At 43.6% G+C, this 144179-nt stretch overlaps 1 protein-coding gene, 1 long non-coding RNA gene and 2 pseudogenes across 3 annotated transcripts; 2 read left to right on the top strand and 2 right to left on the bottom strand.

Moving 5' to 3' along the window:
* Positions 1 to 27112: 27112 nt before the first annotated feature.
* On the top strand, positions 27113 to 125899 carry MAPK1 (mitogen-activated protein kinase 1). 2 transcript variants are annotated; one of them, XM_012466482.3, is made up of 9 exons: positions 27148 to 27480; positions 76189 to 76371; positions 78317 to 78506; positions 91481 to 91597; positions 97913 to 98027; positions 98328 to 98459; positions 111625 to 111734; positions 115421 to 115546; positions 121933 to 125899. In XM_012466482.3, the coding sequence occupies exons 1-8, from the start codon at positions 27350 to 27352 to the stop codon at positions 115535 to 115537; spliced, it is 1095 nt and encodes a 364-aa protein (XP_012321905.1). In that variant the 5' UTR covers positions 27148 to 27349; the 3' UTR covers positions 115538 to 115546; positions 121933 to 125899. The 2 variants fall into 2 exon arrangements, with proteins under 2 accessions (XP_064227960.1, XP_012321905.1); XM_064371890.1 differs by lacking the exon at positions 121933 to 125899 and having other exon boundaries at positions 27113 to 27480; positions 115421 to 115715.
* Positions 43581 to 43936, bottom strand: LOC135273043 (small ribosomal subunit protein uS10-like; annotated as a pseudogene).
* LOC135273042 (uncharacterized) lies at positions 78513 to 83143 on the top strand. Its single transcript, XR_010340934.1, has 2 exons — positions 78513 to 78713; positions 79875 to 83143. It is a non-coding gene; the product is annotated as an uncharacterized LOC135273042 (long non-coding RNA).
* Positions 125900 to 137044: 11145 nt separating the features above from the next.
* LOC110567456 (large ribosomal subunit protein eL34-like) lies at positions 137045 to 137385 on the bottom strand (annotated as a pseudogene).
* Between the last annotated feature and the right edge of the window lie 6794 nt (positions 137386 to 144179).

Below are 144179 nucleotides of genomic sequence, written 5' to 3'. Positions count from 1 at the left end.
TCCTGGCCTCAAGCAATCCACCTGCCTCAGCCTCCCAAAGTGTCAGGATTACAGGCATGAGAGCCACTGCACCTGGCCTGAACATTTTTTTTTTTTTTTTTTGAGACAGTCTTGCTCTGTTGCCCAGGCTGGAGTACAATGGCACAATCTCAGCTCACTGCAACCTCCACCTCCTGGGTTCAAGTGATTCTCCTGCCTCAGCCTCCTGAGTGGCTGGGATTACAGGTACCTGCCACCACACCCAGCTAATTTTTGTATTTTTACTAAAGGCAGGGTTTCACTGTGTTGGCCAGACTGGTCTCAAACTCCTGACCTCGTGATCCGTCCACCTTGGCCTCCCAAAGTGCTGGGATTACAGGTGTGAGCCACCATGCCCAGCCCACCTGGCCAATTTTAACTATTTTAAATGTAAATGTTTAGGGCCAGGCACAGTGGCTCACAGCTGTAATCCCAGCACTTTGGGAGGCCAAGGCTGGTGCATGATTTGAGGTCAGAAGTTTGAGACCAGCCTGGCCAAGATGGCAAGACTCTGTCTCTACTAAAAGTACAAAAACTAGCTGGGGAGGGTGGCTGCAAGATTTTAAGCCTCCCTAAAGTGCTCCTAAAATCAGTGCTTGAGATATTTTGCAGACCCTGCACTTGGTGGATCAGCTAGTACCACCCAAATCAATAAGCTGGCTCATCTGATCTTGTGGCCCTCACCCAGGAACTGACTCAGCACAAGAAGACAGCTTCAACTCCCTATGATTTCATCTCTGACCAATCAGCACTCCTGGCTCACTGGCTTCCCTACACCCACCAAGTTATCCTTAAAAACTCTGCTCCACATTGGGCACAATGGCTCATGCCTATAATCCCAGCACTTTGGGAGGCCAAGGTGGGTGGATCCCCTGAGGTCAGGAGCTCGAGATCAGCCTGACCAACATGGAGAGACCCAGTCTCCACTAAAAATACAAAAATTAGCCGGGCATGGTGGCTCATGCCTGTAATCCCAGCTACTCAGGAGGCTAAGGCAGGAGAATCACTTGAACCTGGGAGGCAGAGGTTGTGGTGAGCTGAGATGGCACCATTGCACTGCAGCCTGGGTAACGAGCAAAACTCTGTCTCAAAAAAACAAAACAAACAAAAAAACAAAACTCTGCTCCCCGAATGCTCAGGGAGACTGATTTGAGTAATAATAAAACTCTGGTCTCCCGCACAGCCGGCCCTGCGGGAATTACCTTTTCTTTGTTGAAATTCCCCTGTCTTGATGAATCTGATCTATCTAGGTAGCAGGCAAGGTAAACCCCTTGGGCAGTTACCCAAGGTGATCCTCCTGCCTTGGCCTTGGTTTTTTTTTTTTTTTTATGTACCTGTCTACCATTGGATTATAACCCCTTGAGGTCAAGGGCCATGTTCTCATCACCTTTGGTATCTTTAGCACAGGTCTGGCTCCCAGAGATGATGTCCACATGACTCTGTTGTGTCTATTGAATGAAGGATGTAATTCACCAAGTTGATCTGTCAGTATCAACAAAGGCAGGATGGGGAGGAAGCTTCTGTGTGGAAGGCAGGGCAGGCAGAGGGGCAGAAAGGAAAGACGTGGCTCAAAGCTCAACTCTGCCAACTTCTGCAACCTTGGGGAAGGGACCTTTCCCTCATCTGCAGGTGGGGATGACGACATTGAATAGATGCAGACACGGTGGCTGTTCTTTCCACCTGTCGACAAAAAGAGTTGAACTCTATAAAATATTTGAAAAGATTTATTCTGAGCCAAATATGAGTGACCATGGCCCATGACACAGCCCTCAGGAGGTTTTGAGAAGTTGTGTCCAAGGTGGTCAGCGAGCAGCTTGGTTTTGTACATTTTAGAGAGGCGTGAGATATCAGTCAAATACATTTAAGAAATGCACTGGTTTGGTCCAGAAAGGTGGGACAACTCAAATCAGGGGAGAAGGGGGAAGCTTCCGGGCTATAGGTGAATTTAAACATTTTCTGGGTGACAATTGGTTGAGTCATCTAAAGACCTGGGATTGATAGAAAGGGAATGTTCAGGTTAAGATAAAGATTGTGTAGACCAAAGTTCTTTTGAAGTCTTATACTGACTGCCCTTAGAGAGGATAGATGACAAATGTTTCCAATTCAGTTCTTAGTTAATCTCTTTGGGATTGGGAGGCTCTGGAAGAAAAAGATCTAGCTATGTTAACAGAGATTCTTTTTTTTTGAGTTGGAGTTTTGCTCTTGTTGCCCAGGCTGGAGTGCAATGGCACCATCTCAGCTCACCACAACCTCCGCCTCCCAGGTTCCAGCGATTCTCCTGCCTCAGCCTCCCCAGTAGCTGGGATTACAGGCATGCGCCACCCTGCCCGGCTAATGTTTGTATTTTTAGTAGAGACAGGGTTTCTCCATGTTGGTAAGGCTAGTCTGAAACTCCCGACCTCAGGTGATCTGCCCACTTTGGCCTCCCAAAGTGCTGTGATTAAAGGCATGAGCCACCTTGCCTGGCTGAGATTCTTTATAGATGCAAATTTTCCATCACAAAGAACAGCTTTGGAGGACCATTTCAAAATATGGCAAAGAAACATGTTTTGGGGTAAGATATTTTTATTTTCTTCTTCGTCTTGTAATGCTCTGCCAGAGTCAGGTTGGAAAATAAGTCATGATACATAGGTTTAAATAAAACCCATCTGATGAGAATTTATGGTTTGTAGGCATGGCTTCTCAGACCCCTTAGATAGGAATTTGGCCAAGATAAAAAAATCAGAGTTTAGTCCTCACACTCAGCCTCTGAAGTTCTTGGGTGCATTGCACAGGCCCAACCTTGGGGGTCACACCTCTCTTAGAGCCCCAGGTCTTTTCTCTGTCAACAAGGCAGGGTGACCCCCAACAACAACTCCCCACTGTTGGGCCACAGAGCTGCCAAGTGGGAGGGTCACAGTAAGAAAAGGTAAATCTCATCAAGCTAGAGCTCTGGCTGAGATGGTCCACGTATTCTTCCCCACTTTTTTTTTTTAAACTAAGATACAATTTACATGACACCGTATTTCAAGGTTGAGCATCTGAGACCTGTGTGTGATAAGCTCAGGGACACGAACATGACAAATGATTAGAAATTGCAGTGTTCCTGCCCCTTCTCCCTAACTCACCAATATCCTAACACAGGCATTGCTGAGATACTTGGGATGACTTCATCCTTCGACCGTGCTGCTGAGTGACCCTTATAAAGCAAGAGCCAGGGGTTGCCAGCCCCAGTGATCTTCGGTGGGCGAAGACCACATCTCCAGCTGCCTCCAAGACAATGTCCCTTGAAAGTCACATGGATAAGGAGAGGTGCAGTGGCTTACCACCTGTAATCTCAGCACTTTGAGAGGCCAAGGAAGGAGGATCACAAGGAGCCTGAGACTGCAGTAAGCTATGATTACAAGACCCTGACTCAAAACAAACAAAAAACATTGTGTAAGCATTTGTGGGCCAGTTGCGGAGGCTCATGCCTGTAATCCCAGCACTTTGGAAGGCCGAGGCAGGTGGATCACCTGAGGTCAGGAGTTTGAAACCAGCCTAGCCAAAATGGTGAAACCCCATCTGTACCAAAAAATACAAAAATTAGCTGGGCGTGGTGGTGCATGCCTGTAATCTCACCCACTGGGGAGAATGAGGTGGGAAAATTGCTTGAACTTGGGAGGCAGAGGTTGCAGTGAGCTGAGATCATGCCACTGAACTCCAGCCTGGGTGACAGAGTGAGACTCTGTCTCAAAAACAACAACAACAACAACAGTAAAATTGTGTAAGCATTTGTGTATTTTTTTTTTTTAGACAGGATCTCCTTCTGTTTCCCAGGCTGGAGTGCAGTGACTGGATCATAGCTCAGTGCAGCCTCGAAACCCTGGGTACATGCAATAGGGACATTCTTGGGTGCACAGGAAAGAAGTCTGGTTGGTTCTTGGAGGTGGCATGGAGGGGTGGCTGAGGACATTCATGCTGTGCTTTATGTGCCTTGCATTACTGAATTTGTAAAAATGAGCATGAAATATTTTTATAACTAAAAACAATTGTAAAGTAGAAAGAAAAGAAACCTTCTTGGAAACCAAATGGAGAGAATGGGCTGAAGAAGAGGCTGAGGGCTACTTGCCATAGAGAGGCTGGGCGAGCAGCAGTCAGGGCAGAATAAATGGGGACAGAGTGGAGAGCTGGGTTGCTAAAGCAGGCACGGTAGCTCACGCCTATAATCCCAGCACTTTGGAAGGCCAACGCGGGCGGATCACCTGAAGTTAGGAGTTCAAGACCAGCTTGGCCAACATGGGGAAACCTTGTCTCTACTAAAAAATACAAAAATTAGCTGGGTGTGGTAGTGGGTGCCTGTAATCCCAGCTAAGAGGGAGCCTGAGGCAGGAGAATCACTTGAACCCAGGAGGCGGAGGTTTCAGTGAGCTGAGATCACACCACTGCACTTCAACCTGGGTGACAGAGCGAGACTCCATCTCAGAAAAAAAAGACCCTCCTCCTCCATGTTTGTCTCCTCTCTTCCTCCCGCTTCCCTTTCCTTGGCAATGGCACTGTGGCTGGAAGCCGAGGAAGCAGCTGGTGTGGATAAAAAATCAAGCAAATATATTGAGGATAATGGGAGCCAGGTTTCTCACTGCTGGAGATGAGAATTACAAATACGGAAAGAGGGAAAGCTGAAAAGAGCCCTGAGGCATTGGAGATGTCAGTGTGGACTCTTCACACATGCATATATAAATATCTGAAGGGGCTCCCATTGGCCAAGTCTGGAACAATTGGAGCATCCAAATAAAAATGACCAGATGGCCAGGTGCAGTGGCTCACGCCTATGCTCCCAGTACTCTGGGAGGCCAAGGCAGGAGGATATCACTTGAGCCAGGAGTTTAAGGTCAGCCTGGGCAACATAGGGAGATCCTGTCTCTACACAAAATTTTTTTTTAATTAGATGGGTGTGGTGGCATGTTCTTGTAGTCTCAGGAGGCTGAGGCACAAGAATTACCTAAGCCCAGGAGATGGAGGTTGCAATAGAGCAAGACCCTGTCTAAAAAGAGAGAGAGACTACAAACTACTGCATAATATAGGGGTCCATGCATTTGTGCTGATTAAAGAGAAGGAAAGGCTCTTCCTTATGGGACAGTGCCAACCCATGAATGTAGACGGTTAATGAAAATGGAGATACCATCACTTGGTAAGTACCATCCTAATAGGCTGATTGAATCGGGAGGGTTACAGATATGGGGAGGCTAAGGCTGGTGGATGGAGAGTGGATGAAATAGAGAATATTGCAAAATATGGCCAGGCGAGGTGGCTCATACCTGTAATCCCAGCACTTTGGGAGGCTGAGGTGGGCAGATCACCTGAAGTCCAGGAGTTCAAGACCAGTCTTGCCAACATGGTAAAACCCCGTCTTTATTAAAAATACAAAAATTAGCCAGGTGTGATGGTGGGCGCTATAATCCTGGCTACTTGGGAGGCTGAGGCAGGAGAATTGCTTGAACCCTGGAGGCAGAGGTTGCAGTGAGCTGAGATTGTGCCACTGCACTCCAGCCTGGGTGACAAGAGTGAGACCTCATCTCAAAAAAAAAAAAAAAAAAGGAAAAAAATATCTCCCACTCCACACAGGTCTCCTGCCACACCACCATCAAGAGGAGAGTCTAGTTTCCCTCCTCTTGAATCTGGGCAGAGGGCAGGGACTAGGCTATAACCAATACAATGTGGCAGGAGGGACTCTAAACCAGGATGGATACAGTGGCTGACACCTGTAATCCCAGCACTTTGGGAGGACCAGATGAGCAGATTGCTTGAGCTCAGGAGTTTGAGATCAGCCTAGGCAATATGGTGAAACCCCATCTCCACAAAAAATAAAAAACTTAGCTGGGCATGGTGCACATGCCTGTAGTTCCAGCTACTCAGCAGATGGAGGTGGGAGGATCACTTGAGCCCAAGAGGCGGAGGCTGCAGTGATCTGAGATTGTGCCACTGCACTCCAGCTTGGGCAACAGAGTGAGACCCTGTCTCAAATAAAATAAACAGCATGCCATAGGCTTTGAGATCTGAAATATGAGACTGACCACACCTATGTCCCGTACTGGCCACTGGGTGGTGCACCTAGGGGTTACTGCTGAATAGCACTACGAAGGCTTTGAAAACACAACTGATATTGAAACCATAATCTACTGAGGAGTGGTCAAATCTTGCAGTCAATTGCCTGCTTAAACAAAAACGTCAACATTCTCATAGGATTTAAATAGGACCCAGAATCCCATGATATAATATTTTAAATGTCCAGGATAAAATCTGCTATAGACTGTTTGTGTCTCCTCAAAATTCACATGTTGAAACCTAATCTGCATTGTGAGGGTATTTGGAGGTGAAGCCTTTGGGAAGTGATTAGATCATGAAGGTGGATCTCTCATGAATGGGATTAGTTCCCTTATAAAAGACACCCCAGGCTGGGTGGCTCGTGCCTATAATCCCAGCACTTTGGGAAGCTGAGGGAGGTGGATCACCTGAGGTCAAGAGTTCGAGACCAGCCTGGCCAACATAGTGAAACCCCATCTCTACTAAAAATACAAAAAATTAGCTGGATATGGTGGTGCACACTTGTAGTCTTAGCTATTCAGGAGGCTGAGGCAGGAGAATCACTTAAACCCAGGAGGTAGATGTTGCAGTGAGCCTAGATTGCACCACTGCACTCCAGCCTGGGCAACAGAGTGAGACTCTGTCTCAAAAAATAAATATTTAAATATTTTTTAAAAGACACCCCAGAGAACTGCCTCATGATTTCTACTATGTGAGGATACAGCAAGAAGATGGCCATCTACAAACCAGGAAACAGGCATGCATCAGACACTAAATCTTCCAGCACCTTGATCTTGGACACAATCTCCAAACTGAGAAACAAGTTTCTGTTGTTTGTAAGCCACACAGCCTATGATATTTTTGTTGTAGCAGCCCAAACAGAATAAGACATAATCCAATACATGTCTAACAATGAGAATGTATTCTTTAGTTTACGAAAGGCCAGGAAAATCTCAATTTACCTGGGAAAAGGAAATCAACAGACATTAGTCCTGACATGACACAGACATTGGAATTACCTGACAGAGGCTTTAAAGTGGCTACTATTTTTTTAAAATGCTCCAATAAGTAAGGGCAAACATTACTGAAACAATTGGAAAGATATATCAGCAAAGAAATAGAAGATATAATGAAGAACCAAGTGAAAGCTAGAACTGAAAAATACAATAACTGAAAAAATAACTTCACTGAATGATCTTAGTAATTGAATGGAGATGATAGGGAAAGAGTCAGTGAACTTGAGGACAGAAAAAAAGAAATTATACAATCAGAACAACAGAGAGAAAAATATGCTGAAAAAAAAATTAACAGAGTATGGCTGGGTGCAGTGGCTCATGCCTGTAATCCCAGCACTTGGGAGGCCAAGGCGGGTGGATCATGCAGTCAAGAGATTGAGACCAGCCTGGCCAACATGGTGAAACCCCGTCTCTACTAAAAATACAAAAATTAGCTGGGCATGGTGGCTCGCACCTGTAGTCCCATCTACTCAGGAGGCTGAGGCAAGAGAATCATTCAAACCCGGGAGGCAGAGGTTGCAGTGAGCCAAGATCATGCCACTGCACTCCAGCCTGGCAGCAGAGTGAGACTCCGTCTCAAAAATAAATAAATAAATAAAATAAAAATTAAAAAAAATAAACAGTGTCAGGGACACGTTCAAAGCTGAAAAGTCTAATATTCATATTATCTAAATTACAAAAGGAGAAGAGAAAGCATGCAGTGCAGAAAAAAGAACTAAAAAAATATTGGTTGAAAACTTCCTGAATTTTGCCAGAGGTGGCTCACAGCTGTAATTCCAGCATTTTTGGAGGCTGAGGCCAGTGGATCACCTGAGGTCGGGAGTTTGAAACTAGCCTGTCAACATAGCGAAACCCAGTCTCTACTAAAAATACAAAAGTTAGATGGGCATGGTGGCACACCTGTAATCCCAACTTCTCAGGAGGCTAAGGCAGGAGAATCACTTGAATCTGGGAGGTGGAGGTTGCAGTGAGCCAAGGTTGCACCATTGCACTCCAGCCTGGGCAACAGAGCGAGACTCTGCCTCAAAAAAAAAAAAAAAAGAAAGAAAGAAAACTTCCTGAATTTGGTAAAAGACATAAACCTAGAAATTTAAGAAGCTCAGTGAACCAAAAATAGAATAATTCCAAATGAACTTATGACCAGACACATCATAAACTTGAAAACTAAAGACAAAAAAACTTAAAAACAGCAATATAAAAATAATGAATTATTTAAATGGGAACAATTCAAGTGACAGCAGATTTCTTATCAGAAGTGCAACAATAGTTACTAAATGCTGGAAGGAAGGAAGGAAGAAAGGAAGGGAGGAGGGAGGGAGAGAGAGAGGGAAGGAGGGAGGAAGGGAGGGAGGGAAACATTATCAACCCAGAATTCTATATACAGTGAAAATATCCCAGGCCGAGTGTGGTGGCTCACACCTGTGATTCTAGCACTTTGAGAGGCCTAGGTGTGCGGATCACTTGAGGTTGGGAGTTTGAGACCAGCCTGACCAACATGAATAAACCCTGTCTCTACTAAAAATACAAAATTAGCCATGCATGGTGGTGCATGCCTGTAATCCCAGCTACTTGGGAGGCTGAGGCAGAAGAACTGCTTGAACCTGGGAGGTTGTGGTTGTAGTTGCAGTGAGCCAAGATCACACTATTGCACTGGGTGGATCATGGGGTCAGGAGATCAAGACCATCCTGGTCAACATGGTGAACCCCATCTCTACTAAAAATACAAAATTAGCTGGGTGTGGTGGTACGCACCTGTAGTCCCAGCTACTTGGGAGGTTGAGGCAAGAGAATCACTTGAACCAGGGAGTCTGAGGTTACAGTGAGCCAAGATCACACCACTGCACTCCAGCCTGGTGACAGAGCAAGACTCTGTCTCAAAAAAAAAAAAAAAAAAAAAGACTCCATCTCAAAAACAAAAAGAAACCCATCTCTACAAATATTACAAAAATTAGCTCTGGATGGTGGTTTGCACCTGTAGTCCCAGCTACTTGAAGGACTGAGGTGGGAGAATCACTTGAGCCTGGGAGGTCAAAGCTGCAGTGAGCTGAGATCACACCACTGCACTCCAGCCTGGGCAATAGAGTGAGAACCTGTCTCAAAAAACAAACAAAAATAATAACTACAAAATCTTGGGGAAATAAATTAATAAATTAAAGAAGACCTTAAGAGATGGATAGACATATTGCATTCATGGATTGGAATACTCAAAATGGCAATTATCCCCAAATTGACCTACAACTTTAACACAATTCCAATCAGAATCTCAGCAGAATTTTTTGAAGATATAGACAAGCTGGTTCTCAATTTTTAAAAATGAATTAATGGTCGGGCACCGTGGCTCACGCCTGTAATCCCAGCACTTTGGGAGGCTGAGGTGGGCAGATCACCTGAAGTTGGGAGTTCGAGACCAGCCTGACCAACATGGTGAAACTCCATCTTTGAAAAAAATTAAAAAAAAAAAAAATTAATTAATATACTTATTTTGAGACAGAGTCTCACTCTGTCACCCAGGCTGGAGTGCAGTGGTATGATCGTGACTCAGTGCAGTCTCCACCACTCTGGGCTCAAGCAGTTCTCCCATCTCAGTCTCCCGAGTAGCTGGGACTACAGGTGGGCACCGCCACGCCTAACTAATTTTTTTGTATTTTGTCTTTTGTTGCCCAGGCTGGTCTCAAATTCCTGAGCTCAAGCAGTCGGCCCACCTCGGCCTCCCAAAGTGCTGGGATTACAGGCGTTAGCCACCTTGCCCAGCCATAGACAAGCTAATTCTAAAATTCATATGGGAAGGCAAAAGAATGAAGAGTCAAAATGATTTAGTAAAAGAGGAAGAAAGTTTGAAAACTCATATTATCTGATTTTAATTCTTACCATATAGCTGCTATGATCAAGACAATGTGGTACTGCCACAAGATAGACACAGATCAATGGAACTGAAAAGGGAGTCCAAAAATAGACTCTCACAACTATAGCCAATTGATTCGTTTGTGCTAAAATATGTACTATAGACCAGGCACGGTGGCTCACACCTGTAATCCCAGGACTTTGGGAGGCCAAGACAGGAGGATCACATGAGGCCAGGAGTTCAACACCAGCCTGGCCAGCATGGTGAAACCCCATCTCTACTAAAAATACAAAAATTAGCTGGGCATGGTGGTGCACATCTGTAATCCCAGCTACTTGGTACAGAACAACTCTCAAAAAAAAGAAACCTATGAAGAAAATAAAATACACACTACAACGTACTTTGCCATTGCAACCAGTTTTTAGCATTTTTTTATTGTGGCAAAATATACATAATATAAAACTTACCACTTACCATTTGTTTCTTGTTTTGTTTTGTTTTGTTTGTATTTTTGAGATGGAGTCTTGCTCTGTTGCCCAAGCTGGAGTGCAGTGGCGTGATCTCTGCAAACACCAACCTCTGCTTCCCAGGTTCAAGCGATTCTCCTGCCTCAGTCTCTCAAGTAGCTGGGATTACAGAGGTGTGCCACTACGCCAAGCTAATTTTTGTATTTTTAGTAGAGAAGGGTTTCACCATGTTGATCAGGCTGGTCTCAAACTCCTGGTCTCAAACTCCCGAGACGGGTAATCCACCCGCCTCAACCTCCCAAAGTGCTGGAATTACAGGCGTGAGCCACTGTGCCTGGCAGGAGTAGTGCTCTTAAAGAGGAGACAGAAGAGAGATCAGCTCTCTCTTAACCACGAAAGTATACGTGAAAGAGCAGCTGTCTGCAAGCCACGAATTGGACCCTTAAGAGACACCAGATTATCCAGTGCCTTGATCTTACACGTCCCAGCCTCTAGAACCATGAGAAATCAATGGTTGCTGTGTAAGCTACCAGTGCATAGTATTTTATAATAGCAGCCCAAACTAAGACACTTTTTTTGACATTCTTTTTTTTTTGCTCCCCTGCCATAAGAAATCTTAAAAAGACAAAACTATAGTGATAGCAAACAGACCAGTGGGTTAGTTGCTGGAGTTTCAGGGTGCAGGGAGAGTATGACTATAAAGGGACTACATAAGGGAGTTTTTTGGGTGTAGGGGATGGTGATGAAGTCTTGTATAGCTTCATCGTAGGGATAGTTACTAACTCTATACATGTGTTAAGACTCATAGAACTTAATCCCAGCACCTTGGGAGGCCAAGGCAAGTCAGGTGGATCGCTTGATCCCAGGAGTTTGAGACCAGCCTGGGTAACATGATGAAATCCAGTCTCTACAAAAATATGCAAAAATTAGCTGGGCATGGTGTCACATACCTGTAGTCCTAGCTACTAGGGAGGCTGAGGTGGGAGGATTCCTTGGGCCTAGGAGGTCAAGGCTGAAGTGAGCCATGATCGCACCACTCACTTCACCCTGGGCGACAGAGTGAGACCCTGCCTTAAAAAAAACACAAAGCAAAAACCAAAAGACTAATAGAAATACTATTGTGTACATTTTAAAAGTCAATTTTACTGTATGTTAGTTAATTTTGTTTTTTTGAGACAGTCTCGCTCTGTCGCCAGGCTGGAGTGCAATGGCACAATCTCGGCTCACTGCAACCTCTGCCTCCCCGGTTCAAGCGATTCTTTCACCTCAGCCTCTTGAGTAGCTGGGGTTACAGGCTCATGCCACCACATCCGGCTAATTTTTGTATTTTTAGTAGAGAGAGGGTTTCACCGTGTTGACCAGGATGGTCTCAATCTCTTGACCTTGTGATCCACCCGCCTTGGCCTCCCAAAGTGCTAGGATTACAGATGTGAGCCACCAGGCCCGGCCGTATATTAATTTTTTATTTATTTATTTCATATTAATTTTTTTTTTAATTAAAAACAGTTCACGGCCAGGTGCAGAGGCCCATGCCAGCACTTTGGGAGGCTGAGGCAGGCAGATCACCTGAGGTCAGGAGTTTGAGACCAGCCTGGCCAACATGGCAAAACCCTGTCTCTACTAAAAGTACAAAAATTAGCCAAGCATGTTGGCGAGCACCTGTTATACCAGCTACTCAGGAGCCTGAGGCAGGTGAATCACTTGAACCCAGGAGTCAAAGGTTGCAGTGAGCCAAGATCATGCCATTGCACTCCAGCCTGGGCAACAAAGAGAAACTCCATCTCAAAAAAAAAAAAAAACACTAGAAAATATTATAAGTAGAAAATGGTGATTAGGTGGGGTGGCCATGCAACCTAGCATGTCAGTGAAGCATGAGGGGAAGACTGCTGGGGGACTTCTTACTCCTGAGGAGGCTCCTAGTCCCTTTCTGCCTTTGAATAGTGTGGTACCATGTGTTGTCTGGGTCCACCACAGCCACCTCCCTACTTGCTTCAGGATGATGCCAACTCAGGGAGGAGGGCAGTGCCTCAGAAAGAGCAGAGAAGAGGAGCCAGAGCCCTTCCTGTGTTAGATGAGAAAAGATGTGTCCTTACTGTTTGTACCAACTGGGTTTGGCCAGAACCAAGGTGAGGCAGTTGAGCACCTAGGACGGAATATTGAAGGAGGTGCTCACTCTTGGATGCTGATGCTGCACTTGCTAATCCTAAGAGTGACTAACTCCTTAAATGTTACACCCCAGGTGCCTCTCTCATCTTACCCTGGTCCTGGCTGTGTTTGATTCAGGGCTTTTTGTACTTACAGCTGAAAGATTCTGACTGGTAAGAATTCTGACTGGCACTCGAATTTAAGGAATGGGCAGATAAGAGGAACCCAGAAAAGGAGATAAAAGGCAGCTGCTCTTATTTGGGCCAAAGCAATGTTGTAATATCAGTGCGAGGGGCCACCCCAGCCTAATATTAAAGAAAGTCTTCCAAGTTTGTAGTAGGAGTTTTATTATTTTCATGATTTTCCAAAGAGTGTTACTGCATCTTTTTCTTTTCTTTTTGAGACAGAGTCTCGCTCTGTTGCCAGGCTGGAGTGCAATGGTGCAATCTTAGCTCCCTGCAACCTCCACTTCCCAGGTTCAAGCAATTCTTCCTGCCTCAGCCTCCCAATTAGCTGGGATTACAGGTGCCCACCACCACGCCCAGCTAATTTTTTGTATTTTTTGTATTTATTTTTTTCTTTAAAGATGGGGTTTCACCCTTATGGCCAGGCTGGTCTTGAACTCCTGACCTCAGGTGATCCACCCATCTCGGCCTCCCAAAGTGCTAGGATTACAGGTGTGAGCCACCGCGCCCGGCCTAATTTTTTGTATTTTGAGTAGAGACGGAGTTTTGCCAAGTTAGCCAAAACTAAAAAAGTCAAGTCTTAAACTTTTGACCTCAGCCAGTCCGCCCTCCTGAACCTCCCAAAGTGCTAGGATTACAGGCGTGAGCCACCGCACCTGGCATTTTTTTTTTTTTTTTAAATGAGACAGGGGCTTGGCCAGGCACAATGACTCACACCTATAAACCCAGCCCTTTGAGAGACAAGGCAGGAGGATTGCTTGAGCCTAGGAGTTGGAGACCAGCCTGGGCAACATAGCAAGACCTGGTCTCTACAAACAATAAAAAAATTAGCTGTGCATGGCAGCACACACCTGTAGTCCCAGCTACCTGGGAGACTGAGGTGGGAGGATGGCTTGAGCCCAGGAGGCTGAAGCTGCAGTGAACCTCAATCATAGCTCACTGTAACTTGGAACTCCCAGGCTCCAGCGATTCTCCAACCTCAGCCTCCTTAGCAGCTGGGACTACAGGCATCCACCACCACACCCAGGTAATTTTTTTTTATTTTTTTATTTTTAATTAATTTATTTATTTTTGAGATGGAGTCTCGCTTTGTCACCAGGCTAGAGTGCAGTGGTGTAACCTCAGTTCTACTGCAACTTCTGCCTCCCGGGTTCAAGCGATTCTCCTGCCTCAGCCCTCCAAGTAGCTGGGACTACAGGTGCTTGCCACCACGCCTGGCTAATTTTTGTATTTTTAGTAAAGATGGGTTTTCACCACGTTGGCTAGGATGGTCTTGATCTCTTGACCTCGTGATCTACCTGCCTCAGCCTCCCAAAGTACTGGGATTACAGGTGTGAGCCACTGCGTCCAACCTATTTTTTGAATTTTTTTAGAGACAGGGTCTTACTATGTTGCCCAAGCTTGTCTCAAACTCCTGACCTCAGGCAGTCTTCCCACCTCTGCTTCCCAAAGTACTGAGATTGTAGGTGTTAGCCATCATCCTTTTGGCCTGTTACTGTATTATTTCCTTTCTTATTGAAACTTTTTTTTGTTTTATTTGTTTTTGAGAGAGAATCTTGCTCTGTCACCCAAGATGGAATGCAATGGCATAATCTCAGCTCACTGCAAACTCTGCCTCCTGGGCTCAAGCAATTCTCCTGCCTCAGCCTCCCAAGTAGCTGGGGTTATGGGCACCTGCCACCATGACCAGCTAATTTTTGTATTTTTGGTAGAGATGAGGCTTCATCACGTTAGCCAGGCTGGTCTTGAAATGCTGACCTCAAGTGATCTACCCGCCTTGGCCTCCCAAAGTGCTGGGATTACAGGTGTGAGCCACTTCATCTAGCTTCCTGACTAAAATCTTTTTTTTTTTTGAAATGGAGTTTCACTCTTGTTGCCCACACTGGAGTGTAATGACACGGTTTCAGCTCACTGCAACTTCTGCCTCCTAGGTTCAAGTGATTCTCCTGCCTCAGCCTCCCAAGTAGCTAGGATTACAGGCACACACCACCACGCCTGGCTAATTTTTGTATTTTTAGTAGAGACAGGGTTCACCATGTTGGCCAGGCTGGTCTTGTACTCCTGATCTCAGGTGATCTGCCCACCTCGGCCTCCCAAAGTGTTGGGATTACAGGCGTGAGCCACCGTGTCTGGCCATCTGACTGAAATCTTATTCAATAGAATGTTTGCTAATGTTCTAATAAAGCACTTAGTAGGATGTTTGTTAATTTTAAACTTTGTATGATTAACCATTTCTTAAACTGTGCTGTGATCAGAGGATTTGACCTCAACAATTTCTGTTTATTTGAATTTTTAATTTTTATTTTTTATTTTTACAAAGACAGGGTTTCACCATGTTGGTCAGGCTGGTCTTGAACTCTCGACCTCAGGTGATCTGCCCGCCTTGGCCTCCAAAGTGCTTGGATTACAGGCGTGAGCCACCACACCCGGCTGTTTATTTGGATTTATTTAAAATGTTGTGGGCTGGGGGTGGTGGCTCATGCCTGTAATCCCAGCACTTTGGGAGGCCAAGGTGGGTGGATCACCTGAGGTCAGAAGTTCAAGACCAGCCTGGCCAACATGGTGAAACCCCATCTCCACTAAAAATATGAAAATTAGCCAGGCATGGTGGTGGGTGCCTGTGATCACAGCTACTTGGAGGCTGAGGCAGGAGAATCGCTTAAACCTGGGAGGCAGAGGTTGCAGTGAGCTGAGACAGCACCGCTGCACACCAGCCTGGGAGACAGAGAGAAACTCCATCTCGGGGGGGAAAAAAATTTCACTGTCCAGTAACGGATAGATTGCTGTAAATGTTCCAGAGATACTGTGAGTGGTGGTGATGTATTTTATGTAGGTGTAGGACACAGCGTGAGTGTGTGTATGTGTGTGTGTGTATGAGTGTGAGTCTGTGTGTTTTGAGACAGGGTCTCACTCTGTTGCCGAGGCTGGAGTGCAGTGGCTCGGCTCAGCTCACTGCAATCTCCGCCTCCCGGGTTCAAGCAATTCTCCCTAGTAGCTGGGATTACAGGCACTCACCACTACGCCCAGCTAATTTTTGTATTTTTTAGTAGCGACGGGGTTTCACCATATTGGTCAGGCTGGTCTCAAACTCCTGACTTTGTGATCCACCCGCCTCAGCCTCTCAAAGTGTTAGGATTACAGGCGTGAGCCACCATGCCTAGCCTACACAGCATATGTTTTTAGACCTTATTAATTCTTCTGTTTAACCCATCTTTATTTTTGTTTATATCTCACAGTCTGTTAATGGCGTATCATAATATTTTATTATAGGTCACTGGAGCCTCAAACTCCTGAGCTCAAGCCATCCTTCTGGCCGGGCGCTGTGGCTCACGTCTGTAATCCTAGCACTTTGGGAGGCCAAGGTGGGTGGATCACCTGAGGTTAGGAGTTCAAGACCAGCCTGGCCATCATGGTGAAACTCCATCTTTAAAAAAAAAAAAAGCCATCCTTCCACCTCAGCCTCCCAAGTAGAGAGGATTGCAGATGCATGCCACCACACGCAGCTAATTTTTAACTTTTTTTAGAGGCGAGGCTTTGCTACATTGCCCAGGATGATCTGTAACTTCTGGCCTCAAGCAACCCTCCTGCTTTGGCCTACCAAAGCATTGGGATTACAGGTATGAGCCTCTCAGCCCAGCCTATAATTATGTTTCTATTAGTTGTGTTCCTATAGACTTTTTTTTTTTTTTAAAGAGACAAGGTCTTGCTACATTGCCCAGGCTGGAATGCAGTGCGTATTCACAAGCGTGATCATATGATACTACAACCTCAAACTTCTAGTCTCAAGTGATCCTCCAGCCTCTGTCTCCTGAGTAGCTGGGACTATAGATACATGCTAACACCAGCTCTGCTTCTTGTTTTGTGTTGTTAGGTTATTTGGTGCCTTTAGTTTCACAATGCCTTTTTTTTTTTTTTTTTTTTTTTTTACAGGATTTTGCTCTGTCGGCCAGGCTGGAGTGCAGTGATATGATCATAGCTTACCGCAGCCTCTAACCCCTGAGCTCAAGGAATCCTTCTGCTTCAGCCTCCTGGGTAGCTAGAACTACAGGTGTGTACCACCACACTCAATTAATTTTTTAACTTTTACTTTTGTAGAGACAGGACCTTGCTATGTTGACCTGGCCAGTCTTGAACGCCTGGCCTCAAGCAATCCTCCCACCTCAGCCTCTCAAAGCACTGGGATTACAGGTGTGAGCCACCATGTCAGCCACAAAGCCTTTTTATAATATATATATATTATTAATATATATATACTATATAACATGTGGATATATATACACACACATACTATATATATATAGGCACACCTTTTTATTTTTTTATTTTATTTATTTATTTATTTATTTTTGAGACAGAATTTCACTCTTGTTACCCAGGCTGGAGTGCAATGGCGTGATCTCGGCTCACCGCAACCTCCGCCTCCTGGGTTCTGGCAATTCTCCTGCCTCAGCCTCCTGAGTAGCTGGGATTACAGGCACGCGCCACCATGCCCAGCTAATTTTTTGTATTTTTAGTAGAGACGGGGTTTCACCATGTTGATCAGGATGGTCTCGATCTCTTGACCTCGTGATCCACCCGCCTCGGCCTCCCAAAGTGCTGAGATTACAGGCGTGAGCCACTGCGCCCGGCCCAGGCACACCTTTTTAAACAACAGTATATACTCAGTTTGCTCTTTGATGTGATCTGAGGTTTTAATATTCTAAATAGCAATTTTTAAAATTTACGTTTTTACTTGTTTGCATTTGGTTTATTTGTTATACCTAATCTAACCTTTGCTCGTCTAATTTTCTAATTTTCTGGTGTTTTGATATTCTTGTTTGCAATCCCTTGCCATTTCTTTTTTAATTTACAAATGTGAGGAAAGTATTTGATTTTTGCTGTATGAATTATGTTGTTCCTTCTATCTCATGTCATAAATTATAAGGTATACATAAGGCTTTTCACACTGAAAAATTATATGAAATTATATATATTTGTTAAATAACTTTTACCCTCATGTTACACAAAACAAAGATATAGTCTCTGGCTTGTCTACCCTCTTTCTTCTTCCCTGGTTTTCACTGTATAATCTGAGGTTAAAACCCTATTTTTAAAGATCCTCTTGCTCAATTTTTTTCTTTCGCATTTTGTTTGTTACCATAGCAACGACAATTATTTCGACTTATCAGTATCAGCCTCTACTGAGTGGTGTTTTTATTCCGTTATCTCTCTATCTTTAGCTAGTTTCAAGGCTCATTGCCAGTTCTTTCATTTCATCATTATGAGTGTCTGATTCGTGTCTCAGCAATTTATTGTACAGTTCTGAGCAGTTTCTGCAGAACACAGAGTTAATTGGGGAGTGCATTAGTCAGAACTCTTATGGTTTTAAATGACAGAAATCAAAAGTCCAGGCTTAGCTATATACAGCCTCAAACTGCAGCAAGAGGGAATTGTCTTCATCTCTGCATTCCTCTCAGCGGGTGTTTCTTGCATCATGGAATGTCTGGCTACAGACTCACATTCACTGCCCACCACCCCAGCAGAAAGGGAACACCTTTTTCCAAATATTTTCTGCAAAAGTCTGGGCTGAATATCATTGGCTTGAATCAGGTCACATGTCCATCCTTTGAACCAATGTCTGTGATTCTGATTAGGGAGCCCTGGGTCACATGCTTACTCTGGAACTTGGGGATGGGGCCAGCCCTTCAAACCACATGAATGCGGAAGGGACAGGTCACCAAATAAAAACTGGGTTGCTGCTACCAGAAGGAGGAATCAATGCTGAGTAGATGTCCACTGTTTTCTAAGATTCTGCCGATCTGTGAATTATTGCCCCTGCATTGAGTCAGTAAGAAAGACATTCAGGTAGTTAGCCTTATGCTTAAATGGTAGCTTAGTTATGATCTTACCGTGTTCCAGAAGCTGGTTCTCCACTTTGTGTTTCCAGAAATTTGTTGCTGTCAGTGGAGCTAGACAATTGTTCCCTTTGGGCCTGGCTCATGCTAACCTGACTCAGCAGGGACTGATGAGACTAAACTTCATCTTAGAATGAACAGTTATTGCCATAGGACCCAAATGGGGTTCTCCTCTGGTCAGGGCACATTCTCTGTCAGAAAACTACAAGTGAACCCAAACTCTAATCATAAGGTTGCTTAGTGTCCACAGAATTAGGAAAGAGGAGCTTTCTGAAGAAAATTAGCAGTGAGACACATCATGACATGATAGTGTGGTAGTTCCACCAATGCTGGAATAGTGGAGAGAGAACATATTACAGGGAGGGAGAGTGATGCTAAGACCAAAAGAAAAGAGAACTGAGCATAGTCTAGCATGGCCAGTGCATGGAAAGCAAGAGTCAAGGAGAGAAGAGGATAATTAGGGTGGGGAAGTGACCAGCAAAGCTCTCACTCTGAGTGTGATGGGAAGCCACTTAAGAAGGGGAGGGACAGGCCGGGTGCGGTGGCTCACACCTGTAACCCTAGCACTTTGGGAGGCTGAGGCGGGTGGATTGCCTCAGGATCTCGAGATCAGCCTGGGCAACATGGTGAAACCTCGTCTCTATTAAAATACAAAAAAATTAGCTGAGCATGATGGTGTGTATCTGTAGTGCCAGCTACTCAGGAGGCTGAAGCAGAACTGCTTGAACCTGGGAGGTAGAGGTTGCAGTGAGCCAAGATTGTGCCACTGCACTCCAGCCTGAGTGACAAAGCAAGACTCCATTTCAAAAAAAAAGAAAGAGAAAAGAAGGAGAGGGACAGTCAGGCATGGTGGCTTATACCTGTAATTTCAGAACTTTGGGAGGCTAAAATGGGAGGATCATTTGAGGCTAGGAGTTTGAGACCAGCCTGGATAACATAGTGAGACCTTGTCTCTACAAAAAAAAAAAAAAAAATTTAAAAAGCGGGGCACAGTGGCTTATGCCTGTAATCCCAGCACTTTGGGAGGCCAAGGTGGGCGTATCACCTAAGGTCAGGAGTTCAAGACCAGCCTGACCAACATGGAGAAACCCTGTCTCTATTAAAAATATAAAAAATTAGCTAGGCATGGTGGCGCATGCCTGTAGTCCCAGCTACTCGGGAGGCTGAGGCAGGAGAATCTCTTGAACCCAGGAGGCAGAGGTTGCAGTGAGCCAAGATTGCCCCATTTCACTCCAGCCTGGGCAACAAGGGCGAAACTCTGCCTCAAAAAAATAATTAATAAATAAATTAGCCAGGCATGGTGACACGTGCCTGTAGTCCTGCCTACTTGGGAGGCTCTGGCAACAGGATGGCTTGAGCCCAGGAGTTCAAGGCTGCAGTGAGCTATGATTACACCACTGCACTCCAGCCTGGGCAAAACCCTGTCTCCTAAAAAATAAAAAGACAGGGCAAAACCCTGTCTTCTAAAAAATAAAAAAATAAAAGGCCGGACTGGCAGCTCACGCCTGTAACTCCAGCACTTTGAGAGGCCGAGTGGGGTGGATCACAAGGTCAGGAGTTTGAGACCAGCCTGACCAACATGGTGAAACCCCGTCTCTACTAAAAATACAAAAATTAGCTGGGCGTGGTGGCACGCGCCTGCATTCCCAGCTACTTGGGAGGCTGATGCAGGAGAATTGCTTGAACCGGGAAGACAGAGGTTGCAGTGAGCCAAGGTCGTGCCTTTGCACTAAGTTCTGCTCTTATCACCCAGGCTGGAGTGCAATGGCCTGATCTTGCCTCACTGCAACCTCTGCCTCCCAGGTTCAAGCAATTCTCTTGCCTCAGCTTCCTGAGTAGCTGGAATTTCAGGCCCCCACCAGCACACCCAGCTAATTTTGCAGTTTTAGTACAGGCAGGGTTTCACCATGTTGGCCAGGCTGGTCTCAAACTCCTGACCTCAAGTGATCCACCTGCCTCGGCCTCCCAAAGTGCTGGGATTACAGGTGTGAGCCACCATCCCTGACCACACCTGGCTAGTTGTAAAATTTTATGTAGAGATGGGGGTCTCTCTACGATGCGCCATCTCAAACTCCTGACCTCAAACAATCCTCCTGCTTCAGCCTCCCAAAGTGCTGGGATTACACACATGAGCTACCACACCTGGCCTGGAGACCACACTTTGGGTAGCAAAGATTTCTGAAATATTAAAGAAACAGAATTTACAGTTCATAATTAATTGGATGGGGTACACGGTAAGACTTGAGGTAAAATGTGTTGTTAAAAGATTATAGTGAAATCTCCATTTTAAGTATCTGGGTGAAGGTGATGCTATCCACAGATACAAGATAAGGAACAGGTTTAGGTGAGGTAGGTAACAGATAACATTTAGTAGGTACATAACATAATAAGTATCAGGCTCTTCACATACGTTGTCTTATGTACTCTGTCCAACAAATTTATGTGAGGTAGGCACTACTGTGATCCCATTTTAAGTCTGAGGAAAATGAGGCCAAGGACACATAGCTGGTAAGTGGAGCAGCCAGGATTCAAATAGTCTCAGCACAGAACTCATGCAGTTAACCGATGGCAGTTTAAATTTGTGGCACTGAAGAACCTGTGGGATGTCACATGGAGCTGTCTTGTGTGCAGGTGGACATGCTGACCTGGAATTCAGGAGAGATCTTCTGAGCAATAAGGATCTGGGAGGTCAGCTGGAAATATTGAGTAAGAGTTTACATTAAAAAAAAAAAAAAAGGATCTAGGAGGTTCTGGGGACAGTGGCTCATGCCTGTAATCCCAGCACTTTGGGAGCCCAAGGCAGGCAGATCACAAGGTCAGGAGTTCGAGACCAGCATGGCCAATATGGTGAAACCCCATCTCTAGTGAAAATACAAAAAAAAATTCACCGGGCATGGTGGTGAGGGCCTGTAGTCCCAGCTACTCAGAAGGTTGAGGCATGAGAATCGCTTGAACCTGGCAGGTGGAGGTTGCAGTGAGCTGAGATTGTACCACTGTACTCCAGCCTGGGCGACAGAGCAAGATTCCGTCTCAAAAAAAAAAAAAAAAAAATCTGGGAAGAAGGAGGTGCATACCAATAGTCCCAGTTACTTGGGAGGCTGAGGTGGGATAATTGTTTGAGGCCAGGAGTTCAAAACCAACCTGAGCAACAAGTGAGACCCTGTCTTTTACCCAGGCTGGAGTGCAGTGGTGCAATCTTGGCTCACTGCAACCTCCACCCCCTGGGTTCAATCGATTCTCTTGCCTTAGTCTTCCGAGTAGCTGGGATTACAGGCATGAGCCACCATGCCTAATTTTTTTGTATTTTTAGTAGAGACAGGGTTTTGTTGTGTTGGCCAGACTGGTCTCAAACTCCTGACCTCAGGTGATCTGCCCACCTTAACCTCCCAAAGTGCTGGGATTATAGGAGTGGGCCACCACACCTGGCCCCCATCTCTTTTTATATATAATTAAAAAAAAAAAAAAGATCTAGGAGGAATTAAGGCACTGGAGTGAATGAAATAATCCGTGAAGGATCAAAGCCTCAAAACCTACCCCTTTAAAGTGTTGTCAATCTTGTTCTATTTTCCTTTGGCTTTTAAGTGTTGCAGAGGAGAAATCTGAAGAAAGCCAGTTTTTAGCTTTTTTTTTTTTGAGATGGAATCTCGTTCTTGTCACCAGGCTGGAGTGCAATGGCGCAGCCTTGGCTCACTGCAACCTCTACCTTCCAGGTTCCAGTGATTTTCCTGCGTCAGACTCCCAAGTAGCTAGGATTACAGGTGCCGCCACCATGCCCAGCTAATTTTTGTATTTTTAGTAAAGACGGGGTTTCACCACGTTAGCCAGGCTGGTCCCGAACTCCTGACCTCAGGTGATCCACCTGCCTGAGCCTCCCAAAGTGCTGGGATTACAGCTATGAGCCACCTTGCCCAGCCAGCTTTCTTCCCCGCTCCGCTACCCCCACCCCAGACAGAGTTTCACTCTGTTGCCCAGGCTGGAGTACAGTGGCACGATCTCAGCTCAAGCAATTCTCCTGCTTCAGCCTCCCAAGTAGCTGGGATTACAGGGGCATACCACCACGCCCAGCTAATTTTTTTTTTTTTTTTTTTTTTTTTTTTTGAGACGGAGTTTCGCTCTTGTTACCCAGGCTGGAGTGCAATGGCGCGATCTCGGCTCACCGCAACCTCCGCCTCCTGGGTTCAGGCAATTCTCCTGCCTCAGCTTCCTGAGTAGCTGGGATTACAGGCACGCGCCACCATGCCCAGCTAATTTTTTTGTATTAGTAGAGACGGGGTTTCACAATGTTGACCAGGATGGTCTCGATCTCTTGACCTCGTGATCCACCCGCCTCGGCCTCCCAAAGTGCTGGGATTACAGGCTTGAGCCACCGCGCCCGGCCTAATTTTTATATTTTTAGTAGAAACGGGGTTTCGCCATGTTGGCCAGGCTGGTCTTGAACTCCTGACCTCAAGTGACCTGCCCACCTCAGCCTCCCAAAGTGCTGGGATTACAGGAGTGAGCCACCGCACCCTTTTTTATAAATAACAGTTTTTACCTAACTGGGTCTATTAGTGTTTGTTCTTTATCCCTGAAACTTAATGATTTTCCCAGATTATGTGTTGTTGTTGGTTTCTTCTTAATTTTTCTCAATCTCAGTGAACCCACTCTATTTCCCACCTCCACCTCAGATCTTTTTGCAACCTAAGGAAACTTTTCTCCAATTGTAACTCTGATTATTGCCTCAAACGGATTTGCTCTGTCTTCCCGTGGGGGAGGCCCCTAGAGTTAGAATCTGTAGATGCAGCTGGGCGCGGTGGCTCAAGCCTGTAATCCCAGCACTTTGGGAGGCTGAGGCGGGCAGATCACGAGGTGAAGAGATCGAGACCATCCTAGCCAACTGGTGAAACCCCTTCTCTGCTAAAAAATACAAAAATTAGCTGGGTTTGGTGGCGTGTGCCTGTAGTCCTTGCTACTCAGGAGGCTGAGGCAGGAGAACTGCTTGAACCCAGGAGGCGGAGATTGCAGTGAGCCAAGATCGCGCCACTGCACTCCAGCCTGGCGCCTAGCGACAAGGCAAGACTTTGTCTCAAAAAAAAAAAAAAAAAAAAAAAAAAAAAAGGCTGGGCGCAGCGGCTCACGCCTGTAATCCCAGCACTTTGGGAGGCCGAGGCGGGTAGATCACGAGGTCAAGACATCAAGACCATCCTGGTCAACATGGTGAAACCCCGTCTCTACTAAAAATACAGAAAATCAGCTGGGCATGGTGGCGCGTGCCTGTAATCCCAGCTTCTCAGGAGGCTGAGGCAGGAGAATTGCCTGAACCCAGGAGGTGGAGGTTGCGGTGAGCCGAGATCGCGCCATTGCACTCCAGCCTGGGTAACAAGAGCGAAACTCCATCTCCAAAAAAAAAAAAAAAAGAAAGAAAAAAGAATCTGTAGATGCTCTCCATTATCTTCTCTTACAGAATTCCATCACCTCCTTTCACATTCTTGAAATTTTTCTCATGTTTATCTTCTATGTTGCTGATATACTCTTCTGCATCAAGTCTACTTTTTGCCACTTCAACCTCGCTTTTACTTTGGTTATTGTGGGATTTTTTTTTTTGAGATGGAGTCTCACTCTGTCACCCAGGCTGGAGTGCAATGGCACAATCTCTGCTCACGGCAACCTCCGCCTCCTTGGTTCAACAATTCTCCTGCCCAACTCTCAAGCAGGTGGGACTACAAGTGTGCACCACCATGCACAGCTTATTTTTTGTATTTTAGTAGAGACAGGGTTTCACTGTGTTGCCCAGGCTAGTTGTGAATTCCTGAGCTCAGGCAATCTGCCCGCCTCAGCCTCCCAAAGTTCTCAGATTACAAGCATGAGCCACCATGCCCGGCCAGTTAAAATATTAAATGTCCTTTTGGAGAATAAGAATTAGGTATTTTTGGCCGAGCGCGGTGGCTCACGCCTGTAATCCCAGCACTTTGGGAGGCCGAGGCGGGTGGATCACGATGTCAAGAGATCGAGACCATCCCAGTCAACATGGTGAAACCCCGTCTCTACTAAAAATACAAAAAATTAGCTGGGCATGGTGGCGCGTGCCTGTAATCCCAGCTACTCAGGAGGCTGAGGCAGGAGAATTGCCAGAACCCAGGAGGCGGAGGTTGCGGTGAGCCGAGATCGCGCCATTGCACTCCAGCCTGGGTAACAACAGCGAAACTCCATCTCAAAAAAAAAAAAAAAAAAAAAAAAAGAATTAGGTATTTTTAAAAATTGGGTCCTGCTTCATGGCCTATATACAAAAGGAGTAAATTTTGGCTGCAGCAGTTTATTCCTTTTCTCATGTATCACATCCTTTTCCCCCCACAGGATTTTTTGTTTGTTTCCTTGTTTTAGAGACAGGGTATTGCTGTGTTGCCCAGGCTGGTCTTGAATTCTTGGCCCCAAGTTGTTAGGATTTCGGGCGTGAGCCACCACACCTGCTTCCACCAGATGGTTAAAAAACAAAAACAAAACAAAACAAAACAAAACAAAAACCTTGTCTGTTCTCCTTTGAGATTGACTAATCGATCTTTGTTGATGTCTGGAAGTCAAGAGTTGATGGTTTTAAAGATGGAAGTGTTGGACAAAGAAGATATAGGGTCTGCTACTCTTCCTTCTGCCTCCAAAGATGGCACGGGAAATGGTTCAGAGGCAGTGCCTAGGTCATTGTCTGTCTCGTTGTCTTAGCTTTTCTTAGTATCCACCTGCTTCAGGACTCTAATTTCTATTTTTTCAACCTCTGTTGTTTGTGACTGTTTCTGAGCCTGATGTGTCTGTCTCTTTTTCTCTAAATCTCGATGTTTTGGTTTTAATGATTCCATCTTTGCATTTCTATTTCACTATCTGCTCTGTTAACATTTCTGCCCATCTGTACCAATCTGGGTCTCTCTCTGAATGCAAATATCTCTCTCAAGTATTTCGATCCACCACCCCCTAATCCCTTTTGCTTTTTTTGGAGACGGAGTCTTGCTCTGTTGCCCAGGCTGGAATGCAGTGAAGGCTCACTGCAACCTCCTCCTCCCGGGTTCAAGCCATTCTCCTGCCTCAGACTCAAAAGTAGCTGGGATTACAGGTGCCCGCCACCTCGCCTAGCTAACTTCCTCCCCACCCCACCTCCCACGGAGTCTTTGCTCTGTTGCCCAGGCTAGAGTGCAGTGAGATCTCAGCACACTGCAACATCCACCTCCCATGTTCAAGCAATTCTCCTGCCTCAGCCTTTCAAGTAGCTGGGATTACAGGCATTCACTGCCTCTCCCGGCTAGTTTTTTTTTTTTTGGAGACGGAGTTTCGCTCTTGTTACCCAGGCTGGAGTGCAATGGCACGATCTTGGCTCACCGCAGCCTCTGCCTCCTCGGTTCAGGCAATTCTCCCGCGTCAGCCACCTGAGTAGCTGGGATTACAGGCACGCGCCACCATGCCCAGCTAATTTTTTGTATTTTTAGTAGAGACGGGGTTTCATCATGTTGACCAGGATGGTCTCGATCTCTTGACATCGTGATCCACCCGCCTCGGCCTTCCAAAGTGTTGGGATTACAGGCGTGAGCCACCGCGCCCGGCCTCCGTTTTTGTATTTTAATAGAGACGGGGTTTCACCATATTGTCCACGCTGGTCTTGGACTCCTGACCTCCTGATCTGCCCACTTCGGCCTCCCAAAGTGCTGGGATGACAGGCGTGAGCCACCGCGCCTGCCTTTAATTTTTGTATTTTTAGTGGAGACCTGGCTCTCGAACTCCTGACCTCAACTGGCTCAAGTCTGTCATCCCAGCACTTTGGGAGGCTGAGGCAGGCGGATCACCTGAGGTCGGGAGTTTGAGAGCAGCCTGACCAACATGGTGAAACGCTGTCTCTAAAAAAATTAAATAAATAAATAAATAAATAAATAAATGTATTTGTCTATCTCCTCTCTCTAAAATGTAACTTCTATGAGGGTGGATCCCCAGGAACATAGAGTGTGCTCAAGAAACATCTGAGCTAAGCTCTGATTCTCCTATCCTCTCAGTGTCTCCTTTTAGTCTAGACAATTGTGCTTCTCACTTTCTCAGTATGCAAATATCTTTCTCGGTCTGGGTCATGTCTCTCGGTTTCTGTCCCAGTGCCAAGGCCTCTTAGTTTATCAGCGTGTGGGCCACGGATTCGCAGACGCCTGAGCTGTGGCGCTGCCGGGCTACAGCGCGTCGTCAAGCCTCAAGCACAGCTCCGAGCCCTCGCTGGTTCTGTTAGGACCCCGCTGCGGCGCGGACCCCGGCCATATGTCACTTCAGTCCCATAGGTTCTGCCCCACGTCCGTCTCCCTGAGTGCCTCAAGAGATGCATCCCGCGCCACCGCCCCCGCGAATGCACGTGACCGCGCCCGGGGGTGGCCCCTCAGTCGACGCCGCTGCAGTGCCCCTCCCTGAGCCCGTCGCTTCCGCCCGCCCGCCTGGCCCCGCCCCATCCACGAAGAACCAATCTGCACGCACGTTGCTTGGCCCCTCCCCGGCACTCTCCTCGGCGCGCGCCCCTCCCTCCGCCCGCCCGCCGGCCCGCCCGTCAGTCTGGCAGGCAGGCAGGCAGTCGGTTCAAGCGGCTGTGGGCTCTTCAGCTCTCCACCCCGGCGTCTTCTTTCCTCCTCCTGGTCAGCGGCGGCGGCTGCTCCGGCGACGGCGCGGTCCCTTCGGGAGGGGCGACAGGACATAAGCGGCCGCGGAGCGTCGAGCTCAGTGCGGCGGAGGCGGCGGCGACCCGGCAACCAACATGGCGGCGGCGGCGGCGGCGGCGGCGGGCGCGGGCCCGGGCCCGGAGATGGTCCGCGGGCAGGTGTTCGACGTGGGGCCGCGCTACACCAACCTCTCGTACATCGGCGAGGGCGCCTACGGCATGGTGTGGTGAGTGTCCGCGCCTGGCCACGCCCGGCCCCCCCACCGCCGGGGGCCGCAGCGGACGCAGCCTCGGCCTCGCCCGCGTCTCGGCCTCAGGCGCCGCGGCGACCTCGAACCCGGACTTCGCTGCGGTCCGCGCGCCAGGACTCGGGCGGGGCCCCGGGCCGATTGAGGTTTAGGTGTTGTCGCTCGCGCGCTTCCCGGGCCCGCGGTCGCTCGGGAAGGGGCGCAGGGAGTGGCGTGGAGGCCGGAGGCCGGGTCCCGGGCCCAGGGCGCAACGCGGCCTTTAAAGTCTGGACCCTCGGGAAGGCAACGGAAGCGCCCCCACCCCTCAGTTTGCTAACATCATGCTTGCTTTTTGACTTTCAATTGTAAACTGGGAATTCCATCAGATGCTTGTTGGTGGTGTTGGCGGCGGCTGCTGAGGTCCTGAAAGCGGTTTGTCTCCGCGTGTGTGCAGAACACCGAAATAATCGTTTTTTTCTACTCGCCTCTGCAGCCAGCGGCTTTGATTAAATATCCTCAGCGGTGCTAATGGTGGTCTGCGCGCAGGCTTTATAAAATGCATTACTGACACCAGTGTTAGTGGAATATTTCCGTCTTGAAGTTTTTACTTTTAAGTGGATTTTAATATCATACTGTTGGCGTTTCAGGAAGGGTAACTCAGCATCAGTTTCTTGATTTATTAAAGATCCGTTTAGAGTTGGGCCTAATTTGACCTTTTTTTTTTCTTTGCCCCCAAGTTAGCTCTTTTACCAGCATAAATGCTCCCAGATGTTTTAGCTCAATTGCTGTGGACTTTTCTGTTAATGATTTAGTGGTCAATAAGTATGCAGCCTTACTGGAGTTCTTGCAAAATCACATGTAAGCTCCCTCATCTTGATTTAGGTCCCTTAGAAAAGTGAAATGATGGTGACTGTATTGTTTTTATTAGAGCAAACTAGCTGTAACATTTTGTGCTGGTGAAGACTTGTGGAAGTAGATTCCCTTAAAAATTCGAATCTTGTGAATGTGTCTGTGTTAACCGAAGGAAGTAAACTGATAATTTATTGAGCACTTCGTGGCAGGTATTGTGCAACATACATTATTTCATTTTATTTGAACAGACACATTGAAGGAGGAAAAGATGGTGTTATTCCTTTTTTCAGGTGAGAACGTATTTCGAGGTGAAGCTGAAGTATTTCAGGTAAGAAAGTATTTTGAGGTGAAGCTCAGGATGAGGTCATATAACTAAAGAGTTATTCTTAAGATTGTAGACTGAGATTCTACTTCACACACCACACTTCTTTTCAGCTGTTTTTAGGAAAACACCCTGCTTTCCTTAGGGTAATTAATAATTGCAGAATTTTGTGTATTTTACTGTTATAAAGAAATGTAAGTATTTCAGAAGTGTATTCAGATTTCAATCATCATAATTTTAGAAATGCAATAGAAGGCATGTTTTGCCAAGTATTGTAGCTAGATAGAAAGATTACTTAAAATTTTTTTAAAGAGACTTTAATTGAATCTTTCATATTTTCACTTTTTTTTTTTTTTTTTGAGATGGAGTCTCGCTCTGTTGCCCAGGCTAGAGTGCAGTGGTGAGATCTCTGCTTACTGCAACCTCTGCCTCCCAGGTTCAAGTGATTCTCCTGCCTCAGCCTCCCGAGTAACTGGGATTACAATATTTTCACTTTATTTAGGAGCAAAATGCTGAATACAATTGTAAAAATTAACATGAACTCACAGGCTTAGGAGCCAAGAGAGAATTTAAATTAGGTCGAGCCTAAAAGAAATAAGGCCCTAAAAAGTAATGGAGAGGAAGTATTGCCAATAGCATCATTTCTCTACCATACATCTCACTGCTGTTGCACTCACTGGGAAGTGTGCCCGTGAACCTGTCTCATTATGAGAGGCTCAGAATTTTCCATCACGTCCTTTGACTCTTTTAACAAAATTAACTTACCTAAAATGTGGACTGAAAAAAGTCTTTTAAGTTTAGGACATGTCAGTTGAAAAGATACCCCATCTGATAAGGTTTTTACTAGTCTGAAGTTGTTTAGATCTGGGAACTAATTCTGTCACTGCTGTAGGCTTGTTTGACCTTCTCACTCTTCATTTGAATGCTGGGTCCTCTTATTGTGATTTTCCTTCTTAATTAAAATACAAATGCAAATATAATTGGATATTTGAATCCTAGATTCAGATTCTAGCCTTTTATCAGGTTGATGACATTTCCCTGCTATTAACCTTCTCCATTGCACATTATTAGCATTTAATAAATACTGGCTAACAGTGCTGGGTTTAAGGAGGGCTTGTTGAAATACTAACATTTCAATAGTGATCTTTTAAAAAATGCTTCCAGAAGGATTTATGAATTTCTAGCCATTTTTTTAGCTTCCCCCACCCCCATTCCTTATCAGTTCATTAGGAATTTGACTATTTCGTTTAGAGCCCTTTCCTAATCATTTTGTAGAGGATGTAACGATGAAGAGTGGGGTTTGAGTTGGACCTTTAAGAGTGGGTGTGATTTTGATATGCAGATAGTTGGAGCAAGTAACAGCTTGAGCTGTGGAATCTAATCCTGGAAATATACTTAGGTGGCAAACTGTAGAGGACTCCAAAGGCAAAACTAAGTTTGACTGTGTATTTATGCAGTGGAGGAAGCATCTTTTTATTTATTTATTTATTTATTTATTTATTTATTTATTTATTGAGATAGAGTCTCACTCTGTCTCCCAGGCTGGAGTGCAGTTGCACGATCTTGGCTCACTGCAACCTCTGCCACTCGGGTTGAAGCGATTCTTCTGCTTCAGCTTCCTGAGTAGCTGGGACTACAGTGTGTGCCACCACACCTGGCTAATTTTTTTTGTATTTTTGTAGAGATGGGGTTTGCCATGTTGGCCAAGGTGGTCTCAAACTCCTGACCTCAGGTGATCAGCCCACCTCTGACTCCCAAAGTGCTGGGATTACAGGTGTGAGCCACTGTACCTGGCCTTTTTTTGAAGAGGCAGTCGTACATGGTCAATTTTGAAATTTTTGGGGAAGACAGATGAACACTAATGGGAATGAAGGAAGAAGAACCGGAGGGAGAATAAATTAGGAAAGCATAACCACCTAGATGTGCAGTAATAAAGTGGCAGTGGAAGGTGGCAGGTGGAGGTAAGGAGCTTTGTATAGACAGAAATAGTAATGGACCCTTGTGGGAAGAGTGGTGGAAAGACTTTTAATCACGGCAATTATGAGTAGAAGCAAAGGATGATGAGACCTTAAAGGGTAAGAGCCCAAGAGAGGTGGGATTTGGATTTGGAGGGATTTCTGAGATAGAACAAGGCTTGCTGGTTGATTAGCTATGGGCATAGCTGTTCATTCTGAGGCTTGTAGATTGGGAGCCTGGGAAGATGGTGGTGCCATTATCAAAGTAGAGGAATACTGTCAGGCAGAGCAGATTTGTCTGGGAGAAATAGTCTGGTTTGGGTTTGTTAAATTTGTAATGCCTGTAGACCATTCAGGTTATATCCAGAAGCCATCTTAAAATTTGTAAGAGGGGAGCAGGAACTGGAGATGAAAATTTGTGTAAATGGTAGTTAAAATCTTGAGTGGATGAGCACAGATTCTTATTTGGGTCATTGGTTAGGTGAAATTGCCATCATATGTTTTATATATTTATCTTTTTGGTAAAAAAAAATACATAGCATTTGATAGATTTTCAAAGGAGTCCATTATCCCAGAAACATTAAGAACCACTGAGGTAGAACAGAAGCACCAACCAGGTAACTCTGACAAAGGAAGAGCAAGTTGATGACTGGTGAGATACATAAGAGAACAGTGTTGACAGGGAGAAATGAGAGAAGAGATTGAACCACTCTTGGTATGATTGGTCATCTTCGACTAAGATAGCAAGTGTCTATTTCGGATAAGTTAAGTTTGAAATATTGTTTCTGAATACAACAAGAGAGCTCATGGGGTCATCTTCATAGAGATATTAATTGACGCCTTGAGATTGGATAAGATAAGGTATCTGAGAACTAAGCCAAAGGATTGCCTGCCTTTACTGTGTCAATAAAGGGCAACTTATGGAAGAGGACAGAGGAAATGTGGTCAGAGAGACCAGAGAACTGGGAGTGCACATTATCAAAGGAGGCAAGGGAGATGGTACTCATTAGGGATTGGCACTGAATACTGTAGAAGGGAAACAATGCAGCTGACAAGCCATTATATTTGTTGACTTTCCGCTTTTTTTTTTTTTTGAGACAGTCTCCTTCTGTTGCCCAGGCTGGAGCGATCTCAGCTCACTGCAACCTCTGCCTCCTGGGTTCAAGTGATTCTCTTTCCTCAGCCTCCGGAGTAGCAGGGATTACAGGTGTGTGCCACCATACCCTAATTTTTGTATTTTTAACAGAGACCGTGTTTCACTACGTTGGCCAGGCTAGTCTCAAACTCCTGACCTCAGGTGATCTGCCCGCCTCAGCCTCCCAAAGTGCTGGCATTACAGGCATGAGCCACCGTACCTGGCCTTTTTACCCCAGTTTTCTATTATCACTTCCCCATGCACTCAGCAGAAAAGGGCTGACCCTAGTTTCCTGAAGGTATGTGTCTTCAGGTTTTTTGATGACCAGAGGCTGAGAACACTCTGAATCTGATTCCAAGTGGGACTGGATCTGTCAGAACACTGTTAGGAGATCATTCTTCACAGAGCAGCTAACTTTACCTGGGATTTCCAGCCTGGGAGAGTGTTTGCCTCTGGTTTAGTCTGCTGAGGCCCAAGGTGGGGTCATTTTTTAAATAAAGCCAAATATCTCGTAAGGTCTGAGGGGCAAGGATGGGAGTGGTCAAAAGAGGTCTCTCATTGATTTCTGACTTGTCAAGTTAAAGTTCTTGGTGCTGTTTTCCCTGCCGTTTTCCAGGTAGTGTGTATCACTCTGTTTTTCTTTTCTTTTCTTTTTTTTTGAGACGGAGTCTCACACTCTGTTGCCCCGGCTGGAGTGCAATGGCACACTCTTGGCTCACCGCAACCTCCGCCTCCCAAGTAGCTGGAATTATAGGTGCACGCCACCATGCCCGGCTAATTTTTGTATTTTTAAGTAGAGACAGGGTTTCATAATGTTGGTCAGGCTGGTCTTGAACCCCTGACCTTGTGATCCGCTCGCCTCAGCCTCCTGAAGTGCTAGGATTACAGGTGTGAGCCACTGCACCTGGCTACTTCCCCTATTTTTACAGGTGAGGAAAATGAAACTCGAGTGACTTGCCAGTCACAAGTAAGGGGTCAAATGATTGTGTCATGAAGATTATAAAGGCAATATAGGTGAGGTGCTGAGCACTTGGTACCTAGTAAATGCTCTAACTGTTTTTATTCCTTTGAAGCAAACAGTGTTGGCAAAATGTGAATCCTGCTTTTCCTCAGTCTCTGTAAAGCAGAATGTGCAGAAGTACAAATATTTGGCTTGGTGGTCAGATGACTTTACAGTGGTATAGAAGTGATACACATTCAGCAGAAGCCTTACTTCCAGTATCCACGGAAACATTCTGTTTTTTATTTTCAATATAGTATTTAATACATCACAATGGGCTTTGCGTTAGATGATTTTGCCCAACTGTAGGCTATTGTAAGTGTTCTGAACATATTTAAGGTAGGCTGAGCTAAGCTGTGATGTTTGGTAGGTTAGATATTTTAAATGCATTTTCAGCTACAGTGGGCGCAGGACTCATGCCTATCTATAATCCCAGCACTTTGGGAGGCCAAGGCATGAGAAGTCCTTGAGCTTAGGAGTTTGAGACCTAGCTAGGCAACATAGTGAGACCTCATCTGTACTAAAGATAATTAAAAAAAAAAATTAGGTGTGGTAGTACATGCCTATAGTCCCAGCTACTTGGGAGCCTGGAGGCTGAGGATCACTTGAACCTGGGTGGTTAAGGCTACAGTGAGCCTTAACTGTATTAAGGCTTAAATGTTGTTGTGCCACTGCATTCCAGCCTGGCAACAGGGCCAGAACCTGTTTCCAAAACAACACATTTCATCTTACGAGGTTTTCAATGTATGATGGGTTTATCAGGATGTAACCCCATAGTAAGTCAAGGAACATCTATATATAGTTAGAATAGACAGTCAAGTGTTTCATGCATAATCCATATCTTCATGAGGCAACATCACGGAAACCTGAGTTTAGGGATATTCTACAAAATAACTGGCTTGTAAACCTCAAAAAAGTCAAGACCATGGAACCAAGAAAACACTGAGTAAATGTTCCACACTAAAGAAGTGTAAAGAGACATGGCAACTCCATGTGGTTCATGATTCTGAATTGGTATGATTGGCAAAACTAGTAGAATGAGGTCTGAAGATTAGATTGTAGTTGTATATCTGTGTTAATGATTTTATTTTATTTTGCTCTATTTTGTTTTATTTACTTATTTATTTATTTATTTGAGATGGAATCTTGCTCTGTTGCCCAGGCTGGAGTGCAGTGTGGTGCGATCTCGGCTCATTGCAACCTCCATTTCCCAGGTTCAAGCAACTGTCCTGCCCCAGCCTCCCAAGTAGCTGGGATGACAGGCACCTGTCACCATGCCTGGCTAATTTTTGTATTTTTAGTAGAGATGAGATTTCACCATATTGGCCAGGCTGGTCTCGAACTCCTGAACTTGTGATCTGCCCACCTCAGCTTCCCAAAGTGCTGGGATTACAGGTGGGAGCCACTGCATCCGACCTAATGATTTTATTTTTTATCTTCTTTTTTTTTTGTATTTCCTTTTTTTCTTTTTTGTTACAAACCCTTGTGTCGATGGTTGACAGCTCTACTGTGTACAAAACCCTGACCCAGAAACAGGTTGTCTATGAATGGTTTAGCACCAGGTCCCCCATGAATGTGTGTTGTGTGATGGGCAAAAGGGTGACCACCTTTCTACTGCGCCAAGATTTCCAGCATGAGGGGCTTTCCATATCTGGTCCTGGTGGGCTGTGGTATGAATGGAAGGGCCAACCGAGGCTCCGCAGGTGACTGCTCTGTTGTTTCGCCTGGGTGGATTTCTGACTTAGAGGCCTTTGGTCATAATCTCACAGATGAGTGCTGATGATTTTGATGGTTGCATTTTGATTGTGTGGGAGAATGGTCTTGTTTTGTTTGTAGAAAATAGTCACTAAAGTATTGGGGGATAATGAGAAATATTGGCAAACTTGCTCTTACATGCTTCAGAGACTAAAAGTTTGATAAGCTAGACTTAGAACTTTTTTATGGGTTGAGATATAGTTGCTTTTCTCTAAAGAGTTGTTGGTGAGTCTCTTTCAGAAGGTACTTGAGTGAGGATGTGTTGAAATTTGTGGGAAGCTGTGAAAGGCAGCTTTTAGCCTACTGAAAGAAGACTGGCCTGGAAGGCAAGAGACTGAGTCTTGGTCCCTGCTTCCGATGACATGTCTCATGGGCTTGTGCTGGTCACTCTGCTTCTGCAGATTTTTGTTTTACTTATCCTTAGAGTTAAGGGATCGGGATGATCTCTAGGGTCCCTTTCAGCTCTGATATTGTCACCGCCCTCAGGAACATTACATGAAATTAGTATGTATGCATATATATGAAGAAGATAATTTTTTTTTTTTTGAGACGGAGTTTCGCTCTTGTTACCCAGGCTGGAGTGCAATGGCGCGATCTCACCGCAACCTCCGCCTCCTGGCTTCAGGCAATTCTCCTGCCTCAGCCTCCTGAGTAGCTGGGATTACAGGCACGTGCCACCATGCCCAGCTAATTTTTTGTATTTTTAGTAGAGACGGGGTTTCACCATGTTGACCAGGATGGTCTCGATCTCTTGACCTCGTGATCCACCTGTCTCGGCCTCCCAAAGTGCTGGGATTACAGGCATGAGCCACCGCACCCGGCCTATGAAGAAGATTTATGTGTGACTTATTTGTTTCCCAGATACTAGAGCTGTCTTTAGTGTAATTTACCTCAGAAATCTCTGGATAATAATTTTGAGATATTATAAAATGGAAAAAACTTGAGGTTAAAAACTAGAAAACTAGTAAGTTGATTTACTTCAACATTAAAACCCCATAATTAAACCCTTGAGGAAAATGACTATTTCTTTCTTTCTTTTTTTTTTTTGCTCTGCAAGTAAGTTAGAACTTCTTAATACTGACAGTAGTCATTTACTTCATGAATTATATTATCCATGTGTGTTTGACCGAAGAGAATTTTTACCTAGTGACTGGAATGAATGTTAATGCTGCTATTTTTGTATTGGAAAAAAAGGTGTAATGAAAAATGTCGAGTTTGAGAGAGAGAAATACTTAAATAGAAATGATTTAAAAGCAATTCTGAAAAAGAAATAACTTGGTACAATCTTTATATGAAAGAAAAGACTTCACTGCACAGCTAAAGAAAATAAAGCAAAAACAATACATTGCCCCAATTAATATTTGAATTCACTGAACGCAAGGCAGGCTAGCAGAGTAGAGAGTAATATCTTTGCCTCACCTTGGCCACAGGGATTTATCTTGTTATTAACCGAGTTCAGTGTACTGTTATTTAGCTTTTTCTTTTTTCTTTTTTTTTTGAGATGGAGTTTCGCTCTTGTTGCCCAGGCTGGAGTGCAATGGCACAATCTTGGCTCACTGCAACCTCTGCCTCCTGGGTTCCAGCGATTCTCCTGCCTCAGCCTCCCGAGTAGCTGGGATTACAGGCTTGTGCCATCATGTCCAGCTAATTTTTTGTATTTTTAGTAGAGATGGGGTTTCACTGTGTTGGCCAGGCTGCTCTTGAACTCCTGACCTCAGGCAATCCACTCACCTTGGCCTCCTAAAGTGCTGGGATTACAGGTGTGAGCCACCGCTCCCGGCCTATTTAGCTTTTTCAGTAAAGATGTGAAAATGTTTCTTTTTGGGGTTTGTTTGAAATTTTCTTTACCTTTTCAATTTAGCAGTGCTGAACCTATCCTCAAATAAATTTACGTTTTCCTCACTAAACCAACTTTGTTTCTGTTCCATGGTTGAAGCAAATACTTTATAAAGAAAAAAAAAATCAGTGTAGACTTTTCCACAAGTTAATTATTACTGCAGGGCTATATAGGCATATAAAAAATATTAGATGTTAGTTTCAGACCAGTGAAAAAACAGTTGGTAGTAATGCTAGATTAAGACTTGCCAGAATGTTCATCCCCTTTAGTGAACCATTCTGCCTATGATAACGTTTTGTAATGTTTTCAGGCATCCTTTCAGGACAGCCCTGATCACTTATCATTCAAAGGGATGATAAAAGTGACAATCTTTTGGTGTGTTGTAAATTCTTTAGTCCAAAGGAAGCTAGAAAGAAAAGATATTTGTGATTCTTTGTCCACTTGGACACAACTGCTAGAAAGAGCTATCATTGCCACCAAGGCAGTGTAAGAGTTTGTAGTAACATTAGTTACTGTTTCCAGTTATCCCAGCAGGGCAGAATTCAGCATTCAAAAACTAGTAAATGTTTGACTGGCATCATAGAATTTAATGCTTACCTGTAAAAATGTAAACTGGAAAATATTTTAGCCTTTTGTGGTGTGTGACGTTAGCAGGGAAGTCTCTAATGTTTTCACATGAAGTCACATTCTGGTTTTGGACTGAGGTGTATTTTGTTTACTTAATTAAGGCAGTATCCATCACTTCGTTGTTGTTGTTTTGTTTGTTTTTTTGAGACAGAGTTTTGCTCTTGTTGCCCAGACTGGAGTGGAGTGGTGCGATCTTGGCTCACTGCAACCTCCGCCTCCTGGGTTCAAGCGATTCTCCAGCTTTAGCCTCCCAAGTAGCTGGGATTATGGGTGCCCACCACCGTATTATTTATTAGCAAACCAAATTCAGCAATATATAATAATGATACTCCACCATGACCAAGTTGGGTTTAATCCCAGGAACGCACAATTGGTTCAATATTAGAAAATCTATTAGGATAATAAGAAACTTAGATTAAAGAAGAAAAATAAGAAAATTTCTATAGATGCATTAAAAAGTATCTGGGGAAATTCAACCATTTAGGATTTTTAGTAGAGATGAGGTTTCACCATGTTGGCCAGGCTGGTCTCTAACTCCTGACCTCAAGTGATCCGCCCACCTCTACCTCCCAAAGTGCTGTTTTTATCTCTCTCCTTTTTTTTTTTCTTTGAAACAAGGTCTCACTCTGTCACCCAGGCTTGAGTGCAGTGATAACGATCATGGCTACGTGTGTTTATTCTTAAACAATATAGTACTTAATATTTCCTTGTTTTAAATTTCATATAAGTGAAATCATACTGTATCTATTCTTCAACTAGCTTTTCTCATTTATCATGTTTTTGAGTGTAGTAATTTGCTTTCACTGCTTTATATATTATTGTATAAATATATGACAATTTATCCATTCTAGTATTGATGAACATTTGGGTTGTTTGTTGTTATTACAGTGTTCCTGCAAGTAATCTTGTACATTTCTCCTGATACACAAGAGTTTCATAGATCTTTAGACAGATCCCCAGTAGTAGAATTGCTGGATGGTAGGGGCATATGCACGTTCTCTGGGTAATACCATGTTGTTTTCCTAAGTCGTTTCCCAGTAAAGTTTTTGGTATTATTCTTGCACATCACGCGTTAAATTGATTCCTTGATACTTTATGTTTGTTGTTGCTATTCTAAGTGATATCCATAGATGGTTTATGGAAATGCATTTAACTATTGTAAATTGATGAATTGCTGGAATAAGAGATTGTCCAGTAACCTCTTTAAATTTTTTTTAGGACAAACATGTCATCTGAAAATGATGAGAATTTTGTGGTTTTTTTTTTTTTTTTTAATAACTTAACGTATATTTTATCTTGCTCTCTCCGCTGGAAACAGGGTCTTGCTTAGACTGTATATACCTTAGAAATACTTTCTCAAATCTCCTTCAAGGGTTGAGTACGTGTCTTAATTTTGTGATCATTGTTCTTTTCAGACTCTTCTCCCTTCTTATTCTTTACTTTTTTGAAGTATTATATACATACGAGTGTTCCTTTTTTGAATTTCTTCTTGGTAATTATACTTTTCCTGGCATTTATTCATCTCACTTATTTCTACAGTTATTGGAGTATTGTATTTTCTTATCTCTTTTAATCTTATTTTGAAATATCCATTTAAACGTATGTAAGATATAAGTACTATTTATGGCCAGGCACGGTGGCTCATGCCTGTAATCCCAGTGCTTCGGAAGGCCAAGGTGGGCAGATCACTTGAGGTCAGGAGTTCAAGGCCACCCTGGCCAATATGGTGAAATCCTGTCTCTACTAAAAATACTAAAATTAGCTGGGCATGGTGGTACACACCTGTAATCCCAGCTACTCCAGAGGCTGAGGCATGAGAATCACTTGAACCCAGGAGGCGGAGGCTGCAGTGAGCTGAGATCATGCCACTGCACTCTAGAGTGAGATTGTGTCTCCAAAAAAAAAAAAAAAAAAAAAAAATTACTGTTTACAGAATAAGTTAAATACATGTAATCACTGTGCAAATTGCAAAATAGAGCATTGCCAGTACCTTAGAAATGCCTTCTCCAATCTCCAAGAGTTGAGTATGGGTCTTAATTTTGTGATAATTGTTTCAGACTCTTCTCTCTTCTTCTTTTATTGAAGTATAATATGCATAAAGAAAAGTGGCCAGGTATGGTGGCTCACAGCTGTAATTCCAACACTTTAGGAGACTCAGGTGGGAGGATCACTTGAGTCTAGGAGTTCAAGACCAGCCTGGGGTGATTATAGACGTGAACCACCTTGCCCTGCTGGGTATATACTTAGTAGCAGAATGGCTGTGTCACGGTCTCTGCATAGGTTCCACTTTAATGGATGTTGCCAAACAGTTTTCCAAAGTGTAAAATATTTCTGTTAGCAGTGTATTAGAGTTCAGACCAGTGTATATTCTCAGCGACCGTATCATTTTTAGCTTCTCAAGTGGGCATGAAGTGGGATGTATGGTCAATTTTGTTTGCATTTCTTTGATGATTTTAGCTCTTTTTAGGTAGTTAATTCTTTTTGTATGTTTATGAGACATTTGGCTATCTTGTGAAGTATTTAAAAGTTATTTTGCATGCCAGATATAGGTGAAGGGGAGGAAGGCAGCAAATCACACTACCACGTATGCACCTATGCAACAACCTTGCATGTTTTTCACATGTACCCCAAAACCTAAAATGCAATTAAAAAAAAAGTTATTTTGCAAATTTTTCTGTTCAGCTTTTTGTTTCATTAAATTATAGGAGTTCTTTGTAGATTTTGATGAGTCTTTTTTTAGATTCATGTGCTGCAGATATTTTTTCCATTCCAAGAGTTAACTTTTCTCCCTGCTGCCCGCCCCCCTCCTGACGGAGTGTTGCTCTGTTGCCCAGGCTGGAGTTTAGTGTCAGGATCTCAGCTCACTGCAGTCTCTGCTTCCTGGGTTCAAGCAGTCTTCCTGCCTCAGCCTCCCGAGAAGCTGGGATTACAGGTGTGAGCCACCACACTTGGCTATTTGTGTGTGTGTGTATTTTTAGTAGAGATGGGGTTTCACCACGTTGGCCAGGCTGGTCTCTCGAACTCCTGACATTGTGATCCGCCCACGTTGGCCTCCCAAGGTGCTGGGATTACAGGTGTGAGCCATTGCACCCGGCCAAGTTATTTTCATACACACACACACACACACACACACACACACACACACACACACTTTGAGACGATCTCACTTTGTCACCCAGGCTTGAATACAGTGGCATTATCTCAGCTCATTGCAGTCCCACCTCCCAGGTTCAAGTGATTCTCCTGCCTCAGCCTCCCAGGTAGCTGGGATTACAGGCATACATCGCCAAGCCCTGCTAATTTTTCTTTTTTTTTAGCAGAGCTGGGCATGATTTTTTTCTTTTCTTTCTTTCTTTCTTTTTTTTTTTTTTCTAATTTTTGTATTTTTAGTAGAGACGGGTTTTACCATATTGGCCAGGCTGGTCTTGAACTCCTGACCTCAGGTGATCTACCTGGCTAGGCCTCCCAAAGTGCTGGGATTATAGGTGTGAGCCACTGCGCCCAGCCCTTTTTCATAATCTTAATGGAATCTTTGATTCTATTTTATAGATGTCAGTTCTTTAGTGGAATTAATCATTTTGTCATCTAATTCTTGAGCATATTTTTTTTTTTTCTGAGCATATTAATTATAGCTGTTATTTTATTTTTTGAGGTAGAGTCTCTTTGCAACCTCCATCTCCCAGGTTCAAGCGATTGTCATGCCTGAGCCACTTGAGTAGTTGGGATTACATGCAAGCGCCACCATGCCTGGCTAATTTTTGTTTTTTTAGTAGAGATGGGGTTTTGCCATGTTGACCAGGCTGGTCCCAAACTCCTGGCCTCAAGTGATCCGCCTACCTCGGCTGTCCAAAGTGCTGGGATTACAGGTGTGAACCACCACTCCTGCCAATCACAACTATTTTATTTTATTTTATTTATTTATTTTTTTCTGAGACAGAGTCTCACTGCATCGCCAGGCGCCAGGCTGGAAGTGCAGTGGCGCGATCTCGGCTCATTGCAACCTCCGCCTCCTGGGTTCAAGCAATTCTCCTGTGTCAGCCTCCAGAGTAGCTGGGACTACAGGTGCGTGCCACCACACCCAGCTAATTTTTGTATTTTTAGTAGAGATGGGATTTCACCATGTTGGCCAGGATGGTCTCAATCTCTTGACCTCGTGATCCGCCCGCCTCAGCCTCCCAAAGTGCTGGGATTATAGGCATGAGCCACCGTGTCTGGCCCACAACTATTTTATTTTTATTTATTTATTTATTTTTTGAGAGGGTGTCTTGCTGTGTCTCCCAGGCTGGAGTGCAGTGGTGCAATCTTGGTTCACTACAGCCTCCACCTCCTGGGTTCAAGCAGTTCTCCTGTCTCAGCCTCCTGAGTAGCTGGGACTACAGGCAAATACCACCACACCTGGCTAATTTTGTATTTTTAGTGGAGACAGGATTTTTTAAATAGAGACAGACCAGGCAGGTCTTAAACTCCTGACCTTAAGTGATCCACTTGTTGTGGCCTCCCAAAGTGCTGAGATTACAGGTGTGAGCCACCGTGCCTGGCAATACAGCTTTTTTTGCTTTTTTTTTTTTTTTTTTTTTGAGATGAAGTCTCATTCTTGTTGCCTAGGCTGGAGTGCAGTGGCACAATCTCAGCTCATGCAACCTCTGCCTCCTGTGTTCAAGCAATTCTCCTGCCCCAGCCTCCGGAGTAGCTGGGATCATAGGTGCCTGCCACCACGCTCAGCAAATTTTTGTATTTGTGATAGGGAAGGAATTTCATCATGTTGGCTAGACTGTTCTGGAACTCCTGACCTCAGGTGATCCATCCACCTCAGCCTCCCAAAGTGATGGGAATACAGGCAAGAGCCACTGTGCCTGGCCCAATTACAGCTATTTTAAAGACCATCTTCATCCAAGCTACTTTGCTTGCAAAAAGTAACTAGTAACTGGTCACTGTGGATTTGTTTCTGTTGTCTCTTTTTTCTTGTTTCTCTTTCCTTGTATGCTTCGTAATATTCAAGTAAATGCCAGATACTGTGTATGAAAATTGTAGATGCCCTAGGTGACATTTTTCTCCAGAGAGAGTTGCCATACTCACTGATAGGCAGATACAGTGGTGACAGATAACCATAATTCAGTTAGAGAATGAGCTGATTTGAGGCTTGGTTGCAGTTTTTATATGGCTTTGTATCCCTCTGACTTTTCTTCCCCTTCACTTCTAGAAGTGTAACTTTCCATGGATTCTGAGAACCTGAGGTGTTTATGTTTACTAAGGCTCTTAAACCCCTGATTGATCTTCAGTTGCTATTTTTGTTTCCTTAGCACCGTGAGACTGCAAGAAATTATCTTCCTCTTCTCAGTAGCTTTTTGCTTAAAGCCTTGCCTACAGTTTTTGGGTGTGCTGAATCTGGCAGGGTCTTTCTTCTAGGTTTCTAAATTACTGAAAACAAGTTGAGAGCATTTTATTATATTATTCTTACACTAATCTTCCTGGCCAGACTTACATTCTTTTAGTGATTACATCTCCTGTAACCTAGAATTTTGCAACTGACTTACAGACTGTCTTCATATAGTTCACTGGTTCTCAAACATGGGGATACTGTAGAAACTAGAACATTAGAAGGGAAGTTGGACAGATAACTTCTGTTTTTTCTCTGTGCCCTCAGAGTCATTTGTACCCATAATTGCCCATGTCAGGTGATTGTGAATTTTCTCTAGCAGTATTCCTTTTAGATTTGGAATTTCCAAAGGTGAGAGAAAATTAGATTTCCAGGCATGTCTAGGAAATCTAATTTTCTAGTGGATGTCTAGGAAATTGTTTATGAGGATTAATTCAATGAATGTTCAGTGGCTATCACAACATGAAAACAGATACTATATTATGGGGAAGGAGAATACAAGATTACTAAGATGTGGTCCTGGCCTGTAGAATTGTTACGTCAGCTCCCTACATCTAATCAGCAATAGCCTCTGTAGATACTCTGTGTTTGTCATACATTTGGAGCTATAGTTGGATGCTCTTCTGCTCTGGCAGGCTTCTTGAAATCCTGGGTTTCTCTTTCAGGCCCCCCTTCATTGCTATGGCTTCTTTGATTCCATTCAGAAGGACCCCAGATGCCACAGTAGCCCTAAGGTCTACCAGTTCCAGATGAAAGTGAAATAAGGAAGAAGAAAATGGAGGTGTATTTGGTGGGAGTAGAGAGACTCTATTTGTGTGGAAGGTGACAGACTTGCACCTTTGCTTACATATACAAGAGTTAATCTGTGCTTGGGTAGGTACTTTGATATCATTGGAATAAAGATAGCATGTGAAAACATAATAAATGTCTTCTTTTATACAGCTCTTTGTATTTCTTAAATTGCTTTCACTGCTGTCACATCAAACCTCTTTACACTTCTGTAGGATAGCTAAGGCACAATTATTTCTCTGTATGCAGATGGATAAACAGACCTAGGCAGGGGTAGTGACCTGCCACAGGTCTAAAAGTCTAACAGCATTTGAGTGGTAATTAGAACTAAAGTGGAGGAATTTTTATTTTAGAAGTTTAGCAGTGAGAGTCAAAGTCTTAGGAGCTGTAGGGGTTTTTTTGTTGTTGTTGTTTTTTAACAACTGGTAATCAATTTATTAAAATAATTGACTTAAGCATCTGCAGTGGTGACTTCCACCTCAACTCCTGGTTCAATGCTGATGGAAGTAATCTGCTTAACAGTCTCAGGACTGTGCAAGTTAATGAGTTGCTTGTGGATTTTCATCTGGAAACAATCCATGTCTTAGAACCTTCGCCACAAGGAGTTTTTCTTGTAGTGATTCTCAAAGTCTTGGTAGGCATTCGAACTGGTCCTTTCACTTTGAGATTCTTTTCTTTTGCTCCTCTGATCAAGTCAGCACACACTTTCTCCAGGGATTTTACCTTGTGACTCGTTAGAGTGATTCAAATTTGATGAACTGCCACCTCTGGCTCCACAGGTGTTTTTCTGGTATCCTTAAAAGCCATGGCTGCTGCGCGGCTTCCTGACCAGTTTGTTCCTTGGCGAGAGGGTGAGTCAGGAGCCAGGAGCGTGTGGATCCACGATCCACAAGAACTACAACCGTGTCTTCCTCAAAGAGGGAGCTGTAGGTTTTTGTACCAATGGAGAGATCTCTTTTTCTGTTGGATATGATTGACAGTGTTAGAAGAGATACTCATTGAAGGAAGGCCCCATAGAAGGAAAAAGGAACACTCCTCTTGCCTATATTGAGCCTCCATTGTCTCTGGTGCAGTTGTACATATTGTGAGATTGCAGATGGGAAAGAGGAGCTCTTCACCCTCAACTCAAGAGAAGAAAGGATGCTGTAGGAACAGAGGTCACTGTAAAAGCATGCCAATCTGAATGTGTGCAAGGGATTTTATGCCGGATGGCCTTAGTTTATGGTAAGGCAAGAGGTACCCTATCTCTACTAAAAATACAAAATTAGCCGGTTGTGGTGGCACATGCCTATAATCCCAGCTACTCGGGAGGTGGCAGGAGAATTACTTGAACCCTGGAGGCAGAGATTGCAGTGAGCCAACATCGTGCCATTGCACTCCAGCCTGGGCAACAAGAGTGAAACTCTGTCTCAAAAAAAAAAAAAAAAAAAAAAAAAACCTAAAGATGAATAAAAAGACCGGCTTGGTTCGTTGAGAGCAGGGACTTTGTTCTCTGCTGTATCCCCAGCACCTTGTATACATATCACATGTAGTAGGTACTCAGTAATTATTTGTTGAATCAGGCAGATTCATGTCTAGGTCTGTTTCCCCAAATGTGTAACAGAAATAAGGCTGGCTAACTCTGTGCCATCCCGGTAATAGTCTTCATCTTCTCTTCACTTTTAATAGTCTTCATCTTCTCTTTACTTTTCTGTTCATTTACCTATATTACTCGAATGCATGAATGAAGAAAGGAATAAGTTACTCACTAAACTATAAGCCTTTTTAAGAACAGCAGGTAACATGTCTCATTTATCAAATCAGTAACTGCATTTGAAAATTGAGGTTTGGCACTAATGACTGGGTGACTTAGAGCATGTCCTGTAACTTCTCAGAATCTCATTTTACTCTGGTGAAACAGGGATCATGTCTTTTGAGTGTTGAAATGACTATATTAACTAAATCACTGTGTAATCCCAAGAGCAATTTTTATGCACCCCAGGATAGGGTAGAAAATAAAGCATTGGAGTGAATGACTGTGGGATATAGGCTGGACACCTGTGTGCATAGATAACTTCATGGAGCCTTTTAAAAAAATTATGGTAGGGGCCGGGCATGGTGGCTCACGCCTATAATCCCAGCACTTTGGGAGGCTGAGGCAGGTGGACCACGAGGTCAAGAGATCGAGAGACCATCCTGGTCAACAAGGTGAAACCCCGTCTCTACTAAAAATACAAAAATTAGCTGGGCATGGTGGTTTGCGCCTGTAATCCCAGCTACTTGGGAGGCTGAGGCAGGAGAATTGCTTGAACCCAGGAGGCAGATGTTGCGGTGAGCCAAGATCGCGCCATTGCACTCCAGTCTGGGTAACGACAGCGAAACTCCATCAAAAAAAAAGAAAATTTATGGTAGGATATGTATATATATAAAACATAAAGTTTACCATCTTAACTATTTTTAGGTGTATTTTCAGTAGCGTTAAGTAGATTCACATTGTGCAACCAGGTTCCAGAGCTCTTTACATCATACAAAGCTGAAACTCTATACCCATTAAATAGCAACTCTCCATTTTCCCTTCTCCCAAGCCCCTGGCAACCACCATTCTTTCTCTCTCGTTGACTACTCTAGGTACGTCATATAAGTGGAATCATACAGTATTTGTCTTTTTATGATTGGCTTATTTCACTTACCATAATGTCCTTAAGGTTCATCCATGTTGTAGCATGTGTCACAATTCCCTTTTTAAGGTGGAACAATAGTCCATTGTAAATATACATACCATTCATCTGTTGATGAACACTTGGGTTGCTTTTGCCTCTTGGCTATTGTGAATAATGCTGCTACGAATATAAGTGTACAGCTGTCTCTTTGGGACCCTGTTTCTTTTGGGTAGGAACACAGAAAGGCATTACTGGATCATACAGTAATTCTGTGTTTAATTTTGAGGAACCACAAACTCATGAGCTCAAGTGATCCTTGCACCTCAGTCTCCCATACTGTTTCCAAAGTGGCTGCACCTTTTTACATTCCCACCAAAAAGGGTTTCAGTTTCTCCACAACCTCACCAATACTTTTTATTTTCTTTCTTCCTTTTTTTTTTTTTTTTTTGGTAAGAGTAGCCATTCTATTGGGTGGAGGTGGAGAGATTATTTTGATGGGTCTTGTGCCCTGTGTGTTTGATGTACCATCAGTCAGCAGTGGATGTTTGCCGGCTAAAGTGATAGTGACTCTTTTCAGTAAATAGCGTGTTAAGCACTTTCTGGGATAAAAATAAGTAAGATAGAGCCCTTACCTCATTTAATAAATACGGTAGAGATCTTACAACTTAGCCTTTGATAATACTTAGAAGTCTATGCATGTGGTTTTCCAAGTGTACCTGTTTTTCATAGAAAATGTTAAAATTAATGTGCATCTTAAGTGGTCACATGTATTACCGTTATTAATGAATTAATGACATTAAACATTGAACATTAAAGGATATTTTATTTTTATTCCCCCCCCCCACCCCTTTTTTTTTTTTTTTTAGCTCAGGCTGGAGTGCAGTGGTACAATCATGGCTCACTGAAGCCTCAGCCTGCTAGGCCTACGGCCATCCTCCCACCTCAGCCACCCGAGTAGCTGTGACCACAGGTGTGCGCCACCACGCCTGGGTAATTTTAATTTTTTGTGAGACGTGTTGCCCAGGCTGGTCTCAAACTCCTGAGTTTAAGTGATCCTTCCACCTCAGTCTCCCAAAGTGCTGGGATCACAGACATGAGCCACTGTGCCCAGGCTTCCCCTAGGTTTTCTTTTTTTATTTTTCTTTTTATTTATTTTTCTTTTTTCTTTTTTTTCCCCTAGGTTTTCAATGGAATTTTAAGTCCACATGATAAAATTCCCAATTATTGTTAAGACTGGACTTCATAAATACTGATACTCATCCCATAGGTGCATCTGGAATAATTTCCATTTTCCTCAGTCTTGTGGTGGGTGCTTCAGCCACTGCCCCATAGTAGCAGTGAGCCTCATAGGCGACAGTGCTTTACAGCCTCCCTGAGTGTGGGAAAGGCAGGCATTGCCCTCAAGTTCTTCAGTACTCCTTAATAGAGGAGAGGGAGACCGTAGTGCCCAAAGGATCATCATTATATACTGAGAGGGTAGGGGAAGGCCCAACTTGATTTATCTGTGGGGGATGGAGAGGTACTTTGTTCCCTAGTCTCAGAGATTTTCTCATAGAAAAATTCTTCTCTTTGTTCTTGGAGTTGATATAAAGTTGGTTTTTTTCTTTTTTTAATGTTTTTAACACATTAGGTGAAACTACCAAATTGTTTTGTGGTATTCAAAGTTTTTATGAAAGGCCTGCAGCTGAAGAAAAGCATAATTTTCGAATATTGAGGCAGGAGGATCGCTTGAGACCAGGAGTTTGAGGCTATAGTGAGCTGTGATTTCACCACTGCACTCCAGCCTAGATGACAGAGCAAAACCCTGTTTCAAAAAAACAAAAAGAATACTATTGGCATTCATAAGCGTGCTTTCACTTCCTTTTGGTGACTACCCACCCCTTACCTACCAGGGTAGCCATTATTGTGGCTTCTAACATGTATATTAGTTGGTCTGATTTTGCATTTTATATAAAGGGAATTATGCAGTATGTACTTTTTTGTTTTTTTGAGACAGTCTTGCTCTTATCACTCAGGCTGGAGGTCTTGGCTCACTGCAACCTCCGCCTTCCAGGTTCAAGAGATTCTCCTGCCTCAGCCTCCTGAGTAGCTGGGATTACAGGCACCACCACCACGCCCAGCTAATTTTTGTATTTTTAGTAGAGACGGGGTTTCACCATGTTGGCCAGGCTGGTCTTGAACTCTTGACCCTTGTGCTCTGCCTGCCTCGGCCTCCCAAAGTGCTGGGATTACAGGCGTGAGCCACCACACCTGGCCAGCTTTTAAAAACTCTTAAACAGACCTAGGGGTGCTATTTAAAAATTAAATATCCCCTCCAAAACTCTTGTTGAAATTTTATTGCCATTGTGACAGTATTAAAAGGTGCGACTTTTTTTTTTTTGAGACGGGATCTTGCTCTGTCTCCAGGCTGGAGTGCAGTGGTGCAATCTTGGCTCACTGCAATCTTCAACTCCCTGATTCAAGCGATTCTTCTGCCTCAGCCTCCTGAGTAGTTGGGATTACAGGCACATGCCACCACGCCCAGCTAAGTTTTATATTTTTAGCTAAGAGACGGGGTTTCACCATGTTGGCCAGGATAGTCGCCATCTCCTGACACTGTGATCTGCCAGCCTTGGCCTCCCAAAGTGCTGGGATTACAGGCGTGAGCCACGGTGCCTGGCCTGACTGAGAGGTGGGACTGGTAAGAGGTGATTAGGCCATGGGGGTTCTGCCCTCATGAATCGATTAAGGTCATTATCACAAAACAGGTTGTTGTAAAATCAAGTTGGGCCCTACTCTGTCTCTTAGGCTTCTGCCTTTGCTTGCCCTTCTGCTATGGGATGAGACAGCAAGAAGGCCTCTGCCAGATGCAGGCTCCTTGACCTTGAACTTCGCAGCTTACAGAACTATCAAAGAAATACATTTCTTTTCTTATAAATTACCCAGTCTGTGGTATTCTGTTATAGCAACACAAAACAGACTTAAGACAGAAGGGATTTTAATGGGATGGTTGGAAACTGAATGTGGACTACCTAGAGTGAATATCACCCTGTTAGTTGTAGCAAAGCCATGTTAAAAGGTAAGCCTATTGCTACAGTGTAAGGGTAGGTAATATTTACATACTGTATCATAAGTATTAACATTTTAAAGGGGATAAGTACACTGGAGCTTAACGTTGTGTTCCTGTCTTCTATAACCATTTGATCATTATGTCTATTCCTAATAAATCTCACCTGTTCTTTAAAAATATCCTAGTAATTCTTTGGGTTTTGAATCTTTAATCTTCAATATAAGTGTGTATACATCTAAATTTTAAAAATATACATGCAGGCATTCTGACTAGATCTCCAAGGATTGGCAGACCTATTAAATGACGTAACTCAAGTAAGTTATCAGACATATCAGAAGTACAAACTTGATGGGCTTGATTGAGATACAGTGATCCTCAGAGTGCTACCTGGCGACCACTGCAGTCTCCCCTCTGACAGGAGAGCTCAGCCTTACCCTTTGGCTGAAGAAGTGAGGTCTCTTTGCTCTTCTTCTGTCTGCTATCTCCTCATCTCCAAATATGGTCCATACCCCTCACACCACAAAGTGTTCTTACTTCAGCAAAACCATAGGGAGGGGCCCGTCACCACTGGAATTGGTTCTAACGGTTGAAATGCATTCCTTATTCAGGAACCTTCCACAGGTCCACTGTGCCTTATTTGTGCGATCTTGGCTCACTGCAACCTCCGCCTCCCAGGTTTGAGTGATTCTCCCACCTCAGCCTTCTTAGTATGCTGGGGCTACAGGAATGCACCACAGCCAGCTAATTTTTGTAGAGACGAAGTTTCACCTTGTTGCCCAGGCTAGTCTCATACTCCTGGACTTAATCGATCCACCCACATCATTCTCCCAAAGTGCTGGGATTATAGGATCATAGGCATGAGCCACCACGCCCGGCCAACAGCCAAAAATTTAAAACCATATCGTTATTCATACATTTTTTTACTTGTTAGCAATGTATTTAAATACTAAAAAGGGCTTAACTTTTTAAAAATAAATTTTTTATTTCATTTAAAAATTTAATTTAGAGACAGGATCTTACTATGTTGCCCAGGCTTGAGTATAGTGGCATAATCACTCTTGCCTGAAGCTCCTGTGCTCAAGTGATCTTCATGCCTCAGTCTCCCAAGTAGCAGGGATTACAGGCACAAGCCACCATGCCCAGCTTTGTTTAATGTTTTTCTCATGATTAAACTGGGGTTATGGATTTTGGGGAGGAAGACCACAAAGATAGTGCCCTTCTCATCACATCACATCACATACAAGGGCATATACTGTCAACAGAGCACTCTTATTGTTGACCTTGATTACCTGGCTAAGGTGTTGTTTGCGAGGTGTCTCACTGTTTTCTCCTCTTTGCATAATGTACTCACTGGAAGCAAGTCATTAAGTGTACTCCACACTGAAGGAGTAGGGAGTTGCGTTCTACCTCCTTGAGGGTGGAGTATCAACATAAATTATTTGGTCTTTGTCTATTTGGGCGATTGTCTATTCTTCCCATTTGTTTATATCACTATGGACTTGTGAATGTTAATTTTGCATTTTGGGTTACAATCCCAATGGCATTTTGATTTTGGTGCTTATATTTTTCCAGCTTTTGACATTGGGAGCTTTTTCATTTGGCTTTTGTGTCCCTTTGACATACCTTAATTAATTATTTACATGTAAAAAAAAGTTTTAGCACCTTACTTCCTGGCACTACAATATGTTCCAAGTTCATCTAGTATATTTCTTGCCCCAGTGACTTAACTGTAAAAGAACCAAGGCTTTATTGAGATATAATTTACAAACATTTCACCCATTTAAATCCAGTGTTTTTTAAATATATACACAGATATGTTTACTCGCCATCAAAGTCAATTTTTAGAATAATTTAATCACCTCAACAAGAAACCCTTGACTAGATATAGTGGCTCACACCTGTAATTTCAGCACTTTCATAGACAGAGGCAGGAGTATCGCTTGAGCCTAGGAGTTTGAGACCAGCTTGGATAAAATAGCAAAACCTGTTTCTACAAAAAATTTTAAAGTTAGCCAGGAATTGTGGCATCGCCCTGAAGTCCCAGCTACTCAGGAGGCTGAGGGAGGAGAATTGCTTGAGCCCAGGTCAAGGCTGCAGTAAGCTATGACCACACCACTGCACTCTAGCCTGGGCAACAAAACGAGACCCTGTCTCAAAAAAAAAAAAAAAAAAAAAAAAGAAGAAAAAAGAAAAGAAACCAACCGTGTACCCTTTAGCTATTTGCTCTCTCTCTCCCCTTCTTTCTCAGAGTTAACTGCTGATCTTCTTTCTTTCTGTGTAGATTTGCCTGTCTGGACATTTCATAGAAATGGTATCACATATGTGGCTTTCACTTAGCATAGTGTTTCAGGGTTCATCTTTGTTGTAGCATTTATCAGTACTTCATGCTGTTTTTATGGTGAATAATATTCCATTGTGTAGATATATCACCTTTTGCTTATCTGTTTATCAGTTGATGGATCTTTGGTTTGTTTCCACCTTTTGATTATTATGAATAATGTTGCTGGGAACATGTGTACAAGTTTCTGTGTGGTCTTGGTTTTCATTTGCTGGGTCATGTGATAATTCTGTATTTAACCATTTAAACATAAATTGAAGTATTGATCTTTTTATTACTGAGTTTTTATTTGAGACAGGGTCTCACTCTGTCATCCAGGCTGCAGTGCAGTGGTGTTACCATGGCATGGCTCATTGCGGCCTCAAACTCCTGGGCTCAAACAGTCTTCTTGCCTTAGCCTTCCAAGTAGCTGGGATCACAGGCATGCACCACCACACCTGGTTAATTTTTAATTTTTTGTAGAGACAGGGTCTCGCCATGTTGCTCAGGCAGGTCTCAAACTCCTGGGCTCAAGCAGTCCTCCTCCTACCTTGGCCTCTCAAAGTGCTAGGCTTACAGGCATGAGCCACCATACCGGGCCTAGTAGTATTATTATTTATTATTTATTTTTGAGATGGAATTTTGCTCTCGTTGCCCAGGCTGGAGTGCAATGGCACGATCTTGACTCACTGCAACCTCTGCCTCATGGGGTCAAGTGATTCTCCTTCATCAGCCTCCTGAGTAGCTGGAATTACAGGCGCCCACCACCATGCTCAGCTAATATTTGTATTTTCAGTAGAGATGGGGTTTCACTATGTTGGCCAGGCTGATCTCAAACTCCTAGCCTCAGGTGATCCACCTGCCTTGGCCTCCCAAAGTGCTGGGATTATAGGCATGAGCCACTGTGCCCAGCCAGTTATTTTAATGCTGTATCCTTTGACCAGCATCTCTCCAATCTCCCATGGAAGATTTTTAAAATCAATAAAAACAAGACTTTTGCTGCAAGACACTTATTGAAAACAGCAGTTTTTGATACTCTATCCAGTACTTTTTAATTGATATAGTCCTGAATTTCCTAGGCTCTTCTCCAGAGTCTGCAAATTAAGTGCCATTTGTTCTCTCCCCTTCATAGCCAGGTTCTCTCTGGAATAGTTCATCCTGCTCACTCTGCTTTCTGTGCCCACCTCTTCTGCTCACAACAGCCAGACTTCGCCCCCTACCCCCACTCTTGCACTCTTCAACTGATGCTGTGCACACTCTATGTACAGTCTTTCTTGATCTTGATTTTTCTGGACAGGTTGCTTTTTCCTGAAGGCCTTCCTCCCCAATTAGATTGTTTTCCCCATCTTTTTTGCCATTCTTTCCAGAAAAGCAAAAGATTCTGATTTTTTCAGGAGCACTTGATATTATAAGCCATTTCCTTTTAAAAAAGTTACATCTACTACTACTTTGCTGAGACACCTCCGGTTTTCCCAAGTCTTTGACTCTTTGTTCTTAGTTCTTGTGCCCTCTGTGTTCCATACAATCTCTGGATGATCTCATCCAAATTCCTAGGGGCTGATGACTCTCCTGTCCTAAAAATAAAGCAAAGCCCAAACCTCTACTTTCCTTTGAAGCACTACCATCCTTCTTTCCTTCAGGGCCCTGCCCACTGTTTTACTTTCTCCCTCCCACTTCAGGCTAAAGCTCCCTTTGCTCTGCCGAACCTGTTCTCAGCAAGGATTATTTTGTTTTTTAAACCTACTTGATAATTATCTAATACTGTTGTGTCCTATTTTTTTCTCTTTTTATGTATCTGACTCCAACATGTAACATCAACATAATGATAGATTTTATTAAAAATGGGTTATTTATATAACTGTTCCTCATTTGTTGGACATTTATATTGCTTCATTTTTTCAAATTTTTAAATTTTTACTTTATTTTAAAGAGACGGGTCTCACTATGTTGCCCAGGCTGGTCTCGACCTCCTGGACTCAAGCGATCCTCCCACCTTGGCCTCCCAAAGTGCTGGGATTACAGGCATGAGCTACTACACCCGGCCCTCATTCTATTTTTAATTTATTTTTGTTTTTAACTTTTTAGAGACAGCCTCACTTTGTTGCCCAGGCTGGAGTGCAATGGCATGATCATGGTTCACTGCAGTCTCAACCTCCTGGGCTCAGGTAATCCTACCACCTCACCCTCCCAAGTAACTGGGACCACAGGTGCATACTACATAATTTTTTTGTATTTTTTGTAGAGGCTGGGTTTCTCCATGTTGCCCAAGCTGATCTCGAACTTCTGGGCTCAAGGGATCCACATCCAGCCCTACAATTTTTTATCCTGGATGTATACTTTCAGATTCTCTTATTTTGTTTGTTTGTTTAGACGGAGTCTCACTCTGTTGCCCAGGTTGGAGTTCAGTGGCACTATCTTGGCTCACTGCACCCTCTGCCTCCTGGGTTCAAGTGATTCTCCTGCCTCAGCCTCCCAAGTAGCTGGGACTGCAGGCATGCACCACCACAACTCGCTAATTTTTGTATTTTTAGTGGAGACAGGGTTTCACTGTGTTGGCCAGGCTGGTTTTGAACTCTTGACCTCAGGTGATCTGCCTACCTTGGCCTCCCAAAGTACTGGGATTACAGGTTCAAGCTACCGCACCTAGCCTGTATACTTTTAAATTCTTTAGTAGGGCTTCTGTCTTGAGTGCTTATTAGCTTTTCTTCTCTGGTGAATCGGGTTGGCCAGGATAAAAAGTATCATCAAGATGCCATTTCTCCCCTCTTCCTTACCCCAACTCCCATAGCTGATCTGTCTCCCTACTCCAGATTCATGCCCTGTTTTGGTTACTGTCAGCTCTCCAGAATGGAGGGATCTCTCTTTTAAGTGTTAGCTCCTGAAATAAATAATGAACTGAGAAAAGGAGGGATTTTTTTTTGAAGAGACCATGTTTTCCTTTTTTTTTTTTCAGTTGATACAGAGTTTTGGTCTTGTTGCCCAGGCTGGAGTGCAATGGTACGATCTCAACTCAGTGCAACCTCCACCTCCTGGATTCAATCAGTTCTCCTGCCTCAGCCTCCTGAGTAGCTGGGATTACAGGTGCCTGCCACCATGCCCAGCTGCTTTGTGTGTGTGTATGTGTGTGTGTATTTTTTTTTTTTTTTTGGAGAGACAAGGTTTCACCATGTTGGCCAGGCTGGTCTTGAACTCCTGACCTCAAGTGATCCACTTTAGCCTCCCAAAGTGCTGGCATTGCAGGCATGAGCCACTGCACGTGGTTTCCTTTGTTTTTTTGAGACATAATTTACCTACTAGAAAAAAGAAAAACTCAGCCTTTAAAAAGTATGTAATTTAGTTGTTTTCAGTGTATATTCACAAAGTTTTGGAACCACCAGCACTGTCTAATCCCAGAACGTTTTCATTATACCAAAAAGCAACCCCGCACCCATTAGTAGTCACTTCATTTTTTCCCTCCCCAAGCATGTAGCAGCCTCTGTCTCCTTTAACAGTGTGGAACCAGCCCTACTTGACTCTGAGTGTGCCAGTGTCCTTTCGCACTCTGGTTTGCTTACATTTCGACATGCATTTTAGTATTTTGTATCAGGATTTATTTATTTGTTTATATATTGCTGTTTGGCATTGGTTTCATAAAATCAATTTGGAGAGTAATCATTGTTGATTTTTAATTTTCTTGATTGGGCCCAGGTTTGTGTCTTCTTTTTTTTTTTTGAGACGGAGTTTGACTCTTGTTACCCAGGCTGGAATGCAATGGCACGATCTTGGCTCACCACAACCTCCACTGCTGGGTTCAAGCAATTCTCCTGTCTCAGCCTCCCAAGTAGCTGGGACTACAGGTGTGTGCCACCATGCCCAGCTAATTTTTGTATTTTTAGTAGAGATGGGGTTTCACCATGTTGACCAGGATGGTCTTGACTTCTTGACCTTGTGATCCACCCACCGCGGCTTCCCAAAAGTGCTGGGATTATAGGCGTGAGCCACTGTGCCCGGCCTTCTTCATTCTCTTTCTGCATTCTAGATCTTTCTTTTTTTCTTCTTCCTGCCATTTATTTGTTTAATTAGTTTTAGAGACAGGGTCACACTTTGTTGCCCAGGCTACAGTGTAGTGATCATAGCTCACTACAGCCTCTAACTCCTGGGCTCCTTCCTCTCTCAGTTCAGCCTCCTGAGTACTGGAACTACAGGCAAGAGCCATCACACTCAGCTAATTTTTAAAATTTTTTGTGGAGATGGAGACTTGCTATGTTGCCCAGGCTGGTCTCCGACTCCTAGGAGCAAGCCATCTTCCTGCCTCAGCCTCCCAAAATGCTGGGATTACAGGTAGGAGCCACCATGCCTGGCTTCTTGTGGACTTTTGATTCTGTGAAGCCTTCTCCTTTTCTCTTGAGCCTTGATGATTTGTGCTTAACACTCCCAGCTCCTTCCTCGGTTGCCCTTTATAATTTGCTTGCCGTGTTCCTTGCAGTTGAGTCTTATCTTTGTTCTTTGTTTATCATGTGTTTATTTTCTTGGGTTTTGAAGGAGGCATTCTGTACCATTTCTCAGCTTAGCTCTTCCCAGAGTTCTGTTGTGTAGGACTTTCTGGGCACATTCTTGTATAATGGAAAGAACATAGAATTTAGAAGAAAGAATAAGGGTTAATCCTAGCTCTGTCTTTGGCTGACTGGCTAAGTCACTTAGACTCCGGTAGCACTTTTAGCTATTTTATTTTATTTTTATTATTTTTGAGATGGAATCCTGCTCTTGTCATATAGGCTGGAGTACAGTGGCACAATCTCGGCTCACTGTAACCTCTACCTCCTGGGTTCAAGCAATTCTTCTGCCTCAGCCCCTAGAGTAACTGGGATTACAGGCGCCCACCACCACACCTGGCTAATTTTTGTATTTTTAGATCAGAGACAGCATTTCTCCATGTTGACCAGACTGGTCTCAAACTCCAGACCTCATGATCCGCCTGCCTCAGCCTCCCAAAGTGCTGGGATTACAGGCATGAGCCGCCAGACCTGGCCTCATAATTTTTATATCTAATGAAGTATAAGAAAAACTGACCAGGCCTGGTGGCTTATGCCTGTAATCCCAGCACTTTGGGAGGCCGAGGAGGGTGGATCATCTGAGGTCAGGGGTTCAAGACCAGCCTGGCCAGCATGGCAAAACTCCATCTGTACTAAAAAATACAAAAATTAGCCGGGTGTGGTGGTGAGTACCCGTAATCCCAGCCACTCTGGAGGCTGAGGTGGGAGAGTCACTTGAACCTGGAGGCAGAGGTTGCAGTGAGCCAAGATTGCACCACTGCACTCCAGCCTGGGTGACAGGGCGAGACTCATCTCCAAAAAAAAAGAAAAACACCAAATATAAGGAAAACTAATGTGGAGTTTATAATTATCAACAAAAATAATGATAATGATTATTATTTAGGGTCCAGGCACAGTGGCTCATGCCTGTAATCCCAGCACTTTGAGAGGCTGAGATGGGCACATCACTTGAGGCCAGGAGTTTGAGGCCAGCCTGTTGAACATGGTGAAACCCCGCCTCTACTAAAAATACGAAAAAATTACGGGCTGTCTGTAATCCCAGCCACTTTGGAGGCTGAGGAGAATCGCTTGAACCTGGGAGGCGAAGGTTGCAGTGGACTGAGGTTGCACCACTGCACTTCAGCCTGGGTGACAGAGTGAGACTCTGTCTCAAAAAAAAAAAAAGTAATTACTTAAAATATATTAAAATAATGAAAAAAATGAGATTGGAGATTAAAGTGATAAAAATCTAGATGACAGTGACCCACTTTTTGTATTTGTATTGAATTTATGAAACAAGTTCACATACCTATTCATCCAAATAACCTTATATATGAGATAAGTATTCTTTACATTTTACAGGGGAAGATACTGAGGCTCAGTGAGGTTAAAATAATTGCCCCAGGTTATAAACACAGAGCTGTGACTGTGCAAGAACTTGAATTCGGATTTCAAGACTTCCAAGACCGAGGCTTTGTATCTTGACCCAAAGTAAAGGTTGAATAGGCTGGGCGTGGAGGCTCACGTCTGTAACCCCAGCACTTTGGGTGGCTGAGGCAGGCGGATCACGAGGTCAGGAGTTCGAGACCAGCCTGACCAACATGGTAAAACCCAGTCTCTACTAAAAATACAAAATTTAGTTGGGCGTGGTGGCACATGCCTGTAATCCCAGCTACTCAGGAGGCCGAGGCAGAATTGCTTGAACTCCGGAGGCAGAGGTTGCAGTGAGCTGAGATTGTGCCACTGAACTCCAGCCTTGGCAACAAAGCAAGACTCTGTCTCAAAAAAAATAATGTTGAATAGTTTTAAGGTTATTTCTGCCAGTATACTCTATCACTTCAGTAGGTTTTCTGGAGTGAGTGAAGGCAGCGTGAGTTTGAGCATTCATCCTGGAGATCATCTGTTACTCTGAATGTGTCGTGGGTTAGTGTTGTGGGCATGACTGCTATCTGGGGGCAGGTTGAAAAGCTGCCACATTGCCACTGTCATCCTACGGAAGACTAGTCAAGCAGAATTATGAGTTCCTGTGAAATTACTCAAGTTTTTTACTTCTCAAGTTACAGTGGAAATCTTATTTCTGAAATAAGTTTCTTTTTCTTTCCATATTGTCTCCTCACTTGCACTCTTGAGCAGTAAATACATCTGTTTCAAACACAAGCAAAACCCTAGACAGAACAGTAACTGCCAGAGTCAGTGGCAGTGTTGCAGCTTTTCAACCTGCCTCCAGATAACAGCCACGCCCATAACACTAACCCACTGCATGTTCAGAGTAACAGATGATCTCCAGGACGACTACTGAAACTCCTGCTGCCTTCACTCACTCCAGAAAACCTACTGAAGACCTGAGGAATGGAGGACTAGATTGAAAAATTGGAAAGTCACTGGTAACCATGGCAGTGCCTCTCATTCTCTGTGGAGCAGCAGGCCTTGTTTCTGCAGTCCAGGTCTGTCTATTACTTGGGTTCTCTCTCTGCAGAATGAAATATGGGTGCATGTGGCTCTGGTTGTGCAAACAGATAGTCTTCTGCCAGCCATCCTTGCCCCTTGGAGTCTCCGTGTTCCAGCTCCAGGCTCTCTGGAGCTAGTTGGCCCAGTTCTGCGTTAGAATGGACTCTTGTCTGGGCTGGGTAGTACCTTATCAGCTGTGGCCAAGAGCAATACTCTCAACAGCACAGACAAAATGGGATAGATCCCATTGGGTAAAGGTGATGTGGGCTGGAGTAAGTACCCTGAAAGCTGTCTTACAGAAAGTCACCTGGGAGAACTTTGTCAGGTTCCAGGCTCCTCCACTCTCTTACGGTTTTGTTCAGTCAATAGGTATACAATAGAAACTAGGTGTTCATGTGCTTAAAAAGCTCCCTGGATGAATCTGATGCCTCCTTAGATTTAGAAATCACTTTACTCTAATACATGTAAATAAATTAATATGTATTTGAGTTTGCATGAGGAAATAATGGAAGGATAAACAAGAAACTAATAAAAATAGTTATGGGTTAAGATTGATAAGGCTGGCGAAGATGGGGGAGCAAGATCTCTCCCTCACATACAACCCTTTTAACCAAGTTAAAAATTTAAAATAAACACTTCAGCTTAACAATTAGAAATCAAAATCAAAATCAAAACAATGATTTTAAAGTTGAAGATATTGAGGACCAGAAGGTGTCACTGTATCTGGGGCCAGGGTTTTCATCTGTGAAGTAATTCCAGTTTTTGGTATCAGTCACTTAAATGTAATTTATTTTTCTCATCAGCGTAATTCCATAGAAATTAATACTGGTACACAGGAGAAGAAGGGAATAAACACCAAAGGGAATTGGAAGAATTTGGGTTCTGTTGCTTTGTTTTTGCTCTGTAGAGAAGGTGCTTCCACAGTAGACCTAAAAACATGAGATACGAGCCCAGGACAAAGTGAGCTGAGAAGAAAAGCGTTGAGGTAGTGCCTTTCCATCTTAGTTAAACTTGAGACATCACCTGGGTTCCTTTAAAAAATAAAATTCCAATTCATACACACACAAACACACATATACACACAGTCTAGGACAGTTATTCTTAGGGATTTTTGTTGTTGTTGTTTTGAGACGGGGTCTTCTTCAAAATCCTGGGCTAAAGCAGTCCCCCTGCCTTAGCCTCCCAAGTAGCTGGGATTATAGGTGTGAGCCACTGCATTTGCCCCATCTGATTTTTTTTTTTTTTTTGGGTGGGGGGGACAGAGTTTCACTTTTGTTGCCCAGGCCGCTCAGCACATCATATCTGAGAATTTGTGATGTTGCTAAATCTTAGATGTTAATCACTTGGTTAAGGTGATATCTGCCTATTTATCCTTTATGCCTATTATCATAGATATCTTGGGGGATATACACTCTTGAGACTGTAATCAAATTTTTACTCACTAATTTCAGCATTCATCTATGGGTCTTGTCTGAAACTATTATTATTGTGGGTTTTGCCTAATGGTGATTTTTTCCCCCTGATTTCCTTCATTCCTTTTTTTTTTTTTTTTTTTTTTGAGAGGAAGCCTTACTCTGTCACCCAGGCTGGGTGCAGTGGCACGATCTTGCTGAGATTACAGGCGTCCAGCACCACACACGACTAATTTTTGTTTTTAGTGGGTTTGCAGTTTCACCATGTTGGCCAGGCTGGTCTCAAACTCCTGATCTCAAATGATCCACCCACCTCACACTCCCAAAGTGCTGGGATTACAGCTCAGTCGCCAGTACACTTTTAAGTGTGCTCATTGCTACTGGGTGTCACTGCTTCTAAGTCTTCTCAGCAGACAGAACTAGGAAAATAGGCTTATGTATACTCATCTACATATTACACATGTATCTATGTTTATTTCTGTGTCTGTGTATATGACAAATTATGAGTTCATACTGATATCGCATTCTAATCCAACACTGTGTGATTTATTTTAGACTTCTTTCTTACTTGTAATTCTTCTACCAACCTGGCAGTCATTATTCTTTGATTTTTTTTTTTTAACTTATTTTTTCAGTGCTACTGTCTACATGAAGTAGTGTCAGAATTGCTAACCCATTTCTTTGTGAGAAACAAATTTACTAACTAGGTAACAGGATTTGTGTTACAGTTTTTTATGGCTTTAGGTTTACGATATCCAGTCAAAATAGGTTTTCAAAGTTTCTTCTTCATGCCCTTCAGTGTGGTTATGTTATTTGTTTGTAATGCAGTTAGATTCACTTGTTACTGTTTGTATTCTGAGTGCTTTAATTTTTTTTAGTATACGCTACATTACTCTGGTTTTGAGTCATCTATACACAAAGATACACTCAGAGAAATATCACTTCTTCCTTATCACTACCATCCATTCTCATTTCCCCTATCCTTTTCCCACCTATCCCCTGTAGGTAGCTGATCTCTTTGGTTTCTGGTTTATCCTTCCTATATTTCTTTTATACAAATAAGCAGATAGCTGTATGTTTTCTTATTGCCCATTTATTTTATTTTTTGAGATGGAATCTCACTCTGTCTCTTAGGCTGCAGTGCAGTGGCACGATCTCGTCTGCTGTAACCTCCACCTCCCGGGTTCAAGTGATTCTCCTGCCTCAGCCTCCCGAGTAGCTGGTACAACAGGCATGTGCCTCCACATCTGGCGAATTTTTTATATTTTTAGTAGAGATGGGGTTTCACTCTGTTAGCCAGGATGGTGTCTGTCTCCTGACCTCGTGATCCACCTACCTTGGCCTCCCAAAGTGCTGGGATTACAGGCGTGAGCCACCACGCCCGGCCATTATTGCCCATTTCTTATATGAAGGATAGCGTAGTCTAAATCTCTTTTGCACTTTGCTTTTTTTCACTTAACAATATATCTTAGAATCCATTCAGTGTCAGTCCTTAGACATCTTAGAATGATCTTCATTTCTTTTTACTGCTGCATAGTACTCCATGTGGGTATACCATAGTGTATTCGGTTTCTTCCAATGTGTGGGCATTTAGATTGTTTCCAGTGTTTTGCAATTACAAATAGTGCTACAGTGGATAACCTTGTACATGTTTTTTTCATATCATTGGAGGTGTATCTTCAGAGTAGATTCTTAGAAGAAGGATGTATACATACATAATTTTATTAATTATTGCCAAATTACCCTCCAGAAGAGTTGTACAGTTTGCATTCCCATCAGCAATATGTGAAAACTACCTGCACATATTTTAAAACATACACAGATGAATGTTCAGCAGTTTTGTTTAGGGTCTTCCTTTCCTTCTGCAATTCCTGTTCTATCATGATAGGTTGCAAAAGAAACTTAACTACAGAAACTTTTTCATGAAAAGAAGTAAAGTCAGTTTTTCAGAGCTGACTGAAGATTTTCTTACTGACATTTTAAAATTATAATTATGTATTACATTTTTCCACTTTACCTAGTTTAGCATCTGTTATATAACATCTCACCACCTGCTTAGTTGTACAGGCAGTTCTTTTCAGTTTAGATAATAATACTGTATATTGCAAGTTTAAACATTTCCCTCATCTTAGAGAGTCATTTTCCACATTTCTGAGACAGGTGTTTAATATTTCTGAAAGTGAGGCAGTTCAGAAAAGATTTGCATTTCTTCACTCTTTTATGTTTCAGTGGTGGAGGTGGTCATCTGAGCCTCTTTTCCTTTGACTTGACTCGTTGAGGTACAGCTTACAAAACCATGCCAGGGTCACCCTGATGACAAAGTAGATCATCGTCTTTTCAGACTGTGGCTCCCTATCCTCCTGCCCTCTCTCCCTAATGTCTCCTGGCTTGAGAACCTCACCTTTATGTTTTCCTGGTATGCTGGTCCTCTGGTCTTGCTCTGGATTCTGTCTGCTGACCTTCTCACTCTGACCAGATTCTCAGTTCTTTTGATCTCTCCACTCCCACTCCATAGAAACTCTGTTTATTTTGTCCGATCTTGCTCAGGCTGCTGTTACATGCTGGAGAAAATCACTTAATTGTCATGATTGGCACCACTAAACATCTCTGGATTCTAATTTCTGCTGAGTCTTCAATGTATTCTTTTAACTTGTCCCCATTCAGGTCCCTTTCTCACCTTCCCTGTGTCTGGTTTGCTTTTACATCTTCTGCCTTCCAGCCCGCTCTCCCATACTCCCACACGTCATTTACAGCACACATTTGCCTTATTTCAGGGAGACAGGTTTTGACTTATCCTGAGAAAATAGATCTGAATAGTCAGAACCTTCCAAATGGATAGGTTACTTTGGGAAGCAGTACATTTTCTGTATCATGATCATTATGATTCTTTTTCTTGTCCTTATTGCCTGCCTTCTTCAGCTGCATTTCAGTTGAGCTGTCTGAATCTGGCTCAGTGATGAACCTCACCTTGGTTGATCACAAGAGGCTGTGGCCAAGGACTGTTGGCCTGTGTAAAAGGTGTCATGGTTCAGAACATGGTTTTGGGGGTCAACACATCTGGATTTGAATCTCAGTTCTCTTAACTGTACTAGGTTTGTAATCAGGGACAAGTTAATTGACCCTCTCCTCTGCCTCAGTTTCTTTATCTATAAAGTAGAGAGTTATGTTCCATAAGGTTGTAGTGAAGATTTTTCTTAAGTTCTTAGCACTGTGCTAATGACTGTGATCATTATGATTAAATGTGGTCCTTCCTCATTTTCTCACTCTACTTCAGGTCACTTAATGCTCTTGGTTTGTGTTGATAATACTCTAGCTGTTGTCATAACTCACTGCAAGGCAGCCTCACCCAGACCATTGTTTGTAAAGTTCTTTTCCAGTGAAAGTAGGAGGAAATAACTGAGGAGAAAGGAAATGATCAAAAAGTGGGTACCCCATCTGTTTCATCAGGGTCTCCCTTTCTTTCTCATGGCAAGTTCAGAACACGTCTAAGTAGTAACTACTTTAAATTAGAGAGAGTATCTGTTACAAAGAATACTGAGTCTGACTTTGTGCTACCCTAGCATGCTTTAAGTAAAACAAAGATGTTTGGTTATGGATTTTTAAGATGATGGATAGTCACAATACTAAATCCTGATAGTGTATCTTAGATCAAGTAAAATAGACTTATTTTTCCTATTCATGAGAGAAATGTTTTTTACATTTCTTTAATAATTTGTGTACTACAGTTCACCAAAAATTTGTGGAACCTTTTCTGAATATAAGTAATTCAACCAGTGTCTCTCAGCTAGTGAGGGATAGGGCCAGAATTGAAACCTTTTCAGGGTCTTTAGCCTGTTTTATTACTGAAGAAATTGACAAATGCACATGTAACCAACAAAACTTGTTCAAGCTCTGGGCTCTCCAAAGCATCTTTTCTAGAGAAGTTGCATACTTGTTAATGACTTCAGATTTTAAGCTATGGGTGCCTGTATTACATTGGAACATTGGCTCTTAATATAAAATTATGAATAAATGCAAAGCATTTACTGTTACTGGTTTTATTGCTAAAATAACCTTAGGCTAGCTTTTAATTGTTCACTTAATGGTAGCATCTGAAAATAAAAACAAAAAACCTTGGTACTGTCTTTCTTGGTTAGTCAATTATCAGAGAACCTAGCTAAAGTAAGGAATACATTTCTTTTAAAGCAATCATTAGTATTATCTACCTGTTTATTTTTGGAACATTAATTTGGCTCAGTCGAACTTACTTAGCATCTGAAGACAAGTTAATTTTTATCTGTGAAACAGAGTACTGTAGTTTCATGTTCAGATGATTAAAGTTCACCAAAATGGGTAGCTTAGAGAACAGCTTAATAGCTTTCCCTAAAAATAACCCATTGACAGTTGATAGGTAGCATTTTAGTTGCTACAGTATATGGTGCTTGTGCATGATAATGTTTGTCTAAATAAGGTAGACATGTTATCCACAAATATTGAGCCTCTGCTGTGAGACATGACTATTATGACAGGGAATGGAGAGGATGGGAAGAAAACCTGAAAGTATCAGAAATTTTGCATCAGAGCCTTTGAAATGATTGTGGAAGGCTGGGCATTTATTCTGATAATACTGTTAATTACTCAAAACCTGTTTGGAACATTTTCCTTGAATATGAGCTTATGAACCATGAAAGAGAATCAACCCCTTAATTTTGTAGCACAGCTAAATTTTTTTAAAAAATCACCTTTTGAGGTATAATTTGTATGCAATAAAATGTATCTTTTTAGGTGTGCTGTTCAGTGAAATCTTGACAAATGTATATAGTTGTGTAACTGCCACCACAATAAAGATACAGAACATTTACATCATTTCAGAAAGCTTTCTTGTGCACCTTTGCAGTCACTTTGTGCCTCAGGCAACCACGGCTTGCTTTTTGTTTTTGTTTTTTTTGTTTTTTTTTGAAGCAGAGTCTCACTCTGTCACCCAGGCTGGAGTGCAGTGGCGCAGTCTTGGCTCACTGCAACCTCTGCCTTACAGGTTCAAGTGATTCTCCTGCCTCAACCTCCTAAGTAGCTAGGATTACAGGTGCACACTACCACACCTGGCTAATTTTTGTAGTAGAGATGGGGGTTTCACCGTGTTGGCCAAGCTGGGCTCAAATTCCTGACCTCATGATCTACCCACCTTGGCCTCCCAAAGTGCTAGGATTACAGGCGCAAGCCACCTTACCCAGCCACGGCTTTCTATCACCATAGGTTAGCTTCAGCTTTTCTAGAATCTCATATAGATGGGATTTAAAAGTTTGTTCTCTTTGTGTCTGGCTTCTTTCATTTAGCATAATGTTTTTCAGATTTGTCCTTGTTGCATTGATCATTAGCAACTCCTTTTATTGCTGAGTACTGTCCTGTTGTATGGATGTACCACAGTTTGTTTACTCTTGCCTTGTTAATTAACTTTTGGGTTGGAGCTGTTAGGAATAAAGCACCTACAGATACCTATATATTAGAGTTTACACTTTGTTGCATCTTCACCAACGCTTGGTACTGGTCAGTCCGTTTTAGCCATTCTAATGGGTATTTGGTTTTAATTTATATTTCTTTTATGACTCAGCAGTCATATTTTCTTATTTGTTGTCATAAAGGAATTATTTATTCTTTTGCCTATTTGTAATACTGGGTTGTTTGTAGTCTTGTTTTGAAGTTTTAAGAGTTCTTTTTGGGCCAGGTGTGGTGGCTCACGCCTGTAATCCAAGCACTTTGGAGGCCAAGGTGGGTGGATAACCTGAGGTCAGGAGTTCAAGACCAGCCTGACCAACATGGTGAAACTCCGTCTTTCAACAAACAAAAATAAAAAAAAATTTCAAAAAAAGAGTTCTTTATGTATTCTAAGTACAAGTCCTACATGTTGCAAAATTTTTTTCCCATCTGCACAATTCATTTTTGACCCTAATGGTCTTACCTAGTCTGATGTGCTCACCATCTCATTCTTTGATCCCACTCAGCAGCCTTTCCCTTTCAGTCTTGGCTATCTCCTTCCATTTCCACTATGACTACTCTTACGCATTCTAAAGACTTTACCATTCCCTTCAGAGATGTGGTGTGTGTGTTTTTTTTAAATTGTTTTACCTACTTGAGAGTGCTACTGGCTTGGTAGTACGCTTGGTATTACCCTTGGTTCTGGGTTGCTAGATGTCCTGCAGTGGGTGGTATGATTTCACACCGAACACCGAACTGACCTGCTTAACGTGCCAATTTTGTGCTTGTTGCTTAGTCCACGCCACTGTCAGTCACCCCTTGCTGGTATTATTGCAGTGTGTGGAAGGGTTTCCTTTTTTTTTTTTTTTTAACTTCCTCTCCTTTTTATTTTTGTTATTTTTTTTAAAAATTAGAGACAGGCTCTCACTATGTTGCCCAAGCTGTTCTTAAACTTCTGGGTTCAAGCAGTCCACTTGCCTTGGTCTCTCAAAGTGCTGGGATTACAGGCATGAGCCACTGCCCTCAGCCAGTTTTTCCTTTTTACAGCTCAGTTTTTCTCTTATCTGGAGAGACCTTTTACAAAATACAAGTTGGATACTTTGATTCCCCAGCTTAAAGTGGAAGTGCACTTAAAAGATAAATCTTAAATCCTTAGCATACCTGCCTGGTCACTGCCTGTTTATTCTGCCTCATCGTGAGCCATGCTCTCTCTGCTTGGTACACTGTAGCTACAGTGGCCTTCTTAGGGGTCCACAAGTACTCTGGCCTACCCTCTCCCTGCTTGTAGAACCCTTGCCTTCTTTGTCACCTGGCAACCTGGCTAATTCTGGCTCAACCTTCAGTTCCCTGTTTAAATGCTTCCCTAACTTCCTTAGAGAAGAGCCATCCCTAAACTTCTAAATTTTTTTTTTTTTTTTTTTTTTGAAACAAAGTGTCGTCCTGTCGCCAAGGCTGGAGTGCACTGGCATGATCGCTGCTCACTGCAACCGCAGTCTGTGCCTCCTGGCTTCAAACAATTCTGCCTTCAGCCTCCTGTGTAGCTGGGATCACAGGCACCCACCACCATGCCCAGCTAATTTTTTTATTTTTAGTAGAGATGGGGTTTCACCATATTGGCCAGGCTGGTCTCAAACTCCTGACCTCAGGTGATCCCACCTCATCCTCCCAAAGTGCTGTGATTATAGGCGTGAGCCACCTGGCCCACCCTCTGTGTCTTTTTATCTCCTCTCACATAAAATGTATGAAGGCAGAGAGCTTTCTATTTTTAGTGTTTATCTACAGTGCTTAACATAATGTAGGTGATTATTTATTTGATGATGCGCATCCTTTAAGATCCCAAAAGACATTTTTTCTCTTGAATACAAACTCTGTACTAGTTTCCTGTCTCTGTCATTTCCACTGAATCTGTAAATTGCCCTTATGACAAGAATTCTTATTTTTAATACCATGAATCCTTTAGGTGGTTTGTGAAACTTGTGGCACCTTTTGAGGTTAATGTTTTAAATGAATAAAATAAAATTTGAGATTACAAAGGAAATCAGTTATACTGAAATATCACCTTTGAAATATTAAGAAGTCTTTATATGTGCTTCGTTACTACTAATGCCTTAAATAGCAAGATCAGGCAGCAGGTCTAACAACCACTGTAATTTCAAAGTGCTGATGGGTCTAGCTATTTCGAGTTGTAACTGGTCTCCTTATGTCTAGTTTTAGCCTCTTTAGCACCTCCCCCCCCCTTTCTTTTGAGACAGAGTCTCCCTCTGTCGCCATGGCTAGAGTGCAGTGGCATGATCTAAGCTCACTGCAGCCTCTACTTCCCCGGTTCAAGCAATTCTCTTGCCTCAGCCTTCTGAGTAGCTGGGACTGCAGGCACCTGCCACTATGCCTGGCTAACTGTTGTATTTTTAGTAGACAGGATTTTCACCATGTTGATCAGGCTGGTCTCGAATGCCAGACCTCAGGTGATCCACCCATCTCGGCCTTCCAAAGTACTGGGAATGAGCCACCGCACCCAGACTTCAGTCATTTCTATACCTGTGTTTTTGATTGTGTTACTCTTTCTTTCTCTCATTTCTCCCCTCTTTCTCTCTGGCCTTCCTCCCCCTTCCCCCCCTACCCCCCTCCCCTCCTGCCTCCCCTCCCTCCCTCCCTCCCTTCCTTCCTTCCTTCCTTTCTCCCCTTTCCTTCCCTCCTCGCCGGAGTCTCACTCTGTCACATTTGCAATTATGTGATCTTGGCTCACTGTAACCTTCAACCTCCTGGGTTCAAGTGATTGTCCTGCCTCAGCCTCCTGAGTAGCTGGGATTATAGACACACACCACCATGCCTGACTAATTTTTGTATGTAGAGACAGGGTTTCTCCATCTTGGCCAGGCTGGTCTTGAACTCCAGACCTCAGGTGGTCTGCCCGCCTCGGCCTCCCAGAGTGATGGGATACAGGCGTGAGCTACCACACCCGGCCTCCTCATTTTCTGTTACTGAAGTAAAGTACAGGTTTTTCAGCTTCCCAGTAACATCACCTTTTGTTCTTCACCTGGACAGGTATAAACTCCAGCCATATTGGACTATCCAGCACTGGTTCTCAGCCTTCTATGCTTCAGCTCCTATAGCTCCTTCTTTCTTAAGTGCCTTTCTCATGTGCTGCTTATTAAAATCCTACCTGCTTTTTAAGGCATCATTAAATACCACTTTCTTAGATCCACGGATACTAACATAGAGCATAGCCTGACCCGTAATAGACACTCAATAAATTGTAGGTATTATTAAATAAGAATTGTTCATAACTTCTTTTCAATACCATCATTACCTGGTTCCCAATAAATTGTAGACATTTTGAGTAATATACATCTACAAACTAAGGAAAAGCAGTATTATCAGTAAGTGTAAGCAAGTTGAATGTAAAATGAATGCATAAATGATTAATGTGTAGAATTTAGTTTTCAGCTCTGTTTGAACGTTTATCAATTTTTTTTTGTTTGTGTTGTGTTTTTTTGTTGTTTTTTTTGAGACAGAGTTTCACTCTTGTTGCCCAGGCTGGAGTGCACTGGTGCTATCTCGGCTCACTGCAACCTCTGCCTCCTGGATTCAAGTGATTCTCCTGCCTCAGCCTCTCAAGTAGCTGGGATTACAGGCACCTGCTACCACGCCCAGCTATATTCTGTGTTCTTGTCTCCTTTCCTCACAAAATTGCATTAAGAGCAGGATCATTACTTGTTTTTGCCACCAGTCCTAACATGAAGCCTCACAAATGGGAAGTACTTGACAGACGTGGCTTGAATTCACCAGAGCTTTGTCTTCACTTTGTGTTGTTGTGGTAACCCTATCAAAACAGGAAATGAAGCTAGTTTACTATGACTTGTTCATAATTGACTCATTCTGGTTCCCTTTTCTTCCCTAAGTGAATAATGTACTCCAGAATTTCATGGACTTCTTCCACATTTATTGATCAGTACTTCTAGAATCTGTTTCCCACTTGCCCCAGCACTGGAATGGACATGTGGCCAGTGGTTCCTTTTTTTTTTTAAATTGCTTTACTAAGAAGTAAGTGATATACAAAATATTCCACACATTTAAAGTATAACGTTGGGTAAGTTTTAATACATTATACACCCATAAAACCATCAACACAATTAGGATAAGGAACATACTCATTGCCTCCAAAAGTTACCTGGTTTCCATTTGTAATCTTCTTCCTCCCATTCCCAGGCAACCCTGGGGGTAAATCCAAAGTAAACCCAGGATTACTTTGTATTTTCTATAAATAGAAAGTATCTTTTGGTCCGGCTTCACTCACCATAATTATTTGAGATTCATCTGTGTTGCATATATCAATAGTTCATTTCCTTTTATTATCAAATAGCAGGAATCCATTTGTTTTGAGACTTGAGATGGGTGTGCTCACTTTGGACCTTAATGTTCTCCCATTCCCCATGATTCATGGATCTTAGGTTAGAATTCATCTAGGACTTGAGGTTACGTCCATTTAAGCTGACTAGACTCAACAATCTTGCATGTTCTTCACATGTACCCCAAAACCTAAAATGCAATAAATAAATAATAAAATGACTAGACACTCTCAATATCTTGGGCTCGCTCCTCAAGGGCAGAGTATTATTTATAATCCTTGCATCCTAATGTTATAATGTTAGAATAGTTCTTGATATATAGAAGGTACTAACCCAATGCTGGATAAAGAAGGTACTAACCCAATGCTGGATAAAAGTTTCCCCCTTTATTGGCCAGGCGTGGTGGCTCGTGCCTATAATCCTAGCACTTGGAGAGGCCAAGGCAAGAGGATCACTTGGGTTCAGGAGTTTGAGACCAGCCTGGAAAACATTGTAGATCCCTATCTCTACAAAAAAAAAGTTTTTTAATTAGCCAGGTGTGGTGGTACTCGCTTGTGAATCCCTGCTACTCTAGAGGCTGGGGCTGCGGTGAGCCGTGATTGTGCCACTGCATTCTAGCATGGGTGACAGAGAGAGCTCATCTCAAAAAAAAAAAAAAAGAAAGAAATATTTAATTTTTTCTCTCTTTAACATGTCTCATTCCCCCTTAATTTTTTTTTTTTTTTTTAACTGGGTGCCATGGCATGTGCCTGTAATCCCAACTACTGAGAAGCCTGAGGCAGTGAGCTTGGGAGTTCAGGACCAGACTGGGCAGCATAGTGAGACTTCATCTCATTACCAAAAAAAAAAAAAAAAAAGTTTTGGTTAATTGTAGTAAAAAACATAAAATTTGCCATCTTAACCATTTTTAAGTAGGCTCAGTAGTTTTAAATATATTCACATTGTTGTGCAACAGATATAGAACTCTTTCATCTTGGAAAATTGAAAATCTGTACTCCTTGAACACATCTCCCAGTTTCTTCCTCTCCTCAGCCCTTTGTAACCACCATTCTCCTTTCTGATTGTATGAGTTTGTTAATATTAGATACCTTATAAAAGTGAAATCATATAGTATTTTTGTGACTGGCTTATTTCTGTTGATATAATGTCCTCAAGTTTCATCCATGTTAAAGCATGTGATAGAATGACTTTTTTGGTTTTTTCCCCCCACTTTTATTGGGGCATAATTGACAAACAAAAGTTGTATATATTTATTGTGTACAATGTGATGTTTCGATAAATGTATACCACACGAAATGATCCCCACCGTAAAGCTAATTAAGATATCCATCACTTCACATAGTTACATTTATGTGTGTGGTGGTGTTGGGGCAAGAACATTTAAGATATATTTCTGGTTTTTTTTTTTTTGGAGACAGTGTTTCGCTCTTGTCGCCTAGGCTGGAGCACAGTGGCGCAATCTTGGCTCACTACAATCTCCGCCTCTTGGGTTGACTCAGCCTCCTGAGTAGCTGGGATTATAGGTACCCGCCACCATGCCTGGCTATCTTTTATATTTTTAAAAGAGACAAGGTTTCACCATGTTGTTCAGGTTGGTCTCACAGGTGATCCGCCTGCCTTGGCCTCCCAAAGTGCTGGGATTACAGGCATGAGCCACCATGCCCAGCCAATAATAATGACCATTCTAATAGCTGTGAGGTGATACCTCATTTTGGTTTTGATTAGCATTTTTCTGATTAATGATTTTGAGCATATTTTTCATATACCTGTTGGCCATTTGTATGCCTTCTTTTGAGAAATGGCTATTCAGGTTCTTTGCCGCTTCTCCCCACCATCCCTACCTTCTTTTTTTTCCATTTTGAGACAGGGTCTCTCTTTGTTACCCAGGCTAGTCTTGAACTCTTGGTCTCAAACAATCTTCCTACCTCAGCCTCCTTAATAGCTAGGACTATAGGCAGGTGCCACTGCACCTGGCCTTTGCCCATTTTTAAATATTTTGTTTGTTTCTTGCAATTGAATTGTTTTGAGTTTCTTTTATATTTTAAATATTAGCCCCTTATCAGATATGTGGTTTGTAAATATTTTCTCCTATTCTGTAGGTTGTCCCTTCACTATGTTGATTGCTTTTTTTGCTGTACAGAAGCTTTTTAGTTTGATGTAATTCAATTTGTCTGTTTTTGCTTTTGTTGCCTGTGCTTTGGGGGTCATAACCAAAAAATAATTGCCCAGACCAATGTCAAGAAGCTTTCCCCCATATTTTCTTCTAGTAGTTTTATGATTTCAGATTTTACACTTTTTGTCTTTAATCTGTCTTGGTTTGATTTTTTTTATAAAGTTGTGAAATAACCACGAGTTTTATTCTTTTGCATGTAGATATCCAATTTTCCCAGCACCATTTATTGAACAGACTATCCTTTATGTTTGGGCTCTGTATTTTGGTCTATTTGTCTAATTTTATGCCAGTACCATGCTGATTACCTGCCCCTACTCAGCTTTATTAACGTATAATTGACAAATACAAATTAGTATATGAGGCTGAGGTGGAGGTGCTGGAAAAAAAATTAGTATGTATTTGTGGTGTACAACATGATGTTTTGATATATGTATATTGTGAAATGAGTAAATCAAGCTAATTAACATATCCATTATCTCACATACTTATCTTTTTTGCGGTTAGAATGTTTAAGATCTAATCTTTTAGCAATTGGCAAGTATGTAATACATTATTATTAACTATAGTCCCCATGCTATAGGATAGATCTCTAGAACTTACTCATCCTGGTTAACTGAAAGTTTATACTCTAACAAATCATCTGCACATTCCATCCTATCCCCACAGTGTCATGCTGTTTTGGTTGCTATAACTTTATAGTGTATTTTGAAATCAGGTGATGTGATGCCTCCACCTTTGTTCTTGCTCAAGATTGCTTTGGCTATATGGAGTCTTTTGTCGTTTCATATATGAATTTAAGGGTTGCTTTTCTGTTTCTGTGAAAAATGCCATTGGAACTTTGATAGGGATTGCACTGAATCTGCAGGCCACTTTGAGTCGTCTGGACATTTTAAGAATATTAATTCATGCCTGGCACAATGGCTCACGCCTATAATCCCAACACTTTGGGAGGCTGAGGTGGGAGGATCACTTAAGGCCAGAAGTTTGAGACCAGCCTTGATAACATAGTGAGACCCCATCTTACCAAAAAAAGTTTTTAAATTAAAAGAATTAGCCAGGCTTGGTTTTTGGATGTTGAATTGAATTTTCTTGTGTTTTGTTTTGTTTTGAGACGGAGTCTCACACTGTAGGCCAGGCTGGAGTGCAGTGGTGCGCTCTCAGCTCACTATAACCTCCGACTCCCGGGTTCAAGTGATTTTCCTGCCTCAGCCTCCTGAGTAGTTGGGATTATAGGCGCCTGCCACAACGTTCGGCTAATTTTTTGTATTTTTAGTAGAGACAGGGTTTCACTATGTTGGCCAGGATGGTCTCCAACTCCTGACCTCCTGATCTGCCCACCTCAGCCTCCCAAAGTGCTGGGAAGGCATGAACCACTGCACCCACTGAATTTCCTTGTTTTTTCAAAGGCTGAATAGGCTGGGCATGGTGTTCACACCTGTAATCCCAGCACTTTGGGAGGCCAAGGCGGGTGGATAACCTGAGGTTAGTTCAAGACCAGCATGGCCAATGTGGTGAAACCCCATCTGTACTGAAAATACAAAAATTAGCCGGGCATGGTGGCTTAGGCCTGTAATCCCAACTACTTGGAAGGCTGAGGCAGGAGAATCACTTGAACCCAGGAGGTGGAGGTTGCAGTGAGCTGAAATCGCCCCATTGCACTCCAGCCTGGGTGAGAAGAGTGAAACTCTGTCTCAAAAAGGAAAAGAAAAGGCTGAATAATATTCCACTCTTACCTGTTCCTCTACAGTGGACATTTGGGTTGCTTCCACATCTTGGGTATTGTGCATAATGCTGTAATGAACATGAATCTGCTAATAACTCTTAGAGATTCTGCTTTGAATTGTTTTGCATATATGCACAGAAGTGGGATTGCTGGACCATTTGAGAATTCTATTTTTAATTTTTTGAGGAACTTCAAAGTAGTTACACCATTATACATAGTAGAGCACTAGGGTTTGAATTTCTCTACATCCTTACCAACACTTACTGTTTTCTGTTCGTTTGTTTTTAATAGTGGCAGTCATAATTGATGTGTGGGGATAGCTTATTGTGGTTTTGATTTGCATTTCTCTAATGATTCATGATGATCAGCGTCTTTGTATGTGTCTTCTTTTGAAATATGTTTATTCAACATTATGTCTTCTTTTTTAATGTTCCTTTTTAATGAACCATCTTTGGATTCCTGTGATAAGCAACACACTTGTAGCAAAAAGCTGCAGTGTGGTGGTAGTTAGGGACGAAAGGGATTGAGTAAAACAAGATATAGTTGATAATGTCAAAGTGATTTTAAAGCATAAACTATTCAGAGACACCTGAAAGTTCGTGGTATGCCTTACTTGCCAAGTATCAACATTAAAATATATAAAATAAAACCGAGAAATCCAAGGAGAAACTAGCAAGTATAGAATTGTTACGGAAGAGTGAAACTCTCTTTGTCATCAGTTCTATGAAAGACAGACTATGTAAACCAAAAAGGCAGCAGAATCGTTAAGTGGAGCAGAAGGAACAGAACAGACTCCGTGGACAGGATCACACCTTTTTTTTAAGTGGGACCAGATGAGAATGATCTCATGTTTTCTCACTTAAAAGGAGGCAGTTAGTTATTTGTCACTGAGTGTTGACACAGTAGTGGGGCACACTGACCATAAGCTCCTCTCTCCAAAAATTTTGTTGAATTATAATTTTGCAGAAGAAATTATGGCCACATTTGACTGTTAACACTAGAAATTTATAATATTAACACTAGAAAATTGTAATGTTGGGTTTAAACCAGTATTTTGTAACCAGTATTTGTAACTAATTTATGCTGTTATTGGACATAATCATGTTCTATGATTTGAATTACCGAAATAGAATTTTTATTTCTAAAAATATTCTCAATATGAAATAATTTTGCTTATTATATATGCTTTTAAATATATTTTGTTAAATTATTATAATATGCTTTTGCCTGTCTAACTGAAAATCACTGGCTTAAGGCCTCATGCAGCAAACCAAAGCAAAATAAGATTTGAGTAGTGATTCTTTTATTTAAAAAATATATTTCATTTCAAAGCATTTTGGACCACCTGTGTGCTGCACGTTAATGGTGTTTTAGGATAATTGGATCCGAGTAAGACAGAGTTCTCCTCCAGAGCCTTATCTTGTCATAGAATCAGACAAATAAATCAGTAATTTTTTGGATAAGTAGACCGATAAATATTATTATAGAAGCATAAACATTATTTTTTATTTATTTAATTTGGAGACAGAGTCTCACTCAGGCTGGAATGCGGTGGTGTGATCTTGGCTCACTGCCACCTCCACCTCCCAGATTCAAGCGATTGTTGTGCCTCAGCCTCCCGAGTAGCTGGAATTACACATTCGGCTAATTTTTTTGTACTTTTAGTAGAGGCAGGGTTTCACCATGTTGTCCAGGCTGGTCTCAAAATTCCTGTCCTCAAGTTATCTGCCCACCTAAGCCTCCAAAGTGCTGGGATTGCAGGCGTGAGCCACTGCACCCAGCCTTAGAAGCATAAGCTTTAGAATAAGGTTATTTTACTGTTTTCTAGCCTTTACCCTAAGGAAATAAGAAATGTTGTCTTATTGCCTGTCAGTATTATTTTATTGCTTTGGTCAGTGGGCTAAATGTTGACATTTATTAATATGAAAACTTCTTATACACAAATTTTAATAGAATGTTTATCATAAAGATAACAGAAATACTGAAGATTCAAATTCATAAAATTGAAGGTATAATTTTTATTATTGCTCTTGCTTAGAATTCTGGTATATCAGACATTAAGGACAACTTGGAAAGAACTGGGCTGCATGTTATTGCTACAAATGTGTTTTTTGAAGAATACTTTCTAGGTTTTGTTATAAAACTACCCAAACTTTTTTGTTTGTTTGTTTGTTTGTTGTTTTTTGAGATGGAGTCTCACTCTGTCGCCAGGCTGGAGTGCAGTGGTGCAGTCTTGGCTCACTGCAAACTCCACCTCCTGGGTTCAAGCTGTTCTCCTGCCTCAGCCTCCCGAGAGCTGGGACTACAGGCGCGTGCCACCATACCCAGCTAATTTTTGAATTTTTAATAGAGACAGGGTTTCACCAGGTTGGCCAGGATGGTCTCAATCTCTTGACCTTGGGATGCTCCTGCCTCGGCCTCCCGAAGTGCTGGGATTATAGACATGAGCCACCACGCCTGACCAAAACTACCCAAACATCTTGATTCAGTTTCTTGGGGGAAAAAATGATCATGTCATTTTACAAGTGAGATAAACAAAGTTAATACAAGTAATCAAAGCGTTCTCTTGGTCCATTTTTGGTAAGGATAAAGATGTATGGTTGTAGGTTATTTGAATGTTTCTTCTGTGTCAGAGAAATTTGATACACAGTAGGAAGTTGTTTTGGAGGCAGAAGTGATTACTCTCACCAGAATGCAGTTGCTAAGACAATGAGAAAATGCTTTTTTGTGTGTATTTCTGGGTTATGAAAATAGGCATCCACACAGTTAACAGGGCTGTTAATTTTGAGAGTCACTAGGTGCTATCTCATGTCAGTTGTATTCATACTCCCTAACTTGAGGTCTTTTTTGTGATAATATACATGCTACCTTCATGGGTATGAAACAGGTATTTACACGGAGTGTTAAAAATCTAATACTTTACCAATTTGCATTTTTTCTGCAAATATTCTGAGGGCTGTTTTTAATGCCATCTGTCTCTCTTTTTTAAGCTCTGCTTATGATAATGTCAACAAAGTTCGAGTAGCTATCAAGAAAATCAGCCCCTTTGAGCACCAGACCTACTGCCAGAGAACCCTGAGGGAGATAAAAATCTTACTGCGCTTCAGACATGAGAACATCATTGGAATCAATGACATTATTCGAGCACCGACCATCGAGCAAATGAAAGATGTGTATCCTTTTTGGGCAGCTAGCCAATTCCACTGCTTGGTAACCTTGTTGAGTAAATAGAATTTGAAATTTCCTGAACTTAAAGGAAAAGTGCATTAAACATGTTAAAGGAAAAGTCGTGATCTGCTTGCCATTTACTCCCAAAGTCTAGTTATGGAAAATCTTGGTTAACTCCATTTCCAGCCTTTTTTTTTCTATCTAAGGGATGGTTTATTGTGATGATGAAAAGGAAAAGGGAAGATCATTAGTAGACTAAGAAAGAGGGTGCTGTGGCTGTCTACCTGGTGAAATCGGGACTGTCCTGATCTTAGAGTAAGGTCACCAACTCTTTTAGGTCTCAGTTTCCCCACCTTTAAAATGAAGGAACTGATAGTCATGATCTTTAAGTTCAACCGAGCTCTGAAATTATGTCATTAGCTATGACCAACGTTTAGAAATGTAGACTGAGCAGGTCTAAAGGGTGCTGCCTGGGTAAAGGCTCCATTTGAAAGATAGAGAGGTAAAGTATATATAAGAAGAGGATCTGCCAGAATGGAGAGGGTTAGGCTAGTACAACACTCCTACCAGCTTACCCAATTTGTATTCCGCCCCTCCAGGGCGTGGCAGCTCACACTGTCTCTAGGCAGCCCTTTCCATTTTTAAATTGCTCTCTTAGTAAGTTGTAGTGATATTTGAAATGAAATGCCTCCTGCCACTACCACCTGTTGGTCCTACTTTACTTTTTGCTATGAAAATAAGCCTCTTTCAGATGACAGATTTTTAAATCATGTTTCGTTTGAATCCCTTGCTGTGCCGCATCTAGCATAAATCTTTAGGAGACAGAGATTTGTATTTGCACAGAAGTGAATAAAAGAAATGCAGAAACACTGCTAATGAAATAATATGATGACGTTAAAGGCTAAAGGCTTTAATAATTTAATTTCTATAAGAAAGAAAGTAGCCATATCTAAAGTTTTAGGTGGTTGGATACATGACCAGGCAAGAAAGTAAGAGGAGCAAAACTAGCACAAACGCTTTCTTAGTGCAACTTGCCCATAGTCCTGTTTATTTAGGATTTTTTTTTTTTTTTTTTTTTTTCCCTGAGACAGAGTTTCACTCTTGTTGCCCAAGCTGGAGTGCAATAGGGCAGTCTCTGCTCACTGCAGCCTCCGCCTCCTGGGTACAAGTTCTTCTCCTTCCTCAGCCTCCTGAGTAGCTGTGATTACAGGTGCCTGCCACCATGCCAGGCTACATTTTTTGTATTTTTAGTAGAGATGGGGTTTCACTATGTTGGCCAGTCTGGTCTCGAACTCCTGACCTCAGGTGATCCACCTGCCTTGGCCTCCCAAAGTGCTTGGGTTACAGGTGCGAGCCACCACACCCCACTATTTAGGATCTTAACAGTAATGGAAGAGTCAAGATAATAGTCTTAGGGTTGGATTTACTAGTAAGAATAAGTTTCTTGACCTGTATTTCTGGAAGTTTTATGATTGGCTTTTGAGGAGCTTGGGAGAGGAGGGGAGGAACAAGAAGGAAAAGAATAGTAACATTACAGGTTACTGAACCAAACAGGAGGGAATATGTGCTACTTAGAGGGCACCAGTGTTTCCAACAAACTTGGAGGGGTTTCACTGATTTTGGACAATTTAGAGAACAAAGAGTTGGAGACTTCAAGATTGGCCAGTATTTCTGTAACATCCAGTTTTGGATCTCAGTCTAGGCCCATAGCTGTGTCAGTCAGATATGCTATACTGCCTGCCATCTCACAGGACCTAAACAGAGTTAAGGACTTCAAATTCCTTCCAGTAAGGAAACCAAGTTTTCCTCAGTTTCTTCTTTACCTTAAGGGCCTCGCGGTGTAATAATGGACTGTTTGGGAAGAGAGTCAAGAGAGGGTTCATTTTTGTTTTCAATGCTTTGATAAATGTGACCAGCTAATTGGTGTTTTACCTTAACCTGTACAAACAGATATATAGTACAGGACCTCATGGAAACAGATCTTTACAAGCTCTTGAAGACACAACACCTCAGCAATGACCATATCTGCTATTTTCTTTACCAGATCCTCAGAGGGTTAAAATATATCCATTCAGCTAATGTTCTGCACCGTGACCTCAAACCTTCCAATCTGCTGCTCAACACCACCTGTGATCTCAAGGTCAGCCAGGTTATTTACTATTAGGGTGATATATATTGAAAAACTCTTTCACTGAAGCATAGTTATATTTGCCATTATTCATATTTAAAATTACACCAGAAATACCCAAAAACTTTTTTTTTTTTTTTTGAGATGGAGTCTCACTATGTTAACCAGGCTGGAGTGCAGTGGTGCGATCTGAAACTCACTGTGATCTCTGCCTTCCAGGTTCAAATATTTCTCCTGCCTCAGCCTACTGAGTAACTGGAATTACAGGTGCGTGCCACCATGCCTGGCTAATTTTTGCCTTTTTAGTAGAGACAGGATTTCACCATGTTGGCCATGCTGGTCTCAAACTCCTGACCTCAGGTGATCTACCTGCCTCAGCCTCCCAATGTGCTGGGATTACAGGCTTGAGCCACCTCACCCAGCCCAAAAACATTTTTATGGCAAAAAGGCTAGTAAAGATGGTAGTCTTCTTCTTCTTTATCACATTGCGCCTTTATCCCCAGAGATTTCTTTTCTTTTCTTTTTTTGTTTAAAAACAGCATGTTAGTATTCTTCCCAGGCTGGTCTGGAACTCCTGGCCTCAAGCAGTCTTCCTTTCTCAGCCTCCCAAAGTTCTGTGATTACATAGGTGGGCAGCTGCACCAGGCTGGGCAGCTGCACCAGGCTGAGATAACTAACTACTATAAAAAATTGGTGGCCAGATGTGGTGGCTTACACGCCTGTAATCCTAGCACTTTTGGAGACCAAGGTGGATGGGTCACCTGAGGTCAGGTGTTTGAGACCACCCTGGCCAACATGGCCAAACCCCATCTCTACTAAAATTACAAAAATTAGCCGGGCATGGAGGTACGCACCTGTAATCTCAGCTACATGGGAGGCTGGGGAAGGAGAATTGCTTGAACCCAGGAGGCGGAGGTTGCAGTGAACTGAGATCACACCACTGCACGCCAACCTGGGTGACAAAGTGAGACTCCGTCTCACCAAAAAAAAAAAAAAGGTGTATTTTCTCTTACATACATGTGTACTTTTATATTTTATATAGGTAAACAGGATCATGTACATTTTGTGTTAGTTTTAAAAATCATCTGTTTTGTTAGTAACATTTTTCTTAAATAAATTTGATCCAAAAGATAGAAAGCAGCAGAAAACTTAACCTCACTGACTTTAATACCTAAGAAGGTATTCCAGGCCGGGCGCGGTGGCTCACGCCTCTAATCCCTGGACTTTGGGAGGCTGAGGCGGGTGGATCACAAGGTCAGGAGTTCAAGACCAGCCTGGCCAAGATGTTGAAACCCCATCTCTACTAAAAATACAAAAAAAAATTTAGCCGGGCGGGGTGGCACGCACCTGTAATCCCAGCTACTCAGGAGGCTGAGGCAGGAGAATTGCTTGAACCTGGGAAGTGGAGGTTGCAGTGAGCCGAGATGTTGCCATTGCACTCCAGCCTGGGTGACAGAGTGAGACTCTGTCTCAACAAAAAAAAAAGTATTCCAGCTAAACCCCAAATCCTTTACAGTCCTCCGAGTTCTCCTGAAAATATGCAGCATTTAGATATTTCTATTTTAATAGGTGTCATAGGTAAGCAAGGAGGGAAATTTATGGATGTCTTAGATATGATGGAGTGATGTGAATTCAGTCCACAAAAATACCCAGGAATTCAAGAAAACCTAAATAAATAGGAAGACATCCCATGTCCATGGATCATAAGACTTGATACTATTAAGATGGCAGTGTTCCCAAAATTGATCTGCAAATTTAGTACAATCCCTCTCAAAGCCCCAGCTGTTTTTTTCTGCTGAAATTGAAAGGCTGATCCTAAAATTCATATGGAAATTCATATGGACTACTGATAACACTTTCTGATTTCAAAATTTACTACAAAACACAGTAATAAGACAGTGTGCTACTGGCATAAGAACAGACATGTAGCTCAGTGGAATAGAAATGAGAGTCAGTAAATAAACTCATATGTCTCTGGTAAACTGATTTTTGACAAGGATGCCAGGACCATTTATTGGGGAAAGAATAGTCTTTTCAACAAATGAATCTGGGACAACTGAATAGCCACATACAAAAAGATGAAAAAAATTAACTCAATTAATTCACGCCTGTAATCACAGCACTTTGGGAGGCCAAGGCAGGTAGATTGTCTAAGCTCCGGAGTTCAAGACCAGCCTGGGAACAGAGGTCGAAAAACCCCATCTCTACTAAAAATACAAAAAAAAATTATCTGGCGTGGTGGCACGTGCCTGTGGTCCCAGCTACTCAGGAGGCTGAGTGGGAGGACTGCTTGAACCTGGAAGGTGGAAGTTGCAGTGAGCAGAGATCACACACTGCACTCCAACTGGGGTGACAGAGTGAGACCCCGTCTCAGAAGGAAAAAAAACCTCAAAATGGATTGAAGAACACAATTTAAAAGCTAAAACTTTGGGCCGGGCACAGTGGCTCACACCTGTAACTTTGGGAGGCCGAGGTGGGTGGATCATGAGGTCAGGAGATAACGACCATCCTGGCTAACATGGTGAAACCTAGTCTCTACTAAAAATACAAAAAATTAGCCAGGCATGGTGGTACGTGCCTGTAGTCCCAGCTACTCAGGAGACTGAGGCAGGAGAATCTCTTGAACTTGGGAGGCAGAGGTTGCAGTGAGCCGAGATCGTGCTACTGTACTCCAACCTGGGTGACAGAGTAAGACTCTGTCTCTAAAAAAAAAAAAGCTAAAACTTTAATACTGTCAGGAAACACAGAAGTAAGTCTTTGCAATATTATGTTAAGCAAAGCCTCTTAGACATGACACCAAAGCACAAGCAGCAAAAGAAAAAAAGTAACTGGATTTCATCAAAATTAGAAACTTGTGCTGCAAAGCAAACCAGAAAAGTGAAAAGGCAAGCCACAGAATGAGAGAAGATATTTGCAAATCATACATCTGATAAGGGACTTAAAACTAGGATATATGAAGAACTCTTATAACTCAATAATGAAAAGATAAATAGCCTAGTTTAAAAAATGGATAAAGGATCTGAATGGACATTTCTCTAAAGAAGATATACAAATGACCAATAAGCACATAAAAAAAATGCAAATCAAAATTACATTGAAATAACTTTATGCTAACTAGGATGGCTGTAATTAAAAAGTCAGATAAGTGTGGAATTATTCCACTCCTTAGTGAAAATGAAAACATGCATCTACACAAAAACTTGAATGCAGTGTTCATAGCGGTATTCACTATAGCCAAGAATTAGAGGCAATCCAAATGTCCAGCTGATGATGAATAAATAAAAGGTGGTGAATCCACACGGCGGAAGAGAAAGGAGTGAAGTACTGATAATGCTACAACATGGGTGAATCTTGCAAACATTATGTCTGTGAAGGAAGGTAGCCACAAAAGACACATACTGTATGATTCTCTTTACTTGTAATGTCTAGAGCAGGCAAATCCATAGAGTGGATTAGCGATTGCCTGGGGCTGGAGGAGGGGGAAGGTTGGGGGAATAATGAAGGAAGGAATACTAACTCACTCTAGATTTTCTTTTTGAGGTTATAAAAATATTTTCAAATTAGATGGTGGTAATATTTGTATAAGTCCATGATTATAATACTAAAACCATTGAGTTGTACATTTTAAATGAGCGAGTTGTATGATATGTGAATTATAGCTTAATAAAGCTGCTTAAGTACATGTAAATTTATAGCAATAATCATTTCTTAGATTTCAGTTCTACAGACATTCCTGTGAGAAGCACTGTGAGATACCAGACAAGAGAGATGAGGGTCCGCCCTTGAAATCTGAAAACTGATAGATCAGAAATCTGGTAGACAGTAGGTGATTATAATGAATTGTTTTGTAACTGAGATGGAGAAAAAGATGGTGTATAAGTGCAAAGGAGGGAGGTAGGTTAGCTCTGGCTGGGGCTGGGAGGCAGCAGGAAGAAGGTGGTATCTATGCTGGCCCTCGAGGATGGGTAGCCTTTCCTGTGGGAGGCTAGCGACTATATTGGAGATAGGGTATCATAGGCAGAGGGAACAGAAATAAAATAAGAAGGGAGGGACTACTACCGAAAACACTGAGTCTTCCTCCCTGTGGCTGCAGCATTGGATGAGTAACAGGGAGTCACCAACACTAAGCTGGAAAGGTTGGTTGCAAGTAGATCCTGGAGAACCTTCTAGAACTATCTATAAAAAGCAGTGGATTTTGTCATGGTGGGTGAACACAGTGGCCAATGTCCAGTGAAATGTTGTAGAGGGCATCTTCCTTCATCAGATATTGTGTGGGTTGGACTCTTGTCACTTGTTAGGGTCCTCTGATACAGGTTTATGTTCTTTCCACATGGACTGGAACCATCTCCTTTCCCCTGGATGTGTGCAACTAAGAGCCAAGTAGCCACAAAAGGAATCAAGCTACATTTAGGATGGCTGTACTACTTCTTTGGCACTTAATGATTTTCTTGAAGATTTTGCAGTAAATATCTCTTCGTTTGTTTTTTTTGTTTCTTTGTTTTTCATTATCACAGCCCTGTTACGTCAGATTGCTTTTGTTTTCGGAGAGACATTCTTAATATTTTAAGCATATAATATTTCTGGGAAGTATTGGCTCTTATTTTTGCTTGAATGTATTCATCCTTAAGAATAAAACAAACAGAACCAGACTACTTTCTCTGTTGGCTCTTCCAAGGTTATGGACTTGTCTTTAAGGCCATTCTGTTCACCTACTCACCAGAGTTCACACTCATACATACATGAGTTGTTGGCTATGGTATAATTCAGGCATTGTTTTGAAAACCCAAGTTAACACAAAGAATCAGAAGCATAACAGCATATATTAGATATTTAAAGTGGTACAATTCACTAACTTATTTTATTTAATTTTATTTATTTTTTTGAGATGGGAGTCTTGCTCTTTTGTCCAGGCCAGAGTGCAATGGTGTGATCTCAGCTCACTGCAACCTCCACCTCCTGGGTTCAAGCAATTCTCCTGCTGAAGCCATCCCAGTAGCTGGAATTACAGGTGCCTGCCACCACACCTGGCTAATTTTTGTATTTAGTAGAGAAGGTGTTTCACCATGTTGGCCAGGCTGGTCTCAAACTTCTGACCTCGTGATCCACCTGCATCGGCCTCCCAAAGTGCTGGGATTATATAGACATTTGCCATCACATCTGGTCTTCACTAATGTTTTAAAAACATACAGCAGCCAGATGCTGTGGCTCTTTGGGTGGCTGTAATCCTAGCTCTTTGGGTGGCTGAGGCAGGTGGATCACCTGAGGTCAGGAGTTCAAGTCTAGTCTGGCCAACATGGTGAAACCCTGTCTCTACTGAAAATACAAAGTGTGGTGGTGCATGCCTGTAATCTCAGCTACTTGGGAGGCTGAGGTAGGAGAATCGCTTAAACCTGGGAGGCAGTGGTTGCAATGAGCTGAAATGGTACCACTGTACTCCAGCCTGGGCAACAGGGCGAGACTCCATCTCAAAAAAAAAGTATACAGCAGTGTGTGTGCATCATTCTCATAGGTATAAATATGAGAGGAGAGAATCTCATTCCAAAGATGGGTATGGTATGTCCCTGATTTGTTATAGTGAGCCTGTCCAAGCAGGGCAAGAGGCAGTGGCAGTTCAGTGTGCATATAACAGTTGAGAGACCACCACATGGGGAGAGGACTCATGTTTGCTGAAGCTCTGGGGTCACTGCACTTGAGAGACCACCACATGGGGAGAGGACTCATGTTTGCTGAAGCTCTGGGGTCACTGCACTTGAGAGACCACCACATGGGGAGAGGACTCATGTTTGCTGAAGCTCTGGGGTCACTGCACTTGAGAGACCACCACATGGGGAGAGGACTCATGTTTGCTGAAGCTCTGGGGTCACTGCACATCTATCATATCCTCAGTGCCTTGTGATGACCGTGATGCCGATTCCCACAGACGTTTGGCCTGGAAAGTTTGTAACCTACAGCCTCAATGACCTTCTGGTATTTAGGTCCTTTTGAATTTTCGAGAGGATTTCTTCCCTTATGGCTTCTATGTTACAAAGGGTTTTTTACTCTTGAACCCTTACCCATATCAGCCATTCTCAATGTCTTAGACCTTTGACTTTTGGCTTTGGCATCTGTCAAGGCCAACAGAAATAAGCTTTCTTTTTGGTTTCCGTAAACATGCTTTTTGCTTATTATCTGAAGCCCTAAGGCCCAGCAGACATTGACATCTCAGGACCCTTCTGGGATCCTCTCTTGTAGACTTTATTTTTCAGGGCCACGGAAACTCACCAGGGTTACCAACCCTATTTGGAGGTTCTGCTAGCATATTTCTAGTGTAACTACCAGGGGATGTGAGCTATACCAGTCTGTGCTCTTATTTACTAGACTGATCCCACAGAAATCCCAGTAGGAGTCACAGGATGCTGAGATTACAACATGTGAAAATTCTGGCTATGCCTGTGAAAGACTCTGATAGATACAAATGAAACATGTCTTTGGGGCTTCTTTTGTTTTTGAAATTTTGATTTTACAACTTACAAAAGGTATATTTTCTTGTACCATATCCTTGTTTATTTTCCTTTGTATGGAATTATACTAGTACTGCTTTTTTATTTTGTAGCCTTGGCTTTGTATTGGTTGGTGGCATGTAAATTTGGTTAGTCTTCGATATTATAGTGTTGAGAGACCTTCTAAAAAAAAAAAAAAACATGGCGTAGTGGCTCACACCTGTAATTCCAGCACTTTGGGAGGCCAAGGTGGGTGGATCACCTGAGGTGAGGAGTTCGAGACCAGCCTGGCCAACATGGTGAAATCTCGTTTCTACTAAAAATACAAAATTAGTCAGGCGTGGTGACACACGCCTATAATCCCTACTACTCAGGAGGCAGAGGCAGGAGAATAACGTGAACCTGGGAGTCAGAGGTTACAGTCAGCTGAGATTGGGTTATTGCACTCCAGTCTGTGCAACAAGCGCAAACTCTGTCTCAAAAAAAAAAAAAAAAAATCACATGAGCTTTTTATTGAACATGAATAGAGTTGTGTGAAGTCTTTTAGAGGTCTCAACCCCACATCTTCCTCTTTTTAAAATTATAACCAATAATTTTTGCAAGCCTACTATTTCTATGTCCCATGTTAGGTATGGAGGATACAAATGATAAAACATAGCCTTCCTTACACCAACTCATTATAAAAATGGGTAATAATTAAAGGAAACGACTGAATATTTTTCCTATCTTTCTGGTAAGAAATTCACTAAGATGTGTGTATTGCGGTAAGCCCCGTAGCCCCAGTTGATGAACCATGTCTCTTTTAAAAAAATGCCAGCCAATAAATGTAGGCACAGTGGCTTATGCCTGTAATTCCAGCACTTTGGGAGGTCGAGGCAGGCGGATCACCTGAGCTCAGGAGTTCAAGACCATCCTGGCCAACATTGTGAAACCCTGTCTCTACTAAAAATACAGAAATTAGCTGGGCATGGTGGTGCGCACCTGTAGTCCCAGCTACTTGGTAGCCTGAGGCAGAAGAATCACTTGAACCCAGGAAGCGGAGGTTTCAGTGAGCCGAGATCATGCCACTGCACCCCAGCCTGGCGACAGAGTGAGACTCTGTCTCAAAAAAAAAAAAAAAAAAAAATTCCCAGCTAATAAATATAGAAGGAATAATAAAGCTAGGAAAGTCACCATTTTGCATCCCCCAATGAAACTTTTTTATGCAGTATCATCCTGCTGGGATTCCAGTCCCCCGAGTGGGCTGCCACTGCCTTCTTACCATGGCCTGCCTTTCACGTAACACCCAGACTGTGTTCCAATTCTTCAGTCCTCATTAACTCTACTTGGGTGGCAAATACCCCACTATGTTGCTCTGCCTCTCCCTCCCTCCTGGGGACCTTAATGTTACCTGACCCCACTTAATGGCCTTTGAGGTGAATTTCTTGGAGGAAAAGTACAAGGAAAGACATGTTTGGCTTTCATTTTAAGGAAATGGATGTATCATTCAGAGTGATAAGACAAGTTGTCTTTCCTAATGAAGCAATGCTATTCCAATTTTTAATTTTTCTTCCTTAATATAGCCACTTTGAGAAATGTAATTTTATTAACATTATTCATTATTGTGAAAATTTAACCCTTATTACTTTATATGCTGGCTTTCATTTTTGAAAGATTATCAGTAATTCAGATGATGTGAAAAATGGTCATTAGTAGGGTCTCTGCCAGTTAGTCTCCCCCAGTTGTTCTACTTCCTATTAAACATTTAAAGTAAGATACTTATTCACCACGTGTTGAATGTGCACTATGCCTAGGACGCTTAGGAATAAAAGTAAGTCTACTGTCTTGTTCTTGGGGCTTACATTCTAGCTGGGGAGACAGGCAGTTGCCCAGCTAATTATCATGGACCGTGGTTGTATACTTTAAGCCAAAAAAGTAGTATGGAAGTTGAAAAGAGTGACCCATACTCGGAGGTGGTATTATTCCTGGGAAACTTCTCAGAAGAGGAAACTTTCCAGTTGGACCAAAGGTTCAGGACTGGACAGAAGCACACAGTTGAAACAGTATTGCATAGTCAGGGAATGGAGTGTAGGTTAAATAGGATCAGATGTGAGGACAGAGGTGATGGTGGCAGATAAGATTTGGAAGGTAGTTTGGTGGCAGTTTAAGAATGGTCTTTAAAGTTATGCTTCAAGAGGTATATGCACAGTGGCTCACACCTATAATCCCAGCACTTTAGGAGGCCAAGGCAGGTGGATCGCCTGAGGTCAGGAGTTCACGACCAGCCTGACCAACATGGCAAAACCCTGTCTCTACTAAAAATACAAAAATTAGCCAGGCGTGGTGGTGGGTGCCTGTAATCCTAGCTACTCGGGCAGCTGAGGCAGGAGAATCAGTTGAACCTGGGAGGTGGAGGTTAGCTGAGATAGCGCCATTGTACTCCAGCCTGGATGACAGAGTGAGACTCTGTCTCAAAAAAAACAAAAAAACAGTTACTCTTTAAGAATTTGGTCTTTATTCAAGAGGCAGAGAAAGTTGGTTAAAAGATTTTTGAGCAAGAGAAATGATTTATATTTTAGAAATAACACTCAGGCAGAAATTTAGAGGATGAATTAATTGCAGCAGGGAGACTAGCCTTTTACCTAGGTTCAGACAGACTAAATATAGTCCAAACTAAGGCAATAGCAGTTGAGATATAGGAGAAGCAGTCAGTTCTAGAATCATTCTGGGTGGTTCCAGGTACAGTGCCCCTCTCTGCCCCTCAGATATGCTTGTTGGTTCCTTCTCTAGAGCATTGCTATGGCTTTCCCTAGGTCTTGCCATGGCTGATAGGTCTTCACTATTTCAGTATCACTTCACATGGGTCTTTCTCAAAAAGTGCCAGTCCCTGTGCAGTCACTCTGCCCAGTACCACTGTGTTAGTTTTCTCTTGCTCTATAATAAATGACCCAAAAACATAGTAACCTAAAACAATTCTCATATATTACCTCACAGTTTCTGTGAATCAGGAATTCCAAGTACAATGAGGACAGTTGGTCTCTCCAGTGCCTGGGCCTCCCCTAGAAGATGTGATGGTGGGGGCTGGAATGATCACTCACATGCCCAGCTGTTGATACTGGCTGTCGACTGGAATATCTACGTATAGGGGCTTCCTCACAACATGGGCAGGGGTTCCAAAGACCCCAGTAGAGAGAACCAGGTGGATGCCACATTGAATTGTATGATGCAGCCTCAGAAGTCACACAGCATTATTTACACTGTATTCTGTTGTTTCTGGCAGGTACCGAGGTTCACCCAAATGCAAGGGGATGGAAGATAAACCCCACCTCTTGGTACAAGTCCAGCCAGAAGAGTGTGGGGTCTCGGTTATATTGGTGTGGCCTACTTTAGAAAATATAATCTGCCACAACTATGTTTAAAGTTACACATAGCACTTATTCCTATCTTTATGTAATATTTAAGATTCTGATCAAGCCCTTTAAAATATATTTTATTTAGAAGAACCCATTTCTTTGTCCACACTCTTCACTGCCTTCTGTGCCCAGCATCACACAGACTGGATGGATCAGACTTAACACACAGCTCTCTTTTTTTTGAGGCTGAGTCCCACTCTTTTGCTCAGGCTGGAGTGCAGTGGCACAATCTCAGCTGACTGCAACCTCTACCTCTCAAATTCAAGCAATTCTCCTGCCTCACCCTCTCAAGTAGCTGGGATTACAGGCTCGCACCACCACGCCCAGCTAATTTTTGTATTTTTAGCAGAGACGGGGTTTTACCATGCCCAGGCCGGTCTTGAACTCTTGGCCTCAGGTGATCCACCCACCTCAGCCTCCCAAAGTGCTGCGATTACAGGCATGAGCCACTGTATCCAACCCAACACATGGTTTTTGAGGGCTCAGTTACATCACAAACCAGATCCTAGACAGATTTTTAAAAACCGGAATACAAGAAACCTACAAATCAGTGAGACCAAAGGATTGAAGCTGATGTCTCCACATTCCATTTAATTTCTCAGCACTTGCCCCACCTTCACGTTTTCTACAGTCCTAGAGGAATATAGACAAAGAAAGGGAATGTGGAGAGACATCAGCTTCAGTCCTTTGGCCTCATTGATTTGTGGATTTCTTATATTCTGATTTCAAAAAAATCTGAGATCTGTTTTGTGATGTAACAGCCCTCAAAAGCTGTGTGTCAAGTTTAGACCCATCCAGTCTGTGTGAAACAGGGCACAGAGGGCAGTGAAGGATCTATGCTCACATTCTGGGGCATGCTCTGGTTTTGCTCTGCTGACAAGGTGCATTATTTCTTCTCTGTTGGTATGATTCAGAATGTGGCTTCAGGTGTCCATTTACACTGTAGAAGGTAGCGTGGTGAGCTTTGGTTGGACTTGAATCAGAGAAGTGTGAGCCATGAAAAAGAGAAACTGTGTCACAGCTGTGTTGAAAAATTCGAACCACACACAGTCAAAATGGATTGGCGATAGCCATGGCAAGTGATTGCTTTGCACGGCTTGGCACATTCCCCTTCAGATGTAAGAAGAAATCAATCCTTCCTTGCTTTTCTGAGTTGGATATCTTGTCATGTAGGATTAGGTTGCTAATGAACCTACTGGGCATGAGTACTGGAAACTCTTCCTGCAGTTTGCTTTACTGGAATTGGTAGAAAAGTCTCTAAAGAAACAAATAAGCTGCAAGTACATTGAAAAGCAGGATCAGTCAAGCAGAAGTTAAAACGTAACTGTGATCTCCCTCAAAAGTTATGGCCATGCCTCAACCAGATTCTCTGATAGGCTGTGACTGTCAGGGGGTGTAATGGGAGGCCAACCCAGCTTTGAAAAGAGAGGCCTAGGGGCTAAATGCAGTGGCTCACTCCTGTAATCCCAGCACTTTGGGAGGCTGAAGCGGGTGGATCACCTGAGGTCAGGAGTTCGAGGCCAGCCTGGCCAACGTGGCAAAATCCCATCTCTACTAAAAATGTAAAAAATTAGCCCTGCGTAGTAGCATGCGCCTATAATCCCAGCTACTTGGGAGGCTAAGGCAGGAGAATCGCTTGAACCTGGGAGCCAATCATGCCATTGTACTCCAGCCTGGGTGATAGAGCAAGTGTCTCAAAAGGAAAAAAAAAAAAGGCCTAGGGCTCATGGTGGAAGTTATGTAGACAAAGAGCTCGGTGGCTGGAGTTAATTGTCAGAGTCATGGAGGAGGGCAGGATTTCCTCCCCACTCCACTCTGTGAGAGTCCACATGGAAAGTGACCTGTGGAGGAGTCACCGGAGAAGCAGGTTGCTGTTGGCTCCTTTTGACAATGCAGAGACAGTGTGTCAAAAGACAGGGAAATTGTGCAACACAGATGTGCAGCTTTTCTCAGGTGCTACACCTGAAGCAAGCAGTAGGGCCTTTGGGGTTGAAGGTGGTACCAGGCAATGCCAACCTCTAAAGTAGAGAACTCCCTGGTTCAAGTGATTCTCTTGCCTCAGCCTTCTGAGTAGCTGGGATTACAGGTACTGCCACCACGTGTGGCTAACTTTTGTATTTTTAGTATAAACGGGATTTCACCATCTTGGCCAGGCTGGTCTTGAACTTCTGACCTCGTGATTCACCCCCTTCAGCCTCCCAAAGTGCTGGGATTACAGGTATGAAACTATGTATATTTTAAAAATAAAATATTCTTCAGTATATGAAATTTTTTTTTTTTTTTTTTTTGAGGCGGAGTTTCGCTCTTGTTACCCAGGCTGGAGTGCAATGGCGCGATCTCGGCTCACCGCAACCTCCGCCTCCTGGGTTCAGGCAATTATCCTGCCTCAGCCTCCTGAGTAGCTGGGATTACAGGCACGCGCCACCATGCCCAGCTAATTTTTTGTATTAGTAGAGACGGGGTTTCACCATGTTGACCAGGATGGTCTCGATCTCTTGACCTTGTGATCCACCCGCCTCGGCCTCCCAAAGTGCTGGGATTACAGGCTTGAGCCACCGTGCCCGGCCCTGAAATTTTTTTTAAAAAAGCTTTGGGAGTAGGTTTGACTACCTGGAAGGAGAAGGAAGTGGGAAGAATCTTTGAAAATACTTACATTCATAGACTAAGTAGAAGATTAGCAGAAAGTAGAGTCTGAGAATACAAATCCAGTGTAGATTGTTGCAGCGGTGCTGAGAGCTCCAGCAGGACAGGCTGAAAAAAGGACACTGGGTGGTTTTGGTGACTTTAGTCAACAGTTTGTGTCACTTCACCTAATTGATATTGCTTTGTGCTAAAGCAGATAATGAAAGGTAGAGATGCCTCTTAAAGTGTGTCCTGTAAAGACTTCTTCAGCCTGCTGCATCCTGGTCTCTAACATGTTGATTGCTTTTCAGGTTGTTGGGAAAATTAAATAATAATGAATTTGTAGAATGCCCAGTAAAGTAACTGCCACCTAGTAATGGTAGCAGCTACTTTGTCGTATCATATTATTGCTATTGCCTTTTTTATTTTTGTGATGTTTTGATATGAAAGGTTAGAGTTTCTAAGAAGTTAATCTTGTTTTATTCTCTCTTAGATCTGTGACTTTGGTTTGGCCCGTGTTGCAGATCCAGACCATGATCATACAGGGTTCCTGACCGAATATGTGGCCACACGTTGGTATAGGGCTCCAGAAATTATGTTGAATTCCAAGGTAAGGACTAAGTTTGCATAAAAAGAAAACCAGTAAGTAAGAACATTCTGGATGCATTGCAATAAGCTGTAAGTCTCCCTCTCCAGTCTCTGTTTCTACTTGTTAAGAGTTGGACTATCTGGCCAGAGTCAAGGTGCTGTGTGTCTTTTTTTTTTTTTTTTTTTTGAGACAGGGTCTTACTCTGTCACCCAGGCCAGAGTGCAGTGGCACCATCATGGCTCACAGTCTCAATCTCCCAGGCTCAAGTGATCCTCCCTGCCTCAGCCTCCAGAGTAGTTGGAACTGCAGAGTGCACCACTACACCTGGCTAATTTTTACACTTTTTTGTAAAAGTCGGGGATCTTCCTATGTTGCCCAGGCTGGTCCTGAGCTGCTGAGCTCAAGGGATCCACCCACCTCAGCCCCGACAAAGTGCTGGGGTTACAGGCATGAGCCACCATACCGGCCCCCAAGGTGCTGTCTAAATTTTGTCCAGCATTGAACTTCTGGGCCCTAGGATTCAGTCTCTTTACCTCAGCTGGTATAGTGCTGACAGTTGTAGAGTAGGAGGGGGTGTGCCTCTCCAATCACTGTTACTATAAGTGGTTTGTGTCCCACTCCTTGGACATCTGTCCTGAAGTCCTGCCTGTGGCTGTCAGGTGCAGCCTGGGTTTGTTGTAGAGGTTTCATTAGTGTGTATTTCTGTGAACATGGACGAGGGCTGTTCTGTAAAGATCAAATTTATCTGATAATGAAGAACGTCTCTTTGGCAGAATTATATCGTAATTTGTTGTACTTGAAGAAAACATGATTTTGGATAGAGTAGGAAGTGCTGTGGATTCTTTTGAAATTATACGATTTCCTGCTTCCAAATGAAGTTCCTTCCTCTGTATCTGTGAGTGACTGTACAGAGTACATCCAGGTCTCATCTACACTCTGCTACCAAAGTCTGTGTCTTGGTCATAAGAAATGATTTGAATAAGTCTATAAAAGCCCAAAAAAGTGAAATGTGACATTTTTTGTTAGATTTATGAGCCAGGAGGCAAAAATTGAGGGCTGCTGTGGAGATTGAGATCCATTCAGTTATTTTTATTGTCATTTGCAAATAATAAATGAATAAGGTGTGAAAATTGAGTAGTTAAGTGGGCCTGACATGCTACCTTTATCTAGTATCTCAAGACTATAAGATTCTTAAACACAGTTCCATCTGCTATAATGTGAAGATACTTGAAGAAAGGCAATAAAAATAGACATTGAATCTTCTATCTAGGGCCCAGGAACCAGAAATAGTCCTGAGAGGCTTAATGGAAATGAAAAAACAGGTCTAATTAGCTTATAGGCTTCTTTCTCTTCCTCCATCCTTTATGAGTACAGATAAGCTATTAGGGTTTTTTTAAATAAGGAAATGGAATTTGTTTAAAGCATTTAGTTAGTTTTTCTTGATATCTTACATTTGTTCAGTTTATTATAAAAGTAAAATCTCATTAACATAAATTCCATTATAAAGAAGGATTTGGTGTAACAGATGTTTCAGGGAAGAAAATGCCATGTTGGTTCTCTGTAATTTTGTATCACAAACAATCCCACACAACAGGTTCTTTCTCTGACTGGCCGCATGACAGCCGTTCTAAACAAGGAGCATTGGCATGCGAGTGTTTAGTGCCAGTTGTAAAGGAAGCTGTTGGTATGCCTTTGTCCTGGTGTGGCTTCTTGGTCTTGCAGTCTCCATTCTGACTTAGATGTCCCCACTGTCTTCACTCCTCAATCACCCTCCAGGGAGAGGTAGCCAGAGAGGGTGTTCTTCAAGATGACCTGTTTTTCCTTCTACTTGCAGGGTTACCAAAGTGAAAATTGACTGTTCATTTTTTTCTTATTTGCAGTACCTGTAGCCTGAGAATGTTAATTCTAGAAGTTATCTTCGTTTTGTTCATTTTTACTAATGTAGAAAATTACCAAACCCATAGAGAAATGGAGAGTAAACACCCATATGCCCTTGTCCTTGGTTCTCCAGCTATTAACATCTTGCCATATTTCTTATCCCTCCTTCCCTCTCTTACTCTTTCCTTTCTCTTTCTTCTTCTGTCTCTTCTCTTTTGTCAGATCATGTGACACTTCAATCACCGTTAATTCCATGACATCCCATCTCTCCAAAAAAGTCTAGGTAACTCTGTTTTCAACACAGGATTTAATTGTTTCACATATAATCTTAGTCTAGAACAGGCTTCTTGCCCTTCCTCTCTTCTTCAAGACATTCAGCACTTTGCTACGTACAGATAAGTTGTTTCACAGCGTGGTTCACATTGTGGATTCTTCAGACGGGTTCTTCTTGATGAAATGTAGCTTGCATGTTTCTGACACGACCACCATAAATTCCTGGAGATCGTGTATGTGAATCTCCTGTTTCCCAACAACCTTCCCCCAGTGGTTCAGCACTTACTTCTGTTGATTATGATATTGGGGATGATAAAATGGTAATTTTCTAAATTTATTCTTCCTTTTACATGTACTGGCTAGCATTCTTCTATGAAGATTTTTCCCTTTTACCCTTTCTCTTCCTGTGTATCCTACCTTTGTTTTTAAAACACTATTACGAATCCAGGATTTTTTTAATGTGTTATCCATTATCCTTTTATTTATTTATTTTTGTGTGTGTGTGTGTATGTGTGTGTTTTGTTTTGTTTTGTTTTTTGTTTTGTTTTGTCTCGCTCTGTCGCCTGTTGCTAGGCTGGAGTGCAGTGATACGATCTTGGCTCACTGCAACCTCCGCCTCCTGAATTCAAGCGATTCTCCTGCCTCAACCTCCTGAGTAGCTAGGACTACAGGCATGTGCCACCACGCCCAGCTAATTTTGTATTTTTAGTAGAGACGGGGTTTCTCCATGTTGCTCGGGGTGGTCTCGAACTCCCAACCTCAGATGATCACCTGCCTCGGCCTCCCAAAGTGCTGGGATTATAGGTGTGAGCCACCTTGCCCAGCCCATTTTCTTTTCTAAAAAACTCATATTGTCCCTGCTTTGGGAAGCTAGAGCACTCTATTTACACATTTGTAATGTTATATAGAATTTCAGCTTTCAGAAAAGTTGCTCTGTTTAACTTGTTTAGGAAAGAAAAAAATTTTTTTAAATTTCTGGGTGCGCAGTGGCTCACATCTGTAATCCCAGCACTTTGGGAGGACGAAGTGGGCAGATCACCCACCAGGAATTTGAGACTGTCTCTACTAAAAATACAAAAAATTAGCCACACCTGTAATCCCAGCTACTCATGAAGCTGAGGCATGAGAATCGCTTGAACCTGGGAGGCAGACGTTTCAGTGAACCGAGGTCATGCCACTGCACACAGCCTGGGTGACAGTGTGAGACTCTGTCTCAAAGAATAAAAAAGTAAAAGTTGCAAGAAAAGTATAAGGTAGCCATTCTCATCAAGATCCCTTGACACTTCCTCCCCTTCCCCTTCCCTTTCCCCTCTCCCCTTCCCTCCTCTGCTTTTTATTTTTATTTTTTAATTTCAATCTCTGTATCCCAGGTTGAAGCGATTCTCATGCCTTCCAAGTAGCTGGGATTACAGCTAATTTTTGTATTTTTAGTAGAGATGGGGTTTCACCATGTTGGTCAGGCTGGTCTCAAACTCCTGACCTCAAGTGATCCACCCACCTCAGCTTCCCAAAGCCAAAGTGCTGGGATTACAGGCGTGAATCACCACACCTGGCCTTTTTTTTTTTTAATCTCCCCCTCCTGGACTCAAGTGATCTCCCTCCTCACCTCCTGTGTAGCTGGGACTACAAGCTTGAACCACCATGCAGCTAATTTTTATATATATTTTTTTTTATAGAGACAGGGTTTTGCCATGTTGGCCAGGCTCATCTCAAACTCCTGGGCTCAAGTAATCCACCCACCTCAACCTCCCAAATTGCTGGGTTTACAGGCATGAGTCACCAGGCCCAGCCAAGATCCCTTTGAATTTTTAAAAAATTATCAAGGACCAGCTGGTCGTAATGGCTCACGCCTGTAATCCTAGCACTTTGGGAGGCTGAGGCGGGTGGATCAGTTGAGCCCAGGTGTTCGAGACCAGACTGGCCAACATGTAGAAACCCCATCTCTACTAAAAATACAAAAATGCACTGGGCATGGTGGCAGATGCCTGTAATCCCAGCTACTTTGAGGCTGATGCAGGAGAATCGCTTGAACCCAGGAGGTGGAGGTTGCAGTGAGCTGAGATTGTGCCATAGTACTCCAGCCTGGGTAACAGAGTGAGACCGTCTAAGAAAAAAAAATTAACAGCCCACACACATTTTTTTATATAGGTTATATCGTTATTTACAGTATGAAACTTTAAAATGTATTAATTTTTAAATAGTAAATCCACTACATGTTAACATAAGTTCTATGTTTTTCGTAAGAATAAGTTTATTTTCTACAATAAAAACATTTTAGTGAGGCTAGGTATGATGGCTGAGGCCTATAATCCCAACACTTTGGGAGGCCAAGGCAGGAGAACCAGGAGTTTGAAACCAGCCCTGGCGGCATAGTGAGACTGTGTACAAAAAAAATTTTAAATCAGCTGAGTGCTGTGGCTCACCCTTGTAATCCCAGCACTTTGGGAGGCGGAGGTGGGTGGATCATGAGGTCAGGAGTTCGAGACCAGCCTGACCAACATGGTGAAACCCTGTCTCTACTAAAAATATAAAAATTAGCCGAGAGTGGTGGCACACACCTGTAATCCCAGCTACTCCGGAGGCTGAGGCAGGAGAATTGCGTGAACCCGGAAGGTGGAGGTGGCAGTGAGCTGAGATGGAGCCATTAGCCTGGGTGACACAGCGAGACTTGATCTCAAAAAAAAAAGAAAAAATTTAAATCAACTGGGCGTGGTTGCATGCACCTATAGTCCCAGTCACTCGAGAGGCTGAGATGGGAGGATTTCTCGAGCCCAGGAGATAGAGGCTGCAAAGTACCATGATTGCGCCACTGCAGTCCAGCCTGGGTGATAGTGTGAGACCCTGTCTTTAAAAAAAAAAAAAAAAAAAAACTTTTAGTGAGAAGAGTGGCATTGTTTTTATTTTTGCAAGTCTGTTTAATGTCTGGCTTAACAGTTGGATTCTCATCTGGTTTGGCACTCAGTCTGTCAAATATGTTGTTTTGGTTTAAGTTAATAAGGAAAACTTCACACAGGTATGTAGCTGATAAAAGGAGGGAAATTTTAGTAGTCTTTTTAGCTACTTGTGGCTGTTCTTTGATACTACCCCCAATTTGAATAAGTGGTAGTTTCTTAGAGGTTAATTGCATTGTGGAATCTGAAATCATATCAGTGAACTCTTTTTTTTTTTTTTTTTGAGGTGGAATCTTGCTCTGCCTCCCAGGCTGGAGTGCAGTGGTACAATTCTTGGCTCAATGCAGCCTCTACCTCCTGGGTTCAGGTGATTCTCCTGCCTCAGCCTCCTGAGTAGCTAGGACTACAAGTGCCCAGCTAACTTTTGTAGTTTTAGTAGAGATAGGGTTTCACCATGTTGACCAGGCTGGTCTCGAACTCCTAATGTAAGATGATCCACCCGCCTTGGCCTCCCAAAGTGTTGGGATTACAGGCGTGAGCCACCATGCCCAGCTGAGAATATTTTTAATAAGAGATTGGTAAAATATGATGGAGCTAACACATACTCCCCCAACCCAGAAATCAAGGTTTTTAGACTTTGTTAATTTTTTTCCAGCTTCAATTTATGACAACTCTGAATCTGTCTCTCAAATTGTTTCAAAAAAGGACTGATGTATACTTTGGAAATTCTAATCTAACAAGTTAATCAACTGTTGTTGTTGTTGTTGTTATTGTTGTTGTTTTCAGATGAGTCTCGCTCTGTCACCCAGGCTGGAATGCAGTGGCATGATCTTGACTCACTGCAATCTCTGCCTCCCGGGTTCAAGTGATTCTCCTGCCTCAGCCTCCCATGTAGCTGGGATTACAGGCACCCACCACCATGCCTGGCTAATTGTTTGTAGTTTTAGTAGAAACAAGGTTCTACCGTGTTGGCCAGGCTGTTGTCGAACTCCTGATCTCAAGTGATCTGTCCGCCTTGGGCTCCCAAAGTGCAGGGATTAAAGACATAAGCCACCACGCCTGGCCCATGTTAATCAACTTTGAAGAGAAAAATAAAATCACATAATCCTAAACTGTTCAGCCTCTCATAAGAAAGCCAAATTATTATTTGTTTTTCCATGCTGCTTACTTGTCTGTCTGAGTTTTAGAGTCAACGGAGAAGTTCAGACTCCCATCAGCAATGCACCTGTCATACAGGAAGATTTTGTCCTGTATGACCAGATATCATTCTCAGCCTTTTCTCTTTTTCCTGCAGGGCTACACCAAGTCCATTGATATTTGGTCTGTAGGCTGCATTCTGGCAGAAATGCTTTCTAACAGGCCCATCTTTCCAGGGAAGCATTATCTTGACCAGCTGAACCACATTCTGGGTAAGGTCCCCGAGCCCTTCAGTAGCTAGATTTACTCACTTTGCCTGCCTACAGCTTACATCAAAGTCACTTCATTAAATTAAGAAGAGTTCTAATAACTCTTTAGCCTGTGGTAGGTGTGAATTTTTAACCTTCCTTGATTAAAAATGTTAAGGACTTCTGTGTAAAAACTTAAGAAAGATAAGCATTGGGAGTGATGATAAGACATTAATTATCAGGGTTCATTCTGACCGACAGTTAATGGTGTGCAGTCATTTGCCTTGGTCTTGATAACTAACAGCTAATTATTTTATCTGATAGGTATTCTTGGATCCCCATCACAAGAAGACCTGAATTGTATAATAAATTTAAAAGCTAGAAACTATTTGCTTTCTCTTCCACACAAAAATAAAGTGCCATGGAACAGGCTGTTTCCAAATGCTGACTCCAAAGGTAAATGTTATGTCGTTGATTAGGTTTTCTCTTAGGCTTAGCTTCGCATTTATTTGTTCAGTTGTTAGGTCACTAGCCTGAAAAGTGAGCCTATAGCTATTGTATAATGCTTTCTTTAGTGCTCACTCTGAATTATTGTCTTCCTTTTTTTTTTTTTTTTTTTTTTGGAAACAGTGGCAGTGCAGTAAGGGAGCCTGGTAATAACCGTCTAGTTCTCCACCTTTTAGTTTCTTTGCTAATTTTAGCTTGCATTAAGGTCATTTTTTTTTTTTTTTTTTTGAGATGGAGTCTTGCTCTGTCACATAGGCTGGAGGGCAGTGGCCCGATCTCAGCTTACTGCAATCTCCACCTCCTAGGTTCAAGCAATTCTCCTGTTTCAGCCTCCCACGTAGCCGGGCTTACAGGTACCCACCACCATGCCCGGCTAATTTTTTTGAATTTTTAGTAGAGACGGGTTTCACCGTGCTGGCCAGGCTGGTCTTGAACTCCTGACCTCATGATCCGCCCTCCTCAGCCTGTCAAAGTACTGGGATTACAGGTGTGAGCCACCATGCCCAGCCTAAGGTCACATTTTTAGGTTTCAGGAAGTCTAGGACCCTGCAAACAAATTACACCTTTTTACCTTGTCACTTGATAATTTTTAAAGTCAGGTTTGTTGAAGAATAATTTACACAGAATAAAATTCATACTTTTTAGTTGTGTGGGCCTCTTGAGTTTTAACAAACATAAACTGTCATGTAACTACCACCACAATTGAGATATGGAATATTCCCATCATCCTCAGAAGTTGCCTTGTGCCATTTGTAGTCAGTTGTCCCTGTCTAACCCATCTCTGGCAATCACTGATCTGATATCTATCCCTATAGTTTTGCCTTTTCCGGCATGTCGTATTAATGGAATCATGGAGTATGTAACCTTTTTATGTCTAGATTCTCACGTTCAGCATACTGCATTTGAAATTTATAAAAATTCATTTCATTACTTGTGTCAGTCTATTCAACAAATGGTGCTAGAACAATTAGACAACCATATGCAAAATTTGCAAAACTAAAAATGGAACATAAACCTAAATATAAGATCTAAAATTATTAACCTTCAAGAAGAAAACGAGAGAATCTTCATGACCTTAGGTTAGGCAGAGATATTTTAGAGCAACTGTAAAAGAAAAAAATTATATTCAATTTTTATCCTTTTTTTTAGGTTAGCTTTGTTAAATAATTGTATTATCCTTTATTCCCATTTAATGCATACCTGTTAAATATATTAGGCAGCTAATTTTTAAAACTTTATGCTATTATAAAACCACAATAGGCAGAATAATGACCTCCACTCACCCCCATGACTGTATTCTAATCTCTGAAACCTATAACTATGTTAGGTTATCTGGCAGACAGGAATTATGGTTGCAGATGTAATCAAGGTTGTTCATCAGCTGACTTTTTTTTTTTAACTGCTCCTTACAGAGCAAGGCTAATCCATGGCCAGTGTGGTATGCCCAGAGTAGCCCATCAGCTGACTTTTAAGCTAGGAAGACTATCCTGGATTATCTATCTAGGTGGGTGGATTATCTAGGTGGGCTCATTTATAAAAACAGGATACCTTAAAAATGGAGGAGGGAATCTGAATAAGATATTTGTCCTTCCGTATCTTTATCAACATATGTGTGCATATTTTCTCTATAATTTATTTTTAATTATTTAAAGGTTAACTTTTGAAAAACTTTAGAAATTGTAGAAATATTTAAGAAGGTGAAATTCTTTTATAATTATTCCCTAAATGTCATCATTAATAGAATTGTGTCTTGAATATCTTTTCCACATCAGTGCATAGATCTGGCTTATTGTTAATGATCTTATGGCATTTTTATCCAGTTTTCTATTATAAATTTAGCTATTTCTAACTTGCTATTTTATCTATATGTATGAATGCATGTATGAATATATGTGTATATGTATATTTAACAACTGTCTTCTTAAATGTTGAATTGGTTTTATGTATTGACCTGAGTCAAGGTTTAGAAATACTTGGTTATTTAGAATTGAATTTCTTTTGAAAATGGGAGAAACATTCTTTTAATCTCTCATATAAATGTATAGAAGAATGTCATATAGGAGGAATAGGTAAGGGAGTAAGAACTACTCCTGATCACCAGGATCCGACAGTAACCTTTCACTTTTTTTTTTTTTTTTTTGAGACAAGAGTTTCACTCTTGTTGCTCAGGATGGAGTGCAATGGCTTGATCTCGACTCAGCGCAACCTCTGCCTCCTGGGTTCAAGCGATTCTCCTGCCTTAGCCTCCCAAGTAGCTGGGATTACAGGCATACGCTACTGGCTAATTTTGTATTTTTAGTAGAGACAGGATTTCTCCATGTTGATCAGGCTGGTTTCAAACTCCTAGCCTCAGGTGAGCCACCTGCCTCAGCCTCCCTACGTGCTGGGGTTCAGGTGTGAGGCCCAGCCAAAACCTTTCACTTTTTTTGCCCTAATGTGTGCAAGCTTCTATCTGTATGGTTGTAATTATATAATGTATTTTGGTTTTGAGGGGTTTTGGGGGATTGGTTTGGTTTTTGTTTTCTGAGGTTTTTTTTTGTAGACAGGTCTGGCTTTGTCACCCAGCCTGGAGCACAATGGCCCAATCTCAGCTCACTGCAACCTCCGCCTCCTGGGTTCAAGTGATTCTCCTGCCTCAGCCTCCCAGAGTGCTGGGATTACAGGCATGAGCCACAGCGCCCGGCCCTAATTTTATATTTTTAGTAGAGATGGGGTTTCACCCTGTTAGTCAAACTCCTGATCTCAGGTGATCCACCTGCCTCAGCCTCCCAAAGTGCTGGGATTACAGGCGTGAACTGCCACTCCTAGCTGTTTAGCCACTAAAATCCAGGAAATTAAGTTTGCAATGCTGGTATTGGGTGAATATAATGAAGAAGTAGGGAAAAGCTATACATAAAGAAAGTGGAGAAATGAAAATTGGTGGTGCTGCAGGGAGCCCTAGAGCATCAGGTGTTAGGAATACCGGTTTTGTAGCCTTACTTCATGTGTTCAGTCCATAACCCAGTCTCTTACTAGCTGTGTTACTGTTAGACAAACTGCTTAACCTCTCTGGGTGTCAGTTTTCCTTTTGTTTCTTTTTTTGGGGGTGGTGAGGTGATTGTGTTTTGGTTTGGTTTGGTTTTGAGATGGAGTCCTGCTCTTTTACCCAGGCTGGAGTGCAGTGCCGTGATCATACCTCACCACAACCTCAAACTCTTGGGCTCAAGCAATCCTCCCACTTCAGCCTCCTAAGTAGCTGGGACTACAGGCATGCACCACCACATGTGGCCAATTTATTTTTTTTTTTAGAGATGGGAGTCTCATTATGATGCCCAGGCTGGTCTTGAACTCCTAGGCTTAAGCAGTCCTCCTGCCTCAGTCTCCCAAAGTGCTGGGATTACAGGTATGTGCCACTGCACCTGTCCAGTTTTCTTCTTTATATGATTACTTTTGTTTTTGTTTTCCTTTTTTCATTTTTTGTTTTTGTTTTTTGAGATGGAGTCTTGCTCTGTTGCCCAGGCAGGAGTACAGCAACCTGATCTTGGTTCACTGCAACCTCCGCCTCCTGGGTTCAAGCAATTCTCCTGCCTCAGCCTCTCAAGTAACTGGGACTACAGGCGCATGCCACCACGCCCTGCTAATTTTTGTATTTTTATTGGAGACGGGGTTTCACCATGTTGGTCAGGCTGGTCTTGAACTCCTGACCTCAGGTGATCACCCACCTCGGCCTCCCAGAGTGCTGGGATTATAGGCTCCTGCCACCGTGGCCAGCTAATTTTTTTGCATTTTTAGTTGAAATTGGGTTTTACCACATTGGTCAGGCTGATCAAAACTCCTGACCTCAGTTGATCCACCCACCTTGGTCTCCCAAAGTGCTGGGATTACAGGCATGAGCCACAGTGCCAAGCCTCTAGTTGTTAAAGAGTGACTACATAGTGTTCCCTTGTAGGGATGACCCATAAGTGTCCTTCAACCAGATTGACATTGGACATTAAAGTTTACATCAATTACCTATTGCTGCATGATAAACCACTCCAAAACTAATGCTTGAAATAGCTATGCATTTGTTCATGAGCCAATTGGGCTGGTGCAGCTGGGTAGTTCTGCTGAGCCTGCCTGGGTTCAGCCATGCACTGCAATCTGCTGGCTCCCTCCACCATCCCTCAATTGTGGTGGTTTAATGTCTTACAGTTGGCCTTTCCTGCAGTTGTCTCTTTATCCTAAAGTAGACTAGACTGGATGACTTCTCATGATGGCAGAAATATTCCAAAAGAGCAAGAGCCTATGCTGCAAGGTCTCTTGGGACCAATTCTCAGAACAGCACTTAAACAGTTTTACCATTTTTTTGTTGTTGTTTTGAGACAAGGTCTCAGTCTGTCACCCAGACTGGAGTGCAGTGGTGCAGTCTCAGCCCACTGCAACCTCTGCCTGCTGGGCTCAAGCAATCCTCCACCTCAGCCTCCCAAGTAGCTGGGATCACAAGTATGTGCCACCATGCTAGGCTAATGTTTTTTTGTTTTTTGTTTTTTTAAAGACAGAGTCTTGCTCTGTTTCCCAGGCTGGAGTGCAGTGGCACAATCTCGGCTCACTGTAACCTCTACCTCCTGGGTTCAAGTGATTCTCCTGCCTCAGCTTCCTGAGTAGCTGGGATTACAGGTGCATGCCACCACACCTGGCTAATATTTGCTTTTTTTATTATTATTTATTTTTGAGAGGGTGTCTTACTTTGTTGCCCAGGCTGGAGTGTAGCTGTGCAATCTTGGCTCATTATAACCTCCACCTCCTGGGTTCAAGTGATTCTTCTGCCTCAGCCTCCTGAGTAGTTGAGATTACAGGTACCCGCCACCACGCCCAGCTAATTTTTGTACTTTAGTAAAGATGAGGTTTTATCATGTTGGTCGGGCTGGTCTCAAACTTCTGACCTCAAATGATCTGCCAACCTTGGCCTCCCAAAGTGTTGTGATTACAGATGTGAGCCACTGTGCCCAGCCTAATTTTTGCATTTTTAGTAGAGACATGGTTTCACCATGTTGGCCAGGCTGGTTTTGAACTCCTGACCTGAAGTAATCTGCCTGCCTTGGCCTCCCAAAGTGCTGGGATTATAGGTGTGAGCCACCGCGCCTGGCCTAATTTTTGTATTTTTTTTTTGTACAAATGGTTTTGCCATGTTGCCCAGGCTGGTCTCAAGCAATCCTCCTACCTCAGCTTCCCAAAGTGCTGGGATTACAGGCATGAGCCATTGTACCCAGCCTAATTTTTGGATTTTTGGTAGACACAGGGTTTCACCATGTTGCCCAGGCTGGTCTCAAAATCCTGAGCTCAAGTGATCCACCTGCCTCATCCTTCCAAAGTGCTGGGATTACAGGTGTGAGCCACTGTGCCACTTCTACCATATTCTGTGGGTCAAAGCAAATTGAACAGTTAGCCCAGATTCAAATAATGGGGAAATAAATCCACCTATTGGTGGGAGGAGTTGCAAAGAATTTGTGCCATGTTTAACCTATCATTAAGTTGTTTTTGTATTTTTAAGATAACATACATAAATTCATTCATTCAGTGAATAGATTTGAATATCTGTTCTGTGCCATCCAAGCTTCTAAGGCCCTGGACGTAGTACCAGAAGTAAGAGGGATTAAGAACCTGTTTGCAGATAGGAAGTCTGAGGACTCATTTAAAAAAAAAAAAAAAAAAAAAACTTGCTTACAGAGAACTGATAGTCTAGATTTGTAAGAAAATGAATGGAAGACCTCAGGGAACTCAAGAGATTAAAGAACTTTCAAGCTAGAATTTTTAAGTCCAGTTAATGATAGTTCACAGAAAAGGAAGTTGAAACATATCTTAAATATAAGAATGGTACTCATTTTTACTCACTATATAAGATATAAACATTGAAAGGTCAGTAATTTTTTTAAACGCCTTCCTCATCACAGTAGCAAACATCAAAGTTTGATACCCTGCTGGCTGTGGGGAAAGGATGTTTTCGGAGAGAGCTGGTGGAGTGTAAACTGGTTGAGTCTCTGTAGAGGACAATCTGGCAATTACATGACATGTCTTTCATTCGGGATATTGAAATTTTGGTCTGCCAACCAAATGGGGGAGTGGCATTTAATTTATTTTTCTGTAATTAAGAGTGAGATTGAAATTTTCATGTTTGTTGGAAAGTTCTGATTGCTATATCCCTTAAACCAGCAGCATTTTAGATTTTTCTTTAAAGGAGTCTTAGCTTACAATTCTCTCAAATGACTTCAGTGAGGGGGAAGAAATTATTATTCAGCAGATGGTACTGGGCTAATTGAATAGCTCTTTGGAAGAAAATCAATTCAGATCATTACTCACACATCAAAATGATTTCTAAAAGAATCGATGATTAAATTCTTATTTCAAAATATCATGAAAAACGGTATTTAGGGTATTCAGTACTTTTCTGATCTCTGCATGGAGAGAGACTTTGTAAGCTTTAAAAACAAACATCAAGGAAAGAGAGACATATAAAAGTTTAAAAGCTAAACCAAATTAGATTAGGTGTGGATGATAGGTCTAAAATGTTCTAAATTGAGTAACATTGACCCTCTCCTGTTTTGTAGAAGGCATCAAAGTGCAGCGGTTATACCCGGTGCTCTGGAATCGACCTCCTGAGTTTAAAACTAGGGATCTGCTACTTGAATTTTTGACTTTGGACAAGTTATTTAAGCTCTCTGTTCATTATTTCCTCAATACAGAATTGGGACAATTTGTAGTTCCCACCTCATAGGATAATTAAGAGTTAAGGAATTACTATTAACTTGTGATTCATCATTAATATTATTAGTATCTAAAGAGCAGGGACGAACCTAAGACCACAGTGTATAAATAAACGAGCAAAGGACAAGAACACACAGTCTTCAGGAAATACTGAGATTAGGAAAAGTATAGGCAGAGCAGTTCGGGTGACAGCAGTTGAGAATTTGGCTTAGTCTGTGTTTAATTTAAGACACCTGCTAAGCATTAGAAACAACCTAAATGCCAAATGTTAATCAAATGGCTGAGTAAATTATGAGACATCTACTTAAAGGAATATTTTTAAGGCCACTAAAAGGGATTTTTTACCAAGTTTTGATAGTGTGGAAAAATACTAATGAGCAATATTTACTACAGTACTACAGGAAAATAAAACAGCATTCATGATTTCAACCTTCTAAAAGAAAATACATAGGAAAGAATTCAACAAAATATGTCAAAAGATAAGCAGTAGTTACCATTGAATGATGATGCTAGGGGAGCAAGGGAATGTGGATGAGTCATTCACACAGACTAGAAGGCCAGGTTTGGTGGGTCAGCCATCTGAGGTCTTTTCAGTTCCACATAACAAGAACTTACTGACCCAAAAAAGGGCTTTATTGGCTCTGATAACTGAAAAGCTCAGTTGTGTGTGGATTGATGGTCACAGACATTGTGTCTAGAATCTGGACTTCTTTATCATCCAGCTTTGCCTTGCCCTGGACTGTCTGTCAGGCAGCCTCTCTTCTCAATGGTGGCAATAAGACACTTGACCTATCATTGCAGCCATGTCTTGGGGCTGATTCTTATCACCTCTTTGTGCTCAGCTTGGATGCCATGCCTATCCCTGAACAGTCACTGTGGCCAAGGGGACCCAGGAGAATGTGACCAGCCAGCGTCACCACTCCCACAGCACAGCACGGGAGTGGGGGCAAGCCAGAGTGCTCCCCTATGGCAAACACAGTTGGATGGATTAGAGGGGCAGTGGACAACCAGCAGGTGACCCTGAGAGTGAAGGAAGATAAGGAATTCTATTTTCTCCCCCCAACCCCTCCCCACTTCTTTTTCTTCCTGAAGAGACAGTGTCTCCCTCTGTTGCCCAGGCTGGAAGGCTGGAGTGCAGTGGCATAATCACAGCTAACTATAGCCTGGAACTCCTGGGCTCGGCAAGCACCATGCCTGGCTAATTTAAAAAAAAAATTTTTTTTGTCTTGTAGAGATGGGGTCTCACTGTATTTCCCAGTCCTGTCTTGAACTCCTTGGCTCAAGGGATCCTCCCGGCACCATGCCCAGACACTTTTTTTTTTTTTTTAATTAAAAAATGCAGTTTCTGTAAGAAGTCTGTCTCCATTTCTCAGATAACCTAATGTTTGAAAAGCTTGCAGACTTTGTTATTACCCATATAGATAGATCACATTGATTGTAAATGGAATCATAGGGCTATATGTTATTTTATTACCTACACAGAGTTGGATTTATTCATCTACAGCTTGGTCACCCTCGGCTCAAGATAGCTTTGGGAGGTGTTTAACTGTGGTCTTTCAAATCATGCAAGAGATTGAAAAAATAGAAGAATGAGATTGTGGCTGAGTGCAGTGGCTCATGCCTGTAATCCCAGCACTTTGGGAGGCCAAGGCGGGTGGATCACTTGAGCCTGGGAGTTCAACACCAGCCTGAGCAACATGGCAAAACCCTGTCTCTACCAAAAATACAAAAATAAGCCTGGTGTGGTGGCATGCACCTGTAATCCCAGCTACTCAGGAGGCTGAGGTAGGAGGATCGCTTGAACCCGGGAGGCAGAGATTGCAGCGATCTGAGATCGTGCCACTGGACTCCATCTTGGGCGACAAAGTGAGACCCTGTCCCAGAAAAAGAAGAGTGAGATTTTAAGAAGTTGGAGAACACAAACCTTCAGCCAGTGATGGAATAGGGACAAAGAAAAGAACTAGCACCATGTGATATTGTAGAAGCAGAGATGACATTTTGAGAAAATAGGCATGCACAGCAGTGTCCATGTAGCAGAGATGTCTAGCAAGAGACAGATTGGAAACTGTGGGTTGGTTTTCCAGTTAGGGGCTTGTTGGTGACCATGCAAGAGGAGTTGAAACAGTGAGTGGAAGTGGGAAATTTGAAATGGAAAGGGGAGACATAAATGACTGGCCTACGTGAGGGGAAGGGGTTGTGGACCAGGCCACAAATTGGGAAGGACTGATGATTCAAGCTGTGCAAGTTGGGTGGAATCTGAGAGTAGAGGAGGGGGCTGACCAAAGCTTTCCTGAAACTGTTGAGGGCCTTGATGAGACTGAAAATCTTGAGTTTTTATAGGACAGTAGTTACTGATAGTGTGCTCCTTAAACCCCTGAGACCCCCAGGATCCTTTCAGTATGTCCATAAGGTTAAAGCTGTTTTAATAATCCTCTTAAGGAGTTATTCACACTGCTCTCTGTGTTGCCATCTACACTTGTGTTATAAGAGCAGAGCCCTCAGCACCACAGCCACGGCAAGACAGTGGCACTAGAGAGGTCACTGAGCTCTGCACTGCCACACCCCAACAGCACAAAATCAGTGCCAGTAAAAAGTACTCACCATATGAAATCCATCCTTAATACATGTCTTCACGATGTCTGTGTGACAAACACATACAGCATTTCTGCTGCATACTGAATGCAGTGGTTTTCTCAGGGAAAAGCACTTATGTAACTATTTGAGCGAGCTTTTTAAACTGAGCCTCAGTAGTTTTTATGAGTGAGTGTAAAGGGTTCCTAAGATCAGAAAGTTTGAGAAGCACTGTTGAAGTGGCACAGTTTGCAAAGTTCAGTCATTTTCTCTGGCCCTGCACAGAAGCATGAGTTGAGGATGGAAGTGACGGGTTGCAGCATTGATTCAGGGTCAGAGTTTCACGAGTAGCCAGGGTGGACCTTAAGAGGAACTGTGGAGAGCCAGTCGACTGGCCTTCCCCAGGTCCAGGCTAGGGCAAGAAGGAAAAAAGGATGATGGATTAGAAGAAAGAGTTGGGGTCAAGTTGTTATATACTATTTGAAGTTAAAGAGAAGGGCCAGGCACAGTGGCTCACGCTTTTAATCCCAGCACTTTAGGAGGCTGAGGTTAGAGGATCGCCTGAGCCCAGAAGTTCGAGACCAGCTTGAGTAACATAGTGACACCCCATCTCTACAAAAAATAAATTAAAAAAAAATTAGCTGAGTGTGGTAACATGCACCTATAATATTAGCTACTCAGGCTGAGGCAGGAGGATTGCTTGAGCCCAGGAGTTCAGTGCTGCGGTAAGCCGTGATCATGCCCCTGCACTCCAGCCTGGGCCATAGAACAAAATCCAAACTGTTTCAAAAAACAGAGAAAGAAAAGATGTGGGATTCTGGAAGGCGATAAGGAAAGTCAGGAATTGTGGTCAGGCGTAATACTAGCCTCAAAAGAACTTCCAGTCTTTTAGGAGAAATAAAACCAGTATTCAAGTAAGCATCCACACAAGCAGCCATGATTCACATCATCTGAATGTTACCAGTGGATACCATGTGGCGTGGGAGGAGAGAGGCTGGACACTCTGACTGTGGGATCAGCACCTGCCAGCTGCTTCCCATTTCTCTCCTTTTCTCCTTCTGTAGCTATGAATAATGCAGAAATAGCACTTGGAGTAAAAGAAGGCTGGAGATCTAGCTATTTTTCAAGTAGCAAATTTTTTTTAAAAAACTGTCTTCCTTTCAAACTGGAGATATAAGGGCCTAGAATTTATTTAACTTGAAGGAACCAACAGATCTGTTTTAGAAATGCTTAAGCTGCAAAACATCCAGTTGGCTTGAAGTGCTTCTCTACTTAATACTAACAAGTTTGGGTAGGACCTCCCTGCCCCCAGTGGTTTAGAAGCAATGCTGTTAGAATCTCATTGTGGTCCAGGCCTCCTGGACTTTTCCTAGCACAGACAGTATATAACTGGGTGAAAAGCCAAATGACTTTTAATCTTCTTTCAAGCAAGTCCTTGAGAAAATGTCTGTGAGTTGTATATGGGGAGGGTTGGTTGGGAGCAGGAAGCAAGGGGGGATTTATTACGTATATTATAGACCACAGGAATCTAAGATTCAGCAAGGATTATGTGTCTTATACACATGTCTACAAGTGTTCCTTGGAAGTAGGATTTGAGCCAGAGGTGTCTGGGTTCTTGACTATCAAGCTTCTTTGTCCTGACCCTTGAGAGGGCCACTTACTAAACCTAGCCAGTTTGTGTGCCCACAGACCCAGGGACACAGCTGCAGACAGGACCACCTCTTCTACTGCACAGACACTGCTTCAGTCACGGCAAAACCTGTCTAGATTCTGTACTCTGTAAAGTTCTCTAGGTTATAAAATAATATATTCCATAATTTCCTAAAGTGCACATGTATATATTGAAAAGATTATAGTTAGAAACATAAATAACCTTTAAATGTATTCTGTGTGGAATTTCTCATTATGTCCAGCATGTGGATTAGCATGTTTATCTTCTCCTGTTGTCTTAAGAGGTTGCATCAAGGGAAGTAGAGGTCAGGGCTGAACACGAATACACTCACAGCCCTTCAGTGACCTCAGGCGTCAGGATACCTCCCACTTCCACCTGATACCCAAGCAATCCCTTTGGAAGGTTTACTAGCTGCTCTTAAGGGTTAGGCAACATTTTTTAGTAAATAGTGAAAACTTACTTCTTGAAAGTAGTGAGCTAGAAGTGATTCCTTAAACTGATTATGAGTATTGTACCAAATTTTACATGATCTTTTATCATTCAAGGAATGGTGATAAGGGACATATAATTAAATTTTAAAATTTTTTAAGAAGAAATAAATGATATTTTATCCTTCTACTTTTAGGGCTTAATAGTATGTGCTAATTTGCAGATGGATGAAGTTGACATTGCCGCCTACAAAAAAACCTAATAAGAAATGATCATTGTGAGAAAAGAGGCTTCATTAAGTAGTGCCAGTGATTTTGTTTTTGTTGTTGTTACTCTTTTTTTGAGACAGAGTCTCGCTCTGTTACCCAGGCTGGCGTGCAGTGGCATGGTCTCAACTCATTGTAACCTCCACCTTCCAGGTTCAAGTGATTTTCCTCCCTCAGCCTCCCGAGTACTGGGACTACAGGCATGTGCCACCACACCTGGCTAATTTTTGTATTTCTTTTTAGTAGAGATAGAGTTTTACTATATTGGCCAGGCTGGTCTCAAACTCCTGACCTCGTGATCTGCCCACCTCAGCCTCCCAAAGTGCTAGGATTACAGGTGTGAGCCACCATGCCCGGCCTGGTTTTGTTTTGTTTTAGTGTCACTATATTGTCTAAAAATTAGTATTTTTTATTGATTGGCTAGTTTTTCAGACTTGTTGGAGTCTTGGAGGCTTGGAGTTTTTGGGATACCTTAGGCTGTGAACCAGGACCTAAGGGAAGACAGGTCTTTCTTACCTATGCCATATCTTGAGGCTCCTCTTAGGGTTTAATTTGAAGAAAGGACCTGCTACTTAAATTGAAACCAGTAGTCTGAGCATCATTAAATACAAGGATACATAAAATATTTTTAAAGAGAGCCCCTTTACTACCTTTTTACCAGAACAATAATGTATTCTTTAGCATGTATTGTTTCTCAATACACCTACTTCTGCTACTAAACACAGAGTGTTTCCTCACATTTCTCTTAACTCTTGTCCCAGCCACTGTTTGCCACTTCAGCCGTCCTTGTGGCTGAGGTGGTGCCTGGGGGGCTGTTAGGATGAGCTGCTTGTCAGTGCCCCCTCCATCACAGTCTAGTTGATCCACATTTGTTTCTGCTGCTGTAACCTAGAGGTGAAAGAACTGCTCAGCTGTTGACTACTGGCCTGGGCAAAAGAGGACTTAAGGCATTGGGCCTTGCAGAAAGACTCTGAGCTGCAGAGTTGACTGGAGGGTCTTTGGGTCACACTTGTCTCTCAGCCAGGACCTGGAAGAAGAATGTTTTCTTCTGTGACCTTGGAGACCTGTTCTGTGTGTCAGGAGACAAACCATGACAAAAATGACTTCTGAGTCGATTTGAGAAAAGTACATACAAAGGCAAAAGAAAACCTTTGCCTTTGAGACCTACAAAGCAGAATCATATTTTAGGAAAAGTCCAGGTTTTGTAGGCAGACCTGGGTTTGAATTCTGATCCCTGCACCTTTCTGAGTGATGAGGTCTGCGATTGTCAGATGATTGGTCCCTACATTCACCATCGCAGGAGACTTGGAGATGTAGTCAACACCCTGTGTGCTGGCTGCTCTCCCCGTAGTCATGCTTAGCTCAGTTGGTTTGTGGGTGAGTTTACTTAAACAGGAAATTGAAGTCTTTCCATGACTACTCATTCTCTCACCACTGCAAAACGTTTCTCTTTTAGCTCTGGACTTACTGGACAAAATGTTGACATTCAACCCTCACAAGAGGATTGAAGTAGAACAGGCTCTGGCCCACCCATATCTGGAGCAGTATTACGACCCGAGTGACGAGGTAAGAGCTTCATGTTCCTGGCTGCTGCTTCAGGGACATCGATCAGCCAGCAGTAGACCCAACCATATCCTGCTCAGATTTACCTGAGATATACCTGGTGCCATACCTGGTTCTCCCAGTGAGCCCACCTTTGCCTTGAGGATGAGTGCTGTGTGGTAAAACTTTAAACCTCCTCCCCCCATAACACTCTGTCTATCTCAGATTTCCTCCAGTCCACCTGCAACAGGTAGTGGCGGGGGAAATGTGTGTATAAAGGAGACTGATGGACTAGTGTGGAGCACAGAGAGGGCAGGGGTTTGAGACTGGAGGCCCTTGTCATGGTGTGACAGGAAGAGACACCTGAAGCGATGTGCTGACCGTGAGGATGGCCAGGGTGAAGAGGAGGTGGACAGCCTGCTGACAGGGACAGCACACAGAGTGAGGAGGGAAATCAACCTGGACAGTTCCCACTGTGGCTTTGCAACTCCATGTTGGGTGTGCCATTCCCTAGATACAAAGACATGATGAGGCTAGAGTGGATGTGGCAGCTCTTCAGAGCAGGGTGGGCATTCGAGTAGAAGACACTGCATGTCACGTTCTCCCCAGGACAGTCCTAGTGCCTTAGCTCTCTGGTTCCTCTGTGGGTTCAGTTTTAACTTTATTCTCTGGAAGATAAAGAAAAATGCAATATAAATCAAAAGTTTGGATTTTTCTAGTTGAGGCTCATGCGCAGAGAATAGTCTTTACCCTCTGATTTTTGAAAGAATTAGCTTCCCCTTCCACATCCATCTCCCTACCCCCAGCAACAAGTGAGGCAGCTTTCAACATAGCCAGTAACACAGAATAGGTGGGAATACAGATTTGGGACTCTTCAAAGCTGGGTGGGCTAAAGATTTCCCAAGCTTCCAAGTCCAAATCAGCTGGCTGGGGTGGTGGATGACGCATGTAGGATACCTGCCTTGATCCCAGATGCATAGCCCTCCTTCAGGTTGAGCTATTTATTCTTCTGGACAGGAATCTTTCTCCTTTTCAGATGGCCAAAGCTTAGTGTAGAGTTTGGGGTCCATGCTTTCTCCCACTAAAGGCCTCACGTGAGGATTACGTGGGTAAGACGTGAGAGTCTAGGTATCCACTGATTGACAGCTGATCATCATCAGCTTAGTTCCATAACATTGCATTAGTTCACAGGCATTTAAAAATCAAAATGTGGGCAGACACAGTGGCTCACACCTATAGTCCTAGCACTTTGGGAGGCTGAGGCGGGCAGATCACTTGAGGTCAGGAGTTTGAGACCATGCTGGCCAACATGGTCAAACTCTTTCTCTACTAAAAATACAAAAATTAGCTGGGCGTGGTGGTGCCTGTCTGTAATCTCAGCTATTCGGGAGGCTGAGGCACGAGAATCGCTTGAACCCGGAGGTAGAGGTTGCAGAGAGCCAAGATCATGCCACTGCACTCCAGCCTGGGAGATAGAGTGAGACTGAGTCTCAAAAAACAACTTTAAAATGGGGCTGGGTGTGATATCTCAACGCCTGTAATCCCATTACTTTGGGAGGCTGAGGCAGGTGGATCACCTGAGGTCAGGAGTTCAAGACCAGCTTGGCCAACATGATGAAACCCTGTTTCTACTAAAAATACAAAAATTAGCTGGGCCTGGTAGCGGGTGCCTATAGTCCCAGCTACTCGCAAGGTTGAAGCAGGACAATCACTAACCAACAGGATGGAGGTTGCAGTGAGCTGAGATCGCACCACTGCACTCCAGCCTGGGTGACAAAGCAAAACTCTGTCTCAAAAAAAAAAAAAAAAAAAAAAATTAAAATGGGCCCGACATGGTGGCTCACACATAGAATCCCAGCACTTTGGGCAAAAAAAAAAAAAAAAAAAATTAAAACGAGCCAGACATGGTGGCTCACACCTATAATCCCAGCACTTTGGGAGAGGGAAACAGGTAGATCACTTGAGGTCAGGAGCTCGAGACCAGCCTGGCCAGCATAGTGAAACCCCGTCTCTACTAAAAATACAGAAATTAGCCGCATGTGGTGGCACATACCTGTAGTCCCAGTTACTCAGGAGGCTGAGGCAGGAGAATCACTTGAACCTGGAAGGCGAAGGTTGCAGTAAGCCAGGATTACACCATTGCATTCCATCCTGGGCAACAGAGCAAGACTTTGTCTCAAAAAAAGAAAATTAGAACTTGCAGGAAAATGCAAGAGAGATTTTTTTTCATACTACACAGATGTAGCTTTATAATCTTGTTACAGTTATTAACATTTTGGAGTATTTTCTTCTCAGTCTTATATTTCTATATCTAAATTTTAAAGATTAGTTTTCATTCTCTTGACACAACATGGGCATTTTCACATGCTATTAATCTTCATTGCAGCTTAATCTTTTTTTTTTTTTCTTTGAGATGGAGTCTTGCTCTGCTCCCCCGGCTGGAATACAGCGGCTCAATCTCGGCTCATTTCAACCTCCGCCTCCTGGGTTCAAGTGATTCTCCTGCCTCAGCTCCCGAGTAGCTGGGACTACAGGCATGCGTCACCATGCCAGGCTAATTTTTTTGTATTTTTTTTTTTTTTTTTTTTGAGACGGAGTTTTGCTCTTGTTACCCAGGCTGGAGTGCAATGGCGCGATCTCAGCTCACTGCAACCTCCGCCTCCCGGGTTCAGGCAATTCTCCTGCCTCAGCCTCCTGAGTAGCTGGGATTACAGGCACGCGCCACCATGCCCAGCTAATTTTTTGTATTTTTAGTAGAGACGGGGTTTCACCATGTTGAGCAGGATGGTCTCGATCTCTTGACCTCGTGATCTGCCCGCCTCAGCCTCCCAAAGTGCTGGGATTACAGGCCTAAGCCACCGCGCCCGGCCTTTTTTTGTATTTTTAGTAGAGATGAGGTTTCATCATGTTGGTCAGGCTGGTCTCAAATGATCCTCCCACCTTAGCCTCTAAGAGTCCTGGGATTACAGGCTTGAGCCACTGTGCCCAGCCTCGCAGCTTAATTTTTAACAGCTTTAAGATGTTTTTTCACATAAAGATACCATGATTTATTTAATGAAATACATTTATTTTAGGATTATGGCTGTTGATTGAATAAACGTACCATCACCTTCACAGCAGCATATTTCTGTTATTTTAACATTCACTGCCTTAAAACATTTAAAAATTATTCTGGGATTTTTGATAAGTTCAGAAGAACACTTTAAACAGATTCAGTTGCTCCCAGTCTTAAGTGTTTATGAGACCTTCAGGAGTGTGGACGCAACTCTTAGTCTTACTCTGTCGCCCAGGCTGGCGTGCAGTGGCACGATCTTAGCTCACTGCAACCTCTGCCTTGGGAGTTCAAGGGATTCTCTTGCCTCAGCCTCCTGAGTAGCTGAGATTACAAGTGTGTACCACCACACCCGGCTAATTTTTTATATTTTTGGTAGGGACAGGTGGGTTTCACCATGTTGGCCAGGCTGGTCTCGAACTCCTGACTTCAAATGATCCGTCTGCCTCTGCCTTCCAAAGCGTTGGGATTATAGGTGTGAGCCACCACGCCCAGCCTGAGCTACCACGTGCCTGGCCAACAACTCTTAAGTTTTTATGAGACATCAATCCTGTTGTATACATTCAGAATCTTAGCCATGGTCATTTTTTGAATCAGTAAATTACTGCCCTACCCATAACAACTTTTGACTGTTAAATGTTTTCTTTTCTCTTTAAAGCCCATCGCTGAAGCACCATTCAAGTTTGACATGGAATTGGATGACCTGCCTAAGGAAAAGCTCAAAGAACTAATTTTTGAAGAGACTGCTAGATTCCAGCCAGGATACAGATCTTAAATTTGTCAGGTACCTGGAGCTTTAATACAGTGAACCCTAGCAAGGGAGGCACTGCCTTTTGTTTCTAGAATATTGTGTTCCCTGAGGTCCATTATTTTGTATTATTTTCCAAGCTCCTTATTGAAAGGTGTTTTTTTTTTTTAATTTAGAATTGAAAGTTATTTAGAAAGTTACATATGTTCTTTTAGGAATCTCTCTCCTGTTTATTAGAAACTCAGAGTACCTCCTTTACTCAAGGATAGTGAATGTGATTATTTGGAAAGAACTTTTTCAGATTCTAGATTGTCCATCTTTTGATTCTCATCCATTCCTTGCTGTCTGTCCAGGGCAGTTTCACAGTTAGACGAGCATCACTCTGGGGAGGGTTCGCCTCAGGACTCCCTCCTGTGGAAAGCAGAGCCACCAGTTAAATAAATCTAGTGTTAGAGTCTTCTGTGCCTGCCCTTCAGAAACTTGTAGCTGGGACCTACAGTTGATGTCACATACAAGGGGCCTAGACCCTGTTACCGGTTCAGACCAGCAGTATAGGCAGGAGAGCTGAGGAAACTTCATCCAGGAGAGGGAGCTAGGCTGGCCAGTCAGGGGGATTTATATGGGCCTGCACAGAAGCTTCATGTGCTTAGGTCATAAGGAGTGGTGAACAATGTGACAATATTGGTAGATTCTAAAAATTGAGTAGGCCCAGTACAATGGATTATGCCTGTAATCCCAGCTCTTTGGAAGGCTGAAGGGAGAGGATCACTTGAACCTCAGAGTTCAAGACTGCAATGAGCTATGATTGTTGTATCTCTGCATTCCATCCTGGGTGAACCCTGTCTCAAAAAAAAGACTATACAGAAAAAGAATACAAATCATGATTTTAGAGAGTATATGACAAGAGGAGAGAGAACTGGGCTTGTGTTTAGAACTCTGTAGAAAGGAGCAGTGAATAAAGAATTGTGAGCCAAGGTAGAAGCAGTTGCTGGAAAGATGCTTTGGACAGAACCGTGTTGCAGTTACAGGTGTCCAGTCCCCATCACTGAGAACAAAGAACCAAATAGACATGAGCCAAGGACAGACATGACCCACACAGCCTCCAAGCAGAGAGCCCTGAAAGCCAGGCAGGGCAGGAGAGTGGGGAATTGGTAAGGAATAGACACTAGTAGTTTTAGGGATGGAAAATTATGCTTTCAGAAGTCTGACATCAAAGTAGAAGGAGTTGAAATGAGGGAAGACTGGGTAGGGGATCAGCTAAGAACAAATGCCTAGTCTTCCATACCAAAGGGGCTGTAGCCTTGGATTAGAACTGAGGTGGTAAGAAGTGGTGAATTCAAGAGAAAGGAGGAAAGGCAAAGTCTGAAAGACTACGAATTTTCTAAACCTAGCAACATGGGGGAATCAGGGCTGCTGGCACTGTTAAGCCCTTGCTTAGCCTGCTGTTGACACCAGACGCACCGCAAAAGACGACCTCTCTAACCCTAGGGAACTGTTGTGGAGTCACGCTCTTACAGGACATGCAGTGGACTGCTACCCGTAAACCCTGCAGAGTGACTGAGAAGCCTGTTATCAGCAGGGGGGTGGGCTGGTCCATGTCTTCTGTCGCACTACACACGTGTGGCTCTCTAGTGGAGGAGGTGCTAGCCACAGTGATTGGCACAGTCACTCACTGACAGATAGCTGAGCCCCAGGATCCAGCCATTTTCACACCTGCAGTCCCCACAGAGCTTCCTTCGTGGCTTCTCTGTGAGGTGCTCACAGTGGAGCAGTTGTCTCTTTCTCAAGAGTACCTCTTCCTCCATGAGGCTCTAGGACACACTCCCAGTGTCTGTACAAGATCAGCTTAACTAGACCTTGGTCAGCCCACTGCCTGTTTTGTAAATGGAGCTGCACAGGGCCTTTGCATTTACTCGCAGGTTATCTGTGCTGCCTTTGCTCTACAGCAGCAGAGTGCTGTGGTCACAACAGACCTGGATGGCCTAAGAGGTTCCCTCTCTGGCCCCCTACAGAATCTAGAAGATTAAGCTGAGCAACTTCTGTTGCTTTTCTTCCTTCACAATTCCTTTCACAGTTATTTTCCCTCAGGCAGCTGGTGGCCTGCAGCTATCTTGTTTTCTCTGTCGCTTCAGGTCAGGCATGCTGCCTGCTTAGTCTGTGTTAAACACCAAGACCAAGCGGAGCAAGCAGGACATAAAGGAGGCCTCAAAGGGGCCCACATAGTAAGGGAGAAAGACGCACACATAACTGTACACATTTTTATTATAAAAGAGCATCTGGGTTTGACATGATAATTCATTTTTCATCGTTTAATCAGCATTGATCACTTCCTATTGCCAGGTAGGAAGGGAACAAAGATGAATAAGACCCAGGCTTTGCTTTCTAGCAGCCTGATCGCAGGAAATGTAAACAACAAGGAGTTTACAGGGTCCCAGAGTGGGTACGGGCATGGTGGGCCCCAGAGAGTATGGCAGACACTAAAGCCTTGAAGAGCGTGGCCAAATCAAGGCAGATGTGCTGCAGCTGAAACCTGACGGTCAGGTTCTTTGCTGGTTGGGGAGGGATACGGCTGTGTGAAACCCGGCAGACAGACATGCCAGACAGCTGGGCAAGAGGGGGCTACAGAGAGAGAGGCCGGCCCAGGCTGTGGCCCTTGCTTCCTCAGGAGCCCAGCTCTCCCTCACAGGTAGCTGCCTGACCTAAAGCAGTGGCTCAGGTGAATCTGAGGGCAGTAAGGATACAGGAGGACCTTGGAGAGCAGGGACTTGGGGAACAACTGGCCAGGCCGCTGGAGAGACAGGCAGCACCACAGGCGCAAGGACAGCAAGACAGAGGCAGGGCTGCTTCTGGAACCACAGGATGTAGTTGCTTACACCTCCTGAAGCCAGCCTTGCAAGGCCAGGGACCAGTATCCCTGTTGGGTCCACCACTACTCTAAGAGTCCTGGTGTGGCAAAAACCGCCTGTATTTGTTGTTCATTTGCTCCAGGCACAGAAGACACACAGATGCCCCCTGTATGCTTAGCATGGTTTTTCCCCAAACTGTTTTTTTTTTTTTTTTGAGACAGTCTTGCTCTGCTTCCCAGGCTGGAGTGTAATGTCACGGTCTTGGCTCACTACAACCTTCACCTCCCAGGTCCAAGCAGTTCTCCTGCCTCAGCCTCTCAAGTAGCTGGGACTACAGGCGCCTGCCACCATGCCCAGCTAATTTTTGTATTTTTAGTAGAGATGGGGTTTCTCACCGTATTGGCCAGGCTGGTCTTGAACTCCTGACCTTGTGATCCACCCGCATCAGCCTCCCAAAGTGCTGGGATTACAGGTGTGAGTCACCACACCCAGCCTCCCCCAACATTCTTTTAGTGACATAGTGATAGTTTTCAACTATCCTGAAAAGTTGAAGGAATTTAAAGTAGACACCCATATTCCCACTACCTAAATTCTACAATTAATATTAACATTTTACTTGTTTTCTCACAGATCTGTCCATCTGTTACTCAATCCACCCATCAACCCATCTCATTTTATCCATGCGTTGCATTTATCCATGCAAGTTGCCAACATCTAGACTGACTTATAATTTAATCATGTATAATATCACATGACTCCAGGGGAAGCTGGGGCTGGGTTGGCTAATTAAACTATGGGATAGGTTCTTTAATAAACATTTCATTTTGGTGATCACAACCACATTTTTGGAAGTCAGCATGCATCCATGTTTATGATTGAGGAAACTGAAGATAGGAGCCTTTAAGCACTTTGCTCAAAATTGCACATCAAGTGGCAAAACTAAGCAGAGTCCAGTTATTTTGGACCCAGAATGTCATTTTCTTGAAATGTTTGCCAGCACGAAACAGTGGCAGGCTGCACACTGCCTGTGACTAGCCTTGCTGCCTGGAAAAAGTCTCAGGACTCATTCACAATACTAAGGAGCATTGTCTCTGAGTTCCCAGCTCACACACCTGAGATCAGGAGCTCTAAATTGGACAGCTCGGGAGGTAAGGTGCAGTAAAACAAGGGGACACTGGGAGGACATGGTTAAACACTTGACTGCAGCAGGAAAGGCCTAGAAACATACACTCCAGGACCACAGAGCACAGCTGTGGGGCCCCTTTGGTAGAGGAAGCAATCAAGTGATATTTATAGTGGTGTCCAAAAGGTCTTAAAGGGTCAAAGCATATTCATTGTATTTTGCTTGAAGGGATCAGTTTTAGAAATATTTCCATGGGCAAGTTTAAAAGCTGCACATATTTACTGTCTGTGACAAGCCTCATTCCTACCCAGCCCGTGTCCTCAGTCTCCTATCCTGTGAGACTGGTGAAGGTAGAGGCTAGTGCTCAACTTCCTTCTTCATCTGCCTCATTGTGAATTTTCTCAGGTGGATTGATCACTAGGGGCATGAACCGCGTTTCCCTTTGGTTTGTTGAAGATGAAAGCATTTTAGGGCAGCTTTAACTTCCTGCCAACCCCATAAGTTTGGCTGCAGTTCATCTCTGCATAACAGAGACCAGTTCTCCCTCTCATCCCATCTCCGGGTCCAGAGTTTGGCTATAACACCCATCCTTCTTGCCCCAACTCCTGAGTGGTAGATGAAAACCACTGCTCTGAAAGTGCTCTATGAAATAACAAGTGCTAGATTTTCATGCTGCAAAACATTTCACATCAATGAGAATCTCCAAAGGGAAGAGTCTATTTTGTTTGGGTTTTGAGACACTTGGTTGCCCACTGGCCGTCTCCACCAGGCTATTTACTTTGAACCACAAAATGCAGAACATTATTTGAGTGAGAGTTTTCACTTTTAAGGATGGTGGGACAGGCTGGGTGCAGTGGGTCATTCTTGTAATCCCAGCACTATGAGAGGCCGAGGTGGGTGGATCATATGAGGTCAGGAGTTCAAAACCAGCCTGGCCAACATGGTGAAACTCTGCTTCTACTAAAAATACAAAAATTAGCCAGACATGGTAGTGGGTGCCTGTAATCCCAGCTACTTGGGAGGCTGAGGCAGGAGAATTGCTTGAACCTGGGAGGTGGAGGTTTCAGTGAACCGAGATCGTGCTGCTGCACTCCAGCCTAGGCAACAGAGCAAGATTCTGTCTTAAAAAAAAAAGCGTGGGACAAAGTGATCGATAGCTGGGAGTGAAGTTCACCCATTACGTACAGCAAATGACATGAGGCAGTGGCTCTTCAGATGTGGCTGCTCTGTCCCCACCCCTGGCAATCTTCATTCTAGGAAACCCTCCAGGGGCTTTCGAGGCTAGCATTTGAGAACCACTAGCCTGTAACCACTTGTAGATTTGAAATAGAATTTCTCCAAGTAAAAGTAGAGACATTGGGAAAACAGTTGCTGCTTGTGCTTTCCTGGTGTGGTGCTTCAGGTGGGCCCTGGCCAGGCATAGAGAGCGAGGGAAATGCTTCCTTTCAGGGCACTGGTTCAGAGGCCTCGTGGGAACATAGCTGTCAAGTCACCTCTGACCTGCATGATCAGCACCCATCCGGCCCTTGGGAACCAGCTCCTTGCCTTTCCAAAACCCAGCCCGTTATCCTCACTCACACTTCCCACCAGGACTATTTTGCCATCAATCAGAGAAAGCTTGAGCATTATTAATGCACTGTCCCCTGCCTGTGCTGTTGACTCTGTCCTGCTGGTCATTTAGAGAGACTTGCTAAGAATTGGAGGCAGCAGAAGACCCTTTTGCATAAAAATGTATTATTTTACAAAGGCCATTAGACTCTTAATTTTGACCATGGAATAGTATTGGGTATCTTATGGTAAATGAAGGGCATCTTGGGACCACTGCAGTCAGAATAGGCTGGGGAGTGGTGTCTTTCCTACACATGTTGTGGAAACCACATCAGAACTGGCTGAGATGAGGTGCCTGTGGAGTGAGGGCCAACCCTGGCCCCTTCAGAACTGGCATGTATTACCCATGCCCAAGTCTGTCCAGTGAAATGGCCATTTTGCAGGAGTCTTTCTTTCCTTTTTCCCTTTTTTTGTTTTTGAGATGGAGTCCCGCTCTGTCTCCAGGCTGGAGAGCAGTGACAATCTCAGCTCACTGCAACCTCGCCTCCCAAGTTCAAGCGATTCTTCCACCTCTGCCTCCCGAGTAGTTGAGATTACAGGCACGCACCACCACGCCCAGCTAATTTTTGTATTTTTAGTAGAGACAGCGTTTCACCATGTTGGCCAGGATGGTCTTGATCTCTTGACCTTGTGATCCACCTGCCATGGCCTCTCAAAGTGCTGGGATTACAGGCGTGAGCCACCATGCCCAGCCCCCTTTTCTATTTTCATAATGCTATTGCTGCTGCTGCTGTTTTAATGTAGTTCATTCTCGTCACTTTTGTGTTTTGTGATAGCTGATGATGTTGTTTTCACAACTTAACTCATGTTCACTCTTAACTCAGTGGTCTTTTGTGTTTCTATAGGACAAGGGCTCAGAGGACTGGACGTGCTCAGACATCAGTGTTCTTCTTCCCAGTTCTTGACCCCTGGTCCTGTCTCCAGCCCGTCTCGGCTTACCCACTTTGACTCCTTTGAGCCGTTTGGAGGGGCGGTTTCTGGTAGTTGTGGCTTTTATGCTTTCAAAGATTCCTTCAGTCCAGAGAATTCCTCTTGGCAGCCCTGTGTTTGTCACCCATTGGTGACCTGTGGCAGTATGTACTTCAGTGCACATGCTGCTTGCTGTTGCTTTAGTCACTAATCGCTTTCTGGTTTGAAAGATGCAGTGGTTCCTCCCGCTCCTGAATCCTTTTCTACATGATGCCCTGCTGACCATGCAGCCGCACCAGAGAGAGATTCTTCCCCAATTGGCTCTAGTCACTGGCATCTCACTTTATGATAGGGAAGGCTACTACCTAGGGCACTTTAAGTCAGTGACAGCCCCTTATTTGCACTTCACCTTTTGACCATAACTGTTTCCCCAGAGCAGGAGCTTGTGGAAATACCTTGGCTGACGTTGCAGCCTGCAGCAAGTGCTTCTGTCTCGGGAATCCTTGGGGAACACTTGTCCACATCTTTTCTCATATCATGGTAGTCACTAACATATTTAAGGTATGTGCTATTTGCCCAGCTTTTAGAAAATGCAGTCGTTTTTCTAAATAAAAAGTAAGTACTGCACCCAAGAGTGTTACTCTTGGTAGACTTACTGTGGTCACTTGTACCACGTAGAGGTGTAACAGTTGCCAAGAAGCATTATGTGCAGTACTTAATGTTTGTAAGACTTACAAAAAGACTTAAAGTGGCAGCTTCACTCAGCATTTGATGAGAGAAGTACAGAGGTTGCAGTGCCGAGCTGTGGGTGGTTTCTGGGGATGTCCCAGGGTGGAACTCCACACGCTGGTGCACATACGCCCTTGAGCTACTTGACATCTGTGTGTTTCAGTAACCACGTTCATGCCTGAGGATTTAGCAGAGAGGAACACTGCGTCTTTAAATAAGAAAGTGTACAATTCTTTTTCCTTCTACAGCATGTCAGCATCTCAAGTTCATTTTTCAACCTACGATATAACAATTTGTAATAAAGCCTCCACGAGCTCATGACATGAAGCACTGTTCTGTCGTCAAGTACTCAAATATTTCTGATACTGCTGAGTCAGACCATCAGAAAAAGCTAGCACTAAGTCATGTTTGGAGCTCTATCCATATTTTACTGATCTCTTTAAGTATTTGTTCCTGCCACTGTGTACTGTGGAGTTGACTCGGTGTTCTGTCCCAGTGCGGTGCCTCCTCTTGACTCCCCCCACTGCTCTCTGTGGTGAGAAATTTGCCTTGTTCAATAATTACTGTACCCTCGCATGACTGTTACAGCTTTCTGTGCAGAGATGACTGTCCAAGTGCCACATGCCTACGATTGAAATGAAAACTCTATTGTTACCTCTCAGTTGTGTTCCACGGAAAATGCTATCTAGCAGATCATTTAGGAAAAATAATTCTATTTTTAGCTTTTCATTTCTCAGCTGTCCTTTTGTTTGATTTTTGACAGCAATGGAGAATGGGTTATATAAAGACTGCCTGCTAATATGAACAGAAATGCATTTGTAATTCATGAAAATAAATGCACATCTTCTATCTTCACATTCATGTTAAGATTCAGTGTTGCTTTCCTCTGGATCAGCGTGTCTGAATGGACAGTCAGGTTCAGGTCGTGCTGAGCACAGAAATGCTCACAGGCCTCACTTTGCCACCCAGGCACTGGCCCAGCACTTGGGTTTACATAAGATGATTTAGAAAGGTGTTTCTGTAAGGTCCTTTTTACCTCTGCTCAGCAGAGAATCAATTTTGTCATATTCCTTCATTCAAAGTCTTAGGTCTCAAATATTCTGTCAAACCCTAATGAAGAAGCCCCAACATCTCAGGTTGGATTTCCTGGTTCTCTCTAAAGTGGGCATGCCCATGTGCCCCAGAGCCAGTGCTGGGTACAGCCAAGTATTGGGAAGGGCCACCCGGCAGTATGTGATCCTCACCACCCAGCCCAGGGCGCTCACACTTACCACTCCTGTGGCTGAAGAAAAATAGCTGGCTCATCCTCAGAAAACAGACTGACATCTCTATTCTTGCCCTGAAATACACGCTTTTCACTTGCGTGCTCAGAGCTGCCATCAGACCGTCCACACAGCATTCACAGGACACAGAGATTTGACTGTTACCTGATAATAAGTCAGTTTTCATTTTTAAAAAAGCATTGATGGTTTTATTACTCTTGCTTCTTTATACTTTTTAAATGGAAAGTTAGTATTACGAGGTTAATTTGCTATCCTCTTCTAAATAGAAAACTATAGTCTTGGCTACTAACATCTGGAGACTGTGAGCTCCTTCCCATTCCCCTTCCTGGTACTGTGGTGTCAGATTGGCATGAAACCACTAACTTCATTCTAGAATCATTGTAGCCATAAGTTGTGTGCTTTTTATTAATCATGCCAAACATAATGTAACAGGGCAGAGAATGGTCCTAACCAAGGAACCTATGAAAAGCGCTAGCTATCATTTGTAGTAGACGTATCATTTTGGCTCTTCTTACATTTGTAAAAATGTACAGATTAGGTCATCTTAATTCATATTAGTGACGCTGAACAGCACCCCCATTATTAGTGTGTTCAAATAAGCTTTCAGACTAATGGCTTTTTTGGTGTCTAAAATGTAAGCAAAAAATTCCTGTTGAAACATTCCAGTCCTTTCATTTAGTTTAAAGAAATACTGAATAAGCCAGTGGGATGGATTTGAAAGAACTCATGAGGACTCTGTCCTGACACAGGTCCTCAAAGCTGGCAGAGATACGCAGACTTTGTGGCATCTGGGTAGAAGAAGACTGTATTCTCTGTGCAGTGCACAGTGTGTGGTGTGTGTGCACACTCATTCCTTCTGCTCTTGGGCACAGGCAGTGGGTGTAGAGGTAACTGGTAGCTTTGAGAAGCTACATGTGGCTCACCTGTGGTTGTCTCTAAGGAATTGCAAAGGTAAACTACCCATACCACATGCCACATAATATTCCAGCCATTCAGAGAAGACTGTTTTCTCTTTATTTGCTTATATGTTAATATGGTTTTTAAATTGGTAACTTTTATATAGTATGGTAACAGTGTGTTAATATACATACATACATATGCACACATGCTTTGGGTCCTTCCATAATTTTATATTTGTAAATCAACGTTTTGGAGCAATCCCAAGTTTAAGGGAAATATTTTTGTAAATGTAATGGTTTTGAAAATCTGAGCAATCCTTTTGCTTATACATTTTTAAAGCATATGTGCTTTAAAATTGTTATGCCGGTGTTTGAAACATGATACTCCTGTAGTTCAGATGACAAGCTATAGCAGTGAGTATGTGGTTTCTCTTATGTCATCCACCTTGACACGAGTCAGAAACAAATGGAAATCCAGAGCAAGTCCTCTAGGGTTGCACCAGGTTTACCTAAAGCTTGTTGCCTTTTTTTGTGCTGTTTATCCATGTAGAGCACTCAAGAAAGTTCTGAAACTGCTTTGTATCTGCTTTGTACTGTTGGTGCCTTCTTGGTATTGTACCCCAAAACTCTGCATAGATTATTTAGTATAATGGTAAGTTTAAAAATGTTAAAGGAAGATTTTTATTAAGATTCTGAATGTTTATTCATTATATTGTTACAATTTAACATTAACATTTATTTGTGGTATTTGTGATTTGGTTAATCTGTATAAAAATTGTAAGTAGAAAGGTTTATATTTCATCTTAATTCTTTTGATGTTGTAAACGTACTTTTTAAAAGATGGATTATTTGAATGTTTATGGCACCTGACTTGTAAAAAAAAAAAAAAAAAACTACAAAAAAATCCTTAGAATCATTAAATTGTGTCCCTGTATTACCAAAATAACAAAGCACCGTGCATGCATAGTTTAATTGCAGTTTCATCTGTGAAAGCGTGAAATTGTCTAGTCCTTCATTACTTTTACCAGATGTCTTTCTGATTTGCTCTGTGAGTGGTAACTTGTGATAGGGCTGTGAGCTGCTCCTCGAGTTAAATGGGGATGTCAGTGCTCCTAGGGTTCTCCAGGTGATTCTTCAGACCTTTGCCTGTCGGGGGAGGTAGGTGATGCCCATGCCCATCTCCTCATCCACCTGAACAACTGCAACCCCACTGCTGGGCAGATGTCCTGGGCAACCCTTTTTTTCACAGCAAGAAGTCATAAAGATAGGGATTCTTGGACATTTGGTTCTTATCAATATTGGGCATTATGCAGTGACTTATATACAAAACAAAGATATTGGGAAATGTTTTGGATGTGGTGTTGTGGGAAGAGCACAAGTCTTGGACCCATCCAGCTGGGTTCAGAACTACCCCCTGCTTATAACTGCAGCTAGCTGTGGGCAGGTCATTCTGTGTCTCTGCTTTCTCTCTGTGCTTCAGGCTGTCAGATATAAAGTAGAGGCAATATTACTTGTCTCGTATATGCTAAAGATTATAAAAATACATTTCAACTGTTTAGCATAGTACTAGAAAGCAAGTACTCAGTAAATAGCAAGTCTTTTTCAGTGCTGCTTTATTTCATTAAGTTTTGTTGCAAGGTGTCACAGAAATGCCTGCGAATGTAAGTAACTGCTAATCTGAGAGGAAACCCTCTCCTGCCAGAAACCTTCAGGGAAATGAGCTGACAGCACCTAAACTGGGAGTTTGGAATGGGGTATTTGAAGCACTATGGGAGTATTTTACTGGCCCTCTCCCTGAGAGACTTAACACTCCTTCCTGTTGTCCAGATTCTGTAGAAAACAATCAGAATAATCATCTTCCTTTGTCAGCACAGGAGCTTGGTCACATTTTCTCTGCTTTGTGATGGGTTCCTCTTCTCAGCGGTAGCTCAGTGGTTCCATATGGCAGCTCAGACCAGCATCTAGACTGGCTGGTTTGCTGTATCTACTCAAAACTAACACATTCAGAGCTAGGCTGGACCATCTGAGGGAAGCAGGAAACACGCCTAGGCTGTGGAGGCAAGTGCAGACCCCTCGAGCCAAGGGGACAGGGTTGGGGAGTGCCAAAGAGGAGCAGTGCAGGGACAGGTTTTCCTAGGGACAAGCTTACCATCCCTGACTCTAGGAGGAAGGAGCAGTGAGGCAGAGAGTCAGTGGAGGGGATGGTGGCACTGGGCTTCATGGGGCCGAGATGGAGATAGGGCTCGTTCTCTTGAGTCTGGTGCCAAGGACAGCTGAAGATGATGTCATTTTCAGGTGGAGAGGAGAGAATGGGGCGGGGGGGGGGGGGTCATGCCCTGTGACATGTCTTTTGCAGGTGAAGGTGGGAGACAAGATCTTTGCTGAGGATGAGGCAGAGGCATCATGAAAGCTGTAATGGGACTGCCTGCCGCTGGAAGGACCTGCGGTGACACTAGGACACCCTCTGCCTGCATGTCATGTTAGCTGGGCTGGGTGAAGTAGAAGACCAAGGGGAAGAAGTACAGTGGGGAGACCATGTGGGTTACAACCACAGGGCTGGTGGAGGGGCCGTGGCATCCTGGCAGAGACCACATGGTTGGGCACCTGCTGCAGCTGAGCATATGGTGTCAGCAGTGGTTGGCAGACCCCGCCATGTCCAGACGGTGCAAGTGGAGTGCCTCAGCATCACAAGCCTAGACTGTGTTTATGGAGAGCAGAAAGTCGTCTAGGGCTGCCCGGGAAGCTGTGAGGCCAGCTGTGTCACCCTTGTCGATGGTGACATTGTGTTCAGTTGTGGCAGGAGGGAGGGAAGGAAGAGACCCTGTCCAGTTTCAGTCACAAAATACCCAATGGAAGATGTCAGTCATGTGGGTTTCCTTGTGACTTCACACTGGCTTTATTATCTGCTCCAGATCCATTCAGCAGACACTTGAGTTCCTGTAGCGCCAGAGGCCAGGAGCGGGGGCTGCAGCAGGGACAGTCCCAACTTTCAGGAAATGCCTGGACCTGCTGGTCCCTGAGGGAAAGGAAAACGCCTTTCAGCCATACGCAGACCAAGAAGACTGATGTCCAGTAGCTTTGTGATAATATTTCTGTGGGGATCCACAGATGTGTATGTGTAAAAGCTAGAATGATTACAGCAAGAATGTGACAGTAGCCGTTTTCCATTTGAAAGCAAAGTTGTCTTTATTTGAGGATATCAGAAGGACCCTCTGGGCCATTTTCACTCCCCTGTACTCTGAGAGCCACCCTAGTACTATGTGAACACAGAAAACAGCAGCCTGCCTACTTTGAAAGGAAAGCCATCTTTAACCACCAATGCCTAGAAAACTTATTTACTGTTACTTTCTTCCTTCCTGTGCCCTAATTTCTTCTTACCAAAGTTTTAAGTCTAAGGGAGTTTTTCATATAATAATGTTCCACATCCACACATAGGGCCTACAGATGCCCTCTCTGGAGTTAACTGGAAATATGACACCCTATCCATGCTCTGGAACCTGTGATGTGCTGAGCTGTGTCCCAAGCACAGGAATCCCAGCAGTTTCAGCGTGATGTAGAACCATCATGCTCCAGACACAGGCTTGAGAAAGACATGTCAAAATTAAGTCCCTGATGAGGTAGGAGTTGAGGAATCCTCTTGAATTTCTTGGCCAGAAGGAGCAGAGGAGCCAGTGCCCCTTTTGTTCAGTAAGACCAGACAGTAACAGAAGCCAGTTGTCAGCTGTGAAAGTGATGAGTGAAGCAGGGGAGGCTCCTCTGTGGTGGGATGCTGGACAAGGGAAGCTAAATGTGTGAAGAAGGGAGGCAAGGGTGTGCAGTGACCTTGGACACTAGGGCAAAGCTTTCAAGCCTGGAACAAGGCACTGGAGGAAGATGTGCTGCCAACCAGCAGTGTGGGCCCACAAGCTAGCAGGCCATGTGCAGAGGGGCCTCAGGCCAGCTCTGAGACCAGTTTTGAGAGGCAGTGACCCAGTGGCCATGTCACCATTCCTTCAGTCTGCCCACTCTTTAATCCCAGAGTGTGCTTTTAATATTTCCTTTAAAATACTCATCGTTCCCATTCCGTAGGTATGGGGAGCATGCTAAGCTTTACAGGCTAGGAAATGCAGGTTTTCTGAGGTGGAACCAACTACACAAGGAGGAGGAAAGCACTAATACCACAGGGTGAGACCCATGACAGGGCTGAGCATTTGGAAGCCAACCTGTTGCTTTTCAAGAATTGCTTTGGCCAGGCGCAGTTGCTCACACCTGTAATCTCAGGACTTTGGAAGGCAGAGGTGGGCGGATCACGAGGTCAGGAGTTCGAGACCAGCCTGGCCAACATGGTGAAACCCCATCTCTACTAAAAATACAAAAATTAGCCTGGGGTGGTGTCAGGCACTGTAATTCCAGCTACTCAGGAGGTTGAAACAGGAGAATCACTTGAACCCGGGAGGCGGAGGTTGCAGTGAGCCCAGATCATGCTGTTGCACTCCAGCCTGGATGACAGAGCGAGACTCCATCTCAAAAAAAAAAAAAAAAAAAAATTAGCCAGGCGTGGTGGCACAAGCCTGTGGTCCCAACTGCTCAGCAGGCTGAGGCTAGAGGATTGCTTAAACCTGGGAGGTCGAGGCTGCAGTGAACCGTGGTTGTGCCACTGCACTCCAGCCTGGGCGACAATTTGTTTTCTAAATTGCTTTCGAAAGTCTGCTGCACTTACATATTCCACAAAGCAGTGGTTTTCAAATACTTTTATCACCAGTATCCTTTCATGAAATGAAATCAGTAGAACTTTCCCTGCTCTGAATAAGCAAGGGTGGGAACCTGTCTGCCTCCCACAGATAGCATAATATGCCTGCCATAGAGGAGCCAGAAAAGGGTGATGGGAACTGAGACAGGAGAGCAAATGTCACAAAAGACTGAGCAATCAAGGAAGCAGAACAAGGCCATGGATGACTGTTAACACCTCTACAGTGGACCAAGGTAGGACAGAGAGCTGGCAGCATGGGCATCATTGTCAGGTCAGCAGCAGGAGGGCCTTGCTAGGGAGTTGAGTACAGTCATCTAACTAGTTTAAAAGTAGGAAGGCCCAGGCGCAGTGGTTCACAGCTGTAATCCCAGCACTTTGGGAGGCCAAGGTGGGTGGACCACCTGAGGTCAGGAATTCAAGACCAGCTTGGCCAACATGGTGAAACCCCATCTCTACTAAAAATGCAAAAATCAGCTGGGTGTTGTGGCGGGTGCCTGTAATCCCAGCTACTCGAGGCTGAGACAGGAGAATCGCTTGAACCTGGGAGGCGGAGGTTGCAGTGAGCCATCATCACACCATTGCACTCCAGCCTGAGCAACAAGAGTGAAACTGTCTCAAAAAACAAAACAAAAAAAAAATAGGATGATTAAGGCCACCAAAGAGGTCATGCAAATGGGGGAGGGGCAGGCAATAGCTCGTAAGACATGAATTTGTAAGGCGATGAGTATTGCAATGAACAAAACAGACAGGGCTGCCCTCCCAACACTGGTAACTCAGCAGGGAGGCCAGGCATTAGTTAATTTAACCATTTATTGTAAAGAAGTTGAAACTACAAATGCAATAAGTGCTTGAGAGTATAAGTGCAGGAGTGAAAGCAGCAATGACTCCCACAGTTTTAGAAAAGCACTGTCACTGCTAGATCGGACCATAAATCTGGCCAGGCATGGTGGCACATGCCTGTAGTCCCAGCTACTCGGAGGCTGAGGTGTGAGAATCGATTGAACCTGGGAGGCAGAGGTTGCAGTGAGCCAGGATGGCACCACTGAACTCCAGGCTAGGCGACAGAGTGAGAGCTCTGTCTTGATTAAAAAGAAAAAAAGAAAGAAAGGCTGGGCCAATGCAGATTTCAAACAAAAAAGTCATACTGTCAGTGAAGGCCCTTGTGGCTGGAAGGCGCCAGGGATTAGCACCCTGGACTCCAGGGCCCCAAGGCTGGGAGCACAGCGTTTTAAGGGCATCTACCTAAGAGGGGAGCACAGGGCAAGGAGAAGCTGCAGGGGGGCTTGGTTGCCAAAGTGAATTCCCTGAGGAGAGAGCTACTGCAGCCTGAGATGTGCGGGCAGCACAGAACAGGAATGGAATCAGCAGGCAGGAGAGGCAGACGATACCATGACAGAAGACAACCGTTTTGTTTCTGTTTCCTCACAAGCGATAAAAGCAGGAAAGAGGGTGAGCAGCCAGCCCACACATGTGCCTCCAGTGCTTCGGCCCCTCCTGGAACTATCAGCCAGGTCCCAGGGAGGGAGCCAGCCACAGTGTGACCGGCTCTTCTCTGATGGGAAGAGGACCTTGGATAGACCGATGTGAGGACAGTTTTGCAAGGACAAGTCAGAACCAAGGCATTTTTTTTTTTCAGATAGGGAGAATTAGACCCCCGCCAAGTAGACACCAGAGTCACTATTTGGTTGGTGGTGATAATGGGGGTCACAGTGGCTGCCTGTCCTCCCTCAGGGTGAGCGTGACAGCTGACCTGGGTGGGCCAGCATGCATACCTCTCCGGCAGCCTTTTGTTGCTCGTTGATGATTGAGTTTGGATGATGTCCCTGCCAGAAAGCATGCTGAGATGTCCTCAGTGTTGGAGGTGGGGACTGGTGGGAGGTGCTACCCTTGTGAGATGTGGTTGTGTAAAAGTGTGGCACTTTCCCACACTCACGCTCTCACCCCTGCTCTGGCCATGTGCCGCACCTGCTCCCACTTCCCCTTCTGCCTGGAGTGAAAGCTCCCTGAGGCCTCCCAGAAGCCAAGCAGATTCTGGTGCCATGCTTCCTGTGCAGCCTGCAGAATTATGAGCCAATTAAACCTCTTTTCTCTATAAATTACCCAGACTCAGGTTTTTGGTTTTTGGTTTTCTTTTGTTTTTTTGAGATGGAATCTTGCTCTGTCACACAGGCTGGAGGGCAGTGGTACAATCTCGGCTCAGTGCAACCTCTGCCTCCTGGGTTCAGGCAATTCCTCTGCCTCAGCCTCCCGAGTAGTTGGGACTATAGGTGCACGCCACCACGCCTGGCTAATTTTTGTATTATATAGTAGAGATGGGGTTTCACCATATTGGCCAGGCTGGTCTCGAACTCCTGGCCTCGTGATCCGCCTGCCTCAGCCTCCCAAAGTGCTGGGATCATAGGCATGAGCCACCACGCCCGGCCAGTCTCGGGTATTCTTTTATACCAACACAAGAACAGCCTAACACACTCACATGTTTGACATTGACATGAAACCAACTCAGGGTTGTATGTATACATTACCTCCCCTGTTTTAAGAATGTGCTGTCGGCCGGGCACGGTGGCTCACGCCTGTAATCACAGCACTTTGGGAGGCCGAGGCGGGCGGATCACGAGGTCAAGAGATCGAGACCATCCTGGCCAACATGGTGAAACCCCGTCTCTACTAAAAATACAAAAATTAGCTGGGCGTGGTGGCGCACACCTGTAGTCCCAGCCACTCGGGAGGCTGAGGCAGGAGAATTGCAGAGGTTGCAGTGAGCTGAGATTGCGCCACTGCACTCCAGCCCGGCACCTGGCAACGGAGCAAGACTCTCTCAAAAAAAAAAAAAAAAAAATGTGCTGTCATCAAAATAGGAGGTCCCACCTGAAATCAGAGAACACAGCATCTCCACTAGCAAAAGGAGCTCCAAAGGCAAGACAGACACCCCCAGCCATATGGGGTGGCCACATCTAGGCACTGGAGGAAGTGTCCCGGCAGTAAGGGTTCCAGCGCTGGCTCTGTGAGGACTCTAGCTGCTGAGACATTGGCCAGGCCCCACCTTGGCACAATTGTTAGAGACTTCATTAGATGTTCCCATGAGCTGTGCAGCCCAAGGTTGAGGTCAGAGATACCAAGGCCACCTGAAGCTCAGCCGGTAACAGCATGGCCTGCTGCACACCCCTTCCCCTTTGTCTTTTACTTTGTGCTTTCTTTTTCCCTGGAGGTGGCTGGTGTACATGTCTGATTCTGAGCCCATCTTGGGCCCCCAAAAGAGCCCCCACTGTCCTGATCACCTGCATGGCACCCCACCACAAGCAGCAGGCACACATGATGGATATCAGGTGACACAGCTCCCCAGGAAAGCCGCTTCTGTGGAAGACCACTCCGTGCTGTTACTGCAGCCTACTGGCCCTGTGCCTGTCCATGATCAGCCCTTCAATCCCAGCCCAGGGTTCTGGCCAGGCCTCCACTGCCAGCCCCAAGGCTTAATGCACAGCATGTGCCTGCCAGATCTGACTCCAGAGGATGGAGGAAAGGCCTGAGACCACACATCCCTGGGCCACAGCAGAGAGCAGAGGGAGCACTCCTGGTGTGCTGGGGAATTTCTAAGGTGCAGCACCCTCTTGACAGGTACACGAGGAAGTTTAATACTTTGTATTGCCTTGGTAACCAGAGAAGAGGAATCATTAAAACTAGCAAACAGGGCCATGTGCAGTGGCTCACACCTGTAATCCCTGCACTTTGAGAGGCCAAGGTAAGAGGATTGCTTGAAACTAGGTGTTCAAAGCCAGCCTGGACAACACAGGTTGTATTTACCTCTACAAAAAATAATTAAAAAAAAAATAAGCCAGGCATAGTGGCACATGCATATGGTCCCAGCTACTAGGACCACTGGGAGGCTGAGGCAGGAGGATCACTTGAACCCAGGAGTTCAAGGCTGCAGTGAGCTATGATTGCACCACTGCACTCCTGCTGGGCAACAGAGCAAGACCCACTCTTAAAAAAAAATTAAAAACGCCATGTCCGCTAGCAGTGGGGAGGCTACATGCAGGTGCTAAGAAGTCCAGGATGTTTCTGTCCACAGAAATCTTTCATTTTACCTCCTGCCATTGATGCTTTCATCTGTTCACGCTGCACAAAAAGTAGACCTTGGGTTGCATTTACGAATGTTCGGCTCTCCAGGAGTATCTTGAAGATAGTGAAATCTTGAAGGTCGTAGTTAACATTGCATGGTCAGGATCCTCTCAGATCACTGGGAGCACATGTCTTTTCTTGGCCATGGTTGTGAAATTCCTCAGACATGTCCTGACCCCTGTGAGGCCCCCAAAGCCTCTCTCTTCAGCAAACCTGGTCATTCCTCCCCTCTTGCTCATCTATTTTTAAAATAGATTTTACTCTTTTAGTACCGCTTTTTACAGAGTAATTAAGCAGACAGTACATGGAGTCCCACACACCCACCCCTGCACCGTCAGCACACCTATCCCCCGCCAACCATGGGGTTTTTTACTGTTGCTGTGGTTTTGCCTTTCCAAAATGTCATGTAGTTAGAACAGAATGTGTCATTTTCAGACTGGCTTCTTTCACTCAGCCATATGCAGTCAGTAGCCCTCCATGTCTATTTGTGATTATATAGCTCCTTTCTTCTTATCACTGAATAATATTCCATTGTATGGATATACCACTGATAGTGTGTCCATTTGGCTGTCAAAGAACATCTCACTTGCTTCCAAAATGAAATAAAGCTGCTGTAAACACCCATGGGCAGGTTTTTGCGTTGACTTAAGTTTTCAATTCATTCAGCATGACTCTACCAAGCCCAGATGTTTTAAGGAAGACATCAATTCTCTACAATCTCTTCCAGAAAACAGAAGCAGTAAATAGTCATAACTCATTCTGTGATGCCAGCATTACCCTAATCTCCAAACCAGATAAAGATGTTAAGGCTGGGCACAGTGGTTCATGCCTGTAATCCCAACACTTTGGGAAGCTGAGGTGGGCAGATCATGAGGTCAACAGATCAAGACCATCCTGGCCAACATGGTGAAACCTTATCTCTACTAAAAATATAAAAACTAGCCGGGTGTGGTGGCGCGCGCCTGTAGTCCCAGCTACTCAGGAGGCTGAGGCAGAAGTTGCAGTAAGCCAAGATCATGCCACTCCATTCCAACCTGGCAACAGAGCAAAAACGCCATCTCAAAAAAAAAAGATGTTATACAGGCCAGGCACAGTGGCTCACGCCTTTAATCTCAGCACTCTGAGATGCCAAGGCAGGCGGATCACGAGTCAGGAGTTCGAGGCCAGTCTGACCAACATGGGGAAACCACATCTCTACTAAAAATGCAGAAATTAGCTGGGCGTGGTGGCGTGTGCCGGTAATCCCAGCTACTCAGGAGACTGAGGCAGGAGAATTGCTTGAACCCGGGAGGCAGAGGTTGCAATGAGCCAAGATCATGCCATTGCACTCCAGCCTGGGTGACAGAGTGAGACTCAGTCTCAAAAAAGAATCATACATCTTGACGAGATAGGATTGATTCCTGATATGCAAATCTGGATCAACATTCAAAAATCAGGCCAGTTTTACAGGATCACGCCTGTAATCCCAGCGCTTTAGGGTGAGGTAGGTGGATCACTTGAGCCCAGGAGTTTGAGACCAGCCTGGGCAATGTGGCAAAACCCCATCACTATAAAAAACAAAAACTTAGCCAGGTGTGGTGGTGGTCACCTGTGGTCCCAGCTACTTGGTAGGCCGAGGTGGGAGCAACACCTGGGCCCAGGACATCAAACCTGCAGTGAGCTGTGATGGCACAACTTCACTTCCGCCTGAGCGAGAGTGAAACCCTGCCGAAAAAAAAATCATGGCTGGGCACAGTGTCTCATATCTGTAATCCCAGCACTTTGGGAGGCCTAGATGGGTGGATCACCTGAGGTCAGGAGTTCGAGACCATCCTGGCCAACATGTTGAAACCCCGTGTCTACTAAAAATACAAAGATTAGCTGAGTGTGGTGGCATGCACCATAATCCCAGCTACTCAGGAGGCTGAGGCAAGAGAATCACTTGAACCCAGGAGGTGGAGGTTGCAGTGAGCTAAGATGGCACATTGCACTCCAGCCTGGGTGACAGAGCAAAGCTCTGTCTCAAATATATATATATTTGAGACATATATATATATATATATGATCAGATAGATTTGGAAAGAAGCCAGGCATGGTGGCTTGCAACTGTATTCCCTGCTTCTCAGAAGGCTGAGATGGGAGGATTGCTTCAGCCCAGGAACTTGAGACCCGCTTCAGCAACAAAATCTGAACCTATTCATGGTAAAAACTCTCAGCAAATTGGAATAGAGAGGAACTTTCTCAGCTTGATAAAAAGCATCTACAAAACACCCACGGTTAATATACTTAATGGTGAGAAACTAGAAATTCACCCTCTGCAATTGAGTGTCCCCTCCCACCACTCCAATGATACATAGTATTGAAAGAGAAAAACCACCATCCTAGCATATTGTGCCCACTGAAATTATTTTTCATAATGGAGATAAAATAGCTGGCCATGGTGGTTCACGCCTGTAATCCCAGCACTTTGGAAGGCCAAGGCAGGAGGATTTCTTGAGGCCAGCAGTTTGAGACCAGCCTAGGCAACAGAGCGAGACCCTGTCTCTACCAAAAATAAAAAAAGAAAGAAAGAAAAAGGAAAAAAAAAAAATCTGTACTTGGCGCTGCAAGCCTGTAGTCCCAGATACTCAGGAGGCTGAGGCAGGAAGATCACTTGAGTCCAGGAGTTCAAGGTTGCAATGAACTATGATGGCACCACTGTACTCCAGCTTGAGTGACAGAAGAAGAGACTGTCTCAAAAACAAAACAAGGCCGGGCACGGTGACTCACATCTGTAATCCCAGCACTTTGGGAGGCCGAGGCAGGTGGATCACCTGAGGTCAGGAGTTCAAGACCAGCCTGGCCAACATGGTGAGACACCCCACCCCCCGCCACCCACTAAAATTACAAAAATTAGCCAGGCATGGTGGTGGGCACCTGTAATCAAAGCTACTTGGGAGTCTGAGGCAGTAGAGTTGCTAGAACTGAGATGGAGGTTGCAGTGAGCCAAGATCATGCCATTGCACTCCAGCCTGGGAGACAAAGCAAGACTCTGTCTCAAAAACAAAACACCAGGCACAGTGGCTCACTTCTATGATCCCAGCACTTTTGGAAGCCAAGGTGGGAGGATTGCTTGAGCCTACGAGTTCAAAGTTGCAGCAAGCTAGGATTGCACCAATGCACTCCATCCTAAGCCACAGAACAAACCCCTGCCTCTGAAGTATAAATACTTTATTAGACAAACAAAAACAGAATTAGTTGCCAGTAGCACTGCTTTATAAGAAACGTTAAAGTAAGTTCCTTTTTTATTATTACTCAAAAAAAGTTTCATTTTTTATTTAGCTTCTGACTGTGCTTCTGTCTTCAACACTTTCACAACGATCTTCTGTTCCTCGATAAGGAAAGTACTCTTGATCCTGTCACGAACCCATTTAGCACACACAGAACCACCGTAGGCCCTGCTGACATGTTCTTTGTTTTGGACCACCTCATAAGAACTTTAGGTCTTACAGCACGAAGTCTGCCTGGGCACACGCCACATGCAGATTTTGGTGCTTTCCCAACCTTCTTGGTATAAAAGTAAACAATTCTATTACCAAGAGTTTGGGACAGCCTAGTTTTATTACAGGCTGTATTGTAGGAAAGCCTATGTCAGTATGTCAAATGCTGGACCATTTTGAGTGCCTGCAGACAACGTCCACAGACTAAATTCTTTAACAGGCTGAGCAACATTGTGAAATCCCATCTCTACAAAAAATACAAAAATTAGCTGGACGTGGTGGCTCATGCCTATAGTCCTAGCTACTTGCGGGCTGAAGTGGGAGGATCGCTTGAGCCCTGGAGACAGAGGTTGCAGTGAGCCGTGATCGCACCACTGCACTGCAGCCTGGGTGACAGAGTGAGACCCTGTCTCAAAAAAACAAAGTTCTTGAGAAGGAAGGAGAATGATGTAAGCTGGAAGCTGAGATCTACATAAACATTTTAAATCTCTGTTCCTCTCTTAAGTTTCCATCTCTCTGCTTACATCACCCATCTGTTCTTGCTTGTCGAACTTTTTCCATTAGAGCCCATAGCATACTAATCCTAGGTATTTTAAATTCTCAGTCTGATCATTCCAAAGTCTCTGCCATCTGAGTCTGGCTCTGACACTTTCTTTGTCTCTTCAGAAGACTGTGTTTTTTCTTATCTTTTAGCATGTCTTACAATTTTTTGTTGAGAGATGTGATCTTTTGAGTAATAACACTGAGGTGGATAGGGCTTTAGTGTGAGGTTTTTTTGCTTTTCTGGCTAGGAGCGAGGCTGCATTTGCTGTAGGTGTCAGAGACTAAAATGTTCTTTAGTGTCTTTGTTTCTGTTTCCCCTATTGTCTTGGGGTTTCCCTGGAGACTTTTTCTTAAGAAGAGCCTGAGTCTTCTGGTTCTTTCAGTAGTGACCCTCTGTATTGTGTGGGAGCCCTGCAGATGGGGCGGCAGGTGCGGATAGAGGGAAGCACTCTGTAATCCCGCGATTAGCTCTCAGTCTTTTACTGAGCCTGCATTCCTGGGCTGTGACCTTCACAGGTGCGTCTCAGCTTTTTTTGCCCCCTTGGGTAAGTCAGAGTGCTACTGAGGACTAGAGTTGGGTGTATCCCTTCCCCCATGTTGGGTCAGGCTCTGGGAAATCTTCTCTCCTGCTGGCTGGTCTTTGTTGTTGAGAACACTTTAGGAACAATTAAAAATGGTTGCTTTTCCCTTCTCCCTGGTCAAACACAAGGGATTTGCCTCCATTCTTCACTATGAGAACCTTGTGGGGCCCTTGGAGGTAAAACCAACAAAAGTGTGGGAGTGGATCCTTAGACTGGATCGCCATGAGATTTTGTTTTTTCAGTTTTTTTTTTTTTTTTTTTTGAGGTGAAGTCTCTCTGTCACCCAGGCTGGAGTGCAGTGGCGCAATCTCAGCTTACTGCAACTTCCGCCTCCCAGGTTCAAGCAGTTCTCCTGCCTCAGCCTCCCGAGTAGCTGGGATTACAGGTGTGCACCACCATGCTTAGCTAATTTTTTAATTTTTAGTAGAAATGGGGTTTCACCATGTTGACCTGGCTGGTCTTGAACTCCTGACCTCAAGTGATCTGCCCACTTTGGCCTCCCAAAGTTTTGGGATTACAGCCATGGGTCACCTCATCTGGGGCCCACCCCCACCCCCACCCCCACCCCCGATGAGTTTTTAACTCTCAAACTCATGCAAAATCTAGTCATTCATCTAAGTTGGTATTTAAGGGGTCTTTTAAGGCTTCCTGCCAGCTCTTGGCCCTGGTTGGCTTTTGCTCCCAACAAACTGTGATTTCTGGCTTTTGAGGTGGTGGCTTGTCCTATGGCCTCAATTCCCTGATGGATCTAAGAAAATCATTGAATTTTCCATTTACTCAGTTATGTTCTTGTAAGGAGAGGAGTGACAACATGACATGTTGGAGCTGAAACTGGAAGTCACCCTCATTCTTATACCTGTTACCCAATGCCTTTCCTAACAGATGCTTCCAGAAGGTCAGGGTGTTCGCTCACCAGGTGTGGTTGGAGAAACCATTAATCCAGTGTCTTGGACAAACCAGAGGACTAGAGGAATATCTTGTATCTGATTTCACATATGCCAACAATGACCACAGTACAGAGGGCCAGGGGACTGGGGACATATCTGTTATGAGTGGCCAATAAGAAAAGTCCATTCCAAAACATGTAAAGAATCACAAAAATACAGGGCTGTAATCCCAGCACCTTGGGAGGCCGAGGCGGGTGGATCATGAGATCAGAAGTTCCAGGCCAGCCTGGCCAATATGGTGAAACCCCATCTCTACTAAAAATACAAAAATTAACCAGGTGTGGTGGTGGTAGGCGCCTGTAATACCAGCTACTTGGGAGGCCGAGGCAGGACAATTGCTTGAAACCGGGAGGCAGAGGTTGCAGTGAGCCAAGATAGTGAGTGCCACCGCACTGCAGCCTGGACAAAACAGCAAAACTATGTCTCAAAAAAAAAAAAAAAAAAAAAAAGAATCATGAAAATACAAACACCTTGCCTCCTCTCCAACTGATATCAGTGAAAGAAGATTGTTGTCTGCTGCATAAGGAAAGCATCTACTATTAGTAAACAGGGAAATGCAAATTAAAGATGAAGTGCCATTTTGTGTATACCCTACTTTGCTTTGGTTTCTTAGCAAAAGAGAATTGGCCAGGCACGGTGGCTCATGCCTATAATCCCAGCGCTTGGGAGGTCGAGACAGGTGGATCACGAGGTCAAGAGATCGAGACCATCCTGGTCAACATGGTGAAACCCCATCTCTACTAAAAATACAAAAAATTAGCTGGGCATGGTGGCTCACGCCTGTAGTCCCAGCTACTCAGGAGGCTGAGGCAGGAGAATTGCTTGAACCCAGGAGACGGAGGTTGCGGTGAGCCGAGATCGCGCCATTGCACTCCAGCCTGGATAACAAGAACGAAACTCTATCTCAAAAAAAAAAAAAAAAAAAAAGCCAAATGTGGCCAGGCATAGTGGCTCACACCTATAATCCCAGCACTTTGGGAGGCTGAGGCAGGTGGATCATGAGGTCAGGAGTTCAAGACCAGCCTGACCAACATGGTGAAACCCCATTTCTACTAAAAATACAAAAATTCACTGGGCATGGTGGCACATGCCTATAATCCCAGCTTCTCTGGAGGCTGAGGCAGGAGAATCACTTGAACCCAGGAGGCAGAGGTTGCAGTGAGCCAAGATCTCGCCATTGCACTCCAGCCTGGGAGACAGAGCGAGACTCTGTCTCTAAATAAATAAATGTTCAGCACTTCAGGGGGCCAAGACAGGAGGATCACTTGAGCCCAGGAGTTGGAGACCAGCCTGGGCAACGTGGCAAGCCCTGCTTGTACAAAAAAATTGTTTTAAATTAGGCAGGTATGGTGGTACACGCCTATAGTCCTAGCTACTTGGGAGGCTGAGGCAGGAGTGTCACTTGACCCAGGATGTCAATGCTACAGTGAGCCATGATCAAGCCACTGCACTCTAGTCTGGGTGAGAGTGACACCCATCTCTAAAAATAAAAATAATAAAAATAAATGCCAAATGCCATAAGGGTGCCCTTTAGTGTTGTTAACAGCACCGTGGAGGAATACAGTGAGATCTGGAAGATGCAACTCGAGCCAACAAGAAGATGAGTTTGGCTCCATCATTCCGTTCCTGAGATTTTTTCCTCTTGACAAAAACTCTAGAGAAAACAGCCACAGATACAAAGATGTTTATACCAGCATTATTTATTTATTTTTGTTTGATTTTTGAGATGGAGTCTCGTTCTGTCACCTGGCTGGAGTGCAGTGGCGCAATCTCGGCTCACTGCAACCTCTGCCTCAAGCGATCCTCCTGCCTCAGCCTCCCAAGTAGCTGGGACTGCAGGCGTGCACCACCACGCCCAGTTAATTTTTTGTATTTTTAGTAGAGACAGGGTTTCACCATGTTGGCGAGGATGGTCTCCATCTCTTGACCTCGTGATCCACCCGCCTCGGCCTTCCAAAGTGCTGGGATTACAGGCTTTAGCCACTGTGCCCGGCCCCAGCATTATTTATAATAGCAAAAATAAGGTGAGTAGCCTCCAGTGCCCAACATGCCAACATGATGGAGTGGTCTAGCAAACTTAGCAAGTAAATGCGGCAGTCGCTGAGTGTCTCCACGTGACTGCCCATGCTTCCATCCTCCCTGCGCCATGCACATGCTAGTCACACTTGTGAATGACATAGCCTGTCCACTCCTCTGAAGTTTTGTCACCCCGTGTCTTGCCCCACTTGCCAGGAAATTCCTGGGAAGCACACTGTGTGGCCTGCTCACTCTGGTCTGCCTGCCACCTACTTCTAAGCCCCTGGTACCAAGAAAGGCTCCAAAGGACAGCTGACACTCAAAATGTGGGCCACAGACCAGCACCGCTGTTATCACCTGGTCATAAATGCAGACTCTCTGTGGGGAGGGGGATGTGGGGAGTTGTTATTTAATAGGTACGGTTTCCATTTTGCAAGATGGAAAGTGTTTTGGAGATTGGATGGACAGCAGTGTGAATATATTTAACACTGTTGAACTGTATACTTTAAAAAGGTTTAACATGGGCCGGGTGCAGTGGCTCATGCCTGTAATGACAGCATTTTGGGAGGCCAAGGCAAGAGGATTGCTTGAGCCCGGGAGTTTGAGACCAGCCTGGGTAACATAAGGAAAATCAATTTCTACAAAAAAAAAAAAAAAATTAGCTGGGCATAGTGGCACAGACCTGTAGTTTCAGCTACCCGGGCAGCTAAGATGGGAGGACTGCTTAAGCCCAGGAGGTCGAGGCTGCAGTGAGCAGTGATTGCACCTTTGTACTTTGGCCTGGGTGGCAGAATGAAACGTCATTCCTTAAAATAAAATAAAATAAAATAAAATAAGGTCTAAGATGGTAAATGTTATGCTATGTGTATTTATCACAATTTAAAATAATGGGCTGGGTACGGTGGCTCACAGCTGTAATCCCAGCACTTTGGGAGTCCAAGGTGGGCAGATCGCTTGAATCCAGGAGTTTGAGATCAGCCTGGCCAACATGGCAAAACCCCATCTCTACAAAAAAATGCAAAAAATTAGCCAGGTGTGGTGGTGCACACCTTTGGTCCCAACTACTCGGGAGGCTGGGGCAGGAGAATTGCTTGAACCCGGGAGGTGGAGGTTGCAGTGGGCCGAGATCATGCCACTGCACTCCAGCCTGGGTGACAGAATGAGACTCCTTCTCAAAAAAAAAAAAAAAGTAAAAAATAATAAATAACAAAATACAATACAATAAAATGAAGAATCCTTTTTTCTTTTATTTTGAGGTGGGTGTCACCCAGGCTGGAGTGCAGTGGTGATATCTTGGCTCACTGCAACCTCCACCTCCCGGGTTCAAGTGATCTTCATCCCTCAGCCTCCTGAGTAGCTGAGACCACAGGCATGCACCACCACACCCGGCTAATTTTTTTGTATTTTTAGTAGAGATGGGATTTTGCCATGTTGGCCAGGCTGGTCTCAAACTCCTGACCTCAAATGACCCACCTGCCTTGGCCTCCCAGTGTTGGGATTACAGGTGTGAGCCACCACGACGACCGGCCTAAAAAGAATTCAGGCCACACCCCAGACTTACCATTTTAGCAACCACATTTATTTTAACAAAATCCCCAGGTGATTCATGTAAGTTTTGAGAAGACCTGCACATTGGGCGTATATCTACTCTTTTGTTTTTTTTGAGTCTGGCTCTGTTGCCCAAACTGGAGTGCAATGGCATGATGTCAGCTCACTGCAACCTCCGTATCCCAGGTTGAAGCTATTCTCCTGCCTCAGCCTCCTGAGTAGCTGAGATTACAGTCACATGCCACCAAGCCCAGCTAAGTTTTGTATTTTTTAGTAGAGATGAGGTTTCACCATATTGGCCAGGCTGGTCTCGAACTCCTGACCTTGTGATCTGCCCACCTCAGCCTCCCTCCCAAAGTGCTGGGATTACAGGCGTGAGCCACAGTGCCTGGCTGCTACTCTTAAAAAATAAGCTCCCGTCACGAGTGAACTCTTTCTAATGAACACATACGCTTTGTTTTTCTCCCTCACTGTGGGCGGCTGGTCCTTATCTTCTCTTGGACTTCTTCATTTGCACAAAAAATGGAGAAATCAAGTGGCAGCTGGCAGACTCCAAGGACAGCATGACGCCATGGCAACCACTTCCATCAATAACTTAATTTCATCTCTGCTCTTACATCTTTCTCTCCTCAGTTCTAAAGCTGGAAAGTTTTTAATTTGGAAAGAACATAAGACGGCTTGTGGTTGCTATGCCAACAGCACCTGCCTGCTTCCTAATGGGCTTTCCTATCATAAAGTCTTAGTGAGTCACAAAACTTTAGACTCCAGGGGCTCTGGAGAGCACTCCCCACAGTCCCTCGCTTGGCCGAGAAGACCATTGGCGTCCGGAAGGTTGAGTTCCCTGTCTGTCCACAGCAATTCCACGAGCCCGCGCTGAAGTTACACCAAGGCAGGCGGCTCGGTTTTGGCCTACTCTAGGGATTTAGGCAGGATTTGGGTGGAAGGCCAGCTGGGCAGCCCTTGAGGAGAGTTGCTGTATCTTTCTACCCCCAAAATCCAGTATATTAGTCAGCTTGGGCTGCCGTAACAAAGTACCACAGACTGGATGGCTTGAACGGCAGGAATTTATTTTCTCACAGTCCTGGAGGCTGGAAGGCCAAGGTCAAGGTGTCAGCAGGGTTGATTTCTTCTGTGGCCTCTTTCCCTGGCTTGTTGATGGCGTCTTCTCCATGTGTGCTCACGTGGTCATCCCTCTGCGTGTGTCTATGTCCTAATTTTTTTTTTTGAGATGGAGTCTCTGTTGCCCAGGTTGGAGTGCAATGGCGTGATCTTGGCTCACTGCAGCCTCCGCCTCCTGGGTTCAAGCGATTCTCCTGCCTCAGCCTCCTGAGTAG

The sequence above is a fragment of the Aotus nancymaae genome, unplaced genomic scaffold (genome assembly GCF_030222135.1).
Source record: "Aotus nancymaae isolate 86718 unplaced genomic scaffold, 86718_ANA_hifiasm-v0.15.2.pri h1tg000210l, whole genome shotgun sequence".
NCBI classification, from domain to species: Eukaryota; Metazoa; Chordata; class Mammalia; order Primates; family Aotidae; genus Aotus; species Aotus nancymaae.
This window is presented reverse-complemented; position numbering and strand designations above follow the sequence as displayed.

Coding starts and splice junctions, on each gene's coding strand:
- MAPK1 (XM_012466482.3), top strand. CDS start 27,350: ATGGCGGCGGCGGCGGCGGCGGCGGCGGGCGCGGGCCCGGGCCCGGAG. Junction 98,028..98,327: donor CCAGCTGAACCACATTCTGG/GTAAGGTCCCCG, acceptor TTTATCTGATAG/GTATTCTTGGATCCCCATCA. Junction 98,460..111,624: donor TCCAAATGCTGACTCCAAAG/GTAAATGTTATG, acceptor TTTCTCTTTTAG/CTCTGGACTTACTGGACAAA.